This window comes from Sinocyclocheilus grahami, unplaced genomic scaffold, assembly GCF_001515645.1.
Source record: "Sinocyclocheilus grahami isolate Dianchi unplaced genomic scaffold, SAMN03320097.WGS_v1.1 scaffold119.1, whole genome shotgun sequence".
NCBI lineage: Eukaryota > Metazoa > Chordata > Actinopteri > Cypriniformes > Cyprinidae > Sinocyclocheilus > Sinocyclocheilus grahami.
In genome coordinates, this window is record NW_015505298.1 from 10,113 (window position 1) to 151,824 (window position 141,712).

The 141,712-nt window shown below is 38.3% G+C and overlaps 4 protein-coding genes across 5 annotated transcripts in view; 3 read left to right on the forward strand and 1 right to left on the reverse strand.

Moving 5' to 3' along the window:
• The first annotated feature begins 40,157 nt into the window (after positions 1-40,157).
• On the forward strand, positions 40,158-59,999 carry LOC107589751 (breast carcinoma-amplified sequence 3-like). The gene is made up of 3 exons (XM_016278272.1): positions 40,158-40,190; positions 40,350-40,517; positions 59,182-59,999. Exons 2-3 carry the CDS (start codon positions 40,352-40,354, stop codon positions 59,331-59,333), a joined length of 318 nt encoding a protein of 105 aa, XP_016133758.1. The 5' UTR covers positions 40,158-40,190; positions 40,350-40,351; the 3' UTR covers positions 59,334-59,999.
• An 11,050-nt stretch (positions 60,000-71,049) lies between these two features.
• Positions 71,050-78,801, forward strand: LOC107589697 (T-box transcription factor TBX2b). The gene is made up of 7 exons (XM_016278190.1): positions 71,050-71,595; positions 72,387-72,654; positions 73,770-73,916; positions 74,989-75,065; positions 75,264-75,430; positions 76,023-76,624; positions 77,244-78,801. Exons 1-7 carry the CDS (start codon positions 71,234-71,236, stop codon positions 77,661-77,663), a joined length of 2,043 nt encoding a protein of 680 aa, XP_016133676.1. The 5' UTR covers positions 71,050-71,233; the 3' UTR covers positions 77,664-78,801.
• Positions 78,802-85,146: 6,345 nt separating this feature from the next.
• On the forward strand, positions 85,147-103,910 carry LOC107589698 (T-box transcription factor TBX4-like). 2 transcript variants are annotated; one of them, XM_016278191.1, is made up of 9 exons: positions 85,147-85,362; positions 91,665-91,810; positions 92,051-92,145; positions 96,205-96,324; positions 99,003-99,150; positions 101,787-101,939; positions 102,046-102,134; positions 102,210-102,445; positions 102,976-103,910. In XM_016278191.1, the coding sequence occupies exons 2-9, from the start codon at positions 91,667-91,669 to the stop codon at positions 103,608-103,610; spliced, it is 1,620 nt and encodes a 539-aa protein (XP_016133677.1). In that variant the 5' UTR covers positions 85,147-85,362; positions 91,665-91,666; the 3' UTR covers positions 103,611-103,910. The 2 variants fall into 2 exon arrangements, with proteins under 2 accessions (XP_016133677.1, XP_016133678.1); XM_016278192.1 differs by lacking the exon at positions 85,147-85,362 and adding an exon at positions 87,899-88,252.
• A 25,746-nt stretch (positions 103,911-129,656) lies between these two features.
• Positions 129,657-141,712, reverse strand: part of LOC107589699 (Fanconi anemia group J protein homolog) — a 38,209-nt gene continuing 26,153 nt past the window's right edge. Inside the window, exons 15-20 of the mRNA XM_016278194.1 lie at positions 138,314-138,485; positions 138,113-138,234; positions 132,776-132,888; positions 132,592-132,674; positions 132,025-132,303; positions 129,657-130,643 (exon numbers count right to left, since the gene is read on the reverse strand). Of these exons, the coding sequence (XP_016133680.1) occupies positions 129,886-130,643; positions 132,025-132,303; positions 132,592-132,674; positions 132,776-132,888; positions 138,113-138,234; positions 138,314-138,485 (1,527 nt within the window). The 3' untranslated portion in view covers positions 129,657-129,885. The remainder of the gene's footprint in view (positions 130,644-132,024; positions 132,304-132,591; positions 132,675-132,775; positions 132,889-138,112; positions 138,235-138,313; positions 138,486-141,712) is intronic.

Below are 141,712 nucleotides of genomic sequence, written 5' to 3' on the forward strand. Positions count from 1 at the left end.
GTGTGCACACACTGTCAGAGCTGTGTGAGATCACTACCATCCTGCTTTTGTGGGGGTGGGTAGGGGTGTTAAATATTTATTTATATATATATATATATATACATATATATATATATATAAGTTTTGTTTTTCCGCCATAGGTTTTTAACATTCTAAAAGCTCTTTATTCCAAATATACTACAAGCTAGTCAGTGTATTCAGCAGGTGTAATGTATTCTAAGTTGCTTCAGAAGTATTGCAAGTATTACGTACAACAATAGAACGGAAAAAGGAAATTTACTTTTGGTACTTAAGTACTTTAAAAGCAAGTACTTCTGTACTTTTACTTAAGTAAAAATCTATCTTTACAGACTTTTACTTGTAATGGAGTAATGTTTGACCAGCAGTAGCTGTACTTTCACTCAAGTAATGGAGTTGAGTACTTTGTCCGCCTCTGATTAAATTCAACATTTTCAACATTTTACAAAAATGAAATGAAATTTATGCTTTTGTTTGTTTGTTTTCAAGTGCATCTGCAATTGTGCATTTGGTAATTACAATTGGGTAATTATCTTCAACTGCCCAGTCCTGTCTTAATTTCTGTCGACAAAATCATGAAGCCCTTAGTTGACTATTTTTGTGAGTGATTTTATTGATGAATTTAAGATCAGTTTAGTGCATTTATATTATCTGCAGGTTTGCTCACAGTTTCATTGCTTTATTATATAGAAATGCTTTGTGTTGTCAAGCATACAGGCTTCTCGTTGACATACAGATAATGAGCCAATACTCTCCGTCTCTTGTCTCGCATCATTTTCCCACTTCCCGACATGTTTCCCCCTCTTTTTCTGTACGCGTGGACATGTAGACCACCTAACTAGCTCCATTTGTCCAGATTATTTAGAGGGGTTTAACCTTGCAGCCTCTGTAAAACAGAGACATCCTTTAAAGGCTGCGCTTCCCTTAAAAGCCAAGCCTGTGGCCATACATCAGAAAACAAGAGCTGCGCTTTGATAGCCGCTGCCATTAGATGCAGTCCTGTAAAGGGGCTTTGCCGTTCAAGGCACTCTGGAGATAATTGTGCAATTAGCAAAGAAGATTGTGGAGTGCTTTGATCAGGAAGCAACATGCAACTCCTCAAGATATCAGAGTCACCAGAAAAGATGCACTGACAGCAGGGAGGGGAAAAAAGCAGCGTGGTGGACTTTTTTAGGACTAGATGGAGGTAAAAGGGCTCCAATTTGCTAAGCGCTCACACAATAAAACTTTAGCCCTTTCATCTACTGTCCTCGGGTGCAGATTAGCACTCGTTTATAATACATTGTTTCAGTTTCAGTTAGTGATGAGCTCCAAACACAGATTACAGAGGAAAGGAGAAGATTAGGGTGAGAAAGGTTCAAGGGAGTAAAATGTCCTCCAGGAAGAGTGGAAGAGTCTGCAAGGAATAAACCCTTTCAGATCAGATTTGACCAATAGGTGAGAATGGGATGCTGGTTTCCCCCATCACCGAATCATTTTTATTCCCCATTAAGGACCAGCTCATAAGAGTCATTTGATTCAGATTATACTAGTTGCATTTCATGATTTTGATTCATTAAATAGAACCAGATCTCATGTCTCATTTGAATTAGACTACAGTGGTGACACTTTATGGTTTTGATTCACTAAAAAAACATCTCATAGGAGTCAGAAAGGAGAAGATTAGGGTGAGAAAGGTTCAAGGGAGTAAAATGTCCTCCAGGAACAAGAGAGAGTGGAAGAGTCTGCAAGGAATAAACCCTTTCAGATCAGATTTGACCAATAGGTGAGAATGGGATGCTGGTTTTCCCCATCACCGAATCATTTTTATTCCCCATTAAGGACCAGCTCATAAGAGTCATTTGATTCAGATTATACTAGTTGCATTTCATGATTTTGATTCATTAAATAGAACCAGATCTCATGTCTCATTTGAATTAGACTACAGTGGTGACACTTTATGGTTTTGATTCACTAAAAAAACATCTCATAGGAGTCACTTGAATTAGAATTCATTGGTTGAGCTGTATGTTTTTGATTTACTGAAATGAACCAGCTCATAAGAGTAATTTGAGTCAGACTACACGGTTTGCACTGTATGTTTTTGATTCAAGAACCATGTCATAAGAGTCATTTGAATTGGACTACACTAGTTGTGCTGTATGTTTTCCACTGCAGACATACTAGTGATGTAGCAGCGTCACTGAATAAGCAAAATAATGCACATGTTAGAACTGTTAACAGGTCTTTCAGTTTAAAAAAAAAAAAGTAACTATTTTTCCAACCCTACTTACAATACGTTTAGATGCGTCACACATTTGGATGGTCAGAGTGCTGAGGAAGGCAATGTGGTAAGATTGTTATATAAAGCCAGTGTATATAGAGCATAGATCTTAGCAGGGTCCCTGTGAATAGCTGCCAGGTCAGGAAATAGAAGTGCAAGCCTTGGCCCTGCCTTAGTCCTTCTACCTCAGTTTCAGAATACCCCTCACCTCCTCTTCTCGGCAACACAGCCTGCGGAGAGTAACTCTGACGTAGGAGAGGCCTGGAGGGCTACATCAGTCGGCTTGGCACTCCTCTTTCCTCCCCGGCTTTTCACATAACCCGACGCTCCGGAGGGGAACAGAGGAGGCAGGCTATGCTCAAGGGGCACAAAGCACTTCCAAAATAGTACTGGGTAAATAAGATCGCATGAGAACCAAACCTCTTTCTTTGCCACATTTAGGCCTGCCCTGCAGGGGTCAGGACTCTCCATTCCTCACATCTAGACATGAGTGACACCCTGAATAAATCACACTGAACATCCCCTCCCCGAGCATCAGGGGTACACTAATGGTTCTGTTGCCCACTGGGGCCTCCCTTGCTTTAATCAGCTGGTTATGGAAAAATTATGACAGAAGGACCACCATGCTTCATCCAAAGGTTTCTGAGGTACAAACACCAGAAAGTAAACCCCCAGCTGTCAATGCTGGCACAGTAGGTACACCAACACATACGTTTGAAGTTGTTTCTTCAACTTTGGCCACATGTTTTGCACTCAGAAAAAAACTGTACCTGGGGTGATAACTTTTCAAAAAGCACACTTTTGTACCTTATTTACCTTTAAAAGATTCCCATTTAAATTCAAACATGTTGGGAAGTATGAAATCTGAATTTTTGAACAAAGCCAGCAGTCAAAGAAGAGCATATTTGAGATGAAATATGCGGTATGATGTGTAAAGAAAGCAAAGAGAAATCAAAGTAAATGTCACTATTTTATAAAATACAGTGTTTGATTTCCAATAGAGCTGTAATTGAGGCCAAATTCTACGAAAAGAGTGAAAATATTATTGTAAAATAATTCCATATGATTGTAGTTAGGATACCTAAAATGCTTTCTATGTAATTAGACTTAGAAAGTCAAAGGCCATTTTTATACCAAAATGTTAAAATCTTATTTCCATTGTATTTAAACACAGTACATCCTTTGAGATGTGGTGGAAATGACACTGTGGCGATAATTTCCCTTACTTTCCTGAAATACGAGGAAACGTGTTTTAAAAGAGTATTTTCTACTCTCTTAAAGCTGACAGAGCCAAAAGTGTTCATAGTTGAAGAAACGCCCTGTCTCTCTTGGGCGGTAAAATCTTTAGTATAATAGAAAAGATGAGAGCTAAAGATCTCATATATAAAAAAAAAGAAAGAAAGAAAGAAAAAACTGCCATCTTTATCCACTGCCATTTCATAAATAAAGCCAGTCTGCATTGTATCATTGTGGGCTTATCTGCATCCTCGAATGCCTCTTTCATGTATTTGAGCTTTCTGTGTTTATGTAGTCTCCATATGGCTCTAGCACAGGCCTCGTGGTGAGCTTTGAAGGTCTTTTTTAATGTGTAACTTCAGGGCTTGAGTGGGTCTCTGCACTTAAGACAAACTCCAACAGCTGCTCTGTGGCCTGTGCTGTGAATAATGCACTTCCAGTTAGTGAGTCTCTGCTTGAGTGTGTCTGTATGTTGTTGATCGGAGGTATGGGATAGAGTTTACACTTTTCATGTTCCATCAGTTCAGCTATGAATGGAATTAAGGCCACCCCTGGCACACAAACACACCGCTGTTGCCTCCACCAGAAGGGGCTGTGTCTTGGCCTGGCAGGCCATCAGAAACCATCACAGAGTAGACTTGTGATGAGAGGCACAGAGTGACACCCTCGACCACACATGCTCACACATACATTTACTCACACGTACACTCCCCAGAGTGTGTCAGTACTGCCGCCTCATCTGATTAACAGGAGCATGAAGCTTTACGTGACCTTTTTTCCCAGAATCCTCTCCAGAGCCGGGATGCTCACCCTTTCTCAGAATTTTCTCCATTGCCCGGATACTCGACACAATCGTCTTTACTGTCTTGACTCTTTGCATTTTGTCTACATTTTTTCCCAGTGTAATCTGTCTTCACCCTTCCTTGTGTGCCCGTTTGCTGCTGCCGCTGGCCTGAATGTAGCCCTTATTAAAGGAAAGAAAGTGTTTGTGACACCTAGGCCCACCGGTGTAGCACTGCAGTTGAGTTGTCTCCTTTAGTCTTCTCACATGAACACCCTCAGTATATCACAAGGTTCAATCAACACTATTTCCTCACTCAAGGTGTCACGCTTTATAATTAGCACACACACACACGAGCGTTGAACTGCACTAGAGGAGAAGCCGCCTGTCAACACACCTGTACTCAGCCGGGCAGGCTCGGTGTCTCCTGAAGATGGCTTATTAAAGTGATTTGATCAGAGGGATGATGCTGCAGAGTGTGTAGTGGGGCACAGCCTGTGGCTGAAACGTCCACTGTTGATGTCCTGATATGCGCAGGACTGAGACCTTTGCTTTTAGGACCGGGTGATATTACTGATTTTCTGATTATTAACAATCTCATTCTTCATTTGAGTGATCTCAATAAAGTTGATTCTTAAAATTCAAAGATCGACCTTTTGATTTATGCCTCTTAAAAGGGTCATATGATGCGATTTAAATTTTTCCTTTCTCTTTGCGGGCAGGCTCGGTGTCTCCTGAAGATGGCTTATTAAAGTGATTTGATCAGAGGGATGATGCTGCAGAGTGTGTAGTGGGGCACAGCCTGTGGCTGAAACGTCTACTGTTGATGTCCTGATATGCGCAGGACTGAGACCTTTGCTTTTAGGACCGGGTGATATTACTGATTTTCTGATTATTAACAATCTCATTCTTCATTTGAGTGATCTCAATAAAGTTGATTCTTAAAATTCAAAGATCGACCTTTTGATTTATGCCTCTTAAAAGGGTCATATGATGCGATTAAAATTTTTCCTTTCTCTTTGGAGTGTTACAAGCTCTTGGTGCATAAAGTATCTGTAAAGTTGCAAAAACTAAAGTCTCAAATCCAAAGAGATATTCTTTATAAAAGTTTATACAAATGTTCACGCAAAGAAAGAAGGCGTAGAACTTTGATTCTCGCTATAATATTGTTGTTGCCATGTGTTTCGTTGTGAAAGCGAAACTACTTTGTTTGGCCTTCCAAAAGCGGACGATATCCGCTTCGTCATGCCTAGATCTGATCCGTGCTGGTCGCTGAGGAAATACATCAACTTCGCGCTGTGGATCGCTGGATCGGCTTTCACCGTGGACAAAGCGGAGTCCAGCCCGGGGTCATCACATGTGGTTGCCGCAAACCCGCCGGACACTCCTTCGTCGAATCCGCCGGCCCCCGCTCACTCTAGCCCCCGGCCTCCACTCACTCTAGCCCCCGGCCTCGTTAATGTTTTTGTCTCTTCACTCTGGCATCGGCATCACAATATGGTAAGGGGTGTAACATTTCCATCTCACACAGCTGGCCAATCAGCGCACACCTCGCTTTTCAGACCGATGAGCTTTGTAAAAATCGAAAGGCGAGGCATAGAGGAGAAACAATAATATACAGTATGTGGAAAATAATGTGTTTTTTGAACCTTAACCCGCATAAACACATTTCATTACACCAAATACACAAAATAATGTTCTTTTTAGCAACATCATATGACCCCTTTAAATCTGCTGAATCTACACAGCAAAAAAAAACTATTTTTTTGAAAATCATAGAAATCATTACCTGGTCCATATTACACAAATCATATTTTTTGAAGATTGATTTGAATGTAGTAAGATAAAAAAAATTATGTGTACCGTTGAATAATGGCATGGAAACGTCTTTCTATTGACCTTGCGGCCTGCATGTAGTAACACAATACAGCATGCCCAACATAGTCCGATTCACACAATGGCTCTTATAAACATGTTATTTTTAGTGAATCAAAACCAACAGCAATCAGTGCAGTCCAGTTCATAAACAAATGGCACTTATGAACTGGTTATTTTTAGTAAATTAAAAGTACAGCGCAGCCTGTATAGTCTGATTCAGACAGATGACTCCTGTAAACCTTTTTTTTTTTTTTTGTTAATAAACCTATAGCTCAATTAGTATTCCGATTCACGCAAATGACTCTTATGAACCACTTATTTTTAGTGAATCAAACTACAGTTTAACCACTATTGTCTGATTCATGAACAAATGGTTCTAATGAACTTGTTCTTTTTAGTAAAGTTAAAACCTGCAGTACAGCGCAACCTATACAGTCTGATTCACGTAAATGGCTCTTATGAACTGGTCATTTTAAGGGAATCAACCTGCAGCACAACCAGTGTAGTCCAATTCATGAACAAATGCTTTTAGTAATTAAAATCTACAGTACAGCACAGCCTGTGTAGTCCATTCATGCAAATGACCCTTATAAACCGGTTAATTTAAAATAAATATTTAATATATCACAATGTATCAGGTAGGAAGGTTCCCTTTCTGTGCAGTAGCTAAATGGAATTTACAGCAGTAGCTAAATGGAATTGAATTGAGATCCTGTGAATTTGAAATTGAATTGTGCATCGATACCCAGCCCTAATGGCTTTGTCATGATTTTCAGTAGTGAGGGCAACAGCTCTGAGAAAAACCAGGCTGGGTTGATGGGAGAAAGGGTGAGCTGGAAAATAGGGTGCAGGCCTGGGAATCAATGGCTCTGCCGAACAGCAAAGGCCAGGCAGGGCCATGCGGAGGGGTGGGAACGCGAGGAGCAGTGTCCTGCCAGGCTGCTCTTCCCGCGGGAGCCTCGGACAGAGAGACACTCTGAGTCGATAGGCTCTCTTCCTGCCGTGGGGTCAGGCCCCCTTCCACAACTTCCCACCAACCCGGCTCACAGTGGCAGGTTAAAATTAGTCTCTCTGGCTGAACTCGAGGCCTCCCTTTCTCAAGCCACTCGCCCAGCTCTGAGAACCAGAGAGTCTGATAAAACACGCAGTTTTCACACAATAACTCTTCTCTTTCAGAGAGACAGATACTATCCATTTTCTTTTGGCCCCCACGCTGAGAGGCGGAGGATGATGGGGCTTTTGCGCGCTCCGTACTTGGGAGTGAAGCTCAGTGCTGAACTCTGTCTGAACTCCCGCTCCATGATTTCTACTTTATTATGACGCCAATTTCATTTTAAAAGCTGAATCAGGCCACAGTTCCCCTCAGAAGCAATTAAAACACAGCAGGGGCAACCTGTAGGATATCCTCTGCTGTCTCTTCAAGATGACCAGATGCGCGCAGAGGCAACCTGTTGGTTATAACAATGTTTTTCTTCCTTTTGTTGTCTTCCCATGCTCACGCTATCCCACGTTAGTCATCCTAAATCACTCACAGGTACTCTGGCACTTTATCAAAGACAGAATATACCACATAGATTCTTATTTTTAACATTAAATGTTGCCATCGGTGTACAATTTATATTATTAACCCAACTTTTTACAATAAAATATGACACAGCACCAATTCATGGTGTTTAATGTGCAAGTCAAGCTTTCCAGTCTGTTGAAAGGTGCTCCTATAACAGCTCTCAGTTGTTAATTCAAACAAATGTCAGCGCTAATGTGTGCAAATGCTCCCAAATAAAGCGAGTGTTTGCCCACAGAAGTGGAAGCTACTTTCTGAGGTTCACGGTGTAAGTGATATTGACCAGTCCAATCCTGGCCGGTCTTCTGCCCAGCCTTCCAGTAAGAGGTGTATATGTGTGCGGAGGATCGATGCATGTGAGGCCAGACAGCATGTGTGTTTAGACAAGTTTGAGGGGATAATGGCTGTTGCCGCTCGGACACACCGACCTAATGGAGACGAATGGCTCCAATCCTCATTAAAAGCAAAGCCGATGGACTAGAGTTTCGGTGTTAATGTACTGCTTTCATTGTTAAGGTGTGTGCTGGCTCTAAGAGTCAAAACAAGATAAGAGTGTTTTCACACCTGGTTAGTGTAGTGGTGGTTTTTCAAACCCTGAGACATTTTTAGTCAGCAAATTTGCAGCTAAAAGGATGATGTTGGAAATGCTAATAAAACTCAAGCTACAGAAGTTTTGTTTATATCCTGTATGTTTTTAGGTAGCTGCCTACCTGAATAATGACACTTCTGGTTTAATGGTAGAGGCATTTGAAGGTAACATTTAGGTCCCTCCTTTTGAGATTTGTTATTGCCACAATAACGCAAAAGTCAAACAAGTAAAGTATGGTTAAAAACAATTTCTGACCTTCCAATTTACATTAATTTCACGATGATTTTCTGGATTAGACTGACAAAGACTATGTTCACACTGCAAGCCTTAGTGCTCAATTCCGATTTTTGCTCAGATTAGATTTTTTTGTATAGCTGTTCACATTGTTGTTTTAAATGTGGCCAATATCAGATTTCCAGTGTGAACAGATCATGGTTCTGAACTGAACAGATAATGCGCAAAAGAACAATACGAACAGGGTTGCCAGGTTTTCACAACAAGTAGCCCAATTCCGCAGGAAAGCTGTGGACTTGGCAACACTTGCGCAGCACGCTGTCAAACAGAAGTAAACACGGAGGACATAAAGTAAGCGATTATGCATTTATTTATAGTGTGATCATGACGAATGTTGATCTAGAGTGACGTAAAAGTCGCATTAATTCCGATATGACTGTTCAGACTATGCTCACATTACAAAACACCTGACTTGTGTCGGATTTCGTACCACGTATGGAAGTGGCACAAATCAGAATTGAAAAGATCAGATTCCATGTGATTTTTGCTGTTCATACTGTCATGAGCAAAACAGATCTAAGTCACATCTGAGCAGAGAAAAAAATCGGATTTGGGCCACATTTACCTGCAGTGTGAACATAGCCATAGAGACCGTTTAAGTTGTTAAGTTGTTGTTGTTGTTTCTTTTCCTCAGTAGTTCTTTATAGTAATTCATTTTAAATTAATTTGATATTATATTTTGTAATACTAATTGTATTCCTTTTTTAATTTTATATTGATTTCCTTTTAATTTATTTCTTTAAACTGTTATTATAAAATTATTATAAATTATTAATAAAATATAAAATTATTATTAGTATGATATTTATATAAAATGATTTATTTTGTAATTAAATATATTTTATACGATTTTTTATATTTCTGCATTATATATAATAGCTTGTAATATTTTATATATTTATATTAATATAAACATATAAACGACCAAAGTGTGTAGTTTGTGTAGATTCATAGTCACCGGCCATGATTACATCACATATACCCTTAAAAGATATATGCATCCAAAATCATGTTTTTGTTTTTATCTATACGCATTTGGTTGATGTTTTCTCATGGCAGGCACGGCTTAGAGAGAAGGGCTCCAGAGTTCATGAATGACGCTGGGTTGCATTAAGATGTCTGTGCTCATTCTGATGAATGGGATTTGCCATATTGTGCAGTGCCACAGCCAGCGGGAAAGCAAGCAGATAGCACATCCTTCTCACATTCATCAAGCTATATTTCACAATCTCTTCAAAACGAAAGACCAGAGCCGCCCGTCAGCGGCCAATTTGTGTCTCCTCTCCCCTCCGACATGTGGGAGTAACAATTATCAGCAGACTGAGAATCTGTGCCTATGTCAAATATTCACATCATTTTCTCCATTTCTTCCTCTTCTAGACTGCAAATTTCATCCTAAGTGGGCGATTTACCAGCTAGTCATAGAAGTCAGCTCAGGCTTTGTTGTTTGATCCAAGTGGTGGTGGGTGGTTGTATTTTGGAGAAATTGTGCAAGTGTGTATACCGCTCCATCCTCAAGTTTACAACTTCATCATAATTGTCGTCTGTGTATGATTAAGTGATACAAACACTGTGTATACACACTACTGAGGCTCTGTGTGTGTTTGTGTGTGAGAGACGTCCCGGTGTAGGACTGGCTAGAGGGCAGGGTATAGCGTGCATGTGGAGTGTCCGTAGCAGGGGACGCCAGGCTGTCTCCAGGATCTGAGGCCCTCCCCACCGGCGCAGACGCAGGAAGAGCCCTCCATAAATCAGCCCAGATTAGAGGGGCCGCTGGGCCGAGCTCCGCAGACTGCACTGCTTAATGTCAGAGTACCAGAGATGGCTTAAACAGTCTTTCTCCTCATTTTTTATTAAATCTACTCAAACTCAAAGGGGGAGACTGAGAATCGAAGGTGAGAAGGCAAGAGGAAGGATAGGATGCGGAGAGCCACAAATGATGAGCTTTCCAGTAACGGCTGACAGAGTGACTGGATTTATAAAGTATCTGTTGTGTTAGATAGCTGAGACTAATCTGAGCCTGGGGAGAGAGACGGCCATCCTGCTCGCACTCGCATTAGCTGAACAATAGGCCCTCCATGTCTGCACAGAAATGCAGCATCACACTACACATTCTCTCACACACATTCTCTCGGACTAGATGCGCACACACACGTTATTTTTCTCAGGCTCATAGACAAATGCTCTCTGTCACAAACTCGCGCTGTCATTTCCCGCTGCCTGTATCAGGTACCACGTGTTTTCCTTATTATTAGCTCTGGTGTTGGCAGAGAGCGCTCACTTCTGATGACACTGCATTGTTTGGAAAATCAAACAGTCATCTGTATTTCTGTGGTCTTGGAGTTTTGGGCTTCCTAATGCTGCTCAATGGTGAAGTCTCGTCTTATTTAGAGAATACAAAACACAACCAATATATCTCATGCCAAGGTATAGAATATAGTAAATCTTTGTCATATGCTTTTGTATTTTTAGATTTTTTCATTTTACATAGTTGTTCGTTCTCTTTTATTTTTTTTTAATTACATTATATTTGTGATATATATTTTTTGGTTTAATTTATTTTAGGTATAGGTTTAAACCTTTGTTCTGTTCTCTTTTATTTTTTCTATTCATTTATATTTCATATTCAGTTTTATATTTCTATATATTTATTTAATAATTTTTTTAAAGATTTATTTTTATATTTTTTTCCATTGATAATGACGATTTGACTATAGTGATGTTTTTTCATTGCGGCATGCTGCTTCAACTTAGAATAAATCATGTTGAAAATAAAACTATTTCTCAGTGTCAGTGTTTCACAATCTTACTGAATCCAGATGATTGAAACCATTTATGGACACACTTTGTCATTTTGGTTTCGTTCTGTGTAGATGAATTGCCCTTTGTAGATAAATATGGTCCTGCTCCTCATAAATTAGACTTCATGATGATCAGGCTTGTACTTTCTGTAAAAAAGCTGCATATAAACGCCATTGTGCTAGGCCACGTCTCCATTCAAGTTTATCTTTCAGAGTTCCTCGTGAAAGCCTAGGATGTGTTGAGAAGAAAATTTGGCTCATTTAATCGGCTTTTCTACTTCTGAATCTATCTCGTATTATAAAGTTCGGGTCACAGGTCCACATCATTTGCCAACAAAGTCTCTCGACATAAAGTAATGGCTTTCTTGTTGTTCTTTCCTATTTTTGGTTATAGAGACTGAACAGTATCATGGTGTTGGCTCACAGACATTTTCTTCCCATATTTTAAAAATAATAATATTTTGACAACTTTTTTTTTTTGCCATCACAATCCAATTACAGTTTCCAATCCTGTCCTAATGATAGCTTTTGAATGTAATAAAGTGTGTATGGTATCTTTGGCTGAAACCAAAGGAAATCCTTCAAAAGTGAAACCAGGCCAGTAAAAACACCAGTAGCTCTAACCTCTTGTCTTTTCTCTCCGCTGTCTATGTGTTGGTCATTTAAACCTAGCCAAAGTTTGGTCTGTAATCTGTAAATCGGTGTCTTTCTCTCAGAATTGCGTTGGGCTGTAATGAGCGTGATGTATTCCTCAGTTTACTCGCAGTGAAGGGCCATGGGAACTGTGCATTGCGTGAAGTCACAGAGATATTAGTCAAAAAAAGTTGTTAGAATAGTCATGCTGACGTCCCTCCCCTCTTCAGCATGTCACAGGGAAAGTATTGATCCACAACTTCCCAAAGTTATTTATAATTGAAGATAAACAAGGAATGTCCATATGCCTGGGAGCCGAGTCAATGGGGGTGCGTTGTTTTTATTTTCTGTTTTTTTATTTCTTTTTTGGGGGGGTTTTCGTGTGAATTCTTGAAAGAAGTTCTCAAGGGGAAGAATTTTTTTGGTAAGACAAGTAGAAATAAAATAAATAAATAAATGTGTATATAAAAAAAAGAAGTGATAAACCAAGTGACACCAGCCCATGTAACGTGGGAAGGAAACTGTTTGCGTTATGGACGTAACACATTCTATTATTATCCCACTGTGTGTGACAGCTCTGACCAGAGCTGCCCTTAAACACACACTGAGCTGTTTGAGGAGAAATGCTACTTCCTCTGTCCACACACACACACACACACACACACACACAGACCATCTAAGGCCAGACCATTCCCAAGTCTTATTTCTGATGGCCTTTATGGGAATGCTTAAATATAACCCTGGCGGCCAGCAGAGACATAATAATCAAACGAGTTGAGTAGTAGTTTTTCCCACTTCAAGGTGGTCCTGCTAATCTTTGGGTGCACTGTCACCATCTTGGTTGGAAAGAAGTATTGGCCTTCAGTTAGGGCATTTAAGGGCAGCACTGGCTTTGCCAGACCCATTCCTTCTTTCACCACAAAGCAGGAACGTCTTACGCCACAGCGAATTCCTCACCTCTTCACAATTAACCCTGACATTTTACACAAACACAAAAGCTTTTTCCACAGATCATCAGCAGAAAGTGATGCTTGGTGAGTTTGAATGAAAGAGCAGCAATTAGCATTAAGGACGCTTTCATACTGGAGCTCTGTTTTGGGGGGGTTTTCGTGTGAATACTTGAAAGAAGTTCTCAAGGGGAAGAATTTTTTTGGTAAGACAAGTAGAAATAAAATAAATAAATAAATATGTGTATATAAAAAAAAGAAGTGATAAACCAAGTGACACCAGCCCATGTAACGTGGGAAGGAAACTGTTTGCGTTATGGACATAACACATTCTATTATTATCCCACTGTGTGTGACAGCTCTGACCAGAGCTGCCCTTAAACACACACTGAGCTGTTTGAGGAGAAATGCTACTTCCTCTGTCCACACACACACACACACACACACACACACACAGACCATCTAAGGCCAGACCATTCCCAAGTCTTATTTCTGATGGCCTTTATGGGAATGCTTAAATATAACCCTGGCGGCCAGCAGAGACATAATAATCAAACGAGTTGAGTAGTAGTTTTTCCCACTTCAAGGTGGTCCTGCTAATCTTTGGGTGCACTGTCACCATCTTGGTTGGAAAGAAGTATTGGCCTTCAGTTAGGGCATTTAAGGGCAGCACTGGCTTTGCCAGACCCATTCCTTCTTTCACCACAAAGCAGGAACGTCTTACGCCACAGCGAATTCCTCACCTCTTCACATTTAACCCTGACATTTTACACAAACACAAAAGCTTTTTCCACAGATCATCAGCAGAAAGTGATGCTTGGTGAGTTTGAATCAAAGAGCAGCAATTAGCATTAAGGACCCTTTCATACTGGAGCTCTGATGGAGAGTTTGATGGAAAAGAATGTGTAAGTTCTGTTTTGCGCTGAATCGTCATGTTTAAGGACACAAATTGGTGGGATGCACATTACATCGGTACTATATTGGCTATTGTAGTTCCAATATACTAAATATTAGAGTTTTTTATTTATTTATTGGTGTATATAATATTGGATATTTCATAGTTAATTTTCATTTCCCATATTTTTACATTTAGATTACCTTTGCCATAATCTAATGTTCACTCACTTTAAAATCACAAAAAAATTAATAACTGTTATTTAATAGTAACACAAACTGTATGTCTATTTTCATCTGTGTAATACAAAAGAGATTTTGAAGAATATTTTTTCATCCATAAGATAAAAGGTGAATTCCAAAACAACACAGACCATAAAAATAGCAATTCTTGAAATGATTATCTGTTTTAATGTTGCCATTTCTACATTTAACATTATAAATGATTGATTTTAGTTTATTTATCTAGACAAGATAGAATTTGATTTTTAATCATCATCTTAAATATCGTCTTTAAAGGTCCCCTGAAATGCTTAGAAACACGCAGCGTTACTCTGTGTTGACATCATTTTAACTGAAACAGGAAGACAGGGGCGGGGCTGCTTGACATCTTTTTAAAATAGCCAATAGCGTTCGTTTATATCACAGCTTGGGCTAGAGCCGTTGAGCTCCGTAAAGCCGCATTTGACAGGGTATGCCAGCCACAAGCTCATCCATATTGCTATAAAATATAGCATTCTGTGTAGAATTCAAATAGCTCAGATACATTTTGTGGTCTGCGCCGACTCGCGCATGTGATCCGCTAACTGCATTTTTTTAATAAAGTTTTCTGAGGTTTACTTATAATGTTAGTGTGATTTGAACATAATTTAGAAGTAATGGGCTATTTTTTATCCTGTTGTTGAGCCTCTCTTCTATGATTGGCTAAAAGTTTTGATTATTAAAATAACAGATGGACTGCTGTGACATACTCTAAAAACAACATGGTTCATTTGGGTTAAAAACATATAAATACTCAGTATATATCAAACGGTATGGAACAGACAATGCAATAGTGGTAAAAGCATGTTCACTCACACTTATGCGCAACATTACTGTTGGATCTACTTTAGTCAGACTCAGCGCTGCCTCATCATTTACTTTCAGTCTCTCTGAAAAGCCTGCATCATACTGTCTTGTTTAAAAATGAATCATTTCTGACCTGAAAGAGAAATTGATTCGTGACATGATGCAATATCAAAGACTATTTTTCATAACTTACACTACACAGTGTCTTGTAATCTTGCAATGTCATCTGTATGGTTCTGTTAATGGAGTAATCCTGTGTTTGCATCTCTCTAGTATTTCCGCTCCTACCACTACATGTGCGTATCAGTGGGCGGGGCTAAAGATGCAGTGATATAGCAGTAGGCGTTGATCTTCTCCTGCGGAGGCGGTGCTTAGCCACACTATTACATCATAAAGTGGCACATTCCAAAACAAGTCATTTTCTGAGCTTGGTTTCAATAAAAGCTGTTTTTAAACTAACAAGAAAGTTTTGAGTTTTAAAACTTACAGGATATTTTTATAGTACATTGACCTGCTATATGTCAAAAGATCAAGGGAAATTAGATTTCTCAGTTCATGACCTCTTTAATAATGTTTTAATAACGTTTACACTACCATTCAAAAGTTTGTGGTCCCTAAGATTTTTTTTACTTGATACTTTTATTCAGTAGGGATATATTATATTGATCAAAAGTGACATTATATTGATCAAAAGTGTTCTTTCAAGAACATTAAAAAACCTTGCCAACCCCAAACGTGAACAATAGTGTGTCATTTATCACAACATAAAAATAATTATCAGTCATAAATGTTATATCGGTGCATCCCTAATACTTTGGCGCTCATCAGAACAAGATAAAGATATACTTCACTGGAGGGAGGAAGAGCACCCAGTAAAGTCATAGTGAAGAGGGAAGTGATCTCACAGAACTCAAGGTTAGCAGGAGTGTCTGGACCTCTCAACACCACTCAGCAGCAGCCCCACCTGCCCTGCTCTCACTCTCCTCAAGGCTGAAATAAACCAAATGCTTCCCCGACGTACGTTATCCCCTCTCTTTCATCAACAAACTGTGCTAATGACTTGTTCAAAGCTGTTTGTTCTTGCTCCTGCAGAGAGAAGGCTTTGATGATGTATGGCAGTCTCGGGTGATGTGGCCCTTAAGAAAGCTTTGACACTTGGAAGGCCTCCCAACGCCTGCGAGCTGGTTCAGCGGCACTGGTCCTCACGCTTCACGGTCTAAAACTGTCACCATGTGTAGAATTACAACAATTAGCCTGTGATTTGTGTGAGACGGTGGCCTGAGGCTGCAGACCACCCATGCGTTGCTGCTGGGGAAAGGTGCTGGTGACTCAGCCCTCTGTAGGCGTCGGTGGAGCCATTCTCCAGATTGAGCAGCTGGCTAGCAAGGGTGATTGTATAAAGAGGGATCAAACTGTAAGGCTTCCGGGGGATTGTGTTGAGGGCATTCATTTTTAGCATGTTAGCTGCTTTAAAAAAAAAAAATTACAACCCCCAGTGCTCTATTACCACAGACAATCCCAGATATTGAGGTCTCACTGAACTGTTGTTTCATCCCGGTTTGACTTTGGATCAGCTGTAGATGCTTCTGGTGCTTTTTGGAACAGCAGACTGACAATGTTAATGTGTTAGGCCCCGATCAGACAGCACGCGTTTATCAGGTTTGAAAACTTAAGGAGCACAGCACTGTCTTTTTTTTGGTTGACTTTTTTTTAATTCAGAAAAGGGCAGTGCACTGCTTTTTTATGTTGCCAGGCAACCACCGAATCAGCTGTCCTGTCAGTCTAATCAAGGATTATAGTGCAAGTGCTCCAAATTATTTGGTTTGCTGTTAAGTAAACTGTAATATTAGCAGAAACGTAAAAAAAATAGAGCTCTGGGTAAACTGCGACAGCCACCACAAGTTTCTGCATCATCAAGCAACTTCCGTCACCACAATGGAAGGCCCGCCTCTCCAGTCATTCGATTGGACAATGGAAAAAAAATGCAAATGCCATCAGGTGCTTTTCTGCTCAGAGTTGATTTTTTTTTTCAGCTTCAGGCGCTCAGAGCGCTCCTACAAAAATGCAGGCACCCGGGGCACATAAACAGCATGCAAAACACTCACTTCTAGTAGAAAACAATTTTAAAAAGGCGTCACTCACTGCAAACATCACGTTCTGTCTTATCGGGGCCTTAGTGAACAAAACATTTAAGCTACTTATTGCAGACGAGACTCTTGGTGACTGGCAGACTTCCTTCCACAGGATAATAATGCTTGTATATCTTATATGTTAAAGTGGTTTAATGTTTATCACTGTTAAAAAAAAACTAAAATTTTCATAATTATAACAATATCCATAAATTTAGGCTGTTGTTGTAAGTCAAAGCCATATACAAAGAAGCAAGAGCTCAGTTTGGAGCTCAGAGTCTCCAGGTATGCTGAACCTCCTAAGATCAGCCGTGATGGGCTAAATGGCCTGAGATCAGTGACGGCTGCAGGTAAAGGGCTCAATTTACCGTCCCTACTATCTGAATGGAGCATCTAACTATTGCCTATCCAACAGGCTTCACTCACTCTAATTGCGAGTAACTCTTCACCTTTGAAGTCTGACATGGGGAATCTGTGGTATTCTTCAGAGTCTGTGCCTGAAAGGAACGTCCTCGATCCACATTCATTATGTCCCAGCTCAAGCGTATAAACAGTCGAATTAAGTAATGGGAAGTGATATTACTGAGCAGAATGGATGTTCTGTGTTCCGCTAATGCTCGTCAATGATTTATATTTAAATGTAGTTTTTGAGCTCTTGTATGATTTTAAACCCCCTGCTTTTTGCTAGAAGACCTAGACACCATTGACTTCTAGGTGAAATTTGCTTCTCTGAGGCCTGATGCTCCTAATGAATATGTCCCTGAACCAGCCTACCCTTTTTCCTTTGTGCCCCTCATCCCATAGCGTGGTACTTCAACTTTGAAAAATGCCAGGAGAGTGTATCTCATGGCCCAAAGAATGTTTTATCTGCTCAAGTTATCGTTTTTCACTTAATGATGGCCATTATGGCCTCAGAGCGGCAGAACAGGCTGCAAGAAACTGCATAAGAAGTTTGAAGTTTTTTTCTTCTTATCCATTCTCTCTCCAAGGTGTAATGCAATCTAACCTTGGGAAGAGGCCTGGAGTGGTTGGAGCCGTAATGTGTAAGAGGCTCCTCTGTTAAAAGTGGCGTCACCAAGGATGGAGCGAGGGGAGTTAGGGGCAAGCAAAGGCAAAGAACCGGGTCTGGTTCTTGTCACTCAGAGCAGCCTCTGCCCAGGGAGTCTGTGGTACTGCAACCCAACACGGCCAAGCGGCCATGCTGACACTGCATTCAGAGGGCTACAGAATGCAAAATCAAGCTTTATCATCCATTAGATCACTCTATTTTTTTCAGAAGCTCCTTAATAAACCTCTGCCGGTCATGCTGGGATGACCTGGATGACTGAGAATCTCTATAGACGTAACCCCTGCTAAACCCTTCTGTTTTTTGTCAATTTGTGTGAATAGCGACCGAGAGGCATCAAACCAGTGTTTGTGTTTCTCTGTTTTAATGGGCCATTTGAATAAGCCTGGTTGTGACCTCCTAACACCCAACACAATGAGCAGGGCAGCAAGGGGATTAGCTGCTATTTTCTAACAACTTTCTCTCACTCTCTTGTTCTTACATGCCCACTGAGATGTTTCGTGGAAGCATCTCTTGTGACAAGATCTAATGTAACACTTGTGTATTTGAGGTCACTACAAGTTCAATTAGCCTCTGCCAGCTGTTTGCCTTGCCATTTCACCCAAACAACACTGGTCATCTAATCAACATGGTGTTCAAGGTAAACACACACAAAAACTGACAAAACCTTTCCTAGCGATGTATAAAGGAACATAGCTTTGAGTTTCTATTTAAATATATGGGTCATTAACACAATGCCTTATTCTTGTCCTATGTGTTAATTTGTCTGTCTGTCTGTCTGTCTGTCTGTCTGTCTATCTAATGATTATATATGTACACACATTTTTAATTTAACAATAAATTAATAAATAATTCCAAAAATAATAATATATTATTATTTAGGCATGGTTAGCAAAATACGGTGCCATCTGTCCTTACATTTGCTCTGATTGAGTCATCAGGCGTGAGTAGACTGGGTGCTGAGAGCTGTCTGCACTACTGCGGATATATTCTCTCTGGGAATGGCCTTCACCCCTGTGGATCAGGGCGTAAAATTGCCGGCCCTTTTGCACCCACATGTGTTGATAAGTCCCATTAATATCTCACTGATCCCTGCCAGCTCAGAAGCCGTGTGGGAACTCTAAGCCCCATCATGTAGAAATGGCTATCAGCACTATGATATGGAGTAGAGAGGGAGTGGCCGGCGCTGATCCCCAGTAGGCAGGATCAGGGAAGCGTATGCGAGCACTAACCGATGAGGGGGGGATGGAATCAGGTCTGAGCTGGTGACAGGTGCCGGGCCTGGCTTTGGCTTGCCGTGACCCTCCGTGTTTGATGGCACAGACTGGCGCTGCCCACCTAATCCCCGGCCAGCTGTTGCAGTTGTCGTCCCAATCAGGGTAAAGTGTCGGGGCAGGTGGCGGCTGGTTCAGGTAGCTCCGGCGCATGCTGATCGGCAGATCCGTGTGGCAGTGACAGAGTTCTGCTGTCATGGGGCTGCTTTGTGCTGACGGTCGGCTCCCTGAAAAATCTAGGCCACATGTTTCTAGAGCTGTCAGCGGCCCTCCGGCCTCCCATCCATTATCCCGCTGACGCTACGGGGCCGCAGCAGATCGGGGCCCGTGGAGAGGGCAAGAGGTGGGTCAGGGTGCACCCAGACACCCCTGCCAGTGGTGAATGAATCAGTCTGGGTCTGTTAGAGTGAGTTGTGTCACAGCACCATCCATCATGGCAGGAGTTTGTCTGTCTGAAGCGTTAGGTCTGCTGAACAGAAGCAGGATGTTGTGTCTAATGCTTAAACCTGGAGAGGTAAAGCCTTTATCGTGACTTACAAGCTGAGAGTCTTGGATATTTTGGATATCTGGAATTCTATAGCAAGCTTGTTGTAAATCAGCATGTGTGTTTTGGCATGGACGATATGTGATAACCAGATTCAGTGGTTACTTTGTGAATGTAAAGCAGAATGATCTCTTAGTTTAAGCAGTGGAGCAGAGCATATTAAAACGATCAATAATGGACCATACGTGAAGATGAAGATGCTGAGTGCTCCCTCTGATCGATCAATGTGATGGTTAACGTTTCCCCCGGATAGTTTTAACATCAAAGTCGATAACAAGCTTTGTAGATTGTAGCATTGGAATAAAAGATCACTGGGGTCTAACCTTCTGCTCCCCATCCTATGAAGTGAATTTGATTATTATGGAGAAATCCAGTGTCAGACAGAAGAGGAATTCATCTGAGAATGTGTTTTTTGAGAATGTGAATTTTGCTAATGTCATTTTTAGATATCTTCTCTCATCCTGAAAGATCTTCAGGATTATAAGCTGTAATATTTCTATAATGCTGTATTATTATGATGTTATTTTGGTGTTGTATCATATAAAGTATGATTTTTATTGTAGTGTTATTGTATAGGGGTATTTAATCATTGATCTGTTAATTGTTGATCATTTAATCTTTTAAACTCATCGACTGTTAATTTATCAATTTCAAATGCAGTCAGTAAAAATACTGTAAAAATATACCGAAATTTGATTTGTATTTTCTATAAATATTATTAATATTAATGATCATAAAATAATACAAGAGTAAGTTCCTACCAAACATAAATGCAAATTTAGCACATACAACAATTATAATACCAGCACTCAAATTTCTTATTTCTTATGTTTAAAATTGTGTATTACATGTAAAACATATAAAATTACATGTAAAATAATGCTAGATTAAACTAATTAGGTTCCTACGAAACGAAAATGCTAATTTAGCAGACTACACAATTAAAATACCTACTTTTTTATGGTGTATTAAGTTCCTGTTCATATATGGTGTTTTCTGTTTCAGTTAAAACAATTGTAATAGTTGACAGAAAATTCCTGACAATTAACGTATCTATATGTGTCCATTTTCAACCCTTTTTTGAGACCTAAAGATTTTTTTGTTGTTTTTTTTGTTTTGGGAATATAGTTTTTGGTGTCTGTAGGCGATATATAATATGATATCATACTTTTTCTGAATTATTTAGGGCAAAAAAGGGCAAATATACAATGGCATGCATAAATCTGTGCTTATTGTTTGTGGTTCAGTATACATGCATTTTTATTTTGTGAATACATTGGAATTAGAAGGACAGCTAGATCCCGAAACAACAGCGTTACACTAACTCTCATCATCTCTGTAAGCAAAATAATTTTGTGTGTGCTCTCATGATTGTATTTGTGGGGTTTTTTAGATTATTATGTGGACACTTAGACTTTATATGTGGTCTCTGTTGAGTCAGTTTGCATGTGTGTTAGTGTGTACGTGTGTGCCGCTGGCATAGTACGGGTGAGGTGGTCCAGCAGGGTTTGGCGTTAATACTCTCCATAAGTATCCAGTGTCCGGAGGCAGTGTTCGGATGGGAGTGTATCAGTTTCCATAAGACTCTGGCAGTGCTGATTCGTCTGTGGTTATTGGGCCGTACAGACAAGCTTTATCAACGGTGTCTAGTGCTGAAGCAGAGGGGAGAGGGTCCTGCCAGCCTCAACCCGAGAGTCCCTCAGCACTCTTTACAGTAATAAAACAGCACAATATCGGACATCCGACACCCCAGATCAAACCCCATTACATTAAGGAAATATTAGACTGGAGCGCCTGCCTGATGCATGCACATGTCAAGATGGAGGACAGGACTGGATGGCTGAGTCTGTACTCAGAGAGGAAACAGACATGAATTAAAATGTGTTTACCCCCCAACATTGTCAGCAAGTTGGCAGGCTCTTCACAATACTGATGCCGTCTTTACATGGGCCAGAGTTTGTATTGATTGCACTGTATCACTTGCATCAAATGCTTCTTTTTCTCTATTGTAGTAGTTTGATATTTAGAAAATTACAAGTGGAATACTAAAAATGGCAGTGTAGAAAATACTTGGGGGAAAATTTTTTTTTTTTTTAAATGGTCATTTATTTATTTTCATCATGTCATTCCCAACCTGTATGACTTACTTTCTTCTGTGGAACATAAAATATATATTTTTTAAATTCTCTTTTTGTTCATGCAATGAAAGTCAGTGGAGTTCAGTCTTGTTTTAGACCCCACTGACTTTCATTAAATGGACAAAAACAGTTGCAACATCTTCAAAATAATCATATTTTATGTTCCACAGAGGAAAAAGTCATTTGGTATGACATGAGGCTGAGTAAAAGATGTCATGTTTGTCTCTTTAAAAATGAATTTCAACCTCAAGTGCCAGTTATTTTCACGTACTCTCTGTATTTTTTTTGTACCGGTTTCAAAAACAATTATGCCGTTCAGGTAGACCTGCTTAAAAATTTGTGCTAACACAAATTGCACAGGTGGGATTCCTACTCCTACCTGAATTGTAATTTTAAAGTAGGTATGTAGGCTTTTTTTAAATTAATATATTTAAATATAATTAATGATATTCATTAAATAGTTCAATTAATGTAATTAAATTACATTCACTGCCTGCTTTTAATTGTGCAATGACTATCACCAGTCAAACAGTGCCAAGTTTGTGAACAAGGCACAGTGTACCATAAGCATAATTACACAGATGTAAGGGTGTGTTCAGACTGAAGAAGGTCAAGAATGACTTGATTTAAATATGTTGCAGTGCTATTTAGCCCGTCCATTAATGTGTTTTTGTTAGTAAATATGATATAAATTATTAAACTGAATTATACCGATGAACTATAACTGAATTATATAATATTGTGTTATCTCTACTTGTGTTCATTTAGTACACAGGCATCTTTCCATTAACTCCATCTACGAAAGCCTTCATCACACTGACACTCCTCAGCGCGCGACCAGTGTTTTAAGCTCTTCTGAGCACAGAAACATGATTTTGGTCTCTTAATATTCCAGCGCTTGCTGTAAAGATAGATGAAATAGTGTCGTGCGTTGCCCCTCGGCTTTTACTTTGCCTCGTGAGGTTTGACTTATGCGATTAAATACATTGGCAGATCAGGGGACTCATTCAGGAGGAGCTGAAGTGGTCATTCTTGAGCACCGAGAGTGAACAGAGGCTGATCTTCATTAGAGAGGGCCTAGCAAGGGGCTGATGGCTGTGGACCTCTGCAGCTCGGATGATTTAAGTGTCCTCTCTCCGCCTGGCCTCTATAAGGGTCACGGCGGGCCTTTGATGTTTCATTATGTACGGCGCTCCAGGAACAAAAACATGCAGGCCACATCAAACGCCCGTCCCGCCGAAGCGTCAGGAGAGGTCTCTACCCCCGCCCCTTCGCTCTTAGCACTAGATTGCTAAAATCAGCTCTGCCAAAGACTAAAGCCAAAACAACATCAACGCGCCCACAACAGAAAAATTACACCAGTGTAAATCAAGGAACGCCATCAGCTGGATGGGAAACAGATCTGCTTCCACTAAATCAGACGGCACCTGTGTTGTTACAGCCTAGCAAAGTCATTGTTGTCCACTCTAGAAACTCATTTGCTTACTGAGTAGCGTCTGTCTTTTGTTTGTTTGAACTGACCTAAAACATGACAGACAATGAACGTGGAAAAAATATCATGTCTGGACCCCTGCCGAGGGGCTGTTTTGGTCTCTCATGTCCTGATTTGATTGTGTTCCAGTGGAGGTTAAATGGGTTCAGAATCTTAACCACACTAAGCCCTTGGAACGGTTACTTATTAATCTCTTTCTCTTCGAAGACATTGCCACCAGGTTTAGCCGGATTTACCTCACCAGATAACATGGCCAGATTTGTCAAAACAGTTCAGCTGAGACTAGGAAGGATGGCAGATGCAGAAACGAATCTCTACACCCATCAGCGTTCACTCACTCTCTGTCTTTTTGTTTCTTTGCTAACCTCACTTTGTGGTATACAGGAAGGAGAATCCTCCAAGTTTCCTGGTAATCCTATCTTTTTCAGACTTTATCAGGTCATCCATTGACCCAGATTTTTTTTTTCCTCAAACATGCCTTCAGTATCTCCTTAAAATACTGATACTGCTCTACAGCCGAGTCTAATGGATGCTCTTTTGTTTATCAGAAACTCCTGAGCACCTTACTGGAACTCAGCTCTGTCTCAGACTGTGGTCATTTGATTAGTCATGTCTAGGATTGTTAAGCCATACTACAACACCCCTGAGAATTGTTATGTGCGAGTACACAGCATCTGTATTGCATTGAGTCAGTGCTGATGTACCGTACACTTCAAATGTAATTTCACTCTTAGTATGAATGTGCAATAAATTGTATTTATTTTATTTTTTTGCCATACTATTTATTTTTTTTTTCATTTTGAAATGTATTACTTTTTCAGTGGCACTCTTAGTGTGGAATTGTTTTTTTTTGTTTTTTTTGTTTACATTTTCTGCTATACAGATTGCTGTTGTTGTTTTACATTTTTAAATTATGAATTTAAAATTCATGAAACTTCTCACACTGTTTTTTATACAGATAATATCATTTGTAATGCATTTAAAAAAATTAAGAAAAAAATCATGTCCCACTGTATACATATTATTTTACTATAATAATTTGCTTGGACTAGGGAAAACTGGTGAGACCTCTTATAACATGCATAAAGCTCTAATGTGTCTAATCCCGCCTGCTCGCGAGGTTTTATGTCAGTGTGTGGGTCATGGTGTGAGGTGATAAAATAGCCACCTGAAGAGGCCATGGGTTGGATGTTTTAGAGTAATTGGAGGATACCGCTGCATCTCACCTCAGCAGTGCTGCTGTTGCCGGGCTGTAAATGGGCGTGTCTGTGAAATGGTTTTTATTGTTGGTTAATCTGTGGACAGTGGCAGGCCCATTTCACACTGAATTCCCCCCTGTGGGGCCGTGGCTAATTGGACAAATTTGCACAGTGGGGAAGGAGGCACAGAACGGTGGGAGGCTTGATATATGGGCACAGGGCTGCAAAGCACAGTCGAAGCAGGCCAGTCACACACACAAGCACACATTGTTGACTTGACTGCACGGTCACTATTACAAGAGAACTGAACTGAGCTGGATGATGATATCACTGAATCAACAATGAACTGTCTTTAACTGATAAACTGACTGTTTTCTATTGTCCTCTTGCATTATCAGCACACAGTGTAAAGCTGCTTTGACACAATCTGTGTTGTATGAAGTGCTGTATAATTAAAGGTGACTTGACACACACACACATATACTCCTCCACCTTCCATCCATAGATGAACCACAAAGTGGAGGGAGCTGTGTTCATTATATCAGTAAAGCAAGATTCAGCTTAGATTAAAACAAAAAGTACTTCAGTCACCAAAATGGATCTTAACATTTACAGCTCTTGACTTTGGGGTTGTCATTTAGATTTACTGAAATCAAAATAGTGTTGTGTTTTCTAATTTGCGGAAGTTATTAGATGACTTATTGAATTCAGGAATATTAATAGAAAAAAATATGAATTAATTTTGTTATACTTACGGTCAGGTTTTAAACATATTCAAATTGTCAGTTAATTGAGAGAAACCTAAATTATTTGAAGAAAGAAATTCTTTTGATAGTGATTTTGTATGTGCATGTGCATATATGTATGCGTTTTAAAATTATAATTATAATATAATTAGAAAATATACAATTATAAAATAAATTGTGTATGAGAGAGATTTAAATAGATAAATAGATGTTTGCTGTGTGTAATTTTACAGTAGCAGCAGTCTTTTGTGTTTTTAACTGGAATGTGTTGTGTAAATGAAACTTATAATTCATAAAAATTATTATTATTTCCCTAAATATGAAAAAAATACAAATTATTCTGCACAAACACAATTATATATATATTTTTTAATCAGCATAAATTAAATTCAGTACATCAAGTGGTGCATGATGTATGTTTAGAATTATTTGTATGAATAGCAGGCTATCAGGCACACTTCTTACACAGGCACTGAATCCTGCTGCCTGTAGGGATATCTAAGTCAAAAAAGCTCTCTGTGATTACTTGCAGTGACCAAAAGCTTGTAGAAAAACGCTCTTTAATCACAGCAGACCCGGGCCTGGAGTGTGAAGGCACGGGCGTAATTGTTTTTCTACAACCTCAAACACAGAACTGCACCACTGTCTTAAAGGAGCACATAACTTCTGTTTCCTTTTTAGCAGGACCAAAGGCCTATTTTATGTTCCTTTATTCACCCAGGATCTTTTTCTGTTCTGTTTTGTCATCTTTGAAGTTGTGAATGATGCTTTAATTAATAGTTCCACTGCTTGCAGAAGGTCGGACTATGGCACAAATGTAGACATGGGAATGCAGAATGCTTTCTGTGAAGGCTGTGAAACCGAGCCCAAGTTGAAATGGATGGTAATTGCAGCGGTCGAGCACGTGTGAAGTCAACCCTCTGGAATTAAGATGCAAGCCGTAGGCTCCGGCCCTAATCACGACTTGTCCACACTCCCTTCATGTGTGTGTGTGTGTGTGTGTGTGTGTGTGTGTGTGTGTGTGCAGGTCATAAGCAAACAGTTTCATCAACGCCCTGGAAGTATAAATCTTGGACCGGAACCGACCGCAACACCAGCTGGGCTCCAGCTCTCTGCTTGGTGAAAACGACATGTAGATGCTCTCAAATCATGTAGCCATGCATCTTGACCCACATAATGGGAGGTTTCTGCACCCAGACCACAGCTAATACAGAAAATGATAGGGGAAGGAGCTCGGGGAGGCCCGGCCCAAATCTGACTTTGGTTCTGATTTTCTCCGGCTCACTTGTTGTTGTTGTTGTTGTTTTTCTGTCATGGCTTGCACTGCAGGCTCAAGGCTGGGCCCTGGGCTCTTTGATGTGTAAGCTGCAGGAGAAGGCAGGCCGCAGAATATCAGCCTCCCTCCGCTGTGGCAGCCATGCATCCGTCTGCTCTTTCTCACACAGGCCGCTCGGCCTCCTCGCCTCACGTTGCCTAGCTGGCCCATCTGGATTTAGTTACTTCATATTACTGTTCCAGCACTCTGCCTCATCCTTCTTTCTTTCTTTCTTTTTTCACTCTTTTTATATATATTATTGGCATGCTCATTCCTTGTCTCTCTTTCACGCTTTTTTTTTCTGTCAGTTTCTGTCACATTCATTGATCTCAGCCTCCATTTTGCCTTCTTTCTCTATTTCGCTGTCATTGTTTATTGTTTATCAGGCCGTTTTAACTGGAATATGTTGTAAAAAACTAAACTTTTTAGCTTCATGCTTTGCATTATTTATTGTCAATAAAGGTCAGTCTCACAAAGAAATGATAGGTCATATTTACCCCAAAATCAAAAAAATTAAGAATATATTTTTGCAACAAGAAATTAATTAAAAAAATAAAATAATTATCATGGCACAAATTTTAAATAAAGTTTAATAAACATATATAAACATAATTAAAAGAGAGACATTTTTACAACAAGAGTCTTATTTTATGTTATAAAGATGTTTTTGTTTTGTTTTATTCCTAACAGTTGATATTATTCTTTAAAATGTATAAAAAAAATGAATACTGCATCAAAATCATTGTGAGCAGACATAAGTTTATATGTATTAGCATAAATTGAAATGTAGTACGTTGTGTTGCATGGTGTTTATTTAAAGGAATAGTTCACCCAAAAATGAAAATTTTGTCATCATTTACTCACCTTCATGTCGTTCCAAACCTGTATGAGTTTCTTTCTTATGTTGAACATAAAAGAAGATATTTTAAAGAATGCTGGTAATCAAACAGTTGATGATCCCCATTGACTTCCATAATATTTCTTTCCCTACTATGCAAGTCAATGGGGACCAACAACTGTTTGGTTCTTCAAAATTCTTCAAAATATATTCTTTTGTGTTCAACATAAGAAAGAAACTTATACAGGTTTGGAACGACATGAGGATATGAGGAGTAAATGGGTGAACAATTCCTTTAATGTTATATTTTACAAATGTACTTTAAATGTAAAAATATAAAACATTTTTTAAGAATGAGTTTTGTTTTTTGTTTTTGTTTCATTATAGGCCATTGAGAATTAAAGTACGGTGGTGCAGTGTGCTTATTTGTCATAAAATGATGCAAAAATGTGTAATGGTCCTAAAAATAGGCTTCATTGTCATTTATGGGGAATAATATATGACTTCCCTTGACGGTTTGCATGGGATTCACTTAATTTAGTACTGATTAGCATTACTGAGAATCAACAGAGCCCATAAAGGATGTCAGCTCACATTGTGCCCATCCGTCCACCTTTGCAGTGGATTATTTCAGCATCTTTCCCCTTAAACACATCAGAGTCCCGTCTCCACACACTCATCAGTCTCCCTGTCTCTCTGTTTGTAGTGGTGTGGCGTTGAGGCCGTGGTTAGGATGATATCAGGCTGATATAATGAGGCCGTTCCAGCTTCCCTCTCTGTTTCTCCCTCTTCCGCTCTCAGATGATGTGGTTGTGGTTTTTGCAAAGAGGTCGCTGCTTCAGACATTAGCTCAGAGCCCATTGTCCGTCAAAGAGCCTGAGCAGATGCGGCGGCTTCCAGTTTTTCACCTCTTTCTCAGTACTTCTCCCCAGGAAAGTTTACACAAGACAAACTGTTCCCGTTCTTTGCTCTGAATCTAACTATCTATCTATTGCTTCACTTTTCCACACCCAAAACTGATGACCTTCACCCTGAAATGTTCAAAATCTAGCCCATGTGTTGATGGAGTGCAGTGCTGCTGTATCTTTGTTCTCCTCTGCTGCCTGCAGCCTGGGTGGAGAAATCCGACCGCCGCTTTGATCAGGGAAAAGCCTCTCTCTGGTGCGGGCTGCCTTGTGGTGGATCAGATCTAATTCTGACACTCTGTCCTGCTTCTGGGTTTCGGGGGCTGTGTTTGTATGGAGATGAGTGTGTGTCTCTTTTGTGCTCTTGCTGGATCTTCAGTGAGTGAATCATTGCTCTCATTTCAAGCTGTGGAGACAGAGGTTCTGGCCAGTGAGGCATCATTCATCCAGGGCATGTGTGGTGTGAGCTGACCAGGCGATTTATGTTCTACCTCGGCAAAAAGCTGTTCCATTTGCATCTTATTCATTTCATATTGTTCCTAGCTTGTCTAGTACTAATGCAGAACATATTTTTGTCTTTGTTTACAAGTCTGACTCCTAGTTTTGAGAACATTGCATTTGCATTTTGTAATGGCCAATAGTTATTATATATATACAGTATAATACATACATAGATACATACATATGTATGTATGTGTGGTGGGATCATATGGTGTAGTTATTTTATACATTTTTATTTATAGATTTTTATTGCATTTTCAGTTTTTGTTGTGAGAGCTTGATTCTGCATCAGAGTAAAAAAAAAAAAATGATTGTGACGGTGTTTGTGTAACAGAAATAAGTCACATTGCAAGATATAACATAATGTTGTGGGACATAAATCACAACTGGGACATATAAAGGTGCAATTATGATTAAGCTCACAATTACGTTTATTTATGTATTTTATTATTTTGTTTTATTTATTTTTTATTGCTCTTTTTTCATTTTCAGTTGTTTTTGTGGAAGCCTGTTTGTCTCTTGTGGTAAAAAAAAAAAGTAATTGTGCATCAAAAATAATAAATAGTCATATTGCAAGATATACAATTATTTTGTGGAATATAAAGTCACAACTATGAAAATATAAGCATGCAATAACATTAATATAATATTATATTATATATAATTTTATATTATTCTTACTCTGAGGCAGAAACAATTTGCATTTTTTTTCAATTAAAAAAAAAAAATTTTATCCGACATTTACTGGTTCCTGGTTTGAGAATAGCAGGTTTAATTGTCTGGTGCAGTGCTGATTTTTTTTAGTAAGTTTTGTTATTGGGGTGCAGTGGGACTCCAGAAGCTGTTTTTGGTAACTTTTTTTCATACATTTGGAAGCTTATTTGACATTAGTGTAGTTTCTTTGAGCATCAGTTGGCAGTCTCTATAGAGACTTCTCCTGCCTAAATGTTTGTTCCTCAGACAAAAATCCTCACCACCGCCGCTGCTTGGGCTGTTCTCAGATCAGATTAACCCATCTCCATTTTCCACCCGGCACAAACACTCGTGTGCAAGAGTCTCGCTTCTGCACTCAGTCACCCCCCTCAAAAAAATCAATGAGGTCTTTCATTTATTATTCTTCTCCATCTGGAACTATTTTATCATTGATAGGCACATTGTATGCTTTTGTGAATATGCAGTTCTTCCAAAAACAATATTTGTTTATTTGTTTATGCACATTTTGTGATGAAGAGGCTGCCAGAAGTGGTGATAAATGGGTGTCACATACATCTTTGATGCAAATTTAGATGTCATGTATTTGAAGTTGCACATATTAGTGCCAATAGATAAGATTACACAGAAGCTTTTGTCTGAACTGAACATCCCACCATTGTTTGTTAAATTAAGCATCAGCTTGCAGGTGTTTTTGGGTAGTGGGACAGTTTGACAGTAGGTGGGATGGTGCGACACTTTGTTGGGGGGATCGGTGGACTGTAAGGGTCACAGAAAGAGACTGAACCTGCTCTGCAGACTCCTGTCCTCCTGTGTTTGGCTTGGCCCTGTCCAGGGCAGATCGATGATCTGTAAAGTAGATTTGTTATTGCCTTGTTTGCTTTGGCAGGTCTTGAAAGCGTCCGGCTGATTACAGTCCCAGATGTCACTGCACACATTACTGCTTAGCATTGCTCCTTCTTAAGGCCGTTTCTTTTTTCTTTTTCTTAGGCTGCCTTGTTTCCAACATTTTATTTGCGTTCATACATGTCTGTGCACACTTGGCTGCTTTCAGAATTTAACCTATCAGGTATTGTTTAAAAATCAAAATTTGAGTTGCTTAGCATTGATCCCGTTGCTTGTCCTTGACCCTTCGTAGCTCTGTTAGCTCTCTATTGTTCGAGTGCTTTCAAATTCAGATACATCATTTAGATTATGTACTTTCTTTTAATTTAGTAATACATTTCTCTTACATCTTTACATCTTATTCTGTAGCTAAAAGACTCCCGTTTAATTGACCACATGCAAGCTGTGTCATTCCTAGATGAATTTGACTAGCTGTTAGTATAAACTCAGTCACTAAAAAAATTGATTAATATTATTATTAATCCAAAATGTATAAAAATATGTATTTAAAATAATCACTGAATTATAAAAAGAAGATGATAATTCTATTCAGTTGCCCTGACTTAACATAATTTTTTTAAATCCTTTTCATTAGTGATTTGAAACTGATTTTTTAACAGTGGTGCATATTTATTTTCAAGTGATGCTGCCATAGAAAATCACTTTCTAGTTGTATGTCATCTAGGTTCACTTGTACTGTATGTGTGCATATGTATTGTGTAGAATCCTGTTTGTCCTGTCCATTAAAGCACTGCATAAATCTTCTTTTTAGTTAGCAGCAGTAAAAGTGTCATTAAGCAGATCTGATTTTATTAGCAGAGCAAATATGTTTCTGTCACTGAAGTTCTGTACAGTGTTAGGCATCCTAAATAATAGTTGGTTTTTCAGATTACTGGTTTAAACCCGTCTGGACTCCCAAATGAGGAGATTTGAAACAAGTTGGTGAAGGCCTATTCGTCCGGTTGGAACGTTGTGATGTAGCCGGTGTAAGCAGCTTTGAGTGCTGGAAGGAGAGAATGAATGAAGTCCCAGGTGGACGGCTGGATTTGGCCACAATCATCATATCAGATGCTCTACAGTGGCCCGCAACACACAGTCCTAAACTCACTGACTGATGAGACTTTACTTCTCTCGGTCTCTCCGATAAGATTACTTCCACTTAAGAGGGTTTAGACTTGACGGTGGAGAGGAAATATAATGGTGGCCGCACAGTCTGTGTAATAACTCAAAAACGCTCAGATTAAAGACACATTAGGCGGTGATTTCTCATTATCAAATGGGATTGTGACAGATTGCACCATGTCCAAATGAAAATCCTCTCTGCCTACTCTCTTTGATGCCAAAGTGAGCCGTGACCTCTGCCTGGACCCTGGGGAAGGCAGTCATGCTGCTTGGCAGTACGGGTGGTGCTTGTCCTGTTTGGCCCTCGAGTCTGGAGATCTGGGCTGTTATTACTGCGCAGAGGCTCTGCTTCACGCTGCCACATCAGAACGTGGTAGTTCGGCGCTCGACTCCACTAAACCTGTAATTGAACTTTCGGCATGTGAAGTGTTTGTAAGTGATTCCAAGCAATATGTTTCTCTAAATTAGGCCTTTAATTAACTCCCACAGCTTGTTTTTCTGCTTCATTTGCAAATCGGCAGTTTTTGTTAAGAATAGTAAGGGTAAAGTTTTGTCCCTTTTCTTTGAATATCAATGATAAGAGGGTTTGTATCGTTCAGCCGTCCAATGAGAGGAAAGTGAGACTGCTTCCTTCAAAGGCACATGTCAACAGCTGCCTTTAAACTCATGCTCATGCACACAGTCATTAACAGTCCTGTTCAGTAAGAAAGATGTGACTTTATTTATTATATAATTTATCAGGGAATTGATTGGATCGTGAAAAATGGCGTTACATGTCAAACCGAATTCATATTTGCTGAAAATATAGCTCATATCATCATATTTTTGGTGAAATTTGAATGAAATTCAATTAAGAAATATAAATAAATACAATAATAATAATAAATTTATATTTAATTTCATTCAAATTTTGTCAGAAAATATTATAATTTGTATTAACAACAACTATTATTATTATTATTATTATTATTATTATTATTATTATTAAGAATGAATGAATACATACATAAATACATACATACATATTATTTTGTTTTGCTTGTGTGCCATTTGCTGTGTCAGGTTTGCTCTGACCAAGAGAAATTGTATTTAAAACTTTATTTGAAAAGATATAATATGCATGTACTATTATTATTTTATTATTATTAGAAATGCTAATGATGATTATTAAATACTCTTTGTTTTGCTTATGTAATATGTGTTGTCAGGTTTTTTCTGATCAAAATAAACTTTTGATGTTTTTGTTTGTTTGTTTGTTTGTTTAATTATAGGTAGAGTTTAACTTAACTGTAGGTTGTTTACTGTTCTACCTTAATGTACATGTGTTTATTAGTTTTTTTATCATGGCTTATCCAATCAGATTTAAGAGCTGGAGCTATATGGAGTATATGTTTTATAAATACAATCTATACAGTTCTTCTCAAACATTATCTGATTTAACCTAGTAGTCCATTGCTGGTCTGTCATTGAAGAGGAGAATCCAAGGTCCTCAGACCTGGCGGCCAATCAAGTCATTGTTCCAGTCAGGTGTAACAGTGGTTCCAATCAATCAGATCACTTTCTACCGTAGTTCGGCCTCTGTGGTGCACATCACCGGTCTGATAGATAATGCCATCTGACAAGGCCAGGGCCCTGTGGACGTGTCTGTGCGAGGGGGGAACTCTATGGCGCTAACCTCCCATCTCACAGCCAGCTGAGACCTCTGTCCTCTCCACGTCTTCACTCTCTCTCTCTCTCTCTCTCTCTCTCTCTCTCTCTCTCTCTCTCTTTCTCTCATTTTCTCTCCTCCCCCAGTGGTGGACATGAGACAAATTGTTGTCCGTGCGATTCTAACTTGGTTAGCCGGACAAACGCAGGAATCACCGTCGCCATGTCTGTCTGAGCGTCCCTCCTCGTTACAAATGAGATCACAAAGCCCCCTGAGTGCCCTGAGCATGACTTTCCATTTCTGCTGGCATGAGAATATCTAAATAACGTGCTGCTATTTAGTCATCATGCATTAAGGCAACAGTAAACAGAATGCAGCGCATGTTTATGTTTGTGCTGGGTCATTTCCTGGCTGAAAGTGTGAACGATCAAGACCCTCGGAAATGCAAAAATAAATGCTGAAAGGGAGACAGAGCGAGAGAGTGATGTGTCTTCAGTTTGGACTTGTTGCATGAATGGGAATGCTGGGCATTTGAATGCTTAAGTCACACTTACAAATGTATACATTGCATTATACAGGGAAATTAAAAAAAACAGTTGTGCACTGTGTACTTTTGTACACGAACTTGTCTGTGGATATAGGCATAAACTGTAATTAAAATGCTGGCCAATAGCGATAAGCCAATAATGAATTATTTTCATTTTATGGCCTATAGACCATAAATGATCAGTATTAGAAATGCTATACTGTTTTGTCTAAATAAATTTAAAATAAAAAACTAAACTAAATCCTTTCATATGCTGCAAGTCAATTTAGGCATCACAAAGTGTAATACGTCCTGGTTCCATGTAGAAAATTATTTTCTTTTCTTTTTTATGAGCACAAAGTCCTTTGTATTTATATCATGGATGTATTTCTGTATTCAGACCAGATGTAACAGGAATGTTACATTTCAGATTTATTGCATGAACCTAATGCGTACTGTATTTTGTCCCTGTGTGCATCTTCATTGCTCTGAGGTATTAGAAGTATGTGTGTGTGTGAGACTGACAGAGAGAGTGAGTACAGGTGTGTGTTTGTGTTATGTGGGGATTAAGGCCATGTCCATCTGTCAACTGCGGGCTGGCAGTCTCAGGCGGTGCGTGGGCTCGGGTTTCCGCCAGCAACAGTGGTCTGATGGATGGGGTCTGCTGGGATGGGCGGTATTGTGATTAATGTGGATGCTCACCCCAAGCGCCAGATTTTACGCATCTCTCATAGGTTTGAGAAACACGATAGTTTGATAGTGGTTCGATAGTTTGTTTATTCGATAAATAGCTTGTTAATTTGTTGTTCGATATTTTGTTCATTTGATAGTTTGTTCATTTGTTGTTCACTGGTTTGTTTGTTCATTGGTTCATTTAATATTTGGTTTGTTCGATCTATAAATCTTCAAACTTTTTAAACTAAATCCTTCATCTTCACATGCTTTGCTTTTCTATTTAGAAATTTAATTTCAGTTCATTTTAATTGTAATTCCTTACATGTTCAAATTGCTATTATGCTGTGTTTATTTACATTTAAATTAAATTGAGTAAAATTTGAACGATTCATTTTACAAGTCTAAGCACAGTCCAGGTGACTGATTCTTGGAAATTATCTACAAATATTGCAATTTGATTACCTGTGAACTCTTGCCATGCACAACAACCATGCTAAAGGTTATTGACAAGAACAGCTTAAGTAAAAGTAACGGTGTCTGTTGTTGTTTTGAATAAGATTTGACAATGTTTTGAGTGCTGAGTGTTGAGTCAAGCCCTGGCGTCATGTTTTGTTCATGGATCGGTGCGGCCCTGTAGGGTTTGGCTCTGGCGAGCACGGGAGGGGCTTGATACGTTCCAGCCTGTCAGAGAAATGAATGCACTCAAGTAGCTGTGAAACACATTAGCTTCTCAGCATAAACAAGACATCTGCCTCATTAAGTTACAGCGTAATACAATCCTCTTCCATATCAATTAGGCATCCCTGCCACTTTGGCTGTTGGAGAATGGCTTCTCGCTCGTTCGCTCTCCATCATTAGGCCACGTTCTGTTTACACGGACTCTATCAGTTTAACAGTGGTCTGATGGATGGGGTCTGCTGGGATGGGCGGTATTGTGATTAATGTGGATGCTCACCCCAAGCGCCAGATTTTACGCATCTCTCATAGGTTTGAGAAACACGATAGTTTGATAGTGGTTCGATAGTTTGTTTATTCGATAAATAGCTTGTTAATTTGTTGTTCGATATTTTGTTCATTTGATAGTTTGTTCATTTGTTGTTCACTGGTTTGTTTGTTCATTGGTTCATTTAATATTTGGTTTGTTCGATCTATAAATCTTCAAACTTTTTAAACTAAATCCTTCATCTTCACATGCTTTGCTTTTCTATTTAGAAATTTAATTTCAGTTCATTTTAATTGTAATTCCTTATATGTTCAAATTGCTATTATGCTGTGTTTATTTACATTTAAATTAAATTTAGTAAAATTTGAACGATTCATTTTACAAGTCTAAGCACAGTCCGGGTGACTGATTCTTGGAAATTATCTACAAATATTGCAATTTGATTACCTGTGAACTCTTGCCATGCACAACAACCATGCTAAAGGTTATTGACAAGAACAGCTTAAGTAAAAGTAACGGTGTCTGTTGTTGTTTTGAATAAGATTTGACAGTGTTTTGAGTGCTGAGTGTTGAGTCAAGCCCTGGCGTCATGTTTTGTTCATGGATCGGTGCGGCCCTGTAGGGTTTGGCTCTGGCGAGCACGGGAGGGGCTTGATACGTTCCAGCCTGTCAGAGAAATGAATGCACTCAAGTAGCTGTGAAACACATTAGCTTCTCAGCATAAACAAGACATCTGCCTCATTAAGTTACAGCGTAATACAATACTCTTCCATATCAATTAGGCATCCCTGCCACTTTGGCTGTTGGAGAATGGCTTCTCGCTCGTTCGCTCTCCATCATTAGGCCACGTTCTGTTTACACGGACTCTATCAGTTTCATTTATTAGAAAAGCCTCGGGACACACCTAATATGAGATTGCTGTTTAACTGAGAAGTAATACAATACTCTTCCATATCAATTAGGCATCCCTGCCACTTTGGCTGTTGGAAAATGGCTTCTCGCTCGTTCGCTCTCCATCATTAGGCCACGTTCTGTTTACACAGACTCTATCAGTTTCATTTATTAGAAAAGCCTCGGGACACACCTAATATGAGATTGCTGTTTAACTGAGAAGCATATATTACACTATACTTTCACACTGACACTTTAAGGAGCCACAGCTAGTGCCACACACGACGCATTGCACTCTTCGCTATTAAAGGTTTAAGACTAATTGTCAGACAGCGCTCTGTTTTTCTAAGTTTGCCGACCTGGCTTTTGAACGGGGCGGAGAGTGCCGTGGCTGAGTGAGCCGGAATCCATTGTGTGAAAGAGAGCGTAAAAGCCCGGTGAGGAAATTGATGGGATTACTCACACTCTCACAGCTAAAGAGCGAGAGTGAAAAGAGAGAGCGAGGGAGTAAATGATTTAAAAGGCAGTGTAATGGGGGCCTTGGAGGTGGGGGAAAAGACTTCCTTATGGCCATCTATCTTACTGCTAATCCTCAGAGCTTACATCTACATTAACACTCACACATCGGCGCTAAACACTTCTGGCAGCTTTTGGGTCCGTATCGCTCTAGCTGTGGTGCGCTCGTCTGGCTTTTAGTAGCCGTTGATGCTGTGTGTGTCTGTATACCGGCGGCACTTTAAAGTGGTCTCTGATTAAGAGCCAGTGAAAGCAGGGTGCACACTGAGGAGCTGGAGGGTACGGAAATAAAGCCAGCCTGAGTGCCCAGTGTCACTCTTATCTGGAGAGTTGGATGGCTTGATCTCTTCAAAGAGGACACTCACTCGAGCAAGGCCATAATCAACTGATAATAAAGTTTACTTGACTAACAACAGTCCTCGACTCAATTCTGGCCATGCTACTTTCCTTCTAAAGTCACCACCAAAATTTTAGCAATTGATTTAGTTGTAGCTAGTCAAAGTGTTTTATTCATTCATTCACATTTATTTTATTTTATTTTTATTTAGTGATTTGCCACCAACTTTAGTAGTGTCTTTTTTTTGGGTCAGCTTTTAAGTAACTTTTGTGATTTGCCACCATTTTATTTTACTTTATTTTTATTTATTTTTTTAATTTAATTTTTTTTAATATAATTTTTTATTTATCAGTTAGCTTGTAATTAGTGCAGAGTGTGTAGATCATGTGGGCACTTCCTGTTCCCGAACCATCTCTCTCTCACTATCATTTCCTGTCCTCCGTCTACCCTCTTCTAAATAAAAGTGGCAAAATGCCAGAGAAAGGTGGAGGTCTTCTCGGCAGGGGCAGTTCAAGCAGATGCCGCCTTGGACAAATGACAGCCCATGATTTACACTCTGTCCATTTTCCACCAGAAGCCTGTTTGTTTTTAGATACAAGTGAGCAACATTACACAAGTCTGACACACTTTCCTGGGGATAATTGCTTGTTAGCTCAATTTCACTTATAGCCCCTTAATAAAACCTAATTGAATTAGCCCCACCTTTGCTGTTCTTTTAGCTGTTTACACTTCTCTGGTGCCCCTTGTAGCCCAGAAACAGGATAATGTGTTCCCCCCACATGCCTCAGTAAACCTGCCATAACCCAAGGCTCTCAAGGTGAATGTTCTCTGAACTAAAAATAAAGAAAATCTTAAAAATGAGATAAGTAGCCCTGCTTTTGCCAACATCTAGGAGATGACTAACCCCACACATGGGTTTTATGATGATAAAAAAAAAAATTGTCTCCTCCTGCCTGTTAAATGTTAACATCACATCCTCATACCTCAGTAGTTCAGACAGGATTTCCAAGTGAAGAATCAAAAGCAAGAGGAACACGCGAGGATCCACGTGGGTCCGCTCAGGCCTTTTGTCTCACCCAGAACCTACGGCAGGCGTTTTATTATTGAATTGATGAAGCTGAGCTCTGACGGGGTGTGAATAATGCGGAATGTGGGCTGTGGTGGCTGTCAGCCAGTCTAATGAAGAGATCTTCCGTATTGGTGGGGTTGAACTTCTGACCCCACATCCTCTGTGAAGTTCTCCTTCAGCTGTTGGGCTGCTTTAAAACAACACTCGCAGAGGTGCGTGCTCCAGCCTCCTAAACTTGTTCAACACCTTCAGCAGTTTGATGAACCTGACCATGAAAGAAAGCACTTTGCTCTGGTTAGGTGTTTTGACCTATAAGCTCAATAAATGCTCTTCTTTTTAACTTTTTTATTCATCAAAGAATCCTTAAAAAATCATCATGGTTTTAACAAAACATTAAGTTACACAATGGTTTAAAACATTAATTATAAGAAGAAATGTTTCCTGACCACCAAATCAGCATATTCAAATTATTTCTGAAGGATCAAGTAACACCGAAGGCTGGAGTAATGGCTGCTGAAAATTCAGCTTTTTACCATCACAGGAATAAATAGAAAATAGTTATTTTATAATAAAACTTTACCATATTACTGTTATTATTGTATTTTTGATCGAATGAAGCCTTACTGACCCCAATCTTTTAAACAGGCATTGTATATATCGGCTACATTATATGGAGAGTATTATGATTATTATTACTTCAAAAAAATATCAGAATTCAATACATGTAGTGTATGTATTGATTCCATTTCTTTTCACTGGTCTTTTTCTTTGCTAATTCATATGGTTTATTTTTTTAGCAAATGTCTGTTCTTAATTTATTTTTATTTTATTGATTTTATTTGATTGAAAGTTAGTTTCTGTATTTCTGTACTACTTGGCATTATGAAATATCAAAACCCCATAAAAGACCAAAGTGCTGTAGTATGCATGTGCTGTAGTATTTTGGCGACATGCAGAATTGTTGTTTGTGGGCAGCAGGTATGGTTGCCACTTCCACTCAGCCTGCAGGAAGTTGCTTTGATGGCGGGCCTGTTGACTCGGGTGATTTCAGTGCTTTGAGGAGTCAATGGCAGACACAGGACAAACAGCTTTTTATGAAGTGGTATGAAGTTATCTGCTGTCTGTGTGTCTGGCTGGACTAGTGTTTTACAGCAGATAACGGCAGGCCTCTTGTCTCCCTATCAGCGCTGTGCCACCGGCCGCCCGCGCTCCTCTCTCGCCTGCGCATTAGCGCCTGTCAGAGGCCTCGAGTGTGGCTGAGGGTTTGCAGGGGAGGGCAGACAAGGCCAGATAGTCATTGGCCTGTAGATCAAAGGGTCTCCCTACAGGCCGTTCAGATAAAGCAGCTGTATTTTATGTGGCAGGTATATATAATAGAAAGATGCCACTGTCTGAAATGCAGCATCACGGGAGACAGACAAACTGTGCTTCCTTAACACCCCCCTCCTTATGCAATATCCCTTTTATTGGCCTAGGCGCTTATTGCTGGAAAAAAAAATTAGCCCAGTGTTTTTGTTTGAAGTCATACTGGCCCACAGTGGTGTTTTTCAGGGGTCAGTCATTTCCTCTTTGCTATCCCTGTCAGAGGAAGGCAAGGGGGGTCAGCTGGGGCTTGAGCTGCTATGTGTGCCAGATGAAACACAGATAGCTGTTTATGACCTCTGAGTTACACCAGCATAGCCATAGACAGTTTTCAGGTTCATTATGTATTATGACTTCAACGAGACTTACAGAATTGCAGTGTTTTCAAGCCGGTACGGTGTGATTTTTGACTTAGACAAGCAACAATTATAAAGAACAGAAAAAAATTGCAGTTTGCAGTGATAAAATTAAATTGTAATGAGCTTTAATGCAGTGTGAATCAAAATCGAGGATTGAACTGTTGCTCTTCTCTCTCGTTTTTTCTCTGGCAGGCATGTTTGACCGCAGCGTCACCCTGCTGGAGGTGTGTGGCAGCTGGCCTGAGAGTTTCGGACTGCGTCACATGTCCTCTGTGGAAGCCACGGAAGAGGGCCTGAAGGAGAGGCTGGCAGACGCAATGTCAGAGTCGCCCAGCAGAGACATTGTGGGCTCTGGGACAGGTGAGCGCAAACACTCTCACTAATGGTATTATGTACAACATATAGGCAATGGATGTCAGATAACATACTAGGGCTGTGCAAATAGTACAAGCTACGCGATATCGCGTTCATTATCGGCATGCCTGCGATTATGAGCGCGATATTGCGTAGATTGTCAGTGAACTATGGCTCTGTGTAGTAAATGCCACTCCATCTGAAAGCATGTGATGGAGATTTACTACTAATCACAGAATTGGCGTTACTGATGAGATGCGCATGATCATCGCATTTGATTATTTGCACAGCCCTATAACATACCATTAAAAACAACAGTTAACATCACATATTTAAAAAGAATGGTTCTCACAAATTTGTATGACTTTTTGCTCATTTGTATGACTCTGCTGTGAAACAAAAAAGTATCAAATGTTTTGGTTCATATAATGAAAGCCATTGTGGGCCAGAACAACATTAGACCCCACTTAATTTCATTGTATGTACAAATTTATTTTATGTGATGTCCAAAAGGAATTTGAATATGTAATGATAACTTTGTACAAGAAGATAAAAAAGGTATAAAACTGTCACTGGGGCATTTCCCTTTCAAAAAGTACTAACATTAGGTGCTTATATGTATTTTTAAAAAGTACTAATATGTACCATTTAGGAGTAAATAAGGTACAAAGAAGATGTACCTTTTAGCTTTTGTACCTTAGGGTACTGCCCAAGTGACAGCTTTATAGAAAAAAAAACAGATATAATTAATTTTTTTGTTATTACAGACCTGCCAACAGAACTTCAGCCAAGTTAATTCTTCTCATTAGTAGCTCGTTAAGCTCAAAAGCAAACTAACTCCCTCAGAAGTTAATATGGTAAACCCTATTTTGTTTGATTTGCTCTTGCTAATTCCTCCAGTGACTCCGGGAATCAGTTATGTCTCCTCAATCCTGTTCGAATTGCGCAGAGATAAGAATACGTCCTGGCGTATTTACGTGATCTCTCGTACAGATCTTGGAAAAGACACATTTCCGAGGTTTTACAATAACAAATTAGGTAATTCGCATTGAGGGAGAGACCAAGCGAAATGAGGGGGGAAATTGCCACTCTTGACAATCCAAATGTTTAACTCATTTAGGAAGCTGCTGCTCTCCGGCCCTCCCCCTCGTCTGAACAAGACTTTCTTTGATATCTGGGGAAGATGGAGCTTGGATCCTGGACGCCACTGCTTGGAGCAGCGAGGTCACAAGGCCCTAATGCATTTAGCATCGACTGGCCCTCTCTCGTAGCACGTCTATTAGGCACTAATTTGATTTGTACCTATTCATTTGCAGTCCCTGCAGCAGCACCGAGTTGGCCCTCTCCATAATTGGTTCTGTCTCTATTTTTGCATCATTAGATTAAGCCCGACTCCCGGACACTTGTAGTCTGCGCTTGTCCGTCCATTTATACAGCCTAATGTAACACAAAATTCATTACTGATCACATTACTCTCAACTTTTGGCCCCACGGGCTGGTGGATGAACGTAATGTTAAGCATCTCCTGAAGCAGGAAACCCAGAGTACGGACAAAAAATGGATTGCGGCGAGAGGCTCTAAATAAGCAGCACGGTGGCTGGGGACAGGGTGCTGGAGCCTCTGATGAGTGCTAGTCATCCGTTATGTCAGTCTGTGTCTTTTTCACCCAGATGTCCGGCTGCAGTTAAGAATCAGTGCCAGACTTTAAGAGTTCAAGCCGTTCCCATTTAGGTCTTTGTTGAAGGTACCGACTAATGTGGCAGTAAGTGCTGAGAATAACGGCCGAATATTGGTAATTACCCTATAGTCATCCAAAGTACCCTCTTCATTTGTTGTCATGGGTCGTGCCTGAGTTGTGTCTAGACAGTAACTGTTGTTCTGTGAACCCTGTTGTTGGTGGAACCCGTGATTCAAGATTTTAGAATTAAAGCTTTTCATCAAGGATTTAATGCATCCTAGCTAATTAAAATTAATTTCCTAAGTAAAAATACTAATCTTACTGACCCCAAACCTTTGAACAGTAATGTGTATATATACTGATAATACTGTGTGAATTAGGTAAATAATTTAGTTTATTTAGTTATTTATTTTCTCACAATAACTCTTTTGGTCTCTAAACTCCATGGACCCCAAACTCTTTTCCAGTGTGTAAGTGCCATAACTTTATTCTTAGGCTTTTCACAGATCGAGGTTTGCTATCTAGACACAACGGCTGGTATGGGATTTATCTGATCGATTGTAAAGCAGCATGGGATTGTGTCGTTGAGCTGTGGGTGAGCCAGTGCATCTGCGTATGCAATACCTCACCAGCTTTCTTTGTAGTTGTGGGGATGCCCTGTTTAATAACGCAGGTTCAGCCGGGAGCCTCTTTGAAGGGTCGAAAGCAGATGGTTCGACACTTAGCATCTCCTCACGCACAGGCTCTTTTTCAGAAGAGGATTGTAGCATCAGGGGACATCTCAGACTCTTCTTCTTCTACTTTATCAGTCACTAACTACTTCTCCATGTTTCATTCCGTCTATCTCTTTCCTCCAGTCCTCAGATTTTGCATTCTTGCGTAGTTTAACATCAATGAAATTGGAAAATTGACAACTGGGAAATACTACTCATGCAGGCGATGGGAGCGAACGCAAGACCCCCGGTTTACCGTCATGCAAGGAATGTAAGAGAAAACTCTTGGAATGCAGTCATCTTAAAATTAGATTTTGCCAGCGGCATAATGCTGCAAATTGGATTTTTGTCATTGGTGCTAACCTAACGTAAATTCCATTTAAACAGGGGGAAGAGGACAGGACTCAACCCTGTCAAGCGTTGTGTCCCTCCCCACACCACCGCTGCCAGTGTTTACTGAGGTTACACACAGGGATTATGTCTCTGTCATTCCTCATTACTCCAGCTGCTCCAAAAAACACATTTATATCTATTTCCCCGTTAAGCCCATAGTACTGAGAGCACACTCTCAATTCCCCACCCCTTCAGCCTTACAGAGCTCTCAGAATGGAGTAGTGATGTAGACATGATAATGCTAATACACTGTCTGCCTTTAAACAAAATGCTGCAGTGAGAATATTTTTCTCACATTTGATTTAAGTGAGTCAGTTAATTTGGTTCTTTTAAAAAATCTGATAATCTGTCACCCTACTAAAGATTCCCAATGTTTTCTAGTAGTGATGTAGTCATAACCTGTAAAAATTGATATAGCAATGCCAAAATGTTGTTTATGTTTCTTCATTGATATAGAGATTTGAATGCATGTTTTGTGTAGTTCATTAGCACAGCACTGTGATTATGGAAATGTTTTACAGTAATTGTGTATGGTGGTGTGAAAGCTGAAAGGACTCTCCTTTGTTGTCTACTGAACCAAATATATGTGTTCTTTTAAAATTATTAAGGCCGATGGGTTTTTGTGCACTTGAAGGAGAGCCCACACTGTTGGAGCCATACATGCCACAATAGCTTCATTGTGAAGAGGATGTTAGCGACAGCTCTCAAGCTCTCTCTTTCTTCCTCTTCATCCTTGAGTATTCAGTTCGACCCTTGGGGCAGAGCTTTATTGTGACAGCAACACACGTACATACAATGTCTAAAACACGCGTACACTTTATATATATATACAGTGGGTCCGGAAAGTATTCAGACCCCCTTAAATTTTTCACTCTTTGGTGTGTGTCAATGTTGTTAGCTAAGTTTCATAAATATTTAATAGTGTTGCTAACTGCTTATTCAGCTTGATTGCAGTTGAACTACATTCAAACACTAAAGCTTCATTACAGAAACATTCATATGACGGGCCCTTAAACAGTCATGCATGGAAGCTGGTAAAAGAAAGAACACATGTACGTGAGCATAGTTTTCCAAACATAAATGGACACCACTGAGCTGACTGAACTGTGACCGGCTGAACTTATGATGATTAGAGCTTTTGTCACGAAACTAGGAACAATACACTTACATCCGCCAGTAACACTCGTCTGTACATACTTCTCCAATGGCTAGACACTCCAGGGCGCCAAAAATCTGTCTTCCTCTCGATTGGCTGTTAGCACTCATGAAAGAAGCAGGATGTTTGTTTTCTAACCTCTCCAAAGCCATCAAAACATTAATCGCTCCATATTTTAGCCTTTGCACACTAGTTGTCATAGTTTTAGTTTATAAAATTGTCAGGTTTTAACTTTTTTTTAAATTATTTAATTTATGATTTAATTGTCTGACTAGGGATTGGATATTATTAGACTGTCATGGAATCTGCGTGCAGAACTCCACAGAAAGTTACTCAGTTTTCCACAGAATTAGAATGGCGTCATTCTGAAAGTTCTACAAGTCCCTAACTGCTTGTGTGTTTGTTTATTTAATATTTTGGCTAATTTGATGATGCTTTCAGCTATTAATAACAACGTTATATTCTCAGCTTAAACATTTTACTGTGTTTTCATTTATTATATAGAAATCATCTGATTTTCCACCCCAAATCAGTGCAGAAATGTGAACGTCTCCCTGCTGACTGACAGAGCTGATAGTTTGAACTTTGTGAACTAGATTTAAATGTCTGTGCTAACACTTAGCAAGACTGAGCCTCACCATCTTCTATTTATTTCATGTATGCTAACAAAAAATTGAGGTTTGATTGAGAATTAAGTATGAAAATTAATCAAACAGGCCTTGAGTTGGTAATGTGCAGCAGGTAAATTATTCCAGGTATTAATGGCGTAGCAGATTATCCCAGCATACAATAGGGTAGATCCTGTTCTGGGCGTACTGAAAACTCTCCATTGTTTGCTTACCTGGTTAATAACCGTAATATTCCCTATTTGAATTGGACTAACTCGCAAGTATTTTTTCGCCAAATCGCAAGCTATTATCAGAAAGAGCCTTCCATGTCATGTCACAGCTCATTTTAATGTGGTGCGATAGCCATCACTAAAGCAACAAGACACAGCTGAAAGCGCAGCAGCCCAGTCACTCGCCGTGCAAAGGACTTAGCTTGTGCTAATCAATCATCCACCACCTATACGCAGCACACAGATGATAGATTCCATAAACAAACCCAGCTCTAATCTGTGTCTGCTCAATCTCCTGCCAAACCCAAGTTCCTCAGTGAAAGTGTGCTGGACCATTACGTTGTGCTGCAAGTCTGTAGCATTGTTAAACATGTTTAGCTGCCCTATAATGCCCGGTTACATGTGAGTTTGGTAAGTGTAAATACTTCCATATGTCATTTAAATCTCCCTTGTCTTTAAACTGCCCCTCTGTAAACTGCATCTCTTCCAGCACACAGTGACCCTGCATTTGTGGGCAAGAAGACAGGCGTGATCATAGGGCTATTAGGTCCATTTATGCATGCTGTGTTGATCTGACCTCTGTGGAGCTGTTGCTGAGGATAGGGCCTGCAGCTCTCAGTGAGTTTACAGTGTCATCGACCCTGATGTTGAGCTCAGCTGTAGCTGACAATCATTACTTACATTGTCTGAAACCAGGAACACAAAAACAAATCTCTGTGGTTCTTCATACTGTGAGAGCATGTGTTGGACAAAGACAGTAGAAAGTGAGGTGGTATTAGTGCATGGATAGATGTGTAGTGAGATGGCCTGGAGGGGAATGAAGTGTAAAAACAGGAACACAATTATTATTTCCTCCCCTCAGCACTCACCCATTCATCCCATGATCAGTCTCTTCAGTGTGAGAGTAATGTACAGCGACAGGGTGAGACGATGAAGAAGAATTCCTGCATTCATAGCCTCTCTTTCTCTCTGTCTCCATCAGTGACACATCGGGCCTGGATATCATTTTAGCATTTATCCCCTGCTTTTTTTCCTCGTTGTTCTTCTAGCCTACAAACTAGTTGCTAAAACTGTAAAGAAAAGGATGGAAGCTGGGATTTAGGGTAGAAACCGAAGCTTGCAGTAAATGGGCTTTTTGTGGGATTTTTTGAGACTGCACTTAACAGCTCGCTCAAGGGAGCGACAGTCAGAAAGTAGAGAAAGAAAGGGAGACAGCTGAGGGGGTAGAAGGATACCTTTTAAAAGATGTTCCAGGATGTCTAGACATGGTGTTGGTGAAACATGTCAAAAGCACCAGGCATTTGAGATCACTGCAAATGGAAGCAAGAGGCAGGTGTCGGTGAGACATGCTACGTAGTCAAGCCGGCTCAGAGCTGTGATTCCACAACTGATTCAGACTCATAGGGCATTTACTGTGTTTAGCCTCTCAAGAGCATAAAGAAGAGTTCATTATTCAATACCACACTTACCTTGCTCTTTCCTACTTCTCCAAACTCTTCCTCCCTTTCCTTTCGCATTTACACGTGTGCTGTATATATATCAGTAAAGAGGTTGCATGAATTAGTGATAGAGGACATAATGGAGGGTTTCTTGAAAGCACAGCTGAAAGGCGTTACAGCGCTAACGGTCCACACCGATATGAGATCACTGGCCTGACTGCAGCACTTTCCAGGAAAGTGAAAAGAGGAGAGAGGACTTGAAGCAAGCAAGGAAGGGAGAGTGTTACTGACGCTGCCTGTGCCGCTGCCTCTCTTTCGGTTCTCTAATGGCCTCACACTTAGGAAAGCACTCACGCACGCCTCTCCCAGTACTGTGGATAAACCTTTTCTCTCTTTCTTCCTCTAGAGGCATTCCAGCACTTTCAGGTGAATGTGCGCTCAAAGAGGACAAGATCATTTAGTGCTATCATTTAATTGCTTAGTGATGATCTGACTAATGCAAAGCAAAATGGCAATTATGCAAAGTGGAAAACACATTGCTGTTTAGTTTCTAATGTGTTTATGGCTGGTAGATGAAAACTGGTAGTTTGAAAGTGCTGTTGTCCAGTTTGGTGTTGGACGTGCGAGCTTGAGCTTCAGGGCGAGTGAGTGAGCAATGGTGCTTTTCAGTGAAAGACCAGCTGAGTGTAGGATTCCTCCTTGGGCTACAGGGATTTAATGAACCTCATTCCAACAGAAAGACTTGTGTGTGTGTGTGTGTGTGTGTGTGTGTGTGTGTGTGTGTGTGCGCGTGTATATCTCAGGATGCTTGGCATGGCGTACGACTCCGCGGCCGTCACATTGACCGTGCCCATCAATCAAAGAGACATAAAGCAATATGGACAGCAATTAAATCAATTAATTGAATCAAAACTCAAATTAAGCCACCAGCCTGAGTGGTTTGTAATTGTAAATGGCATGAGCCTTCCATCCCGCTGGCTTAAATTTGAGACCTGCGCCTTGAGCAACTATTTAACCAATTACTCTGCTAGCAGTAATAGACCTTCTTAATGCTGGCAGAATCTGAGTGATTTTGTTTGACTTGGGTTTTTATTCAGAGGCTGTGGTCTAGTCGTTGTCTGTACGATAAATACAAAGTCAGTCATGTTTGTTATCTTAATGGATTTGGCCTCGTTTAGTCAATTTAGCACATTTGGAAAGTTTGCTATCTTTGTATACTATTCAGAAACAGTTCAAATAAACCAATTGAATTACAAAAGAAGTCGTTTGAGAGTCATTAGTGGTGTTGCTAAGGCAAGCATCGCTATGAAGTGTAATGCTGCCCGCACACTCTGGAAGTATTTTTCTCATTCATTTTTTCCATTGAGATTTATAATGCAGTTATAAGGCATGAACCAGAGGTGAGTCTCAACATTGCAAACTGGATTTTGAACCAAAATATATATTTATATTTTATATATAATATTTTCAGTTCAGCAAGGATGCATTAATTTGATCAAAAGTAAACACATTTATAATGTTACAAGATATTTCTATTTTCAAACAATTGCTGTTCTTTAAAAAAAAAAAAAAAGTATCAATGTTTCCATCAAAAATATTAAGCAGCACAACTGTTTTAAATGATAATAAGAATGTTTGTTGAGCAGCAAATCAGCATAGAATGATTTCTGCAGTATCATGTCACATTGAATTCTGGTGACATGAAATTCAGCTTTTTTTAAATATTTTTTGATTAAACTTTTTTTGATTATTATTTTATTAAAAAAAGGCAACCTTGGTGAGCATAAGGGGAAAAAATCTTACTGACCATCGAATGGTGTATTTAAATTGAAAATCAGTGGAAAAATATAATTGATTTAATGTTCTTGATTACAAGTATGACATGATAAATTTAATATTTTAAAAGCTGCAAAATATTCAGATATATACAGTCAACATGAAATTAAATCGTCAACATGATTTGTAAAAAGTTCATATAATACAGACTGATAGCTTTAATAGAAGTATATACTATTGATTAACAACTCACAGTAGATTTGTATTTAATGATTTAAATCGTTAACACCCTAACAGTTACATTGTAAAGTGCTAAAAATGGTCCAAATACTTTAGCAACTGTATAGCGATGCCCTGGCAACCACCCAGAACACTTTAGCATTGTGGTGATGAGATTTGCACAAGCAAGGACTGTTTTCTCAGTTCATGTTTCCTCAAGCAAATGTAAAAATCTAGTTCATATTCTGCTTTTGTAGAATAGCACAAGCCGCTGATGTATCAGATACGGCAAACGTTAGCATCATGTGTCAGAGGACAATGTTTCCTCTCACATTTCCTAGAAACATTTTCTCTTGCTCTTCCGACTCATTCATTACCTTCGTGTTATTTCAGTGAAAGAAAGGGAAGGAAAGTGTATGGAAGAAAATGAATAATTTAAGCCCGTAAGTATATGTGTGGAGAGTCATTCACACCTCTGTGGTAATCTAACACTAGAGCCTCGTTGAGTTCGGACGTTACATGCAGGAACATGAATATGCTTTCATTTTGACATGCACTCAACTCACTGTGCTCTAGTTAGAAACATGGCAGCAACGTGAGATCTAGAGTTTGTACGTGGTCATCCTTGTAAGTGATTCATTTTTAAGGACTGTAACTTTTATCATTCATAACTCACATTACGGTCTCCCACAGTCCTATTTTTTAGCACTCACTCACTAGATTTCTTTCTAAAGAAAATGCTTGCTTGCTGGTTGCTAGGCAGTTGCTAGGGTGGTCAGTAGTTATGAAAAGCACTTTCTGTGAAATTAACATGAAGCTGTAGACTCTGTTTGGTCTGTCTTGTGTTTGTACCCTCCGGGCCGTCTGCATGCATGATCCCTCGCACACATCACCACGGCCTCCACCAATAGCGCAGCTCTGTTTCTAATAAGTAAATGAGAAATGTGCCCTTGCTGGAGGATGGTATGTTCCAGGGCAGCAGAGGTTACAGTAAGTTTTCATTATATGTAATTGAAAGCACAATGGAGGCTGGCCGCCTTTACCTGCACCGCTCTTGAAAGCTCATTCTGTAATGACCATGAAATATGGACTTTCACATGTGGGCGGGACTCACTGAATGTAGTCCCCGCTTTTCATCCTTTCTGATAGGGTTTTGTCGGTTTGGCAGCTAACTTTGCTTCTAATCCAGAAGGGGGTCTCTCTCTGTTTTTCTCTCTTTCACACACACACACACACACACACACACAAGGGCTGTGCAATTAATCGCATACGATTGTCATGCGCGTTTCGTCAGTAAAGCCAGTTCCGTGATTAGTAGTAAATCTCCATCACCTGAGCCGTAGTTCACTGACAATTAGGCAATAACACGCGAATTCATTATCGCAGATTGAATCGCCTGCGATAATGCACGCGATATTGCCTAATTATCAGTGAACTACGGCTCTGTGTAGTAAATGCCACTCCATCTGAAAGCAGGTGATGGAGATTTACTACTAATCACAGAACTGGCTTTACTGACGAGACGTGCATGACAATCGCATACGATTAATTGCACAGCCCTAACACACACACACACACACACACACACACACTGTTGATAGTTATTTCACAGCCCCTCTGAGATTATCACTCAAATGAAAAGCTGGCATTAAGGGAGTCATCCTCTTAAAAAGTGGGCATTAGCAACACCCCAGCTGAGGAGCATTGTGAGTGTGTATGGGACACTATTATTGTGACAAGGCCTCATCCTGTATCCAGTTTACTCATTCGGTCTGGGCTTTTATTAATAGTCATGTGCCTGTGTGTGTTCGGGTATATATGGTTTATGAGGACACAAATGTGTATAATGACATGGGCATTACAATGTAAACATGGTTTATGAGGACACTTCCTGTGTCCCCATAAACCAAAAGGCTTAAAAAAAACATACTAAATGGTGTTTTATGAAATAAAAAAATTGCCAATAGTTTTCTGTGAGGTGTAGGGTTAGGTGTAGGGTTGGTATAGGGTGATAGAAAATACAGTTTGTACAGTTTAAAAACCATTATGCTTATGGAAAGTCCCCGTAAACCACATATACCAACATGTGTGTGTGTGTGTGTGTGTGTTAGGGCTGTGCAATTAATCGTATGCGATTGTCATGCACGTCTCGTCAGTAAAGCCAGTTCTGTGATTAGTAGTAAATCTCCATCACCTGCTTTCAGATGGAGTGGCATTTACTACACAGAGCCGTAGTTCACTGATAATTAGGCAATATCGCGTGCATTATCGCAGGCGATTCAATCTGCGATAATGAATTCGCGTGTTATTGCCTAATTGTCAGTGAACTACGGCTCAGGTGATGGAGATTTACTACTAATCACAGAACTGGCTTTACTGACGAGACGTGCATGACAATCGCATACGATTAATTGCACAGCCCTAACACACACACACACACACACACACACACACACACACTGTTGATAGTTATTTCACAGCCCCTCTGAGATTATCACTCAAATGAAAAGCTGGCATTAAGGGAGTCATCCTCTTAAAAAGTGGGCATTAGCAACACCCCAGCTGAGGAGCATTGTGAGTGTGTATGGGACACTATTATTGTGACAAGGCCTCATCCTGTATCCAGTTTACTCATTCGGTCTGGGCTTTTATTAATAGTCATGTGCCTGTGTGTGTTCGGGTATATATGGTTTATGAGGACACAAATGTGTATAATGACATGGGCATTACAATGTAAACATGGTTTATGAGGACACTTCCTGTGTCCCCATAAACCAAAAGGCTTAAAAAAAACATACTAAATGGTGTTTTATGAAATTAAAAAATTGCCAATAGTTTTCTGTGAGGTGTAGGGTTAGGTGTAGGGTTGGTATAGGGTGATAGAAAATACAGTTTGTACAGTTTAAACACCATTATGCTTATGGAGAGTCCCCGTAAACCACATATACCAACATGTGTGTGTGTGTGTGTGTGTGTGTGTGTGTGTGTGTGTGTGAGCGAGCACCAGAATGTGTGTCTATGCATGTAGTATTTTTGTTTAGGTCTGTTTCCACTTGTGCTCAGTGAGGAATCCTAGAAATGCAGCAGTATAAACATATCCAGTATCTTGATTGGAGATCAGAATTATTATTGTTAGTAGTAGTGGTGGTAATAATAATAATAATAATAATAATTCAGATTATTATTATTATTAAGCACAGTGTACCTCATTAGTTCTCATTAGTTAACCTTAGTTAATTAACATTAACAATGAGCAACAGCAACATTTGTTACAGAAGTTATTATACTTTGTTTAAAAACTACAACTATTAGTTCATGTTAGCTTGGGTCCATTAAATAATACAGTTACAACTTTTGCTTTTAATATAGTGTCATTAAATGTTGAAATTAACTAAGACTAAATGATTTAGAAGAATTTTTCATTGACAGTTTGTTAACTAGGCTAATACATTAGCTAATGTTAAAGGTGCAATAGGTGATTGTCTTCAGAAACGTTTTATGTTATGCTGGTTGAAAGTCTCTTCACATCCCGATAGCAATCATTAAGTTAAGTGGTCTAAATGTATTTATCTGTATTTATATATTCTGTGGAAGGCATAGGACCAAGAAATGTTCATCCAATCAAAATGCTCAGTCCGAGTGTTTTAATGGGCTTTCCTACCTGCCTGTCAACTTATGTATTAGCATACCTCTGCGTACCCGGTTTTCACAGACAGGATAGGCCTACGTAATCAGCGTGTTCACACACGCAGTGCAGACAGAGTGAGAATGGCAGACAAACATCAACAACCTGATCTTCCTTCCTGGTATTGTAGTACTTTTAATGTTTCTCACTGGTGAATGACACATGATGTAGCCCAGTGGTTCCCAATTCCAGTCCTCGTGCCAAAATGCATATTTTGCATGTCTCGCTAACACACCCGATTCCGATAACCAGCTTGTTAGAAGTGAGCTACGTGCATGAACTATTCCGATCGATATGATCCCTACACCGTGTTCATTGCTCCCTACTCTGTTTCTCACTGGTGAATGACACATGATGTAGCCCAGTGGTTCCCAATTCCAGTCCTCGTGCCAAAATGCATATTTTGCATGTCTCGCTAACACACCCGATTCCGATAACCAGCTTGTTAGAAGTGAGCTACGTGGCTGACCGATTGCGATCGATATGATCCCTACACCGTGTTCATTGCTCCCTACTCCCTGAGCAGGGGAAATCCGTTGAAGTTTACTTCACTTCGGAACATGGGCTGGAATTGGGAACCACTGATGTAGCCTATGTTGTCTCTCATATTCTTCTGGTCTGTGAGCGTATATGCATTCAGGGGGCGTGGCTTTGGACGGCGATTGCAGGGAGGGTGGGGCGTTCGCTTTCAGTGCTATTAGGCTAAAGTTAGCATTTTCCAAGATCTCCTACTGCACCTTTAAATAATGGAGCCTAATGTAATGTGTGGCTGAACAATAAAGAATCAAAACATTTTCAAACAATATCAAGGGTATGTTGCAGTCCAGATTCAATTAAAATGTAAAAAAGTTTGAACATAAATTGCCTATTAAGCCTAAGTATTTAAGTATTTGGTGCTGTGATGAACAGCTTTGCTAATACAAATATCAGAATGGCTGTTAAATCCTATTCAGAAACGGAAAGTAGCGCAGCTGCTTTGTTTACGGAGTTACCGGGGTAATGGCTGCATTTCTGCTGTTCCATCAGCGCAATCTGCTGTCAGAGAGTGAATGTGCATTTTCATCAGTCTCCTTCACTCGTTCCGCCATGCACTTCTCATCCATGTTGGGCTTGTTTACATGAGTGCACATGCATCTTTGACGCAGCATACAGCGGCATTGTACATTTTAACCAGTTGATGGGAAAAGTAGGCTATTCTTAAAATGCCTTCACAAATCTGAATACTTTGTAATAAATAATTATTTACGACATTTTGAAGTGCCCACGATAACGATATAGTGCATGGTCATAATCGTGATATCGCATTACTGAATACCGGCACAAGTCTATTATGCATAATTTGGTGGACTTTTGACAGCTCCAGAGATCATGTTAAAGGGGTCATATGATGCTGCTAAAAAGAACATTATTTTGTGTATTTGGTGTAATGAAATGTTTATGCGGTTTAAGGTTAAAAAAAACACATTATTTTCCACATACTGTACATTATTGTTTCTCCTCTATGCCCCGCCTTTCTGAAACGCATCGATTTTTACAAAGCTCATCGGTCTGAAAAAGCAAGGTGTGCTCTGATTGGCCAGCTATCCAGTGCGTTGTGATTGGCCGAATACCTCAAGCGTGTGACAGAAATGTTATGCCCCTTACCATATTGTGATGATGCCCTGTCAGGCCGGAGCGATGATTCAAAAACATGAAAACTCATTATAAACGAGGCATTTGTTGCATCCAGTGGGGACATAATTATGGATTATAATGACTTATACTGTCTTTTTACGTGTTGCGTTGCAATGCGCCACGTAAACATAAAACCATGTCTGCATTTGTGATCGGAGAAATGACAAACAACAAGCCCTACTCTACACTGCCCAAAAAACTCGCTTTAAATATATAAAATATAAAAACTCTATAATTATAAAAAACTTACTTACAGTCTGTGAGTCAGAACAGCCGGCATTGTAGTCTACTCTCCCAGGATCACGAAATGGTCCTCCATAAAATGTTCTGGAACAGTGTTGTAAATACAACTTAACCACTGATTTGTAGTCGCGTCCATTTTTGGAAGGCCAAACAAAGTAGTTTCGCTTTCACAACGAAACACAGCGTCACACACGGCGGCCTAGAGTAAGCAGAGGCCGGGGGATAAAGTGAGGAACGGCCGGAGGGCTAGAGTGAGGACTCCGCTTCGTCCACGGTGAAAGCCTATCTGGCGATCCACAGCTCAAAGTTGTAGTATTTCCTCAGCAACCAGCACGGATCAGCTCCAGGTTATGCAAATCTTCCCACATAGAGATGTAGATATGTGGGGGCGTGTTAGAACGAGCCGTTTTAGGTAGGCGTGGCTGACTCTTAACTTTTATAAAGAATATCTCTTTGGATTTGAGACTTTAGTCTTTGCAACTTTACAGATCTTCTTTATGCACCAAGAGCTTGTAACACTCCAAAGAGAAAGGAAAAATTGAAATCGCATCATATGACCCCTTTAAAACTACAAATAGTGGCAAAATTAAAAGTGCATTATGGGTGTTGAAGTTTTTGGTGAAAGCCCTTTTTTCTGTTTTCTCTAATCATGAAGCATGGATTTCAAACTTTTTTTGTATGTTTCTACTGCACAGACAGCCAAGTTTTATTAAAAGCCCATCTTGTCAGGCAGAGACACATGACCTGGAGAGAAGAATGACGAGAGAGTACTAATCAACTCCAGCTGCATCCATGCTACGATTTAAGTGCAAACAAGAAACTGAACTCTTAAAGAGTGTTTATCAGAGTAAGTTACGCCCTTTGTCCCGTTTACCCCCCTCTCTAATGAGGGCACAAATTGGGTCCACTCTCTCATTGGCATTTACACTGGCACAGCTATCTGATGAAGGGCTCTTTATGTGCTTTGATCCTGTTTGGTTTCCTTCTAATGATCAGTTGACTCCCCCTCGGTGAGCTGCGCTCAAGCCCGCATGTTCTCTGTCACTCAGTCTAATGTGTAAGCATGCGCTGGTTACCCACAGCAAACAGCGTTCTAAGATCTAGAAATGTCTGTGCCACGCTGGACTGGTGTTTACTGCCGAAAACCAGCATGTTTGATCATATTCTGCTGGAGCCTGCTTTCTGGGGAGCAGGCACTCGCGGTTCAGCCATCAGATGTGCCTGCAGTGATGCAGAGAGAGGGAACAGAAACCGAAAGAATTCCATAGTGTGTGTAATGTGTGTATAGTCAAGCTAAGAGCTTTAGGAGGAGATTTTATGTGGCTGGTAAGTTTAATTTAAAAGAGACGGCTGCTGGTTGAGATAATGAATTAGATGTGTATATTTTGTGAATTTTTTTAATCTCACAATTCAGACTTTTTTCTTGCAATTCTGACTTTTACTTCTCAGAACTAAGCTTACAGACTTTTTTCTCTGAATTCTGAACTTACATCTTGCAATTCAGTTTTTCGCAATGGAATAAAAAGTTAAAAGGCTAATTGTGACTCTTAGCTGTTGTGAGTTTATATTTCAGTTCTGAATTTTTTTTTTCTCAGAATTACATGTTTATATCTTGTTTTTCTGAGTTTAAATCTCACGGTTCTTAGAATTGTATGAAAAAAGTCAGAATTTGTGAGGTATAAACTATATATAAAAAAATAAGCTTACGAAGTATAAAAATGTCTGAATTTTGAGGAAAAAGTCACTTTTTTTTTAATTCTGTCGGAAACAAGCTTCCATAGCAGGGTATGCATGTATGAAGCCACTGTTTGTTTGTTTGTTTGTTTGTTTGTTTGTTTGTTTGTTTGTTTGTTTGTTTGTTTGTTTGTTTGTTACTACTGCTTATTTAAAAAAAAAATGATAATCTATAATTTTGTATAGACTAAAGACAAATATTTTTATCCTTTGGTTTGCATCCATCAAATAAAGCCAAATAAATTCTAAATACTTTCAAAATGAGTGGTAATTCACTAATTATATCATTAAAAAAATATCAATATAATTATATAATAAAAAAAATAATTGATAAAATTTTACTGTAAATACAATACAAATTAATAGTATTATATAATTATTATAATTATGTATAATAATCATATTATTGAAGTGTATACCTTACTGGATTTTACTATCTATATATGAAATATTTTACAAATAAATGGTACACTGTAAAAAAAAAAATCTGTGACATTTACGATAAAATACCGGCAGCTGTAGTTGCCAGAACTTCACAGTAAAAAATATGGTAGCAACATTTTAGGTTTTACAGACTTAACTTAAATTCACAATAAAATACCATATTTCATTAACTGATGTAATGTTAATAAACCAACATATTGAAGTGTTAATATCTGTTTTGAACCATTGTAATGCACTGATAACCACCAAAAACTAGTGGTGATGAGAAAGTCACGTGATGAACCAAAGTTCACCGCAAACTAAGCTCTACGAGCTGAGGGCAATATTTATATATAGAAGGTGCACAGTGTCATTCACACAAACACTAAACCCCATCACGGTGACACACGTGATACTGAAATAATGCAAGAAACATTAATTTAACAACATTAGATGTAAGATCTAAGATAAGATAAGAAAAAACTAAGAAGAAACATCAAATATGAAGTGTCATGCAGAGAATTCTGGGAGTGTCAATTTACGTTTTTTCACTGTAAATTATACATGACTTTTTCTTTTTCACTTCCAAAAACCATATTTTTAACAGTATTTTACTGTAAAATTACATTAAAATGTAATTTCATTTATTCACCGAATATAGTATGGAAACTTACTGTTAACCAGGTTTTTACTGTTAAAATCACAATCGTTTTTTTTACAGTGTAGTTCATATAATTTTATAATTAAAGAATTTAAGTTATTGGATTGTACTAATTTATTGTATATATTTATAGATAATATAGATATAGATATATATGAACACAATTTCTTTGTATTCATATAAGTAAATTGTGATGTAAAAATTGCTTGTACCATGATAAAAGATTCTGATCACACTGTCTACCCCTAGTGTGTGACATCATTGTTTACTCTGTGCTAAGGCCAAGAGCACAGTCTCCAGCAGAATCATACCACTGCCGGCGCTCTCTCTTACATGCAGATTCACAAATAAACACACGCCACCGGCGCTCCACAACAGCACATTTCTCTGGTCCAGGTGTGGGCCCTGACCATCTGCACCCTGCCTCTAATTACTACACCACCGTGTGGAATCATTTAAGCGGTGTTTATTTGCGTATGCCCACATGCAAGCGCCTTTTGGCCCTGCCACCCTGTGTGTATGTGCTATCTGCTGGGCACACGAGGAGAAGCAGAGTCACTGTCTCTTCCCTGGCAGGCACGCTTCTTTTGCTTTGAGCCAGTAGAACAGGATTTACGAGCACCTGTCACAGAGGTATGTGCCTCCTTTCCTCCCCCACCAGCGCAAATCATCAGGGCCACCCAGTCCCTGCTATCGTTTTAGCACTGTACAGTGTGTGTGTTTGAGATGTTCTGTATACACACCAGATAATAACTGAAAAATTATGGACACCACCATTCTGCATCTGATGTATGTTTAAAACAATGCATATATCTCAGCGGTTATGAGTCCCTGCTGTCCGTGACTGTTTATACAATGGACAAAGTTTAACAACATGTAACATCCACAACATATACAATACAAATCATGCTGAGAATAACACTCTCCACAAGGTGCCAAAACACAAGCTTTGGCCATTATGTGCACAAATATTTTATGTACGTACTTTAAAAAAAAAAATCAATTTTTCATAGTTTTTGACTCTATTCCCATTGGATACTTCACTTTAGTCATCATTAAAGTGAGTCTTTTTTTTACAAGAAAGCATAATACATGGATTTATTTTTCCTCAAATTGATAGTATTGTACCTCTACTATTTCAAGCAGATTGTGTGTGAATTATACAGAGACTTTTAGGGAGCTTGACATTTCAACAGGAAATTTTCAGGTCACACAGTTAACTGAACATCATCTCATATTAAACATGGAAACATTTTAGTAGTATATTTGTAACATGTAAGTGTTTTTTCCAAGTCATAATGACAGTGTTAATGTTTTGTCAATATTCCATCCAATGATGATCCTAATGAAAAATACTCGGGTACCTCAGTGACCTGTTGCTATGGTTACTGCTTCAGGCAAAAAACTATTTGTTTGTGAGTGTTTATTGAACCCATAGATTTTTTTTATGCTTCAAAAAGAAGTCTCTTATTCTCACCAAGGCTGCATTTATTTCAGTGCACCCAAAAATGTACACATACTAATATTGCAAAATATGAATACAACTTAAAGTAACTGATTTCTATTTGAACATATTTTAAAATGGCAAAGCTGAATTGTTCTTTAGCCATGATCCTTCAGAAATCATTCTAATATGCTGATGTGCGGCTCAAGAAACATTCCTTATTATAAATGTTGAAAACAGTTGTGCTGCCACATATGTCTTTCTATTTTATTATTTACTTTAAATTAACCATAACTTGTTCTTTATACACTTAATGAACATTTTCCCAAGTCCCATTATTCTGAAAGCTGAAGCATTGTTTAGAAGTTCAGATTATGAATTATCTTAAATGACAAACACTTCATTTATATTTAAAAGAATTAAACAACTACAGGTGACTTGTGAGAGCTTGAGATTAGCACTTTTTACAGTAATAGTGAATCATTTAAAATCTCTCCTGACTTCAAGCACTGCAGTGATCCTGCCTAACTGTGTGAGTCTTGTTTAATGTTGCTGTTTGCTTCATCTTTCTCTCTGTGTGTGTTTTGAATGCAGCAGAGCTGCAGAGGGAGGGAAGCATCGAGACGCTCAGCAATAGTTCTGGCTCCACCAGTGGCAGCATTCCCCGAAACTTCGAGGGCTACCGGTCCCCTCTCCCCACCAATGAGAGCCAGCCCCTCAGCCTCTACCCCACCGCATTCCCCTAAAACCAGCCGTCCCGCCCACATCTCAGACCCAAGGAAAACCTCTCTGTCGCCTTTGGACAATCTTGACAGTGCAACCACAACACATCACCCACGAGAGAGGCCACACTCTCACCCTGCATCCTGCTCTCCTATATCATTTCTCTCTTCTTTGAAATGTGGATTTTCCTTTAATCAAACTCGGCATGCAGGAAAACAATGTTCGATCAGGCCCGGTGTTAACATCCCTCGTCATTCACTTCCCTTGTAGATTAATTTTAATGTTACCTCCACCTGAGAGAGAGAGAGAGCGCAAATATTAACTTTGATGGGTCGGATGTACTGTAGAAGGGATCCACTGGAGTTGCCACTTTTCTCAAAGATGTGTCATATTACCAATATCATTATCAATCGAACTTCCAGTGCGTATCTTTATTGAACGCATGTGCATGAGTGAGAGTGTGTCTTCATCAGATACGAGTCCTGATTACCTCTCAGTAGTTGAGTTTAGGTTTGAGCTTAGAAAGCGCAATGCTGATTTTTTTTCCGATCAACACTTCATTAGACAAATAGTGTTTGATATATTTTAGTAAACGTGTACTGTAACATTTGAATTGATTTGACTTTTATAGGTAATCAAACATGGTTATGTTTACCATTTAATCTTGTTACATTATAGTGTTCATTATTCCGCACATTTTTTTCTGTATATTTGATTTTTTTTTTTTCTTTTCAGTTTTTTGGATTCAATTTTATTGGCTTTATAAATTAAGTAGTTTCAAATTATTTAAATTCCTTTCAATTTAGGGGGAAAATGAAATGTATTGATTCTTTCAAAAGGGATTTTTGTGTTCTAATGTTTCCTTGTTTGATTGGCTTTAATAGGATGTGTGCGAGGCTGATATTTAGCAGTGGTGCTCTCAAGGATCCACAGCAAATTTCATTCAGCTCAGGTGATTTAGGTGATTTAGACACTACCCAAATGTTAAAAAACTTGTTCCATCATTATCATTATCATTATTATCATCAATAATTTCTATTAGCTTATTTAACTATTTTTAAAAAAGGCTTTGTTTGAAGAACTTGCTTGACTGGATGTAACGTTTTACATACACTCACAACACATAGTTATTGATAAATACCAATTAAACAAGAAATGTGAATACATGGTCCTAATCATCAGCCTGCTGTTGGCTGACAGCCAACGATGTTGAAAGCCTCAGTAGCTGGAGAGGAAACATGAAGAGTTTGTTCACCGTAATTTATTACGCCATTCAAGTTGGCATGACTTTAAGTCTGAATGCAGTGCACATGCTTTGGATGGACTATATTTTTTGTAATAATACTTTCGCAATGTGATCTTGAAATAGGAATTTATGCAAGTGAATTTAACTAGTCTTCTATACATTTGCGTGTTTGCTTAATACAGCATATGCATTCTGACTTCCTTAGTTTGTTGTTTTCCCTTGTTAACTTACCTTGCTCTCTCCTGAATATATTTGTTATACAAAAAATAAATAAAAAATAAATGCATTTAAATGACAAGATAAAAATCTGGGCCTGAGGCTACAAATCACAATCACTGCCTTTGTTTAGGGAACTGTTTTTTATCATCACGAATCTTCCACAGGCTTCAGGACAGGCTGAGATTTCTTCCATCACTGCTTTAGTTGCATGTGTGTGAGCTTTGTTTCGTGATGATATAATGAAAGGTTTATTTGCAATTATATAGAGCAGCTGAATTTTCCAGAACAAGCTGTCTGTTGTAAAACTTTAGGAATTTATCAATATTATAAATGTGCTCTTAAAATATTGAACTTATTCAAAATTATTTTAAACATGTTAAGTAATTATATCTGATAGGAAACAATATAATGTGTATACAAAGTGCCATTTTCTTATAAAAACATTATTATACAACTTGACCTGATGCAGTAGACAGACAAAATCACAAAAAAAGCCATTGTTGTTATCATAGTGATTTTTATTGTGCCGAGTAAGACAAGCAGAAATGTGTTGCATGCAAAGAAGCAAAAGGTAATTTTTTTCACTTTTCCATTCTCACCAGCATCTTAAAGCATCTTCTCAACGCTTACACACACACACACACACACACAATCACCCTTATACAGTAATGCTGCACACAGTGTCTCAAAGGCGACGTGAAGCAGTCATGACGGTGTGGAGGACAGTGGCAGAGCTCAGACTCTCCATCTGGGAAGGTCAGCCCTCGATTCTCTCTGTCTCCTTCCAGACCTCCAGTGCCACCTTATCACTGGAGCGACAGCCTATAAATACAAACAGAAGATAGTAGGCATTTCAGTGAGGAGTGTCAGTGGTTTCCTCCTTTCTGCGGGGTCAGAGGGCTGCTGTGCAAATTTGTACATTTAAAGAAGCATTCATCTATAAACAGTCTGCCGTTTAGTCACTGTGGCACTGATACAGAATCTACCATGAGTCAATCTGTCAAGGCTTGTTGGCAATACATGTAAGATTTTGTGGCTGTTTGTTCCAAAACACTCCTTGAATCCTCTACACTCCATGTATCCCAATGGGAACGGGCTCCATTCAGTAACAGGCTGCTTTCTGGCACGGCTGCTGGTCTCTCCCCCCTTTGGAGGTCATGCATCCCTTAACTACGAACTGAACTAATGGCAGCTCCTCTTGAACCATAAACAGAAAACATAAGGTTAATGTCTTTAAAGGGGGAAAAATAGTGAGTCTCAACCACCTTAGAATAAAGTATATTTTACTGTTTTCTTGTAGGTATTTTTCTTAACACAATAACCAAAAATCGAGTAACTTGTTTTTCATTTTATATCTGCATGAAGATGTCTTTTGGCCCCATGCAGCCCTGTTTTTTGGATGTGGAAATAAAAGCTTGTAAATTTGTAATGGCTTTGCTGATTTTATTCGCATAATGCATTGTTTATAGAGTTTAGTGGACACGATTTTATTAAAAATAAAAAAGACATTAACCTTGCTAAAAATTTAAGAACATTAATATACATCATTCAGGTAAGCGTCTCTTTTGATCAGTATATTTTGTTAGGTTTTTCAGTAGAGAACAATCTTAGTCAACTCTGTTACTCTGTTATGTTATGATTTTGTACAAAACATTTTAAACTTTTTGTTGTACTAAACATTTGTTGATTGAATAAAGGATATTTGTATAAATATCAGAATTATATCATCTTAAACACCTTGTAGTGTCATAAACGCAACACACAAGACTTGCAATAGGTAAAACTGTCAACCCTGTTACCTTTTTTTTTTTTTGAAAAGGCTATATCTATATCCCAACATGTTATGTACATTGCACTGTCAGTCACATTCATTATATTTGAAAGACATTCTTCGTCTGATATAAATGTTTAAGTCACTTCACAAATGCTTTGGTGAAAATGTATAAAAGCATAATTTCCTGTAGGCCTATAAGCAAATTATTCGCGCGGTTCGAAGGAGCTAAAGTGTTCTCCACACCATTTATCTGCTGTATTCTACATTAGCCTATTCACCACACATATTTTCCAAAAAAAAATTTTTTTTAAATGTTTGCATTTGGTTGGTTGGAGGTTGGCTTCCAGTAAACCGTAGACAATCGCTTCGTGTTGTAATATGTTACTTGTCAATCAGACGAGGCGTGTGAAGCACTCATCTCCACAACTGTTTGAGAGACAGTAAACTGAATAATATCTGACCGCTCCTGTGGGATTAAAGGGGTCAGTGTTGACATTAATGTGTGACACACTATTTTTCAATTAGCTGCTGAATAGCTTCGATTAGATCAACTTATCTTCAGGATCCCCACACCACACCTGGACGCGCATCTCATCAGCGTCCTGATCGAAACAGACTCAACGCTAACAGATACAGTGAGAACAATCTTCCTTTATCTTGAAGTCATTCTCACTGTATAGCGCCGGATTGATTGTGAAAGGGTGGTTGTTTTATATTATTGATGTTACTACGCAGAGTTCCCCCCCTCATCCCTTATTTCTTATCCTAGTACAATGACAAGTAGTTTAATCTTTACTATTTGAGTTTGTGGAAAAACATTATTTAGTATAAAGTGTATAATAAAGTTTATTTAACGACATTAATTATAAAGTCGGAAACACATTGGGTACATGCAAATCGTGTATAATATAGAAAATATGTTTATTTATTCACACTGCACAATACATTTTGGAGGTGATAACCTGATTTAAATGCATTAGTATTTTACAATTGTTCGTTGGAGAGTAAAAGTAAGCTACTTGTTTATAGTGAGTTAATATAATCGCAGTAAAGTAAAATAATTACCTAGATGTGTGCAGAGTAATACAATCTGCTGCATTCGTATTGCTGTTTTAAAACAACAAGATAACCGCCACAAAAGGAAGTGAAAATAATAAAAAAAATACAATATTAAATAGCTATTTAACGAATGATACGTCTATTTTTTTTTTATCTCATTCCGCTGTTATTAAAAAAACATATTAAAACTCTAAATGGAACTATTACTCAAAGTAAAAATTCAGCTCAATACAATAGAAAACTTAAGCTCAATTGCTCAATTGTTGTTACAAGTTAAATGAATGGCAACAAAGATGTTTTAACATAATGATGAAAAACGTTTAGTGCTGAACCTGGTTAGTGTATCATTACATTAGATCTGAAGGCAATCTACATATTTTTTATCAACAAATAACTTTAAAATGTACAAAAGGGTAAAGCACTTGTTGCATATAAACGGAGCATGATGCTTCATCGCTGAAGTGGAAATGATGGACTCAGTCAGCATCACACAGCACAAAAGCTCAGGGGACCGAGAAAGTCCTCTCTCTCTCTCTCTGTGTGTGTTTGTCATCATAAATTAAACAAATTAATCACTGATTTAATTACTAATACAGTGTGATATTTACATGTGTAGCCTTGCAGTTCACACCTCTGCATATCAGCTTCATGGCTAGTATATGTTAAATGTGTTGCTTCTTGTGATTATAACATTTTAAAAATGTTGTTGGTTACACAATCTATGGTTGTATCAACAGGTTATTGCTAAAGCATGAAACAGAGCCTGTTATTATTTTCAGTTGTTACGGATGTTTGCGAAACACAATTATCAATGTGTAATACTTAACATTGTTTAGCATAAAATAAGCGAGCTAAGCGTTCAGTGAGTTAAACTCATGCTTGAAAAAATATATATTGAATTGAGAGAAGAAGAAAAAAACGGGTTTCCATACTAGACCACATTTTTTGGTTTGCTTTTGTCTCTGAAGATGGCACTACACGGCACTGAGCGGGCCGCAGAACCAGGTCAAATAATTCCCTGAGGTCATTAGAGCGCCCCCACCTGTTACCTGAAGAAGGTGTAGCTTCTAATAACCATCATGCCGTGCTTCGCCCAAATCAATTTAAGCAACAGATTTAGTCATTTTGAGATGATTCTGAAAGTTCAGAATTATTAAAGCATTATGGGGAAAATACTGAAGGATTTGCTGATGCTATTGAATATGATGATTGCATGAATGATGTACCATTTCCACCAAGAAAACTAAAAATATAAAAAAAAATATCTTGATTGTTTTGAAGCGATTGTTGGTTGCTCACTGAAGCCGGTGCATATTTATTAACTCGAATCTTCTTTTTTCCCTAAATGCCTAAAACCAGGGAACCTGTTTCTCTACAAACTACATTATCACTATTAATAAATGCCTATAATATATAGCTAACTACGAACGCCTTATAAAGATAACATGTCGCGACTCGCTTTCAAACAAAGGCTAATATGTCTTGTAAAAATACAACAATGAAATTCTATAAAGCGTAGCAATATTTCTGCAGTATTAGACCTAATAATTGTGAATTCAACGGTTTCTGTTTCAAAAAGTTACAACCAAATTATGATCCGTAACATCTCTAGTATGAGTTTAGAAAAACATTTTCTCACAAATAGTAGGTTACAATTTTAAAACCCACTTATGAGGACATCTACAGTGGTTCTCATTCATAGAAATCATGTTTTGTTGTAAATCTACTGAAATCAACAGGTTTGTGTGAGGATTAGGGTGGGGTTAACAATAGCATCACCTCGGAATAAAGATCATTGTGCTACGTGTTTTATAAGAACATGGGTTTTATTTATAACATGCTACGTGTTTAATAGTTTCAAGGATTGGGCTTTTAGATTTGTGGAGTATTATATTGCAAATAAACTTCTGGGCAAAAAGAGAGTGGGAGCGAAGAAGCAGAGCACCAGAGCTGTCTATAAAAGTGTTGTCTCGCATCCATCAGGTACAGCATGTCCACGTCCAGAGGAGCTTCTGCTGACTCGGTTGGGTGGGTGATACAAAATGGGCTATGCGAAGAGCAAATTGTACGATTTGGCAAAATAAGCACGAGCAGATCAAATACACTGTCCTAATGAAAAAGAGGAGCCATGCGGAAATGTATACAGGGTGTGTGTGGATGGGTAGTAAGAAAGGAGGAGGAGAGAGGGGGCTGCTAGCTGGTGGAGGCGCTGGGTAGCTATACATGTGACAAGGGGAAATATGAGGGACTTTGACAGGTCTTAAACGGTCTGGCGCCAAGGCCTCGGTCTACTGGCTAAATATAGCAGGAGAGATGATGCAGAGAGATAATGAAAAGATGGAGCAACAATGTAAAAGCAGAAAAAAAGGAGCAACGGTCATTTAATGATCAGCCCTAGAGGATCATCTGGTTTCATATATGTGAAAGGTATTGCAAAGGTTTGCGTTATCTTTTTGCAGGAACATATTAATTTCCTTAGAACCTGGAAACACAATTAGACACATTGTCTTACAGCGGACACCGTCTCAAGGACACAAAAACTGACAGAAGCAGATCATGCATAAAAGTTTGGCACCAGGCTATTTTTAACTAATGAAAGTGTCCTCTGGTCGAAGCTGATGCACATGGACACTTCTCTACATCTCCTGACAAACCTTTACCCATGTGTATTTCTTTTTTCATCATTACAATCTTTCGGAATACAAGTGGTCATTGACTTTTCGACGCCTCGTTGTTTTGCCAGTAAACAGTGGCAGTGCTGTAAAAAGTTTTCCAGCATGAACGCTTTTTAAATCATGTGTGATAAGAGCTCAGCGCATGATTACACTCTTGTCGGTTTAGATGTGTACAGCAGGAAAAATAAATCTGGCGTAGTGGCAAAGACTTTGTTGATGTGATTACTTCCTTAAGTATATACATAGAAAGCCATTCCCAGTCCCATGTGTGGTTAATCTCTTCCCAATCCAAATCACTTTCTGTCGAAGTTTTAGCCCAGAGATCAAACAAAGACTATTGATTAGTCCTGTTTCAACACCTTGCTGCTGGGAACACTTCACATATAAAGAATGTGTTCATTTTTATAAACAATCTTTAATATTTGCATCAAATGCACTAGGCCTGTTGAATAAAAGTGGAAACGGCATTTTCAGTGTCAGGAAAAAAAGTTCAATCACTAAACCAGGAAGTACATTGATCATAAATTGTCTCCTCTTTTAATTCATGTTAATATATATTATAGGCTTATTTGATTTGTCAAAATGACGTTCGTATAATTAATTAGGCTTTATTTAAAGTTAACACTTAATATTCGAAATGACTGTGAAACTCAGCATAGGAGAGGTATGGGTTTATTTGACTCTCATCAGACAATTGAGATAATGTGTTTTCGCATGGCTATTGATTTTAGCTTTAAATAATGAAGATTTTATATCAGGAGACACACTACTTATTTTCTTGTTTGCCATTTCGTTTGGCTATATTTAAACATTCTCCATCATAAAAGCAGCAAAACGTTTTAATTCAAAATCTGCATGTATTTAGCTATATTGTCCTACCATAAATTTTGAACATGTTTCGTTCGTATATTGATTTATTTTCATTCTGTATTATGTTAATTTGGTATAATTTGCCGCCTTTTAAAACAAAATCGTATACTACTTAAATAATTAGCATACCTGTCTGGTAAAGGCGAACATATCCCATATTTTAGTGTCAGTTTGAATAAATCCCGCTTTAGCTCTGTGTCTGTTCACTCGTGGCTTCGGCAACAAGTGTCTGCCTACCTGGTCTGCTTTTTTTCTGTTTACGGAGCGGATTTAGCTAATATATTCTTATGCATTGTTATGTTGTGAATGTGCTATTTAACTTCTCAATAGACAGTCATGAATTTGCTAAACATGTTATCCTTGTTATCTTTGATTAATATTTCATGTTAAATTCGAAAACGCGCAATATAATCATTTTTACAAAGATCGTTCAGCTGTTTTAATGACAGCATGGCGTGAGCTGCAATCCGTAATGCTCTGTAATGAAATCTAGGATCTCTAAACATTTTATGTCTAATTTAGTAAATATCACAAATCGTGCAACTAAACACAAAAAGCCTGTATTAAACATCCAAGCTGCCGTTTTAAAGAACAACTGCAACCGAATCAAGTTTCTGGCCAGCTGTTGACAAAAACAATACACTCTGATTTTTACTTTGTAACTTTTCAGTATTTTATAAGCAATATTTAATCACTCTATCAGGTCCTCTCTGGCACAGTAAGGGTTAAACATACAGCCTGTCATCATGTTCTGCTGATTTGTATCGAAGTGTAAAAGTGACAACATTCCGCAACCGGTTGAATCCGTCCGCACAAAAGCATGACGCGTTTTGGAATTATTGGAAGTATTCAGTGCGACATCTGATCGAAAAGCATACACTGAAATGCTAACTTATAAAGATCACAAGTCATTTGGAGACAAAGAAGGCAAGCGCAAGCCAAAACTTTGGCGTAAATGCAAAAGGGATTGGAGTGCACTGTTAGAGGATTTTAGGCCTGTTGAATAAAAGTGGAAACGGCATTTTCAGTGTCAGGAAAAAAAGTTCAATCACTAAACCAGGAAGTACATTGATCATAAATTGTCTCCTCTTTTAATTCATGTTAATATATATTATAGGCTTATTTGATTTGTCAAAATGACGTTCGTATAATTAATTAGGCTTTATTTAAAGTTAACACTTAATATTCGAAATGACTGTGAAACTCAGCATAGGAGAGGTATGGGTTTATTTGACTCTCATCAGACAATTGAGATAATGTGTTTTCGCATGGCTATTGATTTTAGCTTTAAATAATGAAGATTTTATATCAGGAGACACACTACTTATTTTCTTGTTTGCCATTTCGTTTGGCTATATTTAAACATTCTCCATCATAAAAGCAGCAAAACGTTTTAATTCAAAATCTGCATGTATTTAGCTATATTGTCCTACCATAAATTTTGAACATGTTTCGTTCGTATATTGATTTATTTTCATTCTGTATTATGTTAATTTGGTATAATTTGCCGCCTTTTAAAACAAAATCGTATACTACTTAAATAATTAGCATACCTGTCTGGTAAAGGCGAACATATCCCATATTTTAGTGTCAGTTTGAATAAATCCCGCTTTAGCTCTGTGTCTGTTCACTCGTGGCTTCGGCAACAAGTGTCTGTCTACCTGGTCTGCTTTTTTTCTGTTTACGGAGCGGATTTAGCTAATATATTCTTATGCATTGTTATGTTGTGAATGTGTTATTTAACTTCTCAATAGACAGTCATGAATTTGCTAAACATGTTATCCTTGTTATCTTTGATTAATATTTCATGTTAAATTCGAAAACGCGCAATATAATCATTTTTACAAAGATCGTTCAGCTGTTTTAATGACAGCATGGCGTGAGCTGCAATCCGTAATGCTCTGTAATGAAATCTAGGATCTCTAAACATTTTATGTCTAATTTAGTAAATATCACAAATCGTGCAACTAAACACAAAAAGCCTGTATTAAACATCCAAGCTGCCGTTTTAAAGAACAACTGCAACCGAATCAAGTTTCTGGCCAGCTGTTGACAAAAACAATACACTCTGATTTTTACTTTGTAACTTTTCAGTATTTTATAAGCAATATTTAATCACTCTATCAGGTCCTCTCTGGCACAGTAAGGGTTAAACATACAGCCTGTCATCATGTTCTGCTGATTTGTATCGAAGTGTAAAAGTGACAACATTCCGCAACCGGTTGAATCCGTCCGCACAAAAGCATGACGCGTTTTGGAATTATTGGAAGTATTCAGTGCGACATCTGATCGAAAAGCATACACTGAAATGCTAACTTATAAAGATCACAAGTCATTTGGAGACAAAGAAGGCAAGCGCAAGCCAAAACTTTGGCGTAAATGCAAAAGGGATTGGAGTGCACTGTTAGAGGATTTTGGAGTAAATATGAACTGACAAGAGACGGATCTTACTGCGGTACGTCAGCCGACTGGCGCCAAGCGGCTATCTAACAAACCCAATCCAAGTAAATCTAGAGTCCACCAGTGGATTTCTTAAAGGTATAGACTACACTTCTGGCTCGACCCACTGCTAACACTACAGGTCGAAAGTAGATGGTGAACATTTATAGTGGCCTGGCACTTGAACCTAAATGCACTGAGATATGTGTTATTTTTCGAGCATATGCTTTTATCCGCTCACCTGTACATTAAGCGTTAGGATCAATAAAATACATGTAAATTCACGAATACAATACATTTATATTCCCTAAACAGTTGTATATTGCGACATAGGCTAGGCTATATGAAGTAGGCTATATTAAAAATGTTAGCAACCGCAGATGTCTGTTAAGAGTTAACAGTTAAGAGTAATGCAGCACTCACCAAAATTATCTTTACATTGGTCTTTAGATTCCATCAACTTTCTTCTTCTTTCTTCAGTATAGCGCGTGGCTGTGCGCTTTGAATGACCCGGTGCAGAATTTAAAGTACCAATGTCCGATTTTTGGCTGCTGTTCCTCACATGAAGTCGGTCGGGACACACGCACGCAGCACGGAAATAGTTATTCACACAGTGAAACGTTGAATTCAGTTCATACGCACAACAAGGTCCTTTGGCTATGAGTGTGCAGTGCTACATTATGAACAAAATACTTGTACGCGTCACTTTGACATGAACAGCGAAAAGATCAACGCCATTGTGTGTTCCTGATATTTTTACTGACTATTGTGAAGTTATCTTCAATTTATGTTTTAAAAAGCATATAATATGGTGCGCTAATTAATCATAACAATTTGCACTTTTTGTTCATTTACACGTGAATAATCTTAATTCCTAGTTTTCAGTGTATCGAAGAGTGAGTTTGTTCCTCGAACAAGGAGGCATCGTAATTATAAAGCGTAAGCCGACCGAGGTGCAGTCACCACCGGCTAAGCACTGAAGGCTGACCCGGTGCTTGGCTCGGAGACGGGGGTGGGATTTCCCGATCTTTTCTGTCATTGGTTAATATTTTATTCTGTTGACATGTTTTCTTACTGCTAATGCTTCCGACACCTTCTTGTCCACCCCCTCTCCTTGAGCCTGGCCGGAGCTGTCAAAACCACGCCTATGGAGGCCCACAATTGGTCCAGAAAGCGTAAAATCAGCAATCAAGGGGGCTTGGTTCATTAGTGCTGGGATCAGAGCAGGAAGGACATGTGAGATAGTTACAGTTGTACAGTGGACAGAGCAAGATCTAACCATTTCAACTCCGTGTCGGCGTAGAATGACTGCGCTTGAATGGACATCCGCATCGAAAGAGTAATCTTTTTATGAGAATCTGTTGGAGAACAAGAATCCCCAAATCTGCCTTCAAAGCGTCGTTGCGCTCACTTTGACTGATATTATTACGGTGACTTCGAGGAAACTAGCAGCTACGGGAGTTAAAGTGGAAGATCCTTACCACTGTCTTTGCTCGCCTTTTCGCGATTCACATTTTGCCAAAATTGCCTTGCTGCGCTTTTCCTCCTCGTAGTGAGACAATCTATCGTCTGGATACGCGCTGCTTTTGCCGGAGAACACCACTAAATATATATTTTTCACTACGATTGTTGGATGCACCGATGAGAGATCCAGTTTTTACAGGGACTGCGATGGCTTACCACCCTTTCCACGCTCACCGGCCAACCGACTTTCCTATGTCAGCTTTTCTCGCGGCCGCACATCCCTCCTTCTTCCCGACGCTGACCTTGCCTCCCGGGGCTCTCACAAAGCTGATCCCGGACCATACTCTCGCCGGAGCCGCAGAGGCTGGGCTCCATCCGGCTCTGAGTCACCATCATCAGGCAGCTCATCTTCGCAGTCTTAAGAGCCTGGAGCCAGAGGAAGAGGTTGAAGACGATCCAAAAGTCACACTGGAAGCGAAGGACCTATGGGACCAGTTCCACAAAATAGGAACAGAAATGGTTATTACGAAATCTGGCAGGTGAGTTCACAGTTGCTCTATTTTTAGTCTTTTGTTTAAGTGTTTATACGAGGGAATATTGTGATGCACTCAGCATTTCACATATATTCCACAATAAATTCGCCACGGATTGAAAAGGCTTCTTATGTCGATGGCAGTGTAGTTCAGCAGGACCAGGAAATTCATTTTTAAATCTGTCTTTTGCTCATCGCTCTCACAAGTCATTTCCCCTGTATTTCCCTGTTAATGTCTTGCGCGCTGAACTGGCTGACCTAATTATGATGTCAAAGAGACAGTAGAAATGGATGTCTTACTGTCAGAATATGTGTACCTGAACGATTCATCTGCTCATTTACACAAGCGATGCGTATTCTGTGGCTAGCAAAAGGAAATAGCTGAGGCTTTCTTTGTTGCTTCTATCATTAGCAACAAATATTGACTTTCAAGGCACGGTGTGGCACAGTTAAATCGTACTTTCATGTATTTCGTAAAGAGAAAGGTTCCTCTTGGTCTGCTTATGTAATGAGGTGACAATAAACAATTTTATGTAAATAACCTGACACTTTCACGGAAGATTTAAGTCTTGCGGCGAGCTAAATTGTCTGCAGCCAAGTGAAATGTTAATATTTGTTGAACATATATTTTTAATGCGGTTGTTTTATTGAATAAATCTGGTTAGGGTAAACATAGTACCGAAAACGTTTAAATATTATTTAGTTGTGTTGTTAAAACGTTAAGCTTGCATCTGCCCACATATGCAAAGAAAAAAAAATGGGTTATAAAATAAACAGAAATATTTCCTATTTCTACAGGAGAATGTTTCCACCTTTTAAAGCCCGCATAAATGGACTCGATAAAAAAGCCAAGTATATTCTATTAATGGATATTGTGGCTGCCGACGACTGCCGCTACAAGTTCCACAACTCTCGCTGGATGGTCGCGGGGAAAGCCGACCCGGAGATGCCAAAGCGAATGTATATACATCCGGATAGCCCAGCTACTGGGGAACAATGGATGGCTAAGCCTGTTGCTTTTCATAAACTGAAGTTAACCAACAACATTTCGGACAAACATGGATTTGTAAGTAACCCGTTTTTTTAATAACACGTTTTTGTCTGTTGCATGTAATTCTGTTGTAATCGTGTGTTGCTGTGTAATATATAAATATACATTTACTGCCATCTGTGGGCTGTAAAGCTAACGCTCGCAATGATTGGACAGACTTACAATATCGCTGTTTATTACTGGACGAATAGAATTATGGATGTGCTAAAATGTATGTTTTAGCTTACTTAATTTCCTCGGCCCATGCAATTCTTTACGGTCGCTACATTGATCTCTTTCTTTGTTTCGGCAAGCTTATAAACCAGATATGGGGTACTAAGTCTTAATTTTATTCGTTATGAATAATGATGACAATGACAGCTTGGTTATGTAATGTAATACTTTTCCTGAGTTTTTTCTTGGCCACTGTTACCTCTATTGTTTATGATAGGCGCAGAGCGCTATAATTTTTATGAGGGGGTGGAAGTGACAAAAAAATGAGGTCAAAGGAACCGGAGAGACCTTGAATCGGTTTACAAATAGCAACAGTGAAAGTGTAATTTGGGCTGTTTTGAGTGAGCGTAGCAACAAATTGCATTGCGACCTGTGCAGTCTCTGATAGTTTCAATGAACAATGTTAAGACGGCTGCAACGATGCTGACCAATACTCTATACGTGAGCATGCAGTCAAATATAGTGTGTGGCCTGCTCCCTTACGCGACTTGCAAACAAATCGACTGGAAACAAATGAAACATTTACATGCATAGCACGACCATTTGATTTTTGTACAGTCAAATAGAAAATACATGCATATACATTTTTGTGTGTGTGTGTTCATCACACTTTGTTGTTGTAAACAAATTGCTTCCATAAATTGTACAATTAAGAAACTTTTTTATTTCGGATTTAACTTGTGTTATAATAAGTATCAACACCAAATAACTCGTTGCATGTCCGCGTGAATGTTTTCTGTCTACCTGCCACTGGCACAGGCCTGTTGTGATTTAACCCAAGAACAATATTCCACTATTACTACATATATTATGCTGTATTTATTGTCTAAAACGATTTTAAAGACTAATGACTTGAATGGATATTTATTTTGACAAGCACTAATGTTTTCCATTCCTCTTCCTCTCCTTCTCATTAGACCATCCTGAATTCAATGCATAAATACCAGCCCAGGTTCCATATTGTGAGAGCAAACGATATTCTGAAGCTTCCGTACAGCACTTTCAGGACATATGTTTTTCCTGAGACCGATTTTATTGGTGTAACAGCTTATCAAAATGACAAGGTATGTACCCATATTTTGACGAATTTAAGCAGCCGTGCTCTGGACCTTATAGATGTGCACTATATAATGTAATATAATGTACAACTTTACTATATGTTCGTATCATTGCTTTTCTTCTACGATGCGTTTTGCATGTTCTCAATTTGATCGGATTGATAGCTTATGTTCACTTAACAAGAGGAGTAGTATTTATAGAAGTAGGATTTTGAATATGTGAATGCAAAAGCGTATCTTTAAAAAATGTCAAATTCCTCCTGTCCAGTGGTACTTCCAGCTACTGCTCATGTTAATTGTAGTCTGTGTCCGAGGGGCCTAGTGAGCTTGTCGGTATCGTAAAGTTTATGACATAGAGTCACAATCGATTAGCAAGCACTTAAGCGCGCCGGTTTGTCCGGGAGCTACACACTCTGAGGCTCAGCAATCAAAGCGTGTCAGTTACTAAACGCAAAAAGCAGAGGCCATCTAGCTTAGCAATCTATGAACTTTAAGGCCTTGGTTTCTCCTGAATTTATAGCCCACAGCGTCCAAATCACTTGGGCACAACGAAAATCGTTCTGTTACATCGCTCTGTATTTTCATGGAACTTGTAAAAACTGGCAATGATTCAAACCACACTATTAATTATTGATAGCAGGTCGGCGTCACTCATCTAGTTCGCCTCTCTTGTTCTCTCTGTTGTGCTGTAGAGAATACCAATTTGACAAATAAAAAATGTTTGCTCGTGGAATTTTCTCAGGGGGGTCGTGATTTGATCTTTTTCATTAAACATTTTTAATAATTAAATTATCACTCTAAAGTAGCGTGTTTAACGGTGTTGGGATAATAATTGGTGATCATATAAAGGCTTTGCTTTTTAAGCGTTTACATCGGAGTATTTTACTTGTAGATTATGAATACGTGCAACATAACATTGATAATAACAATACCACTACTGCCATTAATAATATTTTAATACCTTAGAGTCAGACTGCCGCTGTATAATTTTATTAATAATGTACAAATTATTAATATAATAGGCCTACACATCCATTTTTTGTAAAAAAAAAAATAAAATTTTTTGCTTTGCATTCAGATAACACAGCTGAAGATTGATCATAACCCCTTTGCCAAAGGCTTCAGAGACACAGGGAATGGAAGAAGGGAAAAAAGGTAGGTTTTGAAACCTTTATAGCTCACATGCATTATTACGCAATGTAAAATAGCCGAGGAACCGGATTCAAAGACAAAGCCTAGCAAAATGTTTATATTTCAAGGGCTTTATTTATTTATTCTTTTATTTTACTGTGTAGTGTGGGTCAGTTTAGGTCATATTTGCTTTTCACTATTTTAATTTAATTTATGTTATAGGAAACAGCTGACCCTTCCATCATTACGCATGTATGAGGATCAGTGTAAAGTGGACCGTGATGGCGCGGACTCTGATGCTTCCTCAAGCGAACCTACAACCGGCAGAGATGCTGGTCATTCACCTGGACCGGTTTCCAGTCCACTTAGATTTAACCGGAGCAGCAGAGGTAGATCTAAATCTATGAATAAATTATATTGCTATGCTTCAAGATCACTGAGAGGAAACATGCCTAAGTGTCATATCATTTACAAGCCTCTGTACTATGCCTTCAGCGTTTTTCAAGACTATTTTAATAATTGACAATGTCATTTTAATAAAGCATTTATACTGGAACAAGTTATAAGACGAATCCGTCTGGAGCAACACATAAGGCCTGGGTTATGGCTAGCCCTGAATTACATTTCGTTAGATTCACATAGAAAAACTAAACCGAACATTCAAAGATATTTTTTTTTTAATTGGATACTTATTTATATTTCATCGCATTTATTTTCAGTTGGTCTCATAGTTAGCATACTACACAATATTTTAGCAATACATTTAAAAAGTATTATAAATTGTACAAAAAATGTTGTTAGCCTGTCAAGCGTTATGCAATTTGGCCTAAAACTGGAATAAGGCGACACTAAAACGGTATTTGAAAAAAATATACATATGTAGGCCTAAGTAGTCTACTGTATTTAATTTTGTTTTGAACGTGGATAACAAAAATGTTTTTTTGTTTGTTTGGGTTTTTTCTTTTTTTTTTACCACCACAGACGAGAAAACATGCACTGACAGTGAGCACGAATTGGACCACCAAGATGAGCGGTGTGGTGGCTCCAGCAGTCCTGGACCAGAGCCTCCATCTCCAATCAGGTCGAGATGTGAAGACCGGGGGCGGGAGAGGCCTGTTCTGGAGAAGAAAGACGACTATCCGGACTCCCGAAAATCAAGCGATTCTATATTTAGCATAAGAAACTTGGAGAAAGACAAACAAGAGAACAGGCCCAGGAAAGACACAGACTTGTCAAAGAAGGACACGGAAAACGTTGGTCTTAGCGGCAGTAAAGACAGCTTCTCTCCTCTAATGGTACAGACAGAGAGTCCTGCACATTTTGGGGCAGGGCACCTTCAGAGTTTGGCGCTTTCCGGCCTACACAGTCAACAGTTCTTTAACCCACTAAACACCGGACAACCTCTATTATTCCACCCCGGACAATTTGCAATGTCACCTGGAGCGTTTTCAGCCATGGGTATGGGACATCTATTGGCTTCAGTGTCTGGAGCTGGTGGCCTGGAGAATGGAAGCCTGCCGACCCAGGGAAGCACCCCGAGTCCTTTTCCCTTTCATCTGTCTCAACACATGCTTGCCTCTCAGGTAAGGGAACTTTCGCCAATAAAATGTAAATCTAGGCCTTTGCCATGATATGCCCTGGCCTGTCTTATGGAAGCACATGAATGAAAACAGGCTATGGGCTGCATCTAGAGATAGTTTTGCGGAGATGCTTATGCTTTCGCTTGCATGTGGTTGTTAAAATCGTAATAATGGCTGTAGACATATTTTCTGCATTACTAAGACAGAAAAACAAATAAATTGATGAAACTTTAATAAATAAAACTTTAGCCATTGAATACACAAGTCAGATGTAGATTTTAGAATATCTCAAAATGTCCTTGCAAATGCGTATTATTTCTTTAAAAGTGATTCGTGATAATAGTGACGTAGATTGATTGGCACTTATTTTTGTTTCATCTTTGTGATTTTCAGTTGCCTAAAATGTCACAATCGACAATAATTTCTTGTTGCGTCTATTTCTATGCGCCCTAAAAGTCAATAAACACGCCTGCTATTGAAATCAGATGGACTGCGAACAGGTGGCACTATAATCTGTTCAAATTCTGGCTCTCTGAAAATTCGCCATGTAGCAGATTCTCACCTTTCAAACTGTTGCATGCTCGGTGTGCTAAAAGTCGCTAACGAATGTCTCTTATTACAGGGCATTCCGATGCCAACCTTCGGTGGACTTTTTCCGTACCCCTACACCTACATGGCCGCGGCAGCTGCGGCGGCCTCCGCCCTTCCCGCGAACAGCAACACGGCCTCCTCGCTCTCCAGGAACCCGTTTTTGAGCAGCTCCACGCGCTCTCGACTGCGATTCAACCCTTACCAGCTCCCCGTGTCAAACCTGCTCACCACCGGATTGCCAAGCGGCCTAAACCTCTCATCCGAATCGTCTAAATGCGGTAGCAGGGAAGCGAGTCCTGTGCCTGATCACAAATCGAGGGCGAGTCAGAGAAACGGCTCACCTAAAACAACAATGAAGGAATCCATCAATGAACTTCAGAACATTCAGAGACTAGTGAGCGGCCTAGAGAGTCAGCGGGAGACTTCCTCACCTAGGGATTCGCCCAAGTGATCAAGCATCCCCAAACCTATCCAGGGCATGACTTGAATTGCCAGAGGAGACATTTCATTACGTAGTTTTTGCGCATGGATGACTGGAGTGGAAAAAAGCAAACAGCAGTAAAAATTCATAAAAGAAAACGTTGGACTTTGTGCTCTTGGTGATGGAGATCTGCGTAGGAAGTGCTGCGAAGACAATCTACGGTGTAGCCTAATTGACTCTTTATAGAACATGTTGACAAGACCACATCAATCTATTTAAAAAAAAGAAAATAAAATACATTTTTCCGCGTAACGTCAGTAGATTCACTGCTGGTTGCAATATCTAAATGGTGATTCACATAAAACCTGTAGAATGAAAACATCCAAGCTATATCCAAAAAAGAAAAGAAAAAAAAACGAAGAAAAAAATCAAATTAATTTGTTTTAAAAGGGATTGAAATGACAGTTGGACCATTAGTTAAATCCGACAGACAGATATAACTGAACTATTTAATGTAATTATTAATAAAAGAAACCTAATTCTGTAAATAAGCTACAAGGACCTAAGAATATGCAAATTGGTATTAATTTATTCAAAGCTGTACATTTGCGTGTACATAATATTTAGAGTTTAACTCATTGCATTTTTTTTTCATTTGTTCATTTTTCACTATGGTTGTTGTAAATGAAAGCTATAGCGTTTGTTGTTTGGAGACAGAAGGTGTTCCTATCTGTGATGCGTTGCTGTTTAATCTGCCTGTGACACATAATGAAAGCGTGTGCCATCAATGCATTGTAGCAGTCGCTGTAAAAACACTTATCACGCTACGGGACTCACAAGCTTTGGGAAGCCTCAGGTTAATGTACTCCAACAGAAGAGACCCATTCCTCTTCTTGAGCTGAGTTTATATAAAGAAATATATGAACGTGTCCCGTTGTGCTGGCTGTCCGGATTTTTCTGTTGTTGTTGTTGTTGTTGTTGTTGTAGGATTCTTTCACAGTTTCAATAAAAAAAATCAACGTGTTTAAATATGTTTACATTTATGGCACTATGTTACCTCAATGACAAGCTGCACTATTACCAATGACATATAATTTATGTATTAGGGAGGTAGCCTATACGGACTTATAACAGGTCACTGAAAATGTTTTTTAGAACAACATGAAAATTATATGGGGAAAAAAGCAGCAATGTATTTAATAACTGCAACATGCAAGCAGAAAAAAATGTTGGCCAGTATTTGTGATTACTGATCACATGTAATAATAATAAACGTCATGTTTTGGAAGAAATAATAAGTAGAAAACAATAGCCTACGTATAAATATTTACAATTTCATCATGGTTTTTAAAGGCATTTAAAAAAAATGTAGCATATCAGTTTAGCCAAAGCAAAAGCTACTGCGCCCTCTGTCGTAGACTCATGTTCAGGATTATTTTACCCCTCATCGACATCAAAGTGATTTTAAGATACTGACCTCTACAAAGGTAGTTGTTTTATTAGGCTTTTATAGACATCTGCAAACAATTTTGGTTTAGGTGTTTGTTTATTATTATTATTATTATTATTAATAACATTAACATGAAACAGAGTAGACTATTGTAAAACAATACGATTGCAACACATTCAGACCTAACATATAAAAATATTAACACCAGTAGCAGCGTAATGTTCTATAATATAGGCTACTGTAATAGTAATAATAATAATAATAATAATAATAATAAGCTAAAAGTAAATTTAGGAACACATATTGCGAAACCTGAGCTTAGTGCAGCCAAACTATTTTTGTAGACAAAACGCAAACGCATTTTTGTGATAGGCAATATTTATATGTAAATCCATAACAAAGTGAAATAATGACAGTGTTAGCGTTTGTTTATTTTCTGTCTGTCGCTTATGTTATTGAGTGAACGCGACTTATGTTCCTTAGTGTCAATTTACCACCAGGCGAAATATGCACTATGATAACATAACTTATTACTTATAATCTAATGTATATAGGCCAATCTGTCTAATAATGATGATGATGATAATAATAATGCATCGTGGTACAAAGACCAGAGGTCTAAATTTGAATCCTTTATCCTTTCCAGTGTTTCCTGTGGAGTGCAATGCAACCTATTGTGTTGTTTTAAGCCTATTTTTAGTCGTAGAACTGCAATGTACGAGTATTTATAGACAAAGCTTGACTCGGAAGCAGAACTACCCTCGACTCTCCCCACCTCCTTTCCTTCATTCTCCTTCAACGACCCAGATACGTTGTGCGCTTTTTGGACAGACAGTTAATGGGTTGAGCGCGCCCAGAACGTAGTTCAGGTTGTTGAGCAGTAATACGTTGATAAACTGTACAGCAGAGACGAAATATTGGGGGTAAACTACTCTCATGTTAAAGTGAAAGGGTTAAGTGCTGCGGATAGGAGGTTAGAGAGGATGAGAGTTTGGACGCCCAGCCACTTTGGCAGCAGACAGCCCTTTGTCCAGCAACTGGCGCCTGTCGCCTGCCTGCCGGCCATGCAGCTTCCCCACACCCGCGTACAAAGGGACAGGTCCCGAGAGTTACAGCTCCTAATTAGAGATCCCCCCTTTGTTTCTCTGCTTTTCTTTCTCGTGCAATAACCACAAGCCCTCGTTTTCATTAAGGGGCCATTGTTAAACGCTGTTATATTCAATTAACAGACCGAACAACGCAACCTAACTCTTTGTCCAAACTAATCAGTCAATGACCAATCAATAGACTTCGATGACAAGCAATTACGGTTCTGGTACACGACAAAACCAGCGAAGTGTTTACGTATTTAACTTTAAGTCAACCAAATCGGAAAGCGAGAAGGAACGAATCTAAAAGCACACAGGCCGAAAGTGACATTATAAGCATAGAAGCCAATTACTAGTCGTTTCTTTTATATTAACGAAAAACAGACAAAAGAACCATTGACAACGTTGGGCTTTTCACAGTCGTCTTTTTTAATCTGATCTGCAGCAGAAGCTGAAATTGAACACTGAGAAGCTTGAAAATCTATGAAGGCACTGAGGGGTTGAGATGACTTGCTGCTGATATCATTCAATTCTATGAGGCCCAGAAATACCATGTAAATAAGAGCAAGAAAGACTCTTCAGGCTTATTGCTATTTAAAAGTATAAAAGCACTACATCAGAATTTTAGCTCACATGCACTTGAGCAATCTCTACTGGTTTATGTTAATTTTATTTTTAAGAGCGTACAGTCTGTCACACTTGTGCACAGGTTTATGTCAGTTCATACTAATATTTGACGTTGAAACACCTTTCAACACATACAATTATTCAAAAATTAATCATATAATTAATATACGAAAATAATAAAGGTGCGCAAACACCATCACCTAATATTGATTTTAACCACACAGTTCAGAATGTCGTTAAATTAGAATATATTTTGTGAATTTAAAAATTCCAATATCATATTTTTAACATATCTGTTGGGTAAACAAGTGAACACAAAAAAACCCACACTGGGATACATTCAGGTCAACTATATAGTATATATGAATGTAAAATTAATGTGGATTTTAACTTAAAGGACTATAAATAACAGTATATTTGTTCAATGAACTGTACCGTTTTGTTTTCTAGGCAATAACAGTGAAAATGTAAACAAGCATCACTTTAGACGAGAAGAAAGGGACTTTCAAAAAAATAAAGTACACTGATAAAAATATTAAATGCAGTAAAAAATGTAAAAAAAAAACTAGCCCCGGTCCTGACAACCTATAAAGTTTTATTTTCTCTCTGAATGTGGGTGATGAGGAGCAGTTGCTTTCATTATGTATCAGGTAAGAAAAAGTAATTTGATGGATTTTTCAAATATTGCAGTGCTTAGGACAAACGTGTAATTGTCAACACACCTCCTTGCTGAAGCTTTCAAGCTTGAGTGAAGCTGTCAGAGTCTGTGTAGATCCTGTGGAGGAGCCTCATTCTCACACAGGTTGTGCATTTAGAAAGGTTGATGGTGAGTTTCTCTGTTCTCATGTATTCTTTCAGTGTGTTTCAAAGGCAGTTCATCAGTTTGGAATGATAACGTGAACTATGGAGCATTTGTTGTGAATTAATCTGGACCATTTAGGCTGTAAGACTTTCCTTCTTGTTCTTTTACAGTTTGCGCATTATAACTTTTAATAGCTCAAGACAAAAAAAGAAATGTGACCTTACTATTTTCAAATGCTTTCAATTACATAAAAATACCACAACCAACCAAAATAAGTGATTAGAAATGCAAGACTTGATCCAACCACACTGCTTTGAGCCCTATTTCTCCAGCTTAATCAGACACCGTCTCTTTTCCTTAATTGGACATGCAGTATTTCTTGGTGTGTTGAAAAAAGACCTGTTCAAGAAATGTTCAGGCCTGTATAAATATATTTGTAGGCCATACTTTTGTGTCAAAGGCAAAAGCAAGCCATCTGTGGTTAGATGGTTTATCCCACTGATCAGTGCTGCATTAGTCCAGTGACAGAGAGGCAATTGATCTAGTCCTCTGTAACTGAACAGCCTGAACACAGCAAGCATAGCATAGCAAGCATGTGACTGCCATATTAATATTTCATGACAGTTGATGTCATGAATAGTAACGAGCTGTATACATAAACACTGAATATAATTATCTTAATTATATAATTCTAATGTTTGTTAAATCAAGTAAAAATCAGAAATTCAAATAAAGGGGAAAGTTTTCAAGACTCCAACACCACACAAAACTACAGTGAAGTACTGTATATATTTATATATCAAAGGCCTATAACACTAACTAATTCTACTAGTGATATATCAGTGATATGTCAAAGTTCAGATGGTTCACATCACTGTGCATACAGTGCAGCGCATGAGAGATTTAATAAATATTTGATAATACCTGGCAAAACTCATTGGCTTACATTAAATAATGATAAGATGAATTCTGCCCAGTTAAACAAACACTAGATATACATAAGAAATACATAAGCTTATTAAACCAATTGTGATAAGATGGAAACTATAGCCAGTGAAAGGACTTGATTTCAGATATAAAAATGCTAATTCAAAACATATGCACCCTCAGAGTAAAAGGTACAAAGCTATCACTGGGGCAGTACCCTAAGGAACCAAAGCTAAAAAGTACACCTTATTTACCCCTAAATGTTTACTTCCCTCATATCTGTATCGTAAAGGTACATATTACCACTTTAAAAGTACATATTAGTATCTAAAGTATACATATAAGTACCTTTTGAAAATTGACAGCTTTTGTAAAAAACAAATTTCCTGAGTGTGGTGCTGTTCAATCTAAACATAAAAATAAATAAATAAATAAATAAAAATTACTTACAAAGGCATGCAATCATTTTTGTCTTTTTGAAGACACATGCCCTAACAAATAGCAAAAAAAAAAACAAAAAAACAAAAAAAAACTTGGCATGCACCTATAGGCAAGCTTGCCGTACTGTGAAAATCTAAACGTTCACTGCTCTACACACAGGAAGGGTGCTTCTGGGAAGAGGGCTAATGGTGGAAGAAAAGACACAGCATGCATGCTAAACACTCTGACTGCACACAGACATCTGAGCTAATGACTATGGCAGTATGGGGTTATGCTGGTTCCAGGGTGGCGGGTCGGTCGGAGGTTTTACTATGAAGCCATTGTGATGTCACTGCTCTGTACGGACTATCTGCCGCCGGGCACAGACAATGACCTAGTGTAAAGCCAACTGCATATAATGCTCTTCAGAGAAATACAGCAAGCTGAGAAGAGATGAGAGCATCCTCACCCGATAATTTCATGCCAAAGACTCTATACTGGGCACTGTGTTACCACAGTATAAACCAGTTAAGTAGTGTGAAAAGACTGGATCTGTGCAGGATAAGCAGGATTTTGGAAATATTTGAGACCATAATGCACAGCACTGAATGAAGATTTCAGGTATGAGAGGGAAAAGGGAGAGAGAAATGTAGGACAAGGGGGTTTTCTGGCTCCTTCAGCCTTCTTACTCTTTGTTGTTTATTAGCAGAGACCCCTCTTGCCCATGACCAATTATACAGGCAAATGTTTTTCTAAGGAAAAAGAGCCTGCACTCCCATATGCATTAATCACTCACTGATACTTCCACAGGGATACTGATTCAGCTGACAGAAATACAGCAGAATTCTTCAAATTTTTAAAAATCTTTAGTCAAGCAATTTGTATATTAAGAATTATATAAAAAATAAAGAACAGATTACAAATAAAACAACTATATAAAATCAAAAACAACTTTCTACAGTAAAAATAGCTTTATAGTATAATAGACATAGATCTTACAATATCATAACATTTTTCAAAAATGTAATGTGTAAATATAATTCATATTTAATATAAATTGAATATGCATTTTACAATAATAACTGTAGTTTAGAAATATTTATTAGGCTACCATAGAGGTCATTCTCTTCTTCTAAATGACAACATTGAAAATACTCTTTTTTTTTTTTAAGAAAAGATAATAAAATAGAGATTATAGGTATAATTTTGTCAGTTTAAACCTAAAATGAATTAGTCACACAAAATGTCATAGTTTTTTATGGTGAATATTCAACGATTGACGCTAAATTCGATTAAATATGTTAACATTCTATTTTTTAAAAACTAGGCTGCTAGTAATCTGTAAAGCCCCGAGGAACAATATGTATAGCCATATATATATATATATTGTAAAACGACGCCCAGTTATTTAAAATGTACTTCAGTAATCAAGGTTTCAGCGTGAATTTTGAATGATCATCACTTTTTCATTATTAAATGAGATGACTGATTTATTATAGCATCTATTTGTTGTTTCCATCCGTAATAGATGTTGTTAACGGTAAACATTTATCGTGAGGCAGAGTAAACGAAAAACTAGCGGTCTGACGGTGAGGCATCAATTGTAACGTGTAAGCTTTGAGAGCATCGCTCAGTGTCCATTCACCCTGCTCTCAGTAACGAACCCTACTGCTGGTCCTAATTTCAAGACCACGTGACGGTGGGAGTGAGTGAAGTTTAAATTCCCTTTCAGAAAGGGAGCGCAATTCATCCCCTATAAAAAATCATCCCTTTTATAGCGACATCTTATATAGCACGCTAAGGTATAACTTGCCTACTTGAGGATCCCCAAGAAAGCGCCCATCTTGAGCGAGTCTCACCCTGAGGTTCACACACAGAAGGTGTATCAAGATCAGTGAGGTGGAGGTAAGACCAATTATTTTCAATCACGTGTGATATCGGTAGCTATACACTGGGGTTTAAGTAAACAAATAGCCTACTGCCTAAAATTATTATTCCTCATGAGAATATGGTCGTGCTGCCAGCCTATAGGCCTATGACGGTTTAGATGGTTTTAGGTTATCGTGAGGCAGAGTAAACGAAAAACTAGCGGTCTGACGGTGAGGCATCAATTGTAACGTGTAAGCTTTGAGAGCATCGCTCAGTGTCCATTCACCCTGCTCTCAGTAACGAACCCTACTGCTGGTCCTAATTTCAAGACCACGTGACGGTGGGAGTGAGTGAAGTTTAAATTCCCTTTCAGAAAGGGAGCGCAATTCATCCCCTATAAAAAATCATCCCTTTTATAGCGACATCTTATATAGCACGCTAAGGTATAACTTGCCTACTTGAGGATCCCCAAGAAAGCGCCCATCTTGAGCGAGTCTCACCCTGAGGTTCACACACAGAAGGTGTATCAAGATCAGTGAGGTGGAGGTAAGACCAATTATTTTCAATCACGTGTGATATCGGTAGCTATACACTGGGGTTTAAGTAAACAAATAGCCTACTGCCTAAAATTATTATTTCTCATGAGAATATTGTCGTGCTTCCAGCCTATAGGCCTATGACGTTTTAGATGGTTTTATGTAGTGAAATAAGACATACATTTATATTTGTTCTAATCTGACAGGATGTCAGTAACAGTCTAGGAATTAGACCAGCACAGTTACGAAACAGTTTCAAGAATTTAATGTTTTGAGATTTAACTGAGCAATTAATGACTTGTGCATCTAGGCCATATTTCATAAATATTTCAAACAAACAAGCCTTTTAAACTGTAGAGTAGGCTATATATAGGTTATATATATTTGACTTATTGAAGTAAACGTGATGTTGTGGTTTACATTGCCTACATTAAAAGATGGCTGAATGTCTGGACAAAGATTGATTTACAGCAATATTTTATGAAAAAGTTATCCTCATTTGATTTGACAGCAAAAACTGAAGAGAGTACAGTGGAAAATACAGCAAAAATAAATAGGCTACCGACAACAGATTCATTAAAGTGTAAATTAATTATAGTCCGTTCTATTATTATTATTGTTTTATTATTAATATTATATTTTATATTATGTATGTTTTAAACGACTAGCTAAAAGGTTTAGAAATTAAGTGAACATACCTATAACAAACTGAACAAGAACGAACGTATAACAAACTTAAGCGGCAGGGTGAATTTATATTTATAATTATTCATTTTTTAATCAAACACGTAGGCCTGTCCTATGTTTAATCACACAGTGTAGCAAATGTTTTAGCTTTTAGGAGGATGGACTGTATACAGATTAACATAAAAAAAAAATCCAAACATGTGTCTACACGTATAGGCTATAGACACATGATATTGGCCTATTGTGTCGTCCGGAATGACTCTCAATAAGAGGGTAAAACAAACAAAACTAACCTATACCATTACACCCATGACTGAGGCCTATCTCTTAAAACAGAAACCAGTCTTCCATTATTTCTGCGTTTATTCTTATCTGATAGCATGACCTGTTTGGAAAATAACATTGGCGAGAACGATAAACGGGTTTGAAAAGGACATATTCTGGCTGTTGCCATTCCTTTGGTCATGTCACCAGTAGATATAAGTCAAGGCTCCCAGGGCCCTCGAACTTCTCCAGGTGATTTATTGATCTTTCAGCCTCGTGCTTCGACCCATTTACCCTAAAACCGCAACCATATTTCACTGGAAATGCTAGGACGTTTAAACGAAATCCTCATTGATTTTAAATTCAAACATGCGAGCATATAAATGCGGAACAAATATGCGAAAATTGGAACCATTTTAAACTGTGAAAATGACAGAAAGCTCATGACATAAAATAAAAAATACATTGTTATATAGTCATGGCTAACGTTCAACCCGTTCGTGATTCTTCAAGTTAGAGGCACTTTTGGCTAACTTAAAATCTTGAGTAACAAAACTTTCTCAAACTGTTGCGTCTCTGTTAACACATTTATCACGTCCTTATATAAAGATCTGATGATGGTCTTGATCAGCCTTTGGGTGGATTTTGGTATAATATGTGATGTGTGATCACACATTACACCTTCTTGGTATAATGGCATAATGTGTGATGATGTGTGTTTTTTTTGGATGTGTGATGGTTAATGATAATGACATTTTGACAGAAAAAGTTTTAGACTTAATAAATGACCGAAAACGTGTTGGACTAGATAAATAACAGAAAAACAAAATGACCGAAAAAGTCTTGGGTTTGCTAATGCTCAATTCAAATTATTTCAAATTAATTCAAATTATTAAATGACTGGTATGGAATTGGTAATGACAGAATAAAGCTTTCATCATGATGTGAAGATCTTAAAATGAATTATATTTATGATCTTCAAATGGTCACTTTGCTGTCCTGGTAGTGTTGTTCTCATTTCCATTAAAAGGCAAATGTCATGGAAATGAGATTTTTTTTGACCAACTCAAGTGTTTGGCAATGACAGCAGTATATTGAAGACAGGCATGTGTGTGTGTGTATGTATGTATATATATATATATATATATACACACAAACTGGGGGAAATGCAAAGTCAAATTTCCATAATTGAAACATTTTTATTATAATGGTTAGGTCTGGGTGGGGAACTAGCCGAAAATATTGAAAGTTCAATATTAATGAAACGAAACAAAACAAACAGACAAAAGCAGTTAAAATATTTTTCCCCCCTTCAAAATCGTCTTAGGGGACAGTAAACATAAGTTCCCCCTTATACCAAGTAAAAACCAACATTTCAAATGTTCTTTTTTTTGTCTTGATACTTGAGGTACACTATTTTGAATGCCTGCATTTTACACTATTCATGCGGGGGAGAGAATAAGGAGACGAGGCTACAAGTCATCTTTTACGATGAATAGACTTGCTTTCCTCGTGAGTGAACCCTGCGCGTCGCGTCGCGTCGGGTTGTCTCGAGTTTGGTGTTATTGAGAGCAACGTCAGAGATGAGGCGCGGGGGGAAGGAGGGAATGAGTGAATGAGCCAACATATTCACCCCAGTGCTTTAACAATTCAAGCTGTTCTGCGGATACTTTGCGTTTCCAAGAAAACATCACGTAGTGACCACTCGCCTCTGAGACGGGCACTTACCGGTGTTACAACGAGGCTCGCGGCGGTATTTGAACAGAAGCAGACTCTGGGGAAGAGACAGCTCTGTCTGCTCATGATCAGATACAGGGGATGCTGAGCTGATACTAGCGCACTGGACTCAACGCCACACCGGGACGTAACTTCCTGCTGTAATGTCGCAGTGGACAGATTATTGCGGTTTGGAATGATATGGAGGATTTCAGAACATAATATTTTATGAGGTAATATTATATTTGTTCTCAGGAGGTCACATCATGCTGCTCTGAAATCCTTGTGCCGGACTGAACCCTCACTTATGTGTGCATGGAGGGCGGTAATGCGATTAGACGCAGTTGATCTAGCCTATCCTTCTTTATCAAATTAAGTGATCAACGAGAAGGCGTCAGTCCTTCATAAATAAAACCCTAGCTAGGGCTTTCTTTTAACGATATCTGAATATCGTCTTAGCATGTAAACAACGCAGCCTTAAGTTCATATAACTGTACACTAACCATTCTATTGTCTATATGATTCATTAAAAAGACGAGACTTATTCAACCCTCAATTCTTTTGCAGTATGTAATGCTGCGTGTAATGTGATATTTTGCAACACTATGTTTTTGCATGTAAATGTGATTTATATCAAACGAAAGCACTGCGGCCTGTATGTGTGTTCTCGCTTAATATTTGAAATTAATTGTTGGGTGCACATTGTTTACGTGCCTAGACATCTGATAATGCAGATACTTTTGATCTTGTTCGTGTCAATCCCTGATCCATCCTTTCGCCGCAAAGGATGGAGTAGACCTTAAGGCCTTAAAGCATCAGCTTAATTCATCCTGAAGGCACAGTGCTTGGTAAACAATAAGACAACAATAATATCTATATTTTAGACGCTAAAGTGCGAAATAAAAATGTAAAAAATGCCTTGATTATCGCAAATAAATAGAGGACTGACGTGAATGCAAAATAAGAAAAATATTTACATACGTATACAGCATAGCTGCCTATTTTAAACTATAGATTATTATTTATCTATTTTTAAATCAAAACAATGATAATGTTTATTTATTTAATTTTAGGTCGGTGAAATGCTGAAATTTCGGGATAAATTAACCGTTACCAAAAACACGTATTTGTAGCTACACAAACTGAACAATTCAATAAATAATCAACAACATCTATTAATAATAAATATACACTTAGTTGCACTTTTATATCACAACGAAAACGCAATGCACAACTAAAATAAAATGACACCACGGCTAGATAGCTAGAATTATACCGTTATCTCACAATGTTAATCTTTTTTCCACCACACTTATTCTTAAACATAATCCAAAAACAATCGAAAAGGAAACTACAGTATATTTTAAACTGAACAGTTTGTGTTATAAATGGACCCAATAATAATATTTTTTTGTGTGTCAAATCCTATTTAATTCCCATGCAAGGTCACCTGAAAGGGGCCAACACATTTCCAGCATTTTTCATGTTCCCTCTGTGATTGTCAAAATGACAGAGACAAAATGTGTGCAGTCATGGGATAACTAAACCTATGTGTTAAAAATACATTTAAGAAAAATAAGTGCTTTATAGAACCAGAAACCAATACACTAATCTTAGAAGCCTATTATGAAACATCAAAGACATTTTGAATCTCCAAAAAACCATATAACTAACTCAAAAACCCTATATACAGGCAACATGGTTCTTGATAAGTGTATTTTCCTAAACCTAATGTCCTGCAAAATATCATTGAAGAAATATTGCAGAACGCACGTAGGAAGGAAAACTGCGTTGTCTTACTGTGTTAGTGAATGGGCCTGTTCTCTAACACGCACTGTATCCAGTCTGGTACAGAACCAAAAGGAAGACCAAAAGATACTGGACCGCTATTAAAACATGCATCAAAACTTTATAACAGAACCAGATCTGGCTGATGGACCACCTGAAAACTCATCACGGTTCCAGGCAAGAGATTATTTCAGGATTCCAAATGGCATTTCAATGAACTGTGTGAATTCTGACCACAAAAGCATGGCCAATACAGTGCAGCCCATCCTCAAACAATTGCATTTTATTATTATTATTATTTTTTTAAGTAGCTGAAACTTGGTCAGCGTTGAACATTTTAGACAACAGGCTCTGGAAATAGCCAGCAGTGTGCACAGAGCAGTATCTGCCAGGAATAGTTTAGCAGATTATATGTCTGGGGTGACAGAGATGTAAACAGAGCTCTAGCTCACTGGGCTTAGTTAAACAGTGTAAGTGAAAGGCACATTTTGGACTGGAAAAGTCCAGGGTTGACTTGCTGTAGCTTCACAGTGCCTGTCAGACTTTATCTTTATTAGCTTTGGCAAATGCCTGCCTGAGTTTACACGGAATCCAGCTCTTCTCCTTTTATCTGAAGGGCGCACACTCACATTGTTTACATGCGTGAGATTAGGAGTGGGTGGGAGGAGGTGGATTTCACTATGAGAGCGGTTTGGTGTCTGCCGTGGACATAGGCAGCATTTATGGAGGCAGTGTGCTGTAGTACAGTAATGAGACATACCTCTGGTGTGATGTCTGAGCGTGAGCAGAGAAGAGGCGTGAGAGCGGGGCTTAGTTTCTGACCTCCCTTAATGGAATCAATGGTGTTTAGTACGCTTCCATAAAACCGAGGTGCCCGAATGCTGGAAGTGTAAATATTTAATCTTGCGATACTTCAGAACAAACGGATCTCGACCCCTTTCCTTGAAATGAATTGGCCAGGCCATGTTATGAGGACAGACTTTCCCTCACGAAATGTAAATGTTAATGTACGCTATTTCTCAAATTTTGCAGCCCATGTCTTGTCTGTGTGTGTATAATCAATTACAGCAGACTATGAGAGAACAAAGAGGAACTATGGCATCTGTGGTATTTTCATTACACGTATATCATTAGATAATTTTTAGCTTGTGTTAAAACCATGGTGTAAGTTTAGGTTTTTTTCATTGGCTCATTTTCTATTTTTTGTCAAATACGTATAGAGTATTTTAGGGGGGGAAGTCGTGGCCTAATGGTTAGAGAGTTGGACTCGTAACCCAAAGTACGGCAGGTATTGTAGGTGGGGGGAGTGAATGTACAGCACTCTCTCCCACCTTCAATACCACGACTGAGGTGCCCTTGAGCAAGGCAAGGGTGCTGCGGGTGTGTGTTCATGGTGTGTGTGTGTTCACTGCTGTGTGTGTGCACTTTGGATAGAATAAATGCAGAGCACTAATTCCGAGTATGGGTCACCATACTTGGCCACATGTCACTTCACTTTTATATTTACATTTTACATTGGCTGAATAACTGGAAATAAAATCAAGAAACAAAACCCAAACAAAGTATGTGTTCTAATGAATTGAAAAATTTTATTGAATGTATTATTTTCCTAGAATCATTATCTTAATGTATATTTTATTTTTGCATCAAGATGCCAGTTTTTAGCAGAAGAGAAAATAAAATAAGCAGTGAGATAATGCATGGGCATTCTCAGTTTTCAATTTTTTATTTAATTCAAGATGTTTGTCAAAAAAGGGAAAAAAACCCAGGTTTTTAATATTAACCTGAAATTATTTTTCTATTCTGAAAGTTAACATGTGAAGCCACTATTTAACTAATATTTTTGTAATTTTACAGAAATGCTACAGGAGAAGGCCTCAGCTGTGGCTGATGAAGGTATGACCGTGGCCCAGTCGGGTGGGCGTCCTGAGCTTGCCAGTGATTCCTCGCATTTGGGCCTGCCTACAACTCCCAGCATTCCCCAGAACAATGAGCCTGACCAGGTAGCCAATCAGCTGCATTCTTTTAATGACTCCTGACTTGTAGGTCTTCAAGTCTATAAAGAGATGTAATGTAACATAACATAGATTTATTGCTAAAACAAAAAATAAAATGAATTACAGTGAAAAAAGTTAATATATTTTTTTCTACTTTTCACTTGAGCGGTATTAAGTGCCATATTTAAGTTTTTCCACTGACAATGACTCATTATCATTGATCTTTTTTTGTGCATGGACCTTTAGAACATTGAAAACATCAAAGTGGTTCTTCACGACAGGGAACTATGGAAGAAGTTTCACGAGGCCGGAACCGAGATGATCATCACCAAAGCAGGCAGGCAAGAAAACCATCTTCATAGATTTTAGACATTAGCAGAGACAAAGAGAAAAGTGGTGTAACTAGGCCATCTTGCTTCCAGTAAGAAATGCAAATGTGAAACCTTGTTTTACCAAGAGGCTCATTCGCATGAAATGCTGAAGCGCTTTTAATGGAATGTTTATAAAATATTAAGCGACTAAGGTAAAACAAGGCGGAATTCCTGTGCCTAGAAATATCTAATTGAAAACACAAACTGCTGCCCCGTGTGTTAGATTTAATGTGCCCTGTGGATTAAGAGCAGGACCCTGGATATTAAGCAGAGAATGAGTCAATGCTCTCTGCCAGTCTTAGCCAACAGTTTCTCAGCGCTTCTCTGTGGAAATGCAAAAGGTCACCACAATTTTTCTTTAATGCTGTAACATTGTGAGGGATGGGCTTCCCCCTGTCCAACTGATAAAGTGCTCCAAGAATCCTCAAACCCTTTGAAGAGCCAAAGCACTGTTCAGTCGGACAGCTGCACACAGAACAGGAGACTGTACTTCCTCATAGTTCCAACAACAGATGGGCTCATTTCATTTTACATACTTCAGTGTATAATGGACACCAGGCTCTGTTAAAGATGCTCAATATGTCAATCGAGCCATGAAGCAGGAAGAGCTTTTCACCATTTCATTTTCTTTTTTTGAGGGGAATATGACCTGTAGGACATTAGACAGCCATTCACTGAACTGTAAATCTTGAGAAAACTCGCCAGGTTTCTTCACGATGGCTCCCATTACACAAAATTGAGTCCAATTTCATGCAATGATTCTCATCGGGGTCTTGTTACATAGCAGGCTTGAGCCATGTCTGCATGGTATATGCCGTTTGACAGTATAGGTTTACGCTGAAGAATAATACACCCTTATATAAAATTATATAGTAACAAAAATTGCTTAAGACAATATTTTGCTTCCGTGAATTCCACAAACAAGGCAAAAATCCAAAGAATAATATCATGTTAAAATTTGAGTGTGTCAGACCTGAAGACTAAAAGAGTTTTTGTAATCAAAAAGCGATTTACTTTAGCATAAACAGTAAAACAATCCCCCAGTCATGCAACTAGCACTACTTTCTATGCAGAGAAAGTGGGTCATACATAGTTTTAAAAAAATATTCTGAGTTCAGGACAAGCTCAGTTAACAGCATTTGTGGCATAATGTTGATTACCACAAAAACCTAAAATGACAGTAAAAGTGATGATTTAAACAGCTTCACAGCTTAAATAAGAGAATTCAGTGCATTAATAAAATGACACATATTTCTGCTTTTAAATCCTCCAAAATTGGACCCATTTATTTCCAAGTTAAGTGCCTTATTGTAACGTCGATTTTTGCAAGTCAAATTTTGCAAGTAATTTTTTTAATTTTTTTGGTACTCAACATTATGTATGCTGTCGATCGAACTTAACTTGTGTTGAACTCAGAATATTCCTTTGAAGAAGTGAGGAAACTCTGCTACAACACGTCTTATTGCACATACAGTCCGCTGCGGCCCAGTACTAAGCATGACTATTGAAAGCAGCCGGCTGGTGTTTCTTGTACACAGCCTGTCAGAGTAAACATCAGCTAGGCTGATGAGAGAAGCTCTGTGCCCCGTTCGATCATGTCTCACAGGCCCTAAAGGACCAATCTTGCTTCATCATCTAGCTCCTTTTGATCTAGCCATTCTGCCGACTCCTTCAGATAGTATGAATCACTGAAAGCGCAGGCATGCAAAAGCACTAAATGAAATAGCTGGCATGATACACCTTCATACTTGCCATTTCTCATTGTCGTCTTCATACATATACACTAAAGCGCAGACCCACCCATAAACAGTGCTTTTACTGAGATAACTAAAAAAGTAACCATATCACTTGAAAGAATTTTATTCCCATGGATATCTACAAACTTGACATGTAATATATACCAAAAATTAAAACTGTGCCATCATTTACTCACCCAACATGTCATTCCAAATCTCTCTGACTTTCTTCTGGGGAAAAAAGATTTTTAGCCATGTGATCTACTGTGGCAGCCATTATGTCAAAATGTTGCATAAATGGAAAGAGTATTACATATCCCTCAGCTGTTTACATGTGAGTCTTGAGTAAATGTGTTTTACTCTAGATTTATTACATCCTCGCTGTTAGTACTGTAAATACTGAAGTTAATTTTTCCTAACTATTTTCTTAACATTAATAATTCATTTTAGACAGATTTGCATATTTTGAAAATGTCTACATGTTCAGTAAATAAAAGTACATACAGAAGAACTCTTGTAATGTTTAATGTACTACTAAGGTAACATTTTACAGTAAGTTTTATTTAGTGAGTGCAACAGGTATCATAAAACATTACTAATAGCAATAAATATTATAAAAGAACATGATGAACAATAGTATATTTATAAATTGACTTCATAAATATACACTCATAATTAACCAAGATTTTAAAAATACAGTTTAAATAAATTACAATTCAATAAAAATGTAGTAAAAGTTAATAGTTCATGACACCAAATGCATTCACTAATGTTAACTAATTGAACCTAATTGTAAAGTGTAGAAACAATGCCAGAACCAACAGCAAAATAAGATAGTGGATGATAATTTTTGGAATTATTGACACCGAAGGACAAGGAAACACATCATCATCAGACAAAGCCTGGTGGATAGGTTTAAGATGTTCCTGATGGCTTAAAGCAAATCTATAGCAATCTCTTGCCCAGAGTGATTTACATTGATTGGATTGTAGACCTGAGCCAGACATGGAGCTTTACCTTTACCTGAGCTCTTCCTTTGGGTATTAAAGGTAGTGCTTTCAGGGAACTTTTTATATAGTGCAGGCCTGAGTAGCTCTGCATTTGCAAATGCAATGAAATGATTCAGTTCAGGGCACATTTATTTGCCGTAATAAATGTATGACTGTTGGTGGAACCTCAAGAAAGTAATGCACTGCAGTGGAACTTTCTGGAGGAGTGGAGTAGTGCAGTGGGGCTGTTTAGCTGCCCACTGTTTAAAAGAGCTGCCATTAAAAAAGCACTCAGAGTTTATAAGGGGACTTGGTCTTTTTGCAACTTTGCAGATGATAAAAAAAAAAAGAAGAAGAAAAAAAAAAAGAGTCTTCTGGATATTTCATGTGAAGAGGTCACCAAAGGTAGCTACATTGACTTGTTTTATGACTGCGTCTGCTATATTAGCATATTCTGTCTGTCATCTCAGCCTTACCTGTATTTGAACAAAATATAGATCCCACATTTTATAGAGCGGCTCCTTCAGAACAGAGTCAATCCCTAAAAATATATATCTGTCCAAAAGAAAATCAGTACCAGGTATTTGATGACTCCTTATATGGGGTTGTCGAGGATAACAGTTAAATTTTATGCTTTAGGTTTTATGATTTTTTGAAGTGTAACCTTTTATAGTAAGATGATTTTCAGAGGATTGTCTGGGGATGCTTGAGCATGCAGCCTTCTTTGAGATTTAAGCGACCTTTTGTGCTTCTTAAAAAACGAATCTGTCCTAAAAACAGGTTAAGCTGTTATCTGATCACTAATCGTGTATTCATCCGCCCAAAACAAACACTTCCCGTGATTCTCTTGCACTTAAGGCCTGTTAAAACCCTCGAAAGAGCTGATAAGACAGACTCATCCATGCTTACTGTCAGTGCTCAGCTGTTGCACACGCACCCTGGGTGCTGTTCCTGTAATGAGTAATAAAGACGACAGAGAGATACCTGAATGACACAAATGGGATAAGCCTGCGTAGATGCGATTGAAAGAGAATGACCTCAGGGACCATAAAAGCGCATTAACAAGTTGTCAAGTTAGATCTAAATGGCATTTAAGGACAAAACCCCAGTAGTATGTAGATAAAAATAACTTAAAAAAAAACAAATAAAATTGATAAAAAAAAAAAAGTAATGAATAAATTAATACAATTATTTCTCATCATTTAACAACGCCTGAAGCGATGAAGTTCTATTTCAATGTGACATCATCTTTCAATGGTAAGGCACTATTTTTAACCCTGATGGTATCATTTGTACTTTTTTAGGCGAATGTTTCCCAGCTACAAAGTTAAAGTCACAGGAATGAATCCCAAGACCAAATACATCCTTTTAACTGACATTGTTCCAGCTGATGACCATCGGTACAAGTTCTGTGACAACAAGTGGTGAGTTCACTATCCCTTTGTCTATTTTTAATGTTCCTTGTTTTTTTCTTTGAGCAAGGCTCACAATAGAATAATTAGAATAACCACATTCTGGAAAGTTGTGCTTGAACATGCAATAGCAAATATGACATGATCAGAAAAGTGACTGGTCCCTTCAGGCATCAGGACAAACACAATCTGGACAAAAATTTGCATGTTTTACATTCTGCGGTCTCCTCCAGTCTCTTTGATTCTAAGTTCGTTGAATTGAGTGGACAAATGGTGCCATTCACCATTCTACACAGTACAATTTTTTATACTTTATACACATTTGAAAAAATATGAACTGTCTTTTTATCAAATGAGAATGTATCCAATAAAACACCTTTTGCAAAGGCCAACACTGAAGGAAACTCAAATTGCAACCATATTTATTAGCAAACAATGTGCAGTCTGCATCAGTTTATTCATGCAATGCTGGCTAGTTCTGGCTGTGGATTGTCATTAGCACAGAGTTAATTACTGTAGGCTACAGCAGGCAGTCTGTCAAAACCAATGGGCTTAAAACAGCTGGGTTATGCATGCTGTCCTCTTTGTGACCCTGTGCCTCTGGCAATGCCATTAGATATGGGTACCATCCACCCATGCAACATTTGGCACCAGAAATAAGTCCGATCTGGTTGAATCCAGCATGGGGAAAAAATAAAATAATGATGGCACGCAAACCTCAATGAATTGCATGTTTTGTTACAAGAACGAGTATTTTATGACCATTTCTCAAAATCTGTGGGATAGACTGGAATTCCAGCATTTGCCAGCATCGGTTCTGGAGATCTTCAGCAACACCTTCAAGGCACACAATTAGCAGTGAAGTTATGGTCAAAGTAGCCACCCCAAATCTTTGGGAATTACTCCCATAATGTCACGGACATAACCACTTGTGCTCTGAATCTGTCATTAATGTACAGATGTTCTGCATAAAGCCTTTCTGTAGTCTGCGGCTATATCCTATATAGAATTTGTGCAACACTGAAAAACTATTTTCCTTTTAAAAGCATTATGGCATGATGTCAGAGGTGCTGGAAAGCTATGTAGTACTAGAAGAGAAAATCTGGGGGACAGTCTAAATCACTGCATCAACAACTATTAGCTACAGGTCTTTTGCAAATGTTGCTAGTGCCTCTTAGGGACCCCAGTAGTATGTAGATAAAAATAACTTAAAAAAAAACAAATAAAATTGATAAAAAAAAAAAAGTAATGAATAAATTAATACAATTATTTCTCATCATTTAACAACGCCTGAAGCGATGAAGTTCTATTTCAATGTGACATCATCTTTCAATGGTAAGGCACTATTTTTAACCCTGATGGTATCATTTGTACTTTTTTAGGCGAATGTTTCCCAGCTACAAAGTTAAAGTCACAGGAATGAATCCCAAGACCAAATACATCCTTTTAACTGACATTGTTCCAGCTGATGACCATCGGTACAAGTTCTGTGACAACAAGTGGTGAGTTCACTATCCCTTTGTCTATTTTTAATGTTCCTTGTTTTTTTCTTTGAGCAAGGCTCACAATAGAATAATTAGAATAACCACATTCTGGAAAGTTGTGCTTGAACATGCAATAGCAAATATGACATGATCAGAAAAGTGACTGGTCCCTTCAGGCATCAGGACAAACACAATCTGGACAAAAATTTGCATGTTTTACATTCTGCGGTCTCCTCCAGTCTCTTTGATTCTAAGTTCGTTGAATTGAGTGGACAAATGGTGCCATTCACCATTCTACACAGTACAATTTTTTATACTTTATACTCATTTGAAAAAATGTGAACTGTCTTTTTATCAAATGAGAATGTATCCAATAAAACACCTTTTGCAAAGGCCAACACTGAAGGAAACTCAAATTGCAACCATATTTATTAGCAAACAATGTGCAGTCTGCATCAGTTTATTCATGCAATGCTGGCTAGTTCTGGCTGTGGATTGTCATTAGCACAGAGTTAATTACTGTAGGCTACAGCAGGCAGTCTGTCAAAACCAATGGGCTTAAAACAGCTGGGTTATGCATGCTGTCCTCTTTGTGACCCTGTGCCTCTGGCAATGCCATTAGATATGGGTACCATCCACCCATGCAACATTTGGCACCAGAAATAAGTCCGATCTGGTTGAATCCAGCATGGGGAAAAAATAAAATAATGATGGCACGCAAACCTCAATGAATTGCATGTTTTGTTACAAGAACGAGTATTTTATGACCATTTCTCAAAATCTGTGGGATAGACTGGAATTCCAGCATTTGCCAGCATCGGTTCTGGAGATCTTCAGCAACACCTTCAAGGCACACAATTAGCAGTGAAGTTATGGTCAAAGTAGCCACCCCAAATCTTTGGGAATTACTCCCATAATGTCACGGACATAACCACTTGTGCTCTGAATCTGTCATTAATGTACAGATGTTCTGCATAAAGCCTTTCTGTAGTCTGCGGCTATATCCTATATAGAATTTGTGCAACACTGAAAAACTATTTTCCTTTTAAAAGCATTATGGCATGATGTCAGAGGTGCTGGAAAGCTATGTAGTACTAGAAGAGAAAATCTGGGGGACAGTCTAAATCACTGCATCAACAACTATTAGCTACAGGTCTTTTGCAAATGTTGCTAGTGCCTCTTAGGGTCTTCTGTTCTTTTCCATAGGATGGTAGCAGGAAAAGCAGAGCCTGCCATGCCTGGAAGACTCTACGTTCACCCAGACTCTCCTGCAACAGGGGCCCATTGGATGAGACAGCTGGTCTCCTTTCAAAAGCTGAAGCTCACAAACAACCACCTTGATCCATTTGGGCACGTGAGTGGCCGTAAACAAATTATTTTCTAAAAATCTGAGCTTTGACATTAAAACTTTGGATCTGATGAGACAGTGGGCAAGTAAGAGAGCATTACAAGGTGGACTAGGTGGGACACAAAATGTAGTGGACATAGCAATCGATCTTTTGTTTGGTATTGTGACAATCATCCAAGTGAAACAGATTAATAAAAAAAAACAAAGTGTAGGGTGGGGTCTTGCCTTCTATCTGTCAGTTGATGTTTGTATGGAGGCAGATCTGAATGCAAGCTTAAGTTCAATTGTAAGAAAGAGGCAGAGTTTAAGCGGACAAAATGATTGGATAAGACCAGTATACGTCACCAGAGAGTATCTTTCTCCAGAAGATCAAGCTATGACATTTTTCAAAATCTGTGGGATAGACTGGAATTCTGTCTGAGACTAAGGCACAAAAGCATTTAATTTCCCCAGAGTTTTTATTTCTTTAAACTGAAATTAAATTGGAATTAAACCTTCAAGCAAGGCTGTCAAAGGTTTAAAAGACAAAACACGTTTAAGTCTATCTTGACAAACATTTTTCGTTGCTAAAAATTACTTTTCAACTCCTTCTAAATTCAATTGGAATTACAATTCTGCATCCTGTTCAGTTCTGAATGAATACACCTCATGTGAGAGCTATGGTAAGGGTCATCTTGAGAAAGTAGAAGAAGAGAGACTGTGGAGCAGAGGTGAGGAGTCTGACCGTGGCAGTGCTGCCCAAAGGAGCCTGTGAACCTAGCTTGTCTAATGCAATAACATCAGAAGCAAGCTCATTAGGTTCATAACCTGTCAGAACGGCACAAAGTTGGCCTGTCATGATTAGTTGAATGCCTAGGAAGTGATAAGGGCGAGTAATGAGCTTGGAAAGAGGTTGCTAAGCTCTACTGACGCCCACAACAGCAGGGACACCGTGGCTGACCGAAAGCCCCAATACAGGCCGACACTGTAGCCATGTTAGTGCACGCCACACAAGTCACAGTCAAAACATGCGCTAAAGGAGTCCCAGATATAAAATGTTTGTGCTGATGATAATAATTTTTATGTTATGAAAATAACACAAAAATATTAAGCAGCAAAAACTGCATTGAACATTGATAATAATAATAAATATTTCCTGAGCACCAAATCAGCATATTAGCATGATTTCTAAAGGATCACATGACACTGAAGAGGAGTAATGGCTGCTGAAAATTCACCATTGCCATGACCAGAATAAATAACATTTTAAAATTATATTAAAGTAGGAAACAGTTATTCAAAATTGTAATAATATTTCACAATATTACTATTTTTACTGTATTAAAATTTTTTTAGAAATGCGGCCTTGTTGTTGAACATAAGAGACTTCTTTCAAAAACATAAAAAAAGCTTACCAAACTGACCCCAAATATTTGGACTATATACTTTATATACAATATTGGCCAATACATAAAAAAAACTCCAATATTAACTGATAACCAATATTTTTTTGTTTTTCAGAAAGTATGGAAATTGTGATTTATTGGCATTTCCACAACACCATGCTTTGATTTCCTTTGCTAGACCACTGACTACACAGACACCCAACACCCAAAGATATTTATAAGCTCTCTGTAGACTGAACTTGCAAAAATATTTTTGGTGCAGGGCCATCTAGCTTTAAGGTCACATGACACAACTTCTATTCCCAAAAATAGATCTTAGATTAAAAGAAAACATTGAGATGAAAGGCAAGGGCCAGCCTCAGAGTCTGCATTGATCTGAAAGGGGTGCTTGATTAATATAGTTGGACAGCACACATCCCTGTATCTGAATCATCAGTGCAGCTCGTATCACATGGTATTACCTCAAGACGCTAGCCAGCCAACCAGGCAAAGGTCACATGTATCTGCATTCTGCATGTATCTGGGGGGGGGGGGGGGGGAATAATAAAAAAATTTACCTGGAGCATTTTAGAATGATTTCTGAAGGATCACGTGACACTGAAGAATGGAGTAATGGCTGCTGAAAATTCAGTTTTGCCATCACAGGAATAAATCACAAAATTATTTTTAAAAATAGTTGAAAAAATAACAGTTCTTTTAAAATGTAAAAAATATTTTTGAATATTACCGATTTAGAATTTACTGTATTTTTGATTAAATAAATGCAGCAGAAACTTTCAAAAACATAAAACATTTTATGACCCCAAACCTTTGAAGTTTTTGAACCACATTTTAAAACAAATATTTATCATATATATTTGTATAGTTATATTTAACTTCTTTCTAAAGCCCTAATCCCAACCCATACACTAAACCTAACCAAAATGGTTAGGTTTAGTGTATATAAATGTAATTGGTAGATAAATGTACTGCAACAGTAATTTTAGTGACAATATACTATACAGATATATAGCTATTTTTGAACTATGATGAAATTGAACAATTACAACCCAAAAATGTAATATTCTGTGACCTTAAAAGGATTTGTTAACAATGTACATATCTAAAGTCATTCATGCGTCAAGTGCTGTCAGTCTGTTAATAATGTGTTTAAATTGTATGAAAATGTACATGCATTAGAATTAACTATTTAAAAAAAAAAAATGGAAAAGGTCTCTTTTTGTTAATATTCTATTCGAATTGCATTTCTGTTCTCAGATCATCTTGAACTCAATGCACAAATACCAGCCCAGGTTACACATCGTGAAGGCTGATGAGAACAATGCCTTTGGCTCTAAGAACACAGCCTACTGCACTCACATCTTCCATGAGACAGCTTTCATCTCGGTTACATCCTATCAGAACCATAAGGTACCAACAGAACCTGACCATAATACAATAGTGTCTCACACTATTGCTCACACCTGCAGTTATTTTTAAAATACACTGCAATTACTAACTTGTTTGTTTTTTATAGATCACCCAGTTAAAAATTGAGAACAATCCTTTTGCCAAAGGTTTCCGTGGCAGCGACGAGGGTGATTTGCGTGTGTCCAGACTTCAAGGGTAAGATTATAATTTAAAATATGCTGCATAATGTACCAAATAGATATCTTACTGACCAAGTGCCCGTTTTCCTAGGAAAGATTACCCTGTGATTTCTAAGAACATGGTCCGGCACAGGCTTATCTCATCACATGGCCATCTGTCAGGAAAACTGGGTGCAGGTGTGCTGAGTAGCCACCCGCAGGTGGTTTCTCACTATCAGTATGACAGTGGCGTCCCTCTACCGAACTCTGATTCCCAGGAAACTCTCTCTAACTCCTTCCCATCTAGCCGGGAATCCAGCCTTCTTTACCACTGCTTCAAGCACAGAGGTACATAGATGTGGCTACCACCTTACTTGCCAAAAAAACTTGTTAATCCTGACTAGAGATGCATGATTATTAGTACCATAGTCAGTTATAGTCATAGTCAGTCAGTTTTTATATATTCAATATCAGCTGTGCTCATTTCCTGTATTTTTACACTTAGATTTCCTTTGCAGTCATCTAACGTTCACTTAAAATTCATATAAAAAATGCTAATAATTTAATAACACAAATGTAATCTTTAATCAATCTCAAAATATTTTTTTATACTCTACATTCTAATACTGTTGCCTAAATTCACTTGTAGCATTTAGAATGATTAAATTCAATCATTTTAAATGCTACAAGTAAATTTAAGCATCATAACATTAGTTTTTTATGAATAATATAATATAATATAATATATTAATAAGATTATTGGCATGGGCGCATCCCTAGTGACATAAATTATGCACTTTTTATGAAGTATTTAGAGTACATTTTTTTTTTAAATTGATTAATTTTCAACCACGTGTATTCATTAAATTTTCTTTTAGATAACACAAGGCATTTGGATCTGGGATGCAAACGACCCTATCTTGACACAACAGCCTCTGCAGTTACAGATGAGCACTACTTCCGCTCCCCTCCATCCTACGATCCACCCCTGCTGTCCCACCCATACTGCAGCGAGGCGTTGGTCTCTAGAGAGGCATGTATGTATGGAGGAATGGAGGGAGAGGCAGGGGGCACAGTGGGTGCTGATGATCTCCCAGCCCCCTCCCTGAACTGCAATATGTGGGCGTCAGTGCAGCCGTATCCTCGTTATGGCATGCAAACTGTGGAGGCTATGCCATACCAGCCATTTCCCGCCCACTTCAACAGCCCAGCCTCCGTTCCCCACCACTCACCATCCATGCAACATCCACATCCTTCACCTCACGACCTAGTTACGTTTACCACACAGCGGGTGTTGCCACCCACACCATCTTCAGCTTCCTCCTCCCCCTCCGGCCCTGCCCCCCGTGATAGAGCACATTCCTCGCTGTTTCATAGGAAGCCTGGATCACCTTTACGTTCACAAAGGGATTTCACAGGCTATCCGACCCACAGCCCCACTTCAACACGAGAACCAGCCTATCAATACCAAACGGGCCTCAGCAGTGTTGGGCCACACTGGACTGACAGTTAAAGAGTGACCCACAGCACCATCTACAACTATATTCCTCTTCAGCTAAGAGCAACAAACTCTCTCTGAACAACTGCAATGAGATTATTTTTACGTACAGCCATGATACTAAATTGTAAAGCAAAGCCATAAATATATTTAGCCTAATAGTATAGGAAGCCCACAATTTGTGGCACTGTGAATTTATTTGAATTCGAGATACGACTAGAGTAGCAGTTCATGCGCGGTTGGTGAAGCAAAGCACAAACGGCGTACCTAATGCACTGTTGTTGGCATTAAAGCGTTAGCTCAGTCAAAAATGAATACATCATACATCATACACGTTTGCTACAGCATTAAGGCAAGAAAGCAATGGCAGACTTTCATTTTTGGATAAACTGTCCTTTTAAGATGAACCTTTTCAGTGCCAACTTTTTGTATGAAGCACAAAATGTGTGTGCCAATTGAAATTGTGCTCTGCTTGAGAGATTTTGTGTATTAGGTGCATAATGAAAAAAGTAAATGGATTATATTACTAAACAGACTTAGTTATTACTAAGGCTGCCTTTTTCCCCTTCAAATGTTAGTGTGTAAAACCTGTGCCGAGCCCAAAGATTGGTTGGAGTTATTTTCTGGGTGTTATTAAGAGATCCTTATTTTTTCCTATTAACGCAATAAAGTTTTAAACAAAAAAAGTTAATTTTTTCCATTTAATATATTACATTTAAATGGAATTGCTAATGTACTGATGCTATGCAATTGCTAATATATCTTTGTAATGCAATCACAACAATGAAGCTATTAAATATTAAAACACCTGACCCTCTACCGTAATCAAATAATAAAATGATATTTGTGGTAAAAAAACAAAAATACATACCAGACATACAGCTCAGATTAAAGTGGTCTTGGATTGGCTCCGATGCTTTTCCTCCGTTTCCGTTGGACTGTGTCTGTAAATGGAGTGTGGGGCAGGTTGAACAATATGTGCTAGAAGAGAAGTGTTCGAGTTGTGAGTCTGGCACCAAATCATTGTCCAAATTTGTTCAATTAGTGCAATGCGACATCAGAGAATTCCTTGCAACCAGATGGAAGCTTAAAGAGCGATCATTAAGAGAGGAATAGAGAAGAACAGAGAACTCATCTGAAGTCCAAAACTCAACTGGCTGGGTTGGAAAATCCTTAAGAGGTCAACAATGTAAAACAGCCTCTGCAGACAGGCAGACGCAAGTCAAACTCAAAGAGAATGTGGTATTACTGGTAAGCACTGAGGTTCTAATTAACGAAAACAGGATGTGTTAAGGGAGCATACAGTATAGTGGTGAATGTACTTGCACTACATCATTTAAATTGGGAAAACTGACAAAAAGTCAGTTAATTCAGCATGTGACTAATTATATCCACAGGTATTTCAGATTTTTGCACAAGTTGAATAAAATGTACCTTTTTTAATTTCCCATGATGAGTTCATTGTGTAACATTGTTTCCAATGCCTCCTGTTTGAATGGACTGCGGAAGGCAAATATAGGATGGTTAATGAACAACTAAGAAATATAAAATAATGATCTATAGATAACACTCAAATTTCAACCCACCTGAATGTGGTAGATGCAAAAAATGTTATGGACCATTGGATGATTTTTGGTTGTGTTACTGAGACACTTTTTTTGCTTTATTGCCATGCTATTACTCATAATAAGCTCTGACTAAAATGACCTAATTAACTAATATCTACGGATGTGTTGAAGAACAAATTTAGAAAATTAGAAAAATAATAAAACAAAAAAGTGATTGTGGAATATTATTTTGGTTAAATCTTTTTTTTTTTTTAATAATGGTGCATCACAAGAAATATGCTATAATGTGTGCAATAATATTTATTTTAATAATCCATAATTCTATAATGAATCTATGCTATAAAATAGGTTGTCACAAGAAAACTAAAGGACTTTTTTAAAGTCACATTGGATGAGAGTATCTGCTAAACTGTTTTCATTCTGATAAATTGTTGAAAAGAAGTGCTAGGTGATGTGATTTTTGTGACTTTATTTAGTTACAAACAAGTACAAAATGAGTTGATTTGTATAAAGCAGGGTTCTCAGAACATAAGGGAAACAGAACATTGTTATAACAAAAAAATATTACCTCATTGTGATAAAAATAAAAGGGACATTAAAAGGCAAAAGGGAAATGCAGTTGATTCCTCTGAATGGATCCCAGGTTAGATTGTAGAGAAGAACTGGACTGCTGATGAAACCAAGCAGATCTAAGGGGAAGGGAGGAAATGAGAACATCAGACTCTGGCTCTTTGAAATGCTCCAAAAAACATTTTGATTTAAATGAGTGATACACAATCCAATAATGAATCCCATAAAGTACCAATAGAGTAATAGGACACATGAGCATGAAGTAAATAACCATTGTATTATACATAACTTCAATGGAGTGGTGTTCTGTTTTTGACTGGGTTCAAGTACAGGAAGTGTCATGTGGTACTTTAATATGCTTTTAAAAACTGAAACTCTCTCCCTTACCAAATCCCATCTGATAAATCTAGGATCACTAAAAAGAGCCCTCATTGTCATCTGATCAAAACTTAGCCGGCCTTTTTTTTTTTTTTTTTTTTAAACCAAAGCTTTGGTAGCACATAAAAAGACAAACTGGACCTATAAGATTCATGCGATTTAACTTTCCACATAAAAAGCCGTCTATCTCCATTAAAACAGCCAGATTTAAGCCTCACACAGAATACTCCAGCTTGTAGTATCTATCTAAGTTTGGACTGGGGGGGCATCTGGAACTCATTGGAGGAGATCTCCCTTGCCCTCCACTTGCAGCTTCCCACTGTCGTCCCTAAATCCCATCTGAGAGCCGCCTTGGCAAGGCAACTCTCTGACCCAGCAGCTTAAGTCACTCTTCCTTGTAAAATGTTGGAATCGGCTCTTCGAAGGAGCACTCAGAAGCACACTTTAAATACTTTGAGGGGATTTAATATCAAGTCCATTATGGCCTTTCTTGGGCCCAGTAAATAGTCAATTAGTGGATAATTCTGATTTGATCCACATGCGGTCAGATCCGCTGGGGCGACCGGACAGCTTTGCATTCACCGGGCCCCGCCAACACTCTTGGGATAAAAAAAGGGGGTGACTGAAACGGGAGGGGCACCACATGTAGCCCTTTTTGTGCCTCACCTGCCCATTGCAGCAGGCATAAATGCTGTCAAGTCTAAAGCCAAGTTGGTTTTTGCACTTTCAGTGACTTTGGAATAAAAGCGAAGTCATAATCCCTCAAGCTGGAGTTGTCTGTGGTCTTGCTGCATTGGAAATGAGGGGGGTTGACTGATCTTAGACAAGAGGGTGGGCTTTAGGAGGAGGGCCAAATTGGGAGATTCAGAGGTCCAACTCAAGGCGGTATCCTTTGATCAAAAGGTACATCTGGTCGACTCCATTAAAACAAACCCAACTGTAGAAAATTGGGGTCCAACATTACTGAGTGGCTTTGGATAAAAGGACCAATAAAAATTAATAATTGTATTATATACATACTGCGGATTAGAGTTTGCTAAAGAAATGGTGGATGGATTAATCGTTTATCCATCGGATTATATAAAGGCCTGTGATGTTGATATATAGTGTGCTGTGATGGCAGAAGAACACAGGCAACAAACAAGCTCAAATTTGGGGCTAATTTTTTTTTTATAAAAGGCTATTTAACCAATCACAACAAAGTTTCTCAAAGTGAACAATGTTGATCTGTATCCAAATACATACTTCACTGGAATATGAACATTTTCAAAAAAAACAACATGATTATAAAAACTGCTGTGGTTGGATTTGAGGACTACACATGCATAGTCTTCACATTACCTCATCATTGCATCACGTTTGCTGGACAACTAATGGCTTAGTATGTAAACCTGTGCGTGCGTAGTCAAGGAAAGAGCAGGTTTTGGATGGCAAATTAGTGTTTGAAAGCGTGATACGCCTTTGTGCACTTCAATACTCCACCTCTGCGCTCTCAACAGAGTTTCTGTTGGGTCTAGAGAGCCAATCAGCGGATAAAACACCAAGGTCTGCCCCTTTCACAAGCCCCCAATCTTAACACGGCATCCTGGAGTGTGTGCACAGGACCAAAAGGAAATGCAGGAAGTGTTGCACCGAATAAACCAACCAGCGAAAGGGTTCTTGCAGCATACACATGATTAAAGTAACCAAGCCTGCTTACCTCTGTATTTTATGAGTGGTAGAGCAACTGTACAGGTCAAAGGAAAGAGATCAGATTCCTTAGTCACATGACCAGGCACACAATTAGGCATTGATTGTTTTGAGAACAAGATGCAGCATTTGGTCTTGATGGGACCTCCTAGAGTACTAGAGCCCTGCACGGACCTCAAATATAGGCCCTGGCCCGAGACGCTCAGGCCCTAGCCCGGCCCGTGTCCGACAGCTCATCAGAATTCTTGGCCCCAGTCCGACCCGAGCCAGTCTTTTTTCCCCTTTCTCCCAAAACAGCTTATACTACTGTTTCAGCGATTAGTTTTGTATGTAATGTCAAAGTGATTATATTTTGTTTTGTTTTTTTATTAAGTTAATTTAGAGCGTTTGGAGCATTTTTTTGTTCGTTAAATGTAAGTTTGTGTTTTTTTAAAGTAACTACCAAGCGGCCAGCGGCAGACAGTGAGTTGATCATGTTTGATCAATTTAGCCTTCTCAAATCATCACGACTTGCCTAAAATAAAATCTATAGATATAAAACAGTTCAAGCATATCACAATGTTAGTTTAAATGTTTAACCTATATAAATGTGCGCTATTAGACGCATGTCTAATCGTTTGTGCGGAGAGCTAAAGTGCGCTTTACAGGACATGGAGGCGCCGGCGCGATCACTTGCATTGGAAACAACGTAAAATATGCTGTAATTTTTGCTAATAAAGGTAAGAGTAATACATCACTCAGAACTGTAAATGGTCTACTTTTATTTGTGTGCACTCACAATATCAACAAAACATTGGGCTTTTATAAAATAAAGAAGGGAAAAACAATTCGCTTTCTGCAATTTCGGCCAGGAGCGCTTCACAATGATGAACCGAGAGCTAAAGTGCGCTTTACAGGACATGGAGGCGCCGGCGCGATCACTTGCATTGGAAACAACGTAAAATATGCTGTAATTTTTGCTAATAAAGGTAAGAGTAATACATCACTCAGAACTGTAAATGGTCTACTTTTATTTGTGTGCACTCACAATATCAACAAAACACCAATATATTCTATAAAATAAAAGATAAATACAAGATGCGCTTTCTGCAATTTCGGCCATGAGTGCTTCACAATGATGAACCGAAACTCAGCGAATACTTGCCTCACAGACTTGCTAAATATATCTATAGAACTTTCTAGCGAAATAATTCAAATCAAAAACTCTTTTTACGGATTTTATAAAATCCGTAAACATGCATTTCTCTCTAAAGGCGCGTCCGATGAGGAGATGGCGAGTCAGGATCGTCATCTTTGTGACGCGGACTCAGAAAACACTAATTTATTAATAAATAATTCAAATATCTCATTATTGCTAATGCGTGCCTATACTCGTTGCGTATTGCATAGTCTATGTATAATATGCCTATTTATAATATAATCAATATAACAATATTTCATACAGTAGCCTGTGTGTGCTCTGCGCGTATATGGGCACAATAAAACGAGAGAAGCTAAACGAGCCCGAGTCGGATCTGTAAGAAAAAAAAAAAATGGCCCGAGCCCGGCCCGAATGGACTCAGCGTGTCGGGCCCCGTCGGGCTTGCAGGCCTCTATCGAGTACACAGAATCTTAGTGACAAAATTGAGTTTACAACAATGGATTCCTTCCTTCCACAGGTCCAAGTCTTTGACTCCCACATCAGCACTCCTTTAAAGGCATTAGTCATTTAAGGAAGTGGAAAACCAATCTGTTTAAGCTTGAGACACTGTTTATGCTTACCTCACTTGTACCAGTTCTGTTACTACAGCACATATTCCGTTTATTTGACCAAAATAACAAATGAATGAAGACTTGACAGAAAAGACTCAACAGGGGCTGTCTGGAGTGGATAGTACTTTGGTTTAATGAATAGGGACAGGTCTATTCAAAGAGGCAAGGTATTGTGTATAAGGAAAGGAGAATGCCTGCCAATTTTCAACCATCTAGAGTGCCAATCCCCTCTACTGGCTGAACACTGTTACTGCAGAGCCATGGAGGTGTTGGACAAATAATGTTGTAATTTAATGACATGGTTTCTGTGGCAAATTAATGATTATCCATAGTAAAGAACAACATTGTAAATGCCAATGTAATGTTATGTTTAAATGGTTAGTTCACCCAAAAATAAAAATTCTATCATCACTTACCCTCACATCATTATATATACTGTGTATATATATATATATATATATATATATATTGAAAGTAAATGGGGTCCAATGCTGCTTTGGGTCCCACAAACTTCACTGTATGGACAAAAACAGTTCAAACATTCTTCATAATATCTTATTTTGTGTTTTGCAGAAGAGATTACGCCACTCAGGTTTGGAACGACATGACAGTAAGAAAATGGTGCCAGAACCTGCAGCCTGTGTCTTCCAGAATCCCCTCTATCACTTGTAATGTTGCTCTCAGGAGAGGCTGGCAATCCAAAAAACTGTGAGAGAAAATTTTGGGATTAGCCTGGAAAAAGCAACTTCAAAGCCACTGGCTAATTTATTTGTCCTCTTAAAAATCCCAGTTGAGATTCTCTGCCTCCCGAGACCTCACCTTCAGCTGATGCCTGTGCACAGATCAAGTGTTTAGTTTGACAAATACAGCTTATGGAAGATCAGGCCACCAGTGACAGACAGAGCAGGCAGAGGGGATAAGACCATTGAAAAGTGATTACCTGGCTAAAGGAGGAGCACAATACAAATTTATTTGTCATTTTGCACGCTTTGCCGAGCAAAGCCTGTAATGCTAATTAGCCAGATCCACCGGGCAAATAAAACTAAAGCAGATTGGATTTGTGAGTCATCTGCCACATCCACCTGTAGGCTTACTGGAAAACTCACAGGTTCAGTTTAGCAGTGTACGCAATCAGTTTTATCTCCGAATACAACACGTTAAATGAATGAGGGCAATGTTCTGGAATCTACAGCAAGTAGACGTAAGTACAAATAAAATCCTAATACATTGAGATGGACCAGAAGAAAATCAAGCACTTTTCTCGCAATACATACACTAAACTAGCTTATTTTGTTTGGAAAAACTGCTTTAGCACAAAATGGCATATTAAATTATTTTTTTACTTTAAAAAACAACATGGAAAACAGATTTCTCCATGTACAAAAGAATCTCCAATACATTTATATAAACAATTGGGAGATAGAACCTTGAGACGGAAGTCAGAGTATGAGTTTAGCACAAACAAATTTTGAATTTGACAAAGGACAAATGGACTTTCCAGGGGCCTCTGGCCAAAAGCAATGCCAACTTGTGGCGCTATAAGTGCCCTAAGCATGAGATGGAAGGCAAACTAGAGGATTAGGGTCCTCAGTTAAGGTTCAGAGAGTCTGATCCTCAGAAACAGGTGATCCTTGCTGGCTTACATAAAGCTGTCCTGAGCTGATATGGCACCTTGGTCGGAACAGGTGTCTACTGCTTCATGTTGACAAGCTGAATGAAAAAATTGGTCTGTTTAGTGGCTAAACAGGAAAATGACATGCATTAAAGGTCACGGGATACATTCTTTTTTCTATATCATAAAAATGTTCTGAAGTGAAGCTAATAAAGTTAAAGCAGTAATATTTATTTCTCAAAGCTAGTGGCTTCTGAGCATTCATTCACATTAAAGTTGAACATCAAACCTGAATCTCAGGTGGGGATTTTCTGCTTAGTCTTGTGTAGGTGATCTTTTGTGCCCTCAAGTTTATTTTGAGTCCCTCCAGAGGTAATGAGGGTAAACAAGTTAAAATTACATACATACCGGTAACATTTAGAGGATAAGGGAAGCACATTGTATTACATTCAAATCAATGTTTCTACCTTAATGAGCAGCCAAGCAAAACAGACAAAGTGGCAATTCACACAGACGTCTGCATTCAAGCTCGGAGTGAAGGGCGATACACCTTTTACCTGTCGTGCTTGGACACCACTGAAACACTGCAGGAATGGTGGGTATGCGAAGAACGCAAGAATGTTGTTTCTGTCACAAATGTGTGTTTACTTCAAGTGCTTTCCAGGTCATTATTTAGTGTCTTTGGTATGGCTTAAAAACCAACAACAAAAGAAAGAGCTACTGAAGCAAGAAGGGCTTTCTTATAAAAGCTGCTGCAGTTTCCCAGACCTCTCCTAAAATTCTACACATCAAATGAGCAAAATGAGAGTTTAATGTATAAATCCAGGTTTCTCACTGACTGATATTTTCAGCATCATGCAGCTTCTTAGTATAGTTTTTTTTAACTTCTCAAAATGGCATCAATAGAATGGAAATAAGATTTCCTTTTTACGAAAGTCTGATTCTAATCTTTAAATCTCGCAGACAGAACCAGCAAAACAAATTTTCCATCATCATCCTTTCACACAAAATGCAAATGATCAAATGGTAAAAACAGCAAAATACGGTAACTCTGAGGACTCTTTAGAAGTGTAAAACATATCAGATGGCTATATGAAAAGGCAAATATGCTGCAGGCAGTGGAATCAGTGTAAGGTCAAAAATTATCAAAGATTTCTGCTTTCCTGTCCCAAACCTATCTTCAGTAACAAAAGGGCCATTTGGAATTCCTGAAGGCACAGAGGTGCTGATAGTGATCAATGCCTGTAGGCCAACATGTGTATACACCGGGGGTCTGCTAATTGTCACACCTTTTGCCCAGTGGGTGAAGTTATAATCTGCTGATTGGTCAGTTTGAATGTCTCACATTTGGTTTTTAGTCACATGGTCAAGGAAGGGATAAAAGAGGACTGTAACTGTTGCTCTGGCTCTTTCCTTGGCTGGCTCTCTTCTTGGGTCTCTGCCCTCTCTCCCTCTTTTTCTTCCTCTCTCTATCTCTTTCTCTCAGGTAAGCACTGAGAATGAGATGCCAATTTATAGACTGTTCTCTGATGGCACAGATAACTGTCTGCCACCCAAGACAGCAAAGTTGATTACTTTGTAGCAAACCCAAAAAGACAGTCTGGATTCTAATGTTTCTGCAGCTGTTAGCTTTTCTTAGACGCTCTGGATGTTCAAAACCATGTCAAAAACAATGAGACAAGAATCAAAAAGGTATTTGCAGTGAGGCAGAAGAGATTTAGTAGAGACTTAGAAGTCAGCGTGTCATTCTAAATTAAAATGTGAAGGGAATTTTGGACTGATATACAAGTTATATACAGATTATTCAATTCAAAATATAAAAATAGAGTAGAAATTATAAAACTAAAATAGCTTAAATGTGATTTAAAACTAAAATAAAAGGAGTAAAAATAAATAAAATTTATAACTGTGCACATATGGTAAGGTATGGTACCACCTCTAGTCAACTAAGACTGAAAAACAATTAAACTTCCACTAAAGGTTGATACGTCCACACATTTGGCATGTTGTACCAACTTCAACATCTTATAGAAAATCGAACCTTTTGACAGGCTGAACAAAGCATGAAAACACATTCCTTTCTACAGAAGAATGCTACTTTAGTAGCGAAATCAGCTTTGACACTTTCTGCTGAAAGTGAACTTCAACGTGTCCGTTCATTTTGTCACTGACATGGCATAAGGCAACCATTTAAGCTAAATAAATAGTACTGTCAATCACTTGCATAAACCAATGACAAAGAAATCCAATTACACAACCTCTTCACCATTAATTAACAAAAAATGCAAGGACAAAGGAAATGAGAGACCCACTCAGGTCAGGCTAAAAAACACTAGAGAGTGAGAGTGACAGCGAGCAAACAGGGACACATACAGTATAATACCTCTATACTTGTATTTTCACATGGTTTTTTGTTTCCCACTTTACTTGTTAATCTTCCTGCTGGTTTAGACAAAGCAGTCTGATATTTCTCTTCTTCGTTTAGACATGCTTAGTTTTTCCTCTTTTCCCAATTAGGCACCGTCTCCCAACTAACATGGAAAACACTCTTACATGCTGTATATATCCATCATACTTTCAATTCTGAAAGGTCATATTCTCAGTGAACTTTGTATATGGTTTAGGCCTTTATCTTGTCATCTTCCACACCAAATCCACCAATGAAAGGCATGTCAGGTCAGGTGCATCGTGGTTTGGAATCTGACACTGATGGATATCAAGAACGACTGAGAATGTGACCTCAAAATCTCAACACCTGATATTAGACCAGAATGGGGGCGGAGCTGACTGTGGTTGATTTGGCCATCAGTGAAAAAATGCTCTTTGGTGCATTAAAATATAACTGATACAATCAATGGTGATGAATGTGTCAGAATTAACATTTGGCTATTCTTTACCTCTTTAAACAGCATTGCTAACAATGCACAGTGGTTGGTTGACACATTTTTGCTTATTTGCATGGGCATGGCTGTTTCCATCGGTCTAAAAAAAGGGAACAATAGCACCCATAAACCACAGGGAGAATTAGTCAGTTAGAATTGCTGCATTCCAAAACAAGAATCAAGGTAGGTTCACTAAAAATTAGGGGTCATTAAAGTCTAATACAGCAGTTTAATAATTAAACCATCATGAACAACATCCCAGTTACTATGAAACGCTATGAACATTGCTGGGACAAAAAGACATCTGAGCAGAAAAGAATACAACTTTATCAAGTAAAACAAAGTTTAAAACACTAATTCTTATGTATAAAGCTCCAGTGCAAAGTGTGAAAGAAAATGAATGCATCACTTGCTTTTTTTAGGTCACGTTCTCTAGACCAGTATGATTAGTTTATAAATTAGCTAAAGGGCAGGACGAGTCAGGTAAGTTGCTCTATCCCCCAACAGCTTGTCTCTTTCAATTCTTCATTCTCATCCGGATTGAACCAGCAAACATCCTTGTGTCACAAGAGTGGACTAGCGCCGGGTGTCTAAAGTGCAGGCTTAGTTGACATCCTGTCAGTGTACTAAACATGCATGACAAACAATCTGTTCGTGCACAAAGATGATTGAAAAAGCATGTTGTGAGCTCAAAGCACACACAAATCTATAAATAATAAATCCATTAGTGGTCAGCTTTAGCTTGTTGAAGCTTTTAGCTTGAGAACAAGGTGTACGCAGGTTAGTTTTTACCAAAATAAGAAATATTCCAGTAAAAACAATCATTTATAAGTGAAAGCGTCATGTAAGCAGTTGAAAATGGATGAATGACACCAAGATAATATAAACACTTAGTCCCTCTTCGTGAGAAAAAAAGTATTAATAGTGACAGGTGACAGTCTCTGCTATGAGTCACTTATTCATATTTATCTTGTGCTTAACAGTGAGAAGAAAATATTGACACAAAATTAACTATTTATTAATGGTGTTAATCTAAATCAATCAAACGTTGCCCTGGAGAAAACTTTTTGTGAAGCCTGAAAAAATGTGACTAGATATAAACTCGGTGAAGCCTGTAGGAACACACATCTCTAGCCTCCCCCCAAACTCACGGCTACGTTCACTTCTCCCTGCTCCCCACCCTTGTTTGCCCTTTAGATTACTCTCATAGCTTCTGCCCATATTGGTCTTTGTGTTGTGTGTTTGTGTATGAGCTATGAGCACAAAAGTGAGAGAGCACACAACTTTTTTGTTTAAGTGACAGCATGTGTGAGAAGGGGAATCCTTAGGCTTTCTATATTCTTTAGCAGTAACACCCTTGCTGCCATTAGCAATCTGATTGCTAATATAAAACATCATTCTAAACTTTGTGTTTTAAAGGGGCTCAACTGTTAGTCGGGTAAATATTGACTGCTAGCAATTAAATTTTTGTTCATGAGCAAGATTAAGTGGAGCTATCAAGCCAGAGGCTATTGTGTATAGCGCAACAGAGGAGGAAACATCCATGACATAGAATTGCGTGACTCAAAATCATTATTATTTCTTAGTCATCAGAAAACAATAACTGTTTGCTGTTGAAAATCAAAGACGAGCAAACATACCTTACCGTGTGAAGGGAACATTGCTCCTGATCTCACCTCTGCTGTCACTAATAAACATACTGGGATGTTGAGGCTCAATTTTATTCCTCTTAAACAAACAGTTAAAAATGTTTGTAATTTTACAGAAAAAAAGATGCTACTGTAAAAGTGTGACAATAACAGCTACAGATAAAATTGTAACCTTGCAATACACAATGAAATAATATATTGTAAAGTTTTAACATTGTATTACAATTTTAATAAAGTAAAAAGTATGAATTACTATAAATCTATAATATTTTACAGGAAAACACAAGTGCATTTACAGTTCGTAACTGTTACATTTATGCTTTTCTGTACATATAAACAAATGCAAAAAATAAAAAAAAACATTTACAGTGAGAAACAGCAAAAGGACATTCCCTAATCGCATCTCATCATAAATTATTTAAATAGTTTTATTCCTAAAAATTTTTGTAATCAATCATGCATATTTAGGTATTTTGGGTGTAAAATGTAACAAAACACCCAAATGTACATAAATGATTAAAAAATTTAATAAAATATAAAAGTTTAATACACTGTAAAATCCAGTTAAATTCAAAGTAAAAAAAAAAAAAAAAAAAAAAAAACTTTTATCAGTACAATATAAAATTATAGCATTATTTTCTAATATACTGTAATATAAATTTATTTTTGTAAGAAACTTGTATTTTCTGCACTAGAGAACACCAGGAGATGAATTTGGGCCTAAAAATTTGGGCCGGTCTAGACATGGGCACTGAAGGATCAGTGTGTGCCGTCAAGATGATGTTAGCTAACACTTATGAAACAACAAGTCAAGTCCCCCTGGGAAACCATGTTGCTTTAGACACTCAATTAGTTTTGGGGGGGTCAGCAATGTGTGCTTTCTTTTCATTTTCTTTACCTCTCCAGCTTTCCTTACACACTTTAAAACTCAGAAATCCTCCCAAGTACGCCAGAACACAATAGCTTGTCTCGGTACATAAAGCATTTTTGGTGAAAACTGCTAGGACAGACAAATGATTTGCCTGATACAAAAGAGAGAGATATTTGCTTGTGTTTGCATTGCAGATTGGTGGAGGCTTCTAGGAGTTTGAACAGCCGGTACTCTATGAGACGAGACTCAGAAGCAGATGTCCTCACACCATTTGCGAAAAAAATAGGCAAACTTAAATATCATCCACTTAGCCATAAGTAAATCTTCGCAGGGCTCTCCCAAATCGTAAAGAGGAGAGTCCATGCATTTGAATAAATATAAAGGAGGTGTGCAGAAGTGTAAGTGGACAGTGCCCCCTGTCTGCAATCAAATGAGATGTAAAATAATGGTGGGAAGGCATTTACTGATGGGGAAAATAATGACAGGGTGAAGTGAATATGTCGGTGACACCTTGGCGCTCCCAAAAAGGAGGGTAATTAGAAATGGCGCAACTATCCAATCGGCAAACTCAGAGACACACCGTCCCTCGTCCCTCCTCCACTGCACAATTGGACACATGACTGGAGATGCACGACGGGGAGCTGAAGCCTCACGGGCAAAAAGTGGGTCACGAATGAAAGCCAATTAAGACAATGATGGCACATTCAAATAAAGCACCCTAAAAATGAGGTGAATGGTTATATGTGGGTCATATGACTCCACAAAGATACTGATGTAGCTCTAAAGCTAAGTATCCATCTGAACGTTACGGGGTTAACAGCTTCAGCCATATCTGTGTTGATGTTACGTACCTCCCAGTACACTACGTTCACACAGCTGGTGGAGACACCTCTAAAGCTCTCTTTGTTTCTCTGTCAATAATCCTGTTTGCCTTCTCATTATCCCAAGCTTTAACGCCTCCAACTCACTCCTAATTCTGCAAACGGCCTTCACAAAGACATGCGGCTCAGCGGCGCTGCAGGATATGTGTATGGCAATTATCAACATGCTCTTGTTTCTAATGGCAATTTCTTGTCTCTCCTGGCTTTCTGCCTAGTAGCATAAGAGCAAACATTAACACATAAGAAAAGCAGAAGAGAGGATTGTGAGGGCTTCATCACATGATGACAGTATTGTCGTCACGTGACCCCTCTTGGGGCTTTAGGAGAGCTCTGTGCTCCAGCCAGTCCAAGCATGTGCCCTCTGAGGTCGTACACAGCAAAGATGTCCTGCAGCAAACCAGCAGCACACAGCCAGTGAGCTGCTAAGAGGAGTTCAAAGGTTCATGGGTGTACGGTTGACATCGCAGCTTAAATCGATGACCACGTTTGAGATGATTGAGCAGAAGAGGAGGCAATAAATGGCAGTTGTGCAGAAACATATTTGTACATATTTGTGTCAAGCAGAGACAGTTGTGCACCTTTGTTGTGACATGTACATAGTTAAAATCCTGCTGCAGTCAAAGATGTCATCGGCTTTCCAAATGACTATGAAAGGCAGGACATAGATATTGTAAAACAATGTGCACAAGCCAGATTATGCTGGCAAAACAGCAATGCTGTGGAGCATACTGCCACCTACTGGCCTTCAATGAATGAATGAATTAATAAATGTCCTAATATACAAATAGATAATGAATATAAAACTTTAATTTATATAAATATTTAAAATAATTTCACAAAACGATCTACATACACATATCTATACATATAAACACACATATGTACATTATAAACAGTTCAAACAGGTCACTAAAATATTTTTAAAAATAAATTAATACTTATTCAGAAAGGATGCATCAAATCGATCAAAAGTGACATTGAAGGTATTTATTATTATTTTTATTATATTATTAAAAAATCTTACAGACCCCTATTTACAATATAATTGTAAATATAAATGTATACAATAGCTGTAAATCTGACTTTATAAATGTCTTTCATATAAACACGCTGATTTAAAAAAAAAAAAAGGCAAACAGAAACTGAGTGGTTTGGTTTTCAGCAAACAAAAAATGAAGAGGGAGATGCGGAGTATGAGAGCGCCTCAATCTCTATGAACATAATTGAAAACAAAGCTTATCACTGCACTTTTCTGTGCTCTCAAAAACAATGCTTTGTTGGGTGTGATTGCAAAGTCAAAGAGAAAGCAAATACAGGTCATAGTGCGAATAGATGACCACAATACATCAGAGCAGCGCTTTAATGTAACACCTGCTGTCCAGGCCTGCAAGTCATTGTGCCCCTAACAAGGCACTCAGGGGCATAAAAGTGCAGTGCTCCCTGGTCGCTTTTGTGGTCAGCTATGACCATGTTTGCTTTCAAGGTGTTCTCCTGGTGCGACGGCGATACTCTCATTGTCAGAAAGCCCATGGGCTTTGTGCACTGACACGCAGAGGAAGGGAGGGGATCTGCAGATGCGTGAGTGTGTCTGGACCTCGGCCAGTGGAGCTTCTCAACAGCAAGAGGCACCTGTGCTGACACCTCCCCTTGTTATTTTACATAAGTAATCCCTCGCTTGCTAAAGCACACAAACTTCTGAGCACAGATCCTTTCACTGCAAAAGTGTCTTTCATCTTTTTGGAAAATGACAGCACTGACTTGTTTTCAGTTTCTAAGGTATCACCTCTGTTGTTGTTGCGAAGATTCTGGCTTGGGGCTGTTCTGACACCATTTTGTTTTTTGGGTGTGATTCCTGGTACTAAGCTGGTAGATATTGTATTAAAAGTGATGGTATTTTATCTCTTTGACAGTGGAGTCACACCTGGTTCTGGTCAACTTTTATTTCACTGTGAGGAAATATAACTTGTTACCTTCTGTAACACTTTACAATAAGGTTCAATTTGTGACATTAGTTAATGCATTAAGTATCATGAACTACCAATAAACAAAACATATAAAGCATTTTTCATCTCTGTGTTAATCTACATATTAATTTTTTAACATTTTAATTTGTATAAATATTAATAAACTGTCATTATAGTGGAAAACAATTTCTTACATGCCTAATACACAAAACAAAAAATAACAAAAACAAAATAATAATAATTTACATTAGTCTGAATTAATATATGTTTTAGTTAATTCATAAGATAAACAATTTTTAAGTTAACGAACTGAACTTTTGATGATTTGATTATGATTATGAACTAAAACAAATCCTGCGGTGTTGATCCTTACAACAAACTTAAAATCAAACGGACACACAAACAAAGAGAATTACAAATTACAAAAAAAAAAAAGAATTAATAAATTAACATTAGCCTAGATTAATAAATGTTCTTTTGTGTGTGTTTAAGTTAAGTTTCTCATACACTTAATGAATTAATCAATGTTAATGAATTGAACTTTATTGCAAAATGTTATTCAGACTAAGATCTATTGCAGCAGAAACTTGAAGCATTGAAAAAAAAAAAAAAAATTCACAAGGCATGGTTCAGTGGAGCTGTAAAGATAAAAGTCAACTAACTGCTCAGCAAAAAACAAAAAGCACTTCAAATTCACGCTGAAAGCCATTCTTTACACAGCCGCGCTTCCGATGACAATTCATTAGTTTTTCATAACTCATTCGATCTTTGTTGTACTGAATCTTTTGAATCCCTTGAGCCATTTGGCACCGTTGGCTTGTGTCCACATGCTAAACTTCCACCTCTGAAAGGCCATAAGCCAGTTTAATCAATTTGAAAATGAACACTACTGATCTTGGGTTGCGCTGAGCTGGATTAAAGGCAACAGGAATAAAAGTGTTGAAAAGAGGCTAAATAAACAGTTGCCTTTCTCATGATGCTTGTGCACTGTGTAATGATGAGTCAGGGCAAGTGTTGACTGTTGGGAAAGTGTGCATGCATAATTCACCCAACCTCTGTCTCTTACACAGTCTGTCTGTCAGCACACGGAGTGCCTCTGCTGTTCGGCTGCCACTTTGAAAGGCCTCTGAAGTCACCTCTCGACACAGAGGCACGAAGGGGAAGGGTGCGTCTCAGTATGCGTGTCTGTGTATAAATCCAGCATCGGAGCTGTCTCTGCCTGCACATTAGGGCAGATGTCTGTGAGCAGAGTTCATTTGCTTAAACAAACCGCCGTGGCACTCCACATGTGGCCCCCATTCATTAGCGTGGCACTTGAAGCCGTGCGTGTTTTGACAAACTGCGTCTCAGAGCTTCCAATATTTACACAACCACAGACCACCTACATTCTAGCGAGGCACACAAACGTGCTCACAGGCGCGCATATACACTTCTAAAGCATTAAATTTTCACTTAGGTTTCCTTCACTCATTTGCAAGCTCTGACACTTAACCAGAGAGAGGAGGAGCCGGGCATTCTCTCACAGCCTGGAGATTTTTTTTTTCTCCACACAAACCTCTACAAACAGATGTAACATCCATCATTCTGGGGGCTGGCAGCTGGATTTAACAGTAGACGATTGATTGGTTTCTCTGATGCAATCGCTATCTACTTGTTAAGAACATGCTTACTGTTTATTTAGTAATGGTGCTCTGGCCCATTGCATATGTCAGATTAAAAACACCTTGCATATGTGGACACCATAGGGAGCGACTGTAATTAAGATGTAATGTAATTAAGATTAGTATGGTAACGCTTTACAAAGATTTAATCCATTAACATTCGGTATAATTTATTACTACGGCATTTATCAATCTAGTTTAAAGTTATTTTATAATTATACTAGCGTTCTTTGTTAATCCATGTTTGTTCAGAATACACCTCTTGAAACATTAAAAATGCATTCCTATTATTTAATTAACATTAACCAAGATAATACATAACAAATGCTGTAAAATACTATTGTTATTTCACATTATATCATTAACTAACGCTAATGTATAGAATCTTATTGTAATTCATTACCATTATCATCAAGTAGCAATTATTGAAAATGACCACACAAAGTCTGTGCACTTTTCACTGCCTACAATAATTCTGTGAAATGGAATTAAATTAGGTAATAAGTGCTAAACACATATCTGTTAGTAAACAAACACAAAAAGGGAGAGCAAAATGTAAAATTATAAAATGTGCATAAAGCCATTTGGCAATTAAACTAGACTTTCTCTGAAAGGTTGAAATATACACTGAGAGGTGAGATTGTCTCACTGCTCTCCAGAACCATACAGAACAGTACACATCCATAACTTACACTGAAAAAATGCCAGCAAACCTGCACTGCCATAAAAACAAGACAAAGGATCAGTATCTTTTTTTGAACTTAGTCCAAACAAAGATAAACATGTACACATGCAGGGGGATAATGCGGGAAAAAACTAAGACCCATTAAATGTATGAATTGCAGCACTATCAGACAAAATAGCTTGTCTGCAGCATTTAGATGGCAGCAAATCACTAACAGCATGGAACGTCTACCAACAAGGCCTATAGTCGCTGATTTACCTCATATTCAACCCTTCAACATTCTTTGGTGAGCACGAGACAGACCCTCAAGAACATGGTTATTTAGCACCCTGGGCAGGAAGGAGTATTTTCTCCTCCAATAGGAGCCAGCACTGGGGCTTATAGCATGGCACGAAGACCGCCAAGGCTCATAGCTCAGGTAAACCCCGCTATGATCAGCATCGAGGAGAGTTTTCCCAGAGAAGTGAACTTCACAAGCCTTCCACCCAGCCTACAGTGAAATCAAAAACACATGGTGGAATCATACAACTTTATAGGCACCTAGCTCACAAAACAAGGGGAATGTGAGGCAATATATGAGCAGTCTAGCAATACCACAGCAGAACAAGACAATGAGAGGCTGTTATACATTGTCTGGCTGATTTGCTGTTGTCTGTGGCTCTGTACCAGACAATACTTTTACCTGAATCACACAGAAAGAATTCAAATAAGTCTCTGATCAATCTAAGCAATGGTGTGTCTGACTATTGGAACCAGTTAGATCCAAAAGGGTTTAAAACATGGTAACTAGAGATGAAATAAAAGCAAAAGTTCAAAAATATAACTGAAACCCTGACAGGCTGGAGTCCAGATATAGTTGGGATGAATTCCCCCCAAAGACAGAAGTAGGCTGCCTGGTTCAAGGTCCATCAGCATCTCTATTAAAAAGTCAATTTTATTGATTCACTGATGTGTCTCAACGGCAATGTTTAACATGTATTAATTAACAAACAACACATGATTTCTCTCATAATTAAGAAATCAATTTCCTACAAAATGGAACTGACGATAGAGAGTTACCAAATCAGTTTTAAGTGTTTGATTGATTAAACTGATGGCCACTCAAGTACTTAAAACTACATGAAAGAACCATTTGTTAGTGGCTAAATCTTCAGATACACTTATAACCACTTAGTACATGAATATGGAATTAAGCTTCAGAAATCTGTGCTTGAAATTACTTGAGTGCCAATAAAAAAGACACTACATGCACTACAAAAATAAATACAAAAATATGAATAAAACCGAAATTTAATTAAAAAACAAATTCATTAAAATAAAAATAAATACTCAAGTTATTATTTTTTTTTACCTTATTCAGGTTGGTGACAAATTAGGAGAAATTATATTTAGGCTATAACACATCAGGTTAGTCTCAATGTAACTGACAAGTGGCCTCTATGATTTAACAGAGATTACAGATGCAAAAGAAAAAAAAGAACACGTATTAAAGGCTAAGTAAACAACAGAGGATGAACCACAACAAAGAATGTCTATACTAAGATCAGTCTACTTATCAAATTGTTAAGTCAGATTAAGCATCTAATTCTGAATAAGCCTATGAAAGAAATCCAGGTTTATTGTTCAAGGGGCTTCAAAACTATAACCCAAGCCAAGATTTGACAGCTGTGTCTGCAGACAGAGAGAGGGGGAGATGTTTAGGAACTAAGATGATCAAAACTAGCCAACAGTGCCTTCAGAGCCCCAGACTTGAAAATTACATGAAACCGTTGTACAATAGAACTCTTACTTATACTTAAACTATTTATGGTAATTTAAATTGTTATAGTTTTAAAGACCAAACACAAGTGGCATATCAGACTTATTCTTTATCTGTTTCTTAATGCCATTGTCTGCTCATGAGCCAATTACTGCCAGAGATTACACTAAACACTAAACCTCTAACAGAGCCTCTTCAGCCCATAAGGGTTTTTATTCGGATTCTAGGCTGTAAAAACTGGCATCCAAGCCAGCACAAGATGGTAACATGACAGACAGATTAACCAAAATGAGGATTAGCTAACCATTACATTATAGATTACACCTCACTTGCCTAGTCGCATTCCCCTTTGAAAAAAAAAAATCCTTTATCTGCAGCAACAAACATTCAGTGACTAGGCAACCACCTGTCCACAAGCCACTCCTAGTTAAAGCACCCAAACCCAAAACACAAGCAGTTACAACATCACCCCACACCCATCGGCCCTAACAATGCTATCACTGCTTCTGGCTAACAGCTTCCCTTGCCATGCAATGTGACGCCTTGGGGATACATGGCCTCATATATATTGTAAAACCTACAAGTTCATGTCCTGGCTGTTGTGTTTACCTTTTCATATCCAAGTCCACTGCTCATATTCAAGAATGGATCAAGGTGGGAGTCAAAGATGGATGGAAAAAAACAAATCTTGCACACATAACTTAAGTCAATTTGGATTCTGTAACTTAGCATACAAAAGGAGCTGTGACATACAAAACATCCACATAAATCGAAATATACAAATTCCTAAAGCCCCACCAAGATATTCAAAAGTGATTAAAAAACGTATTAAAATATACAATATAAAGGAGGCTTGGTCATTTGGCAAATAAATGAAGCAATGTTTTCTTTTGTTTCATCCATAAAGCAGTGAAGTGAAAAGCTTTGCTCTGAATGATCACATTTTATACTCTGTGAAGCGTGATAATTTCCTCTCATGAGACAAAATGATCCAGTTTAATTACAAATATAACGTTAACCTCCGTAATGGGGTCAGAGTCTGTCAACCTTCCTTCTCCACATTAAAAACCACCAAACTACGCCATGTGCGCCAAGCTCCCTACAGGCTATGAATAATGGCCAATTATTTAATGTGCCCTCAAAGTCCTCGCCCATTATGAATTAAAGTTTGGACAGCATTGAGGGGTAACGACTGAGGCTAACACCTTTGAGAGCTGTCGCGCTCTGCTCCGAGGCAAAGACAAAAGGCCAAGAAGGGGGGAAAAAAATGGGCCAGCAGTACCACAACAGCAGGGATTGCAGGACCGGACAACAGATGAAACCTCCATTACACACCAACAGGAGATGTGATTAACATGGTGCAATGGTGGCCGTGCGAATGATGGGATGACACCTCTGGTGAGCATGTCGGACCCATGCTACACACCCAAATGGAGGTCAGGCCGGAGGGGTGGAAGATTTGTCAGGATGAGCCGGGGACAGGAGGGTGATGAGAGCCAAATGCAGCATAAATTTAAAGCAGGTGGTTGGCTGTAGTAAAGTTGGCTACAGGACATTTTCTCCTTACATCAAACAAGCAAAACTAGCATTTTAAAAATGTATTTTTACGGTTTAAAAGAAGCAGCATCAACAACACAATGTGACATTGAAACTGATTTCAGTTTTTTTTGGCTAAAATACAAAATAGGTCTGAACAATATTTGGTAACATGACAAATTAGCGGATGTGAGTTTCTCAAATCATCTGCATCATCAGCTATTTCTGCATTTAGATTACCTTTGTCTTCATCTAATGCTCATTTAAAGTTAATCTTTAAAAACACAAATAATTCAATAACACTGTTAAATGCAACGTACGCAAATCTTAAGATAAACATCCATTTTACATACTGTAAATTTGTATTTTAATATATTTAAAATTTAATTTACTCCTGTGATGGCAAAGCTGTATTTTCAGCAGTCAATACTCCAGTCTTCAGTGTCACATGATCCTTTAGAAATCATAATATGCTGATTTGGTGCTCAATAAACTTTTCTTATTATTGTTGTGTTGAAATGTTGGAATGTTGAAAACAGCTGTGCCACTTAATTTTTTTTTTGTGAAAATTGATTTTTAGGACTCTTTCATAAATAATAAGTTCAAAAGAATGGCATATGAAATCTTTTGTAAAATGTCTTTATGGTTACTTTTGATTAATTTATTTTAATCTTTAAAAAAATATATTATTGACCCCAAACTATTAAACAGTAGTGTATAAAATAAAAATAAGTGGTTTGACACTATAAAATGTTGTCCTCAGTTCATGGGTCATTGGAGTTCAGACACACCAGACGCATTGACAAGTTATGATGATTACTCACCCACTGCAGACTTTGTGGATCAATAAACTTATGTTCATGTGTAGGGGTGCAATGTATAATAGCCTAATAACAACAGACCAATAAGCCCTTCTAGTATGACTTTGATCAATATTTCATAGAATAATAAACTGATTTATTTTCCATTATTGGTCAAGATCTCTAATAGCCTGTCCTTAGTGTTACAGCATTTTTAATTAGTAATAAACAATCAAACAACATAAAACGTGTCATTATATCTTCAACTTGTTTTTCCAAGTTCCTTTCCGTGGCTTCTTTTTCGTGTCTAAGTACCTGTCTGGTTCTGATTTAATTAAAGCTCAAGGACTTCCAATCAATAAGGATTTATTTATTTATTTTTCCCAGTTTGAAGAATTCATTCCATATGGCGTCGTACACGAACACGGTGGATATTTGAGTACAGTGTGCACAAAAACTTGAGAAAGAAAGAAATGGACCGTTTTCATTCATCTATGCACTCTCACCTAAAATAACCACAGAAATAAGTGCTGGCCTAATATTGACTGGGTGTCAGCAGACCAACACAAACAGAAAAAAGACAAGGTATATCTTTCAGAGAGCATGTTTGCTCAGGACTTTCTCTTAGTGACACAGAACCTCATCACTAAGAATTTAAAAGGAAAATCAAACTGGTCCATTATTCTACCACAAATATGAAGTCAGTACTCCAAAAACAGTACAAACTCCAATTTCTTAATTTGGAAATAAAATAATTAAATAACTGTTCATTAATTAAATGGAAATATTTAACAGGCCTACTTAAGTAATTTTGCCAGAAAAGTAAATTACTTGGCAGTCTGAAAGACCTTGCAGGGTCAAAATGCATCATCATGGCCCATCTGGCCTTCTGTCAGGTGAACAGGACTGCACAGATCTAGGATACATAGGATAGTGACAGTTTGCAAAAGTAGCAGCAATGACCACACATCAATGGGACACTAAGGGTGTGTCACACTTGAATGTGGTCTTGTTAGACTAAAGCAAACAGTTTACAAAATATAGCCTACTTTTCAAAAATCACTTTAAAAAAAAAAAACGTAATTTTTTTTTTTTTTTTTTACCGTAATAATAGATAAAAAGTACTGTTTTTACAGTTTTTTAGCAAATAAATGCCTTGGTGAGAATAAGAGACTTCTTTCAAAAACATAAAAAAATGTAGTGACCCACAACCTTTTAACAGTAGTGTATACAATGCATACATTCACATTTCACAGTAAACAAAACGCTCTGAACAAACAAATCCTCTAAGCTTTGACCACATTAAAAATGGAGGATCAAATTTTTTTGGTGAGCGCAGAGCACTAGGAAACTGTAGAGTGGTATGTTTTGGCAAAAGTCAAACCCTATTTTCACTTACCTTGGTTAAGGACTCCAGTTCAAGCTCACTCACAAAGGCAGACTGACTGAATAACAGCTGGAAGATAAATGTTCCATGTCACACAAGGAAAATTCAACCACTGAGTGTCCAGTACAGATTCCCAACACTTGGCTAACCTTTGCGTGGAATGTCTGCCCTCAGATGCCATTTTAAGCCTCTTTGGGAGCCTGTTCTTCTTCGAATAAGATCTCTGAACTTTGATACCTGCTTATTGGATCATAAAAATAACACTAAATACTAAGATATGTATTAGTGTATTGAATCTAAGGACATACAAGCAGATTTTCCTACCTGTTTGGGTCTCTAAGTTGTCATTCAGTACCTTTACAGGTGTAAGAGGCAAAAGTTCAAATGTTATACAAGTGCCAGTTTGACTAGTTCTTGTCTCCCTTTTTAACCTCTCTGCAGATGAGGCCTCTGGTGACCCATCATGTCCTGATGGTCTCTGGGTTGGGTGTCTGACTGAATCTCTTTGTTTGGCATCCTGTATTGGCACTACAACTGCATTTCTTCTGGAATGGCTGTATTGGTTGTATAAGACCAAAGTTTTGCTACCGTTTTCCAGTCCAGAAGCCTCCACTTCTCCCATTTTCTGCTGGTTACCTCTCTGTGTCTGCTGTCTTCCCTTTTTATTCAGGATATGGCCTCTCATTTTCTGGTTTAGGTCTAGTCTGAGTACAGTTAGAGGCCTTGAACTAGATTTTTGGGGATTTTGAGCTTGGGACTTCACTGGCACTGACTCCCTGAGTCTTCCATCTGACCTTTGACCTGCTGAATTCAAGCACACGCACCTTCAGAAAGAGCATTGAGAAAATCATAATGCCTGAAATAGAATAATGCTTAACGCAGTGGAAATAGCTTTCTTGTACAGCACTGCTCTTATTAAAAAAAACTTTTAACTGATTGTGGAGAGACAAGGGGTGAATTAGGCTAATTCAATTAAATTGATTAGTTTATTAAATGGCTAGCTGGGGTAGGGTCCAACTGTTTTGCAGTTATGCATGGCTGCAGACAGCTTATTAGGACGTCTTGAACTACACACATTCTCACGCCTTAGCCTTTAGCATCCTCATTCAGATTGATACTAATGGGCCGGTCTCAGCCCGCCATGCAATTACAATAACAAACTGGCTGCCTCTGCACAGGGCAGATGAAGAGGGATGAGCTTTAATAAAATTTATTTCTTGGCCCCTACATTAACGGTGTTGCCGTTTAAGTCCCTCTAATGAGACAAATCTTGTCAGGCTAATGGTGGTTAATTTGCTACTTGTACCCCCCTCTTTGCAAAGTCTCAGGAAATTTTTTTTAATATGTTCCTTGGAACGTAATGAGAGTAATGACATATTTTAGAGTCCATTTTCATTCTTATCATAGTCAGGCTATTTGAATATTGCTGCCAGTAACAACACCTTTCAAAAATAATATCTATAAATGCATTATCCTTTAACTGTGAATGTATGTGGAACAAACACTGTAACCCCATACAGTCATCCGTATTCAAATACTAAGATGCCTTTTTCTAGCTCTCTAAATAGACATTCTTGTCTAATTGGTTACTGCCAAATATTCCAAATTAATGTTTTTACAATACATAAACAAATAAAAACATTTTTGTATTCATGGACACATAAAAAGAGAGAAAAAGTAAGGAAATTCTGTTAGATGTTTCTACAAAACAAGAGTGGTCAAAACGTCCAAGTATAAAGACCTGAACATGCCTTAAAATTACAAATAAAAAATTAAATAAACGATTTAACTTATTAAACAGAATAATTACAATTTTACTACTACTACTACTAACAATAATAGGTTTTCTTTGATGTTCAAAGTCGTGGAAACAAAAGGAAAGAGGAGGAAGTAACAAAATACTGTTAAATATAGACAAAAATAGTAAATACAGAAGCCCTGAACACACATTAAAAGACCAAAAATAAAACAATACTACTATTAACATTTTAATTAAACACTATTTAATTGACTAATAAAAATAAACAATAAATTATACTTTTTTATAATACTACTACTACTAATAGCTGTTACTACATTCAATAATTAACACTTTATTAAAAATACTTTACTACAGAATTAGCCTGGTTCGATGTGTTGTTATTTGTGTTTATGTAACATAATCCTTCACATGTTGTCTTTTAGTGAGAGAGAGACAGAAAGAAGCAGCTTCCTGTGCCTGTTTACAGACCCGCCTGCTCTTGGCGCCCCGGCCCCCAGCACTACCCAGCTACCCCCCATTTACATTCAGAGTTCACACAAATAAAACTTTACTGGGCTGTAATTTCTTAGTAAAAACTCAGAACCGCTCAGCTGAGAGAAATCAGCCATGTAATCCCCTGCTCGCACCTCCTTCCAGTTTTTAGCCACCACTCACTAAAATCAATCAAGACATCATGTCGCAGAGAGGAGCATGTGCTTGTCACTTATTTTAATAATTCTTATAAAAGATACACATATATTCTGGAGCATATTAAAGACAGAACAGTGGCCATTTGTTTGCTTTTGGGGATATGATAAAATGTTCATTATTACACCAAATAAGACAAAATAGACTTGCATACATTCACTCTTTTCTTTCTTCATCACAGACAAAGCTAAACATCATCAGTCATCAATTGTAATGATGCACGGTTGGCTGGTTGAGGGTATGTGTTTAAAATAGTTGGTGAGTTTACCTGATGTTGCTGATGTGCTGGCCCTTTTCTGTCTACATCTGGAGAGCCTACGTAACCGACTACTGCTGGTGTCATTTTGTGAGCCAGGCACATTTTCAAAATCTGAACCACGGTTTAAATCTCTCTGCTCTGTACTACCCTGTAACAATGTGTTGTCTGGGACAGCGCTGCTCACAAGGTCTTCAGACAATGTCTTCTTGCCCTGCTCTGAACCAAACAAATTCTCCAAAAGAACACTGGCTGTGCTATTAGCGAGAGGATGGCTGACTTCTGGAGGAGATTTCTTCACCTCAGTAGTCTCTTCCTTCTCCTCCTCATCTCCTTCAAACAGCTCAGGGCTGTAGAAGATACTTTGTTCATCCTCAGTATCTTCATGGTCCATTCCGCTGGTGTTCTGCTTTGAAGTAGAGGTAGGGATCACAAAGAGCTGCTCAAGTTGAGGTTCAACTGAACTGTCATTTAGGCAAGAAGCACCATTTATTTGGTGCTTTGGTGCCACAGGAATAACTTCCTTCTGAACTTGCTTGTTGTTAACCAAATTCACATCCGGCTCAGATTGAAAAATAGGAGTCTTGAAATGGTTACTGACTGGAGTGGAGGTGAAGAGTTGGCTTGTAGCCCATGGCGTTCTTTGGACATTATGTTCTCTGCTAGGTTCAGATGGATGCTGTATATTCTTTTGGTCACCTGTTCAAACAGACAGACACAAAGACATCTGAGTGACAATTATACAAAACTCTTGGGTGTGTATACCAGCTCAAACGTACGCCTCAAAGCAGAATCTTTGATTAAAACAATACGGTCAGCATTGTCCTTCAGACAAAACACGTTTGAGGTTTAGCTTTGATTAAGTGGTGGAGCACAGGGTCTCTATGATAACTATGTATGGGCTTTAGGTTTGGGTCTTCAATACGGTTTATATGTCTGAATGAGTGGAGTCCCTGATTTGTTCAAGTGTGCGCAAATACTCACGCTCAATCTACCACAAACAAAGGTCAAAGGGATTTCATTAAAAGCAACAGTCAGACATCTGCTCATCCCAATGCTGTTCAGTCATTCAGGGGCCACACAGTCTGACAGGGGCAATGAGGAGTGAAGAGTGTGTACAGCACACATGCATACATGTACATGCCACATAAACACATAGCTGACCCAAAAAACATTTTGTCATCCTTTACTCAGTCACCCTCACATTGTTTTAAATACATTTTACTTTTTTTTTTTTTTGGGAAAACTAAAGGAGAAATGTTGAAGAATGTATCGGCCACTAGTTTACACAGATTACCATTCAAAGTTTACTTTTATCCTCCCCAAGGCTGCATATATTTAATGACAAAACTGATCAGCCATTACTTGAATTTTCAATGTCACATTTTAATTTGGTGTGCAGGAAACATTTCTTATTATTAGCAATGTTGCAAACAGTTGTGCAGCTTATTATATTTGTGGAAACAACTTTTTTTTCAAGATTTTCACGATTCTTTGAAGAATATAAATTTCAAAAGATGTATATAGCATATATATTTTAACATTACAAATGTATTTACTTTCACTTTTGATTAATTTAATGAATCCTTGCTGAACACAAGTATCAATGTCTTAAAAAATCTTAAAGACTCCAAGCTTTTGAATGGTAATGTTTAGGTTGTCAAGCTCCAAAATGAAAAAAAAAATTAAATAAATAAATAAATAAAATAGTTAGTCCATATGACTTGTGTGCTTTTATACAAAGTTAATCTTATAAAACCATACAATCTAGTTTCTCTTTTTTTGGTCAACAGAAAAAAAAAAATGTTAGTTTACAATGAGATGACGGTAAGTAAATTATTTTTAATTTTCTTGGGTGAACTTTTCCTTTAAATGACATGAAGAGCAAGTAGTAAATAATCCAAAAAGGTTTCATTATAAAAGACAGAAATAAAAGAATAGCATGGAAGTTACATTAATGGATTGACGCAGGAAACCATTGGCCCAACAATTATTCATCATCACCAAATGACTTCCTTCAAGACACCAATGAGAATGTTAAACAAATACAATTATTATTTTGTTTCCACACAAGCCATACCTGATTCAGAAGACCTGCTCTCAGAGTTGGCCGCCTGCACCTCGGTGTGTAGGTTTGGCTGCGCAAGCTGAGAGTAAAATGGCTTGTGGGGGGTGATTATCTCAGGAGAGGGTGAGATAGCAATGGAGGGGCTGGGGTATTGAGGGGCAGCCTGAGATTGTGTCTCTTCGAAGGTCTCTACTGCCCCCAGCTGGCATTGAGAAAAGGACTCCAGGGACTGCATGGCGCCAGTGAAGGTGTCATGGTGCCTCACTAGCTGACGCACCCACTTTGATAGGCCTGAGAGAAGAGGACAGCAGCCTTTGACAAACATTTAACCACTATTTTCATAACACTCTACCACAGTACTGTCAATAAGTGTAGATTTTCAAGTAATGAATGTTTTCAACCCATCACTGTTACATGTAAAAGAGCAAGACCTTATGTACACATTATCTGGCCGCAGCCCACAGTCTAACATTTCAAAACAGGTCATTATCTCCATCTAGTGATAAAGAAATGGAACTACAGCTGGGTGACACTGGGACAATCGTTTTTAGCACTTTTAGACCATTTGTCATTTTTTACCTGTGATATATTTGTTCGGGTTTGTCCTAAACCGGTCATCTACCAGTATAAGTGCCCCCCAGTCATTTCGATGTCGTATACACCTATAAGGAAAACAAACATACTGTATTGTTACACCAAATTGGTCTTAAATATCAAGTCATTGCATAAATATCAACTCTTGTGAAATTCATGTGGCTCTCACCTTCCGAGTGCCTGGTTTAGTGCCCGATATGCTTGAATCTCGTACCAGCGGTTACCAGGCAGAAGCCCTCGTAACTTGGCATGCTTGTCATTGTATTTCATCTTCAGTTCAACCTGCAATGCAAAAGAAACAATGACTTGGACCAAAATAGCCCCTATAAAAACATTAAACATAGAATTTCAGGTCAGGGTATAATAAAAATACTCTCAACACCCTTTGGAAAATTATTATTATTATTTTTTTTAATGTGTGACTACTGGATGAGCATAAGCATAGACTACCGTTTAAAAGGCTGGGGTCAGTACGATTTTTTGGTAACATTTTATTTTAAGGACAAATTCTCACTCTTAACTAGTTTCTTATTAGCATTCATATTGGCTGTTTATTAGTACTTATTAGGCACATATTAATACCTTATTCTGCATGACCATATTCTAGATCCCTTAATCAGACCCCACACCAAAACATAAAAACTCCCTTACTAATTATTAATAAGCAGCAAATTAGGAGTTTATTAAGGGAAAACTCTTAGTTAATAAATAGTGAATATGTGTTCCCTATTCTAAAGTGTTATAGTTTTTTTTATTATTAATTACTAGTTTTACTCAGCAAGGGTACATTAAATTAATTTGAAAAAAGTGACATTAAAAACATACAATTATAATGTTACAAAAGATTTGTATTTTAAATAATTGCTGTTTTTTAAACTTTCTATTTATGAAAGAATCCTGAAAAAAGTATAACTGTTTCCGCAAAAATATTACGCAGCACAACTTTCTTCAACATTGATAACAATAAATGTTTCTTGAGCACCAATTCAGCATATTAGAATTATTTCTGAAGGATCAAGTGACACAAAGGAGACTGGAGTAATGTCTGCTGAAAATTCAGCTTTGCCATCACTGGAATAAATTACATATCAAAATATATAAAAATAAAAACGGCATTTTTGATCAAATAAATGCAGCTTTGGTGCACATAAGAGAATCCTTTTAAAAACATAAAATCTTACTGACTCAAACCTTTTAATGGTAGCCTAAGCATAGAAATTTCCCTGACTTTTCTTTTTCTATTCTATTTATTTATAGGCCTGGAAAACACCATTTTAAACTTCCTTAGTTTATATTTGCAGGGACCATGGAAACTCTGTGGAACTTCTGATGAACAGATTCCAAGCCTGAGCAAAATAAACAAACAGTATGTCATTGGTTAAGCAGTGTGTAGTGGTAAATTTACAGGTCTTGTAACTGGAAGGTTGCTGGCTTAGGCAATTCAAGAGCCAATCCTGAGGCGTTCTGCTTAACTTAGCCTTTTGTGTTACACAGAAGAAAATAAGTCTTTTAAGTATAAAATGACAATAAACTGACAGAATTTTGTTCTTGTACAAATAAAGATTATTTTCTAAACTCAGTAGACAGTATTAATCTTCACTAACTTTACGTTTATCAGAAGACCCCACAGGCCACACCTGGGAGTGGGGCAGCTGCACCACCATCGTGCCGCTCATATAGAAATAATTAGATTAACACTGGCAGGAGGTAGGACTAGTGAGCGGCGATCTGCAGAGGGCAAAGCTCCCCTGAAGATGACACCCTAGGCCTGAAGTGCTTTCATACTTGCCTGCCCACACCCGCTGATCCATTGCAAAGAGGCGGAAGAAAGAGGCCACCAGACAATAGGCATCGGCTTTGCCATAAAAATGCCAGGGAGGCATCCATCAATTTTCACCCACTGCCCTCACAGTTTTAACGCTAACCTTTCTGAATTGACAAGTGAAAAGTTCAAATCCTGTCGGATGGGACAGGACAGCAAAAGCCTTAACTATTTGTGACAGGTACTGTGTTTTCAGATGCCACAACCTGTACGAGGGCATGACCGTTGCAGGTAAGGCTTGTCTCTTGTACACATCAGCTCTGGGTCATCCGCGATGTTCTCACACTTAATCAGGAATATTTAGAAACCCATGGACACGTTGACATACACATGGGGCCGAATTTATGAGCAAACACTTAAGCATGACTGAATCCGCCATCTGATGCACAATCTCATTCTCTAACCCAGTGGAAGGGTTAAAAGCATCTGGATAGAGATCCTGTTGTCAACTAAAGGCCGCTACCCCGAGGCAGACTGTCATATAAATCCAATCAGAGTCTATTACACTATCAAGGCCCTTCACCTCCCGGTATCACGTCAACACTCAATCTGACATGACAGCTTGCATATGTGAAAAAGCCAATTCCCGCTGCTAGCCAAATCTCCTCAATGTGCAAGAAACCGCAAGCTGGAAGGGATTACGTAAAATGTCAGGAGAGAGCCCACTCTCACATCAGCTTCAACCTCTTTACCTGTTCATCCTTAAAAACAGACATTTGACCAAGAGGCATGCATTGCAGCAGAGCGGAACACTGCAGCCGTCGTGCCCGTCACCGAGATCTCGTAGCCTGCTGTCTGTCCGTGTTAGGAAACAACAGAGCGGGTCATACTAAGAGTCCTCGGCTCCGCAATTAAAAGGAAAATCAAAGAGAAACGAGACACAACATTCCACACAAACCTTTACAATTGAACACACTTTCCATCGTCTCACACAAGCTGTTCATTAGGCACCGAGACACGGCATCAGCTGGAATAGCCCTTTTACTGCCTTTTAAATCGGAGATTATTTTTCCTAGCGAAACAAAACATGTTCCTTCCAGTTTTTGTGTGCACCATCAGCTTACAATGTTACAAGTTAACCTTTGATCTTGCTCCCAATGACGGACTAATAAAAGCGATACTCTCGTTTTAGAAGCACTTTAATAGCTTTTCTGTCTATCTGGAAAGACTGTGCAGGCATCCACACAACAGGACCTCTACTACTCTGACTAGACAGTAGAAAGTTAAATCACAAGTGTACCATTCTGAAAGTTTGAAACAAACAATAATGAAACAAAATCTATATTTTTAAATTTTCTGAAAACTGGGTGGCTCCCTGTGAGTGCCGATGCAAACATTAATGTGCTTGACTGGCTTTGTATAGAGTAACCATTGCACTCTGACAGTAAATAGTGTCAGTGTCCGCTCTTTAATTTGCATTAGGGTCATATCCTGGATATCCTCAGGGGTCATCTCCACCCCCCATTCACTCAACCAAAGGAGAGGCAACATCTTGCATCAAAAGCTCGCATGTAGGCTATCAGTGATATAAACATTGTTGTGTGGTTAATTGCTAATTGTTGAGTGAACTGTTGTTTCCTAGTATGAACAATGAAGAGATGGACTTATAAAAATGCTTGCATAAAACAGTTTGCTTTCGTTTTAAACAATGGATTTCCATGACCTTGCCAGTCATTTGTGATTACAAAATAAAGATTTAAAAAAATAATAATTTGAAAACGGAATAATTTTTCATTCTGTAAACTGAAGTTACCAATTCCATTTTGGCTCAAAAGAACATTTAATGACAAATTGAAAATTTTTTTAATTTAACAAAAAAAACAAAACACTACTACTCAATTTTGGGTTCAGGATTTTTTTTTAAAAGAATTTAATATTTGATCGGTTACTTTCACTCAATTAATTTTATTCAGGAAGCATTTAACCGACCAAAAGTGACAAAGTATTTTATAGTGTTACAAAAACAGACTGAAGCACTGACACTGAAGACTGGAGTAATGGCTGCGGAAAAATTAAGCTTTGCCATCACAGGAATAAATTACATTGTAAAATAGATAGAAACAGAAAACAGTTATTTTTAAATTCTAATAATATTACACATTACAGTTTTTATTGTATATTTAAAAAAATAAATGCAGCCTTAAGCATAAGAGACTTCTTTCAGAAACATTAAACAATGGAAGTCTATATTCACAATAGACATTTCAACAACATTTGACTTTTTCAGATCTGGAAATGATCCAGAACCCTTAATGGGAACCCTGAAAAAAGTACAGAAATTGAAAAAGATGCACTGAAGATGATGATTTGCAGATAGACTTATTCCCCAACTGAAAAATCATTCTCATTTGTCAGTACCAACAGCCTCGTGGGCAGCGCGTCGACATATAGTGCTGTTGCACTTCAGGCATCCCGAGTTCGAGTCCCGGCTTGCAGACCTTTCCCATTCCCATCCCCCTTCTCTCTCCCACCTCGTTTCCGGTCCGAAATACTGTCCTATCCTAATAAAGCCAAAAATGCCAAAAATAAATATTTTTTAAAAATTCTCATTTAACAAGTAGCAACGTCTCCAGCAACTCTTAATCTGTTTGGGATAAGAAAGAATACGCCAAAACTCCACCATCCATCATCTTTTAACCTACACTAGGCAAACGAGACAAAGCATCACCTGTGTAGATGGGGGAAGGTATTGAGGGGAAATCGAGGGCAGCAAACAAACACATTTGAGTGCTGTTAACCACTTCATGTGGCATTTGAAACAAGGAGGAGCATTACGGTTGGCCAGGTGCACTAGAAAACCCCTGCCTCCTTGCTCTTCACCCTCTCTGGCACACCAACTCATCGCTTGTCCACAACAAGCCACATGATTAAAACCTACCTCAGACCCCTCCAAAACTCATACAAAATGGCAAACTCAATCAGCCTCCACTGAAGCAGAAGTGAAAAAAAAATCAAAGGCCTTCCCCAGAGGTAAGGGTACAACCACGCCAACAGCTTCCGCTAAGGTGAAGGGCTCGGAAGTGTCAATCATCTGTACATATCCCCACGGTGACAGACCCAGTTAGGAGAGCTCCAACATACTCTGACAGCAAGGAAGACAGAGGGGGAAGCTTAAAGGTCAGGCCTATCTGCTAAGGACAGTCAAAACACAGCAAAATCACTATTGAATTCATTTATTGATCACAGTAAGGTGGGAACTGATGTTCTGCCAACAAAGTAACTTTTTAAAGACATGAACATATGAGAGGACAAATGATACTTCAGGATTGAAATGAGGATGAAGAAAAGTGAAAAAGTTTTCAATCAGTTTATAAAAAGATTACGAGAATCTAGCGAAGTTACTCTCTAATGGGAATCTCTACCATCAGTTCACAGCTCACGAAGCCACTTAGATGGTGTTGAATCATCTTGAACCACAAAAATCACATCCAGTTGACTAGAATAACTACTAAAGCAATACACTTTTCAAGGTCAGGCATTATAGTGACATTATTAAAATTATGGGATTGGAATAATGTAAATAAGATGCCATGTTATTACACAGATCTGTTAATTAAATCTACTATTTTTGATATATTTGAACATGGCTCATCCATGAGAACAATTACGAATGAGAAACTTCACAGACATGCCAAATACAGTACATGCAATTATACTAGAGATACGCTTTTTGCAGAACGTTACCTGCAAATCTTTGATATTGGGGAATGGGATACCAATAGTGACCACTGCTCTGGCATTATCATCAGTGAAGTCTAAGCCCTCGCTAACCTTCCCTCTGCAAACAGCAACCAGCAATGCTCCATCTGGGAAAATAAATCATAAATCAAGACACAGACAACACATTTAAGCACGGCATTTGGAATGAAATTAATCAACACTGACCTCTGTTTTCACTGTTGGCTGCTGTTCCTCTGATAGCCTCGTAGTATGTCTGCAGCAACTCATCAAAATCACCCTTGCCACCACCACGTGGCTCAGTGATCACAGTTTTCCGCTCCTCAAGCTTGTCCCACAGACCTGTGTTTATCCAGCGGTCCCTCAGTTTATCTAACATCTTATAGAAAACAAAAATTTATCATAAATAAATTATTATTTGCATTGGACCCCCCCCCAAAAAAAGACAATCTGATCATTTTAGTATGTAATATACATATAGCAATTATTAGGATAAAATATTAAGTCTATAATAATATGCAAGTTAGTTCACTGGGGAACCATAATTTTTTTAAATTCTTGTTCTGATACAACATTAGTAATTAGTGTAGAGTAATAATAGCAGTGAGCTAGAAGGGTAAACAGGGATGCTTTTAATATCAAACAATGAAAACCAAATTCTGGAATGCAAATGTCTGATGCAAAACTGCGGCATTCATGTGGCCCCCATTAAAATAAAAAACAAGACTCAGTTGAAGAGAAATGTCTGAACCCTGGGTTGCTTAGTAATTCAGTTTAATAAATACAAACCTCCTGTTTGCACTGCAATCAATTTGCTGGTTTGAGCATTTTTTTTTTGTATTTTTAACGAATAATGGAATACGCTGCTCAGCCAGATTACATTGCACTCTAAAAGCCTGAGAATAAAACATCACCGCAAGACACAGGATGTTTCTCTTCTGTCTTCTCTCTAGTTCCCATTACTGAGAGCAGATAAACTGCTAGTTTAAACTCTGTTCATAATAAAAATAACTGTTACAGTGCTATTGTTAGTGCAAAAAAGTCAGTGACTCCCAAAGGGGGAACACTGATCTAAAAGCTCTCCCACACACTGGGAGCACCTCGTCTCTGCTGTATGCATTTTCCTCTTGAACAGGCGTGCCTTTACAATCCAAGCGAATCTTCACTGGCTTGGAAATGTGTTAGAAGGGTCAAACAAAAGTTCTGCTTGTGATCAGCAAAAAACTTCTCATGACTACAGGAATTTGTGGCTTCATTCAGATAAACAATAACATAAGGACTGGAGGAGTGCCTCAGGGCTCCGTATTAGGATCCTTACCCTTTTGTTGTTTAGAAGACAGAAAAGCACGTCCACACTTTACCAAGAAAACACTAAATTCACCACAAGTACTGCACTATTAAATCACCTGAGGTGGCTGAGACTTCTGCACCATGAAAACAATTTTACACACTGATGTGACTGTGAAGTGAAGCAAGCACTAATTTCATCAGGTCTGTGCTTATAGGAACAAACAAGCCCCTTGTCTAAAATAAAACATGACACTTGTGCTTAAGATGCAACATCAACTCATAAACGTTACCGTTTCAAAGTCTAACAGCAAACCAATTGTCCCGCATCTGCTGCAAATCAAATATGAATAAAAGGTGATTTATTAATGTGCTCTCTCAGTAGAATGCATTATACACCTTGTACTTGGAGGAAATTCAGATTTCTGAGGAAGAATTTATAACAAGAGGAAAAGGAAAAAACATGGATACATGGATGGTCTTTTTTTGATGTATACAACTGATGGGTTTGGAAGCAGTATTCAGCATCTTGAATATACCTTAAGGGTCAATGCTATTAATTTGTGCTTGGTCTGAAGTGTAACCTGATGATGACCTGAGAGTAAACCTGATAATAAAATGCTGGTTCTTAGAAGACAGGGACACATGCAAGTACAAAGACTCCTTGTATAAGCTTGTTGTTTATATTCCCAGAGCTGTAATTTGTAAGGACTTACAAAAAGCGGGCGAAATACAATACAGTGCCACTCCAGGAGTCCCTTGGCTCAAAGGGTAATGGTCCTAATGCTTTTATCTCACAGACACTGCGAGTAAACATCACTCTATGTCTGCTTCTATGCAGTCATTTCATTACAGGCACATTTTCCTCATCTCTCATCCTGACAGACTTGAGCCGTAGTTAAAAAAAAACAAAAGATGAGCCAGTCAGCAGTAATGTAGAAACTCAAGATTATCACCAGCTGTTCAATTCTACAGACTCATTACAGACTTCATATTTTTCACGTTTTGAAATAAAGAATTGGGTGCTTTTTAATTTGTGAGATGGAATTTGAATTAAATTGACCACAGGATGATGAATTGAGAGTTAATACAGAAGTTAAAAGGAACACTCCACTATTTTTGAAAATAGGCTCATTTTCCAACTGTCCTAGAGTTAAACAGTTGAGTTTTACCATTTTCGAATCCATTCAGCCGATCTCCGGGTCTGGCGGTAGCACTTTTAGCTGCAGCTTAGCATGGATCATTGAATCTGATTAGACCATTAACATCTCGCTCAAACGTGACCAAAGAGTTTCAATATTTTTCCCATTTAAAACTTGACTCTTCTGTAGTTACATCGTGTACTAAGACCGACGGAAAATGAAAAGTTGCGATTTTCTAGGCCGATATGGCTAGGAACTATACTCTCATTCCGGCGTAATAATCAAGGAACTTTGTTGCCAATGATATTACGCAGCACCTGAAAATAGTCCCCAGCACGCTCCCTGTGCAAGCAGGTGGTCACGTTGGTTATGTTGGCGGAAGTTAGCCTATTTTTAGGCGCTGCGTAACATCATTGCGCTTGCTGCACCCATGGTACGGCAGCAAAGTTCCTTGATTATTACGCCGGAATGAGAGTATAGTTCCTAGCCATATCGGCCTAGAAAATCGCAACTTTTCATTTTCCGTCGGTCTTAGTACACGATGTAACTACAGAAGAGTCAAGTTTTAAATAGGAAAAATATCGAAACTCTTTGGTCATTTTTGAGTGAGATGCTAATGGTCTAATCAGATTCAATGATCTATGCTAAGCTGCAGCTAAAAGTGCTACCGCCAGACCCGGAGATCGGCTCAACTGTTTAACTCTAGGGGAGTTGGAAAATGAGCCAATTTTCAAAAATAGTGGAGTGTTCCTTTAAATATGATGCAATTTATGCACTAAATACAATTTTGTATACCCAACTATCTATAGTATCTCCCTACCTACCTTGTCACATCACTTGTATCTATCATTTCACCAGTGTCTATCGTATCTACAGTAATTATCCATCCATCCATCTTATCACCAGTATTAAACATTTTCAAACAAGGTTTTAGCTAACATCTAAAGTTTGCCTTGACAATTTGCATTTTTTGTTAAAAAAAAAGAGTTACATGGCGACCCAGGGCACTCTGGAGGGATTATATCGCCTGGCAGGCCTGGGAATACCTTAGGATAACCCCAGGAGGAGCTGGAGGAAGTGGCTGGGGAAAAGGACGTATGGGCAAACCCATGCTTAGCCTGCTGTCACTGTGACCCAGTCCCGGATAAGCAAGGGGGGGGGGGGGGGGGGGGGGGGG

Excerpts from the sequence above, each read along its gene's own strand:
- LOC107589751 (XM_016278272.1), top strand. The coding sequence starts at position 40,352 with ATGTTTGACCGCAGCGTCACCCTGCTGGAGGTGTGTGGCAGCTGGCCT. Across the intron at positions 40,518-59,181 it reads CATTGTGGGCTCTGGGACAG|CAGAGCTGCAGAGGGAGGGA; the intron begins GTGAGCGCAAAC and ends TTTTGAATGCAG.
- LOC107589697 (XM_016278190.1), top strand. The coding sequence starts at position 71,234 with ATGAGAGATCCAGTTTTTACAGGGACTGCGATGGCTTACCACCCTTTC. Across the intron at positions 71,596-72,386 it reads GTTATTACGAAATCTGGCAG|GAGAATGTTTCCACCTTTTA; the intron begins GTGAGTTCACAG and ends CTATTTCTACAG. Across the intron at positions 75,431-76,022 it reads ATTTAACCGGAGCAGCAGAG|ACGAGAAAACATGCACTGAC; the intron begins GTAGATCTAAAT and ends TTACCACCACAG.
- LOC107589698 (XM_016278191.1), top strand. The coding sequence starts at position 91,667 with ATGCTACAGGAGAAGGCCTCAGCTGTGGCTGATGAAGGTATGACCGTG. Across the intron at positions 91,811-92,050 it reads AGAACAATGAGCCTGACCAG|AACATTGAAAACATCAAAGT; the intron begins GTAGCCAATCAG and ends ATGGACCTTTAG. Across the intron at positions 96,325-99,002 it reads AAGTTCTGTGACAACAAGTG|GATGGTAGCAGGAAAAGCAG; the intron begins GTGAGTTCACTA and ends TCTTTTCCATAG.